At 39.7% G+C, this 142,839-nt stretch overlaps 5 protein-coding genes across 20 annotated transcripts; 3 read left to right on the plus strand and 2 right to left on the minus strand.

The window, feature by feature from the left end:
- Positions 1-5,600: 5,600 nt before the first annotated feature.
- SLC30A6 (solute carrier family 30 member 6) lies at positions 5,601-19,420 on the plus strand. Its single transcript, XM_083856253.1, has 14 exons — positions 5,601-5,684; positions 7,262-7,348; positions 7,966-8,050; positions 9,075-9,117; positions 11,126-11,191; positions 11,593-11,673; positions 12,916-12,951; positions 13,727-13,821; positions 14,540-14,588; positions 16,371-16,490; positions 16,787-16,889; positions 17,202-17,249; positions 17,808-17,876; positions 18,897-19,420. Exons 1-14 carry the CDS (start codon positions 5,682-5,684, stop codon positions 19,392-19,394), a joined length of 1,383 nt encoding a protein of 460 aa, XP_083712379.1. The 5' UTR covers positions 5,601-5,681; the 3' UTR covers positions 19,395-19,420.
- A 4,329-nt stretch (positions 19,421-23,749) lies between these two features.
- Positions 23,750-51,281, minus strand: QPCT (glutaminyl-peptide cyclotransferase). 10 transcript variants are annotated; one of them, XM_083857123.1, is made up of 9 exons: positions 47,482-48,264; positions 44,603-44,725; positions 35,105-35,339; positions 32,610-32,756; positions 29,971-30,252; positions 27,265-27,441; positions 26,332-26,431; positions 25,738-25,854; positions 23,751-24,882 (listed from the first exon to the last, which is right to left on the minus strand). In XM_083857123.1, the coding sequence occupies exons 4-9, from the start codon at positions 32,682-32,684 to the stop codon at positions 24,737-24,739; spliced, it is 897 nt and encodes a 298-aa protein (XP_083713249.1). In that variant the 5' UTR covers positions 32,685-32,756; positions 35,105-35,339; positions 44,603-44,725; positions 47,482-48,264; the 3' UTR covers positions 23,751-24,736. The 10 variants fall into 10 exon arrangements, with proteins under 10 accessions (XP_083713244.1, XP_083713249.1, XP_083713253.1 ...); XM_083857127.1 differs by lacking the exons at positions 44,603-44,725; positions 47,482-48,264 and adding an exon at positions 50,627-51,281; XM_083857125.1 differs by lacking the exon at positions 44,603-44,725 and having other exon boundaries at positions 47,485-48,264.
- On the plus strand, positions 48,394-92,534 carry PRKD3 (protein kinase D3). 7 transcript variants are annotated; one of them, XM_083857112.1, is made up of 19 exons: positions 48,394-48,485; positions 52,039-53,059; positions 62,555-62,693; positions 64,311-64,442; positions 65,125-65,282; positions 67,461-67,650; positions 70,333-70,410; positions 72,383-72,566; positions 74,013-74,136; positions 76,918-76,995; positions 78,647-78,923; positions 82,155-82,207; positions 82,581-82,653; positions 85,579-85,685; positions 86,259-86,420; positions 86,898-86,996; positions 87,751-88,018; positions 88,853-88,938; positions 89,639-92,534. In XM_083857112.1, the coding sequence occupies exons 2-19, from the start codon at positions 52,769-52,771 to the stop codon at positions 89,810-89,812; spliced, it is 2,673 nt and encodes an 890-aa protein (XP_083713238.1). In that variant the 5' UTR covers positions 48,394-48,485; positions 52,039-52,768; the 3' UTR covers positions 89,813-92,534. The 7 variants fall into 7 exon arrangements, with proteins under 7 accessions (XP_083713238.1, XP_083713239.1, XP_083713240.1 ...); XM_083857113.1 differs by lacking the exon at positions 48,394-48,485 and adding an exon at positions 48,907-49,123; XM_083857114.1 differs by lacking the exon at positions 48,394-48,485 and adding an exon at positions 48,907-49,056.
- A 340-nt stretch (positions 92,535-92,874) lies between these two features.
- Positions 92,875-99,266, minus strand: NDUFAF7 (NADH:ubiquinone oxidoreductase complex assembly factor 7). The gene is made up of 9 exons (XM_083857117.1): positions 99,163-99,266; positions 98,999-99,079; positions 97,520-97,630; positions 96,363-96,573; positions 95,826-95,884; positions 94,994-95,107; positions 94,071-94,214; positions 93,587-93,760; positions 92,875-93,211 (listed from the first exon to the last, which is right to left on the minus strand). Exons 1-9 carry the CDS (start codon positions 99,250-99,252, stop codon positions 92,999-93,001), a joined length of 1,197 nt encoding a protein of 398 aa, XP_083713243.1. The 5' UTR covers positions 99,253-99,266; the 3' UTR covers positions 92,875-92,998.
- A 237-nt stretch (positions 99,267-99,503) lies between these two features.
- Positions 99,504-113,942, plus strand: CEBPZ (CCAAT enhancer binding protein zeta). The gene is made up of 16 exons (XM_083857109.1): positions 99,504-99,686; positions 100,006-101,522; positions 102,599-102,830; positions 103,146-103,320; positions 103,771-103,859; positions 104,309-104,362; positions 105,037-105,139; positions 105,586-105,654; positions 107,313-107,379; positions 108,642-108,742; positions 110,088-110,145; positions 111,127-111,332; positions 112,198-112,281; positions 112,735-112,796; positions 112,883-112,964; positions 113,733-113,942. Exons 1-16 carry the CDS (start codon positions 99,519-99,521, stop codon positions 113,870-113,872), a joined length of 3,207 nt encoding a protein of 1,068 aa, XP_083713235.1. The 5' UTR covers positions 99,504-99,518; the 3' UTR covers positions 113,873-113,942.
- Positions 113,943-142,839: the final 28,897 nt, after the last annotated feature.

The raw sequence follows: 142,839 nt of genomic DNA on the forward strand, positions 1-142,839 counted from the left end.
TGACTCAAAGCCAGTCGCTAATACAGTTCTGTTGAATATGGCCCTGCAACTTCATGTAAGTAACAAATAACACTTTAAAATGAGTAAGAATGGGATCTCTAACCTGAGAAGGCATGTTGTCACTGCACTAACTAGAGGCTATTGCTGGTTTTACTGTTCCATTCTCTCAAACGTTTTTAAAATGACAGTTTTTATATATATAACTCAATTAACCTTACCTTCTGGCGTAGAATAAATAGTATTTTTTCTATTCTAAACAAGTGGGGTTTAGCACTGCTTGGCACTGCTGTCAGGTCCCTCTTGTGGAATTTAAGTACTTTGTACTGGGAATACTGAAGTCAGATATGCTGGCAAATAGAACTGAGACATCTGCAACAGGAAAGCAGCATTCTCCTTAGGGTTTCCTTAATCACCTGTGGTGAGACTTTGTGCCCTAGATTTTCTCAGTGCTTTCCTACCCAAGACATGGATGATGCATAGTTGTTCCTAGGATGTGCTTCTCTAGCTTCTCCAGTGCTTCAGTGATGCTTCTGCATGTGGCAGCTTTGGGAGGTGGCCAGTGCTGCTGTACCTGACCAGATTTTCATTCATTTTTCTGTGGTGGCCTCAAGCTTTTGCAATGCTCTAAGTTCTTGGGGTTTCTACCAGATATCAAAAATGGAATGAAGAGTAGCAAGCAGGTAGTGAATGCAACTAGTTATCTCGGTCATTGTGCTAATTAGAGGCAGTTTTATTATTAGTTTCTCTTGAGCTGCTATTTAGTGTTGAAGAATGTTGTTTTACTGACCTATGTGAATTTCTGTGCTTGGGATGAGCTGCAGACATCCTAAGATATGACCAATTGATCAGCTGTTTTCTTTTAGAATTTTTTATTTAATAATAATTTTCAATATATTTTCTTTTAATTACGGTAATTATAATTCCACAGGATGAGGGAGTTAAGCTGTCACTTCCTGCAAATACAAAATCATCTTGTAAAATACGGGGAAATGTGTACTCTGTTTTTCCTGCTTCTTGTGTAAATCATTAACTGTCTTAGAGTGGAAATTCTTACCTTGTCAATAACTACCTCCTGAGTTCAGCAATAATTGGCAAGGTATACACTCCTCTGGTGGATTCAATATACTGGCTCAACACTGCAGATTCTTCAGAGTCTGATGTTCTGATTTGAAAATGTTTGACATTACTTCTGGAAGCTATGGTGATGAACCTGGTTTTGCTGTAAGACTTTCCTTGCCTTCATGAGATACACTTTTTAAAAAATTCTTTCTTCAGAGAAGTGGCTTTGAGGACAAAAGGTCAGCATTCTTTGTAGTTGGTTAATACAGGCATAGTCCTGGGTGTGGCCTCTCAGTTCTGCAGGATTTTCTCCCGTTAGAAGTGGGGAAGAAAGTACTTTGTCTCATAGTCGCACACCTGTCAAAGAGACTGGAAATACAGAAACTGTTTTTGCCACATGATTCTAGTTTTTAGTCATGTGAAGGGCTAGTCAGTATTTTTCAGAAATCTGTATTAAAGTGATGAAAACCAAAGGTGGAGACAAAACACCATACCCCACCCCCATAAAATACGTTAGACAACTCCGGTCTGGGATGGGATTAATTTTTGTATTTTGTTGTTTAGAAGCACTTTTGTTTCATTGTTCTTTTAAGAATGTTTTCTGAAATGTTAAACACCATTTTACTAATAAGCAATGTAAAAAAGCATGACAAGCAGTCACATAGCTTTAGCTCACAATAAAATGTTTTGTTTGTCCTGTTATTACTGTTTTCTTGTCTGTTTATCAGATTAAATGTCCAAAACTAAAAGCCTTTTCATTAAACTTGAAGCCTGTTAAATTGCTGCTGGTTAAAAAAAATAAATTAAAAACATCAGGTGTTGTATACCAGATGATGGAACAATAAATATGTAAATAAATCAGTTTCTAAAGAACATAACTCAAGTTCTTAAAACTAATGTAAACAGAAGTGCTACTTCCTAAATAAATGTGCTTAAACTGAAAGTGTGTGCTTATCCTACTCTTGCTGGACCAGGGTGAAGACCAGGAGGTTTCACATAACTAATTCCAGTGATCATGGTGAAGTCCTGAAAAATTTAGAGTAAATTTGTTTGGCTTCAAAATGGCTTTTGTTTTGCTTTGGGGAGAGTGCTGCTGTTAATTCTGAATTAACAATTAATTTCTTTACTTACCCCTGTTGCCTTACCATTTGTAATTCTTTGTCTTGAGGCTGCATCTGGACTGTTCACAGCAACGGATTTGTTCTGTTACTACAGTCACATCTTGAAGATAAAATTAGTCAAACTTTTTTAAGACTCAATATTATGTATCTGGCAGCATTAGGGGTCTCCCAGCAAACAGCCATGACCATTGCCTTCCATACATCATGATGTCAATCACTGCTAAAACAAACCAACCAAATAATACAGCAAGGAGGAAAAAAACCAGTGTTCTGGACTGAAGCATATGAGCTACTCCTGCTTCTGTCAAGGAATAATCCTTAGGACAGAAAGACACCACTGGTGTCTATCCAAGATATCACTTTTTGGCTGAAATACTACTGCTTGGAGGTAGATCTTGAACCACTAAACTGATTTCTATCGGTAATTTGTGTATTGTTACAGACATTTAAATATTCTTGTAGAGGAGATATTCAGATAAATTAAAAATAGTGAAGAAAGAAGAGCATGAAAAAAATACATCCCACCATTTGCTAATTTGAAATCTACAGAGATTTGTTTTTGATAGCATACATACCCTGGACTGAAGTTTATCTTGGACTCATTAAATTGTTCTCATTCCAGCCAAGGTGGAGACAAGGCTGCATGTGTAGTGTTAGTAATTTAATGTAATTAAATTAATGTAACTTAATGTATTTTAATGTATTTCAATTAAGTTTGCCAGAGAAAAGTGGTAAAAAAGTAAGTTTAAACTTCCCCCCACCACTTGTTTGAGTGCATGGGGTTTGTTTTGTTTTGGGATTTTAGGCTTTTTGGGTTGGTTTGTTTCTGTTTGTGGTTCTTTGTTCGATTATTTCGTTATTGGGGTTTTTTTTTTTGGGGGGGGGGGGCAGAGGAGAGGTTCTTTGTTTTTTCTTTTTTATTTTTTTTCCCAATCATGCCATCTTTCTGTAAATTTCCAAATAGGTCATGAATTTGTGAAATCCAGCCTGTTTCCTACAAGGGTTCATACGGATCTGGAGAAGAGAGTTATGCAGCATTCTCCAAGTTATTTTTTATTCTGTGCATCATGATAAAACAGGAAATACATGTAGTAGTGAAGGCAGAAAAATATAATTTAATTAAAATCCGTCTCTCAACGCTTGTGGGATTACTGCAGGTGCTGTGTTGTAGCTATATTTAAAAAACCCCACATTTTTCAGAATATCAGCCTACAAACAACCTCTTGAGTAAAGTGCAATTTTTTTAACCACATAGTTTTGAAAATTCCACTTTTTTTGCAAGTGTATACTGTAAGAACACTATTTCTTTCTAGGTCTGTAACTTCTGTTATTTTCAAATCTCATTTTAGCAATTCCTAGAAGGCCTCAAACTTGCCTTAGTTGTAAGACATCCTTGAAGACTGTTAGTTTTGTTATATGCAGAATGCTAGTGTCAGCTGTGCTATTGTAGAATTTTTCTTCTGTGAAGACACTTCTGCAAGTGCACTTTCTAATAACTAACTATTGGCCTCTTCTGGGAAGAAATACCCTGTGACATCGAATAAATCAAAAAGGCCCAATACTATGTCAATAATGAAGTAACCAAACAACATGGCAGAGCAAATTATACAGTGGTTCACCTGAGTTCTGATTTCCTCATTAAATGTGAATGGAGGCAGCAGCTGCAGTTTGAATTTCTTGCCTGTCATCCAGATTCTATAAAGCACAAATCTATTTTCTGCAAATATTTTCCAAAACTTCTTCCATACACTGGTAAAAAAGCCTATTGATTGCAGCCAAGAGCTTAAATTAGGTCTGAGACATTAAATATTGAGTACAGTTACCTGGTCAGTCTGATAGTTGTTCTTGATTAATAATACTGTGTCCTTTAAGGACTAGATACACTCAAAATCTGGGAAAAAAAAATTAATTTATTTTTTTAAATCAATAATAAAATCACCTGTTCTGCAAATGCACAGGAACGTGAGAAAATACACGACCTAATTGTGAAGCACACTTAACTGTGAAGCAGGTTAACGACTGGCTTGTTCCTGGTTTAATTTGATGTACAGGCCGACCTCTTCACCCACAGGTATGTATTTTGGTACGTTTTACAGAACATTTTTCACCAGTTTAACTATGGGTACTGGAGAAATAAATAGACTCTTCTAAAGAACAAAGGTTGAGGCAGTGTTACAGAAGGCTGTTTTGAGTTTCTTCCTTGGCACAATAATCTGTCTTAATAAAATACCTCACTTCAATTTTTATTCCTCTCTTTCCCGCTTACTTTGCAAATAATAATAAATAAGCAGTTTAGTTGAGGCATTGATTTAGAAGAATTAAAGACTGTAGTCAAAATAGATAGTGCTGAGATAATGTAGCTAGGACTTCCCTTTTGCTAACAGAAGCCAGACTGAAGGAACTGATAAATCATGGAAGGAACTGATAAATCATGGAAGCTGTCAAACTAGGCTTTTGCATCCTGAATAATCAATAGACCCCATGAATACAATACAATCATAAATTAAACAGTCCTGGAAAACAGGATTCAGCTGTCAAAGGTTAAAAAATCAAGGGAGGAAGACCCATCTTACTTCATCATTTTGGGACCCCACCCTATAAAAAAGACCACCGACCCATTTCAAAGAACAAACTACACATGCTTGATGGCTTTTGGGCTAATTACCATAGGAAGCGAGGAATGGGATGTACCAGAGTTATGAATATGCATTTGTGTTTTGGGTATTCAATACTCCTGTACATAAAAGCCCCTGTGATCATCTGTAAATCGTGGTGTGTATTTGGGAGCGATAAACATACACTTTCTAACTTTAAACTGTTAGAGAGCCTTTGTCCGTCATAGTTGGATATTGGTATTAGATCAATATCCATAGTTTTTTTAATAAATCAGTTTGGAAAGCTGCTGTCCTTGGGGGGTTTTGCTGGGGGAAATAAAAGCCTTTTGCAGGCCGTGTCCCGAGTAGGGCTGGCCTAGGAACGCTCCTACTGGGAATTCCTGTGGGATTGCTATAGCGGAGTGTCCTGACAGACTATCACAGTCTTACACTGTGCCGTGGCAGGTTTAGGTTGAATGCTAGGCAGAATTTCTCCACAGAAAGGGTGGTTAGATACTGGGATGGGGGGATGCCCGGGAAGAGGTGCAGGGGTTTAAAAGGAAGACTAATGTGGCACTATGGTCTAGTTGACACGGTGGGTCTGGCAACAGAGACCAGACTGTGATGGTGACCACCCGTCCGAGCCCTGTCCCTGCACTCCCGCAGGCGGATGAGCGGCTGAGGTGCGGTGAGGCGGCAGATGAGACCTTTATGTCCCAGGGTGAGCCACCTCAGCCCGCGGCGGGCCGGGGAGGGGCGAGGGCGGGCAGGCCGGGCCGCACATCCCGCGGGATCGGGCTGGGGCTTCCGCCACGTGTCCCGGGCCCGCCGGTTGCCGCGGCGACGGGAACCCCTCCCGCCCCTTCCGGCCTCGCATGGCGCCGTCTCTTCCGCTGCGGGGAGTAATATGGTGAGTGGCCCCTGCTGGGGGCGCGGAGGGAAGGGGGAGGAAGGGCGGGCGTGGCATACGGGGTGAGGAGGCCGCTGGAGGTGCCCGCTCCCTGGCCGGGCCGGCGGCGCCGCGGGGCACCCGGGCTGGCGGGGCCCACAGCGGGCCCGGGGCAGGCGGAGCTGCGTTTCCCCGCCGTGTTTCCTCCTCGGCTCTCCGCCCGCCCCTCCAGCCGGGGCCGTGGGGGCTCCTGTGCTGGAGCTGCCTCTGAACGGGATGGCCGGGCTGCGGTCTGAGCTCGGGGCTCTCCCTCAGCGGCACAGCGGGCACGGAGCTGGGACTCGCCCAGGACACACAGGTTACAGTGCCCCTGTTCCCCGGTGTCGGGGCTGTACCCCGTGGCTCGCTTCTCAAAGACAAAACCCCGTTCTTTTGGGAACCACCGCCGCGTGTGCCTGTCCGTCGGGGCGGTGGAATGTTCCCTTTTCACGCTGGGCACCGCTGCAGTGACATCGGTGTCAGTGACAGGCGCTGTCGGAGCAGTCAGTGCCGCCCGCTGCACAAACGCGTCCTCTGGGGCTCCTATAGCGCCTCAGGGGCCGAGGTGTGGGGCAGCCACTGTGGGAAAACAGCGGGTGCAAGGGCTACGAAAATGTGAAAGGTTTGGAGGGGAAGCCCTGTGAGGAGTGTCTGAGGGCACTGGGTCTGCTCAGCCTGGAGGAGACTGAGGGGAAACCTCACTGCTGTTACACCTTCCCTGTGAGGGGGAGAGGAGGGGCAGGCACTGATCTCTGCTCTGTGGTGACAGTGACAGGACCCGAGGAAATGGCCAGAAGTTGTGCCAGGGCAGGTTTAGGGTGGATATTAGAAAAAGTTCTTCACTCAGAGGGTGGTTGGGCACTGAAGAGGCTCCCCAGGGCAGTGCTCACAGCACCAGCCTGACACAGCTCAAGAAGCTCTTGGTCAATGCTCTCAAGCACATGGGGTGACCCTTGTGGTGTCCTGTGCAGGGCCAGGAGTTGGGCTTGATGATCCTTGTGGGTCCCTTCTAACTCAGAATACTCTATGATTCTTTGTGTTTCTGTAACACAGCATTCATAAGCAGGCCATCCACTGCCTGTTAGAAAAGCTTTCCAAGGTGTTCTGGCATCCCGCATGTGTTTATTGAGAATTAAAATAATCATGTAATGATTTGCTAGTAAAAAAAAAAAGAGTAAGTGCCAATGTTTTGTGCCGGATGAGCTAAACTTGCTATCTGTAGTAGTGCTTAAAGTTTAATTCATGGCACACTTGTATTTCTCAGATAATATGAAATGCAGCTGTGTTGACAAAATGTCTGAAAGTTAATTGAATTTATTTTGGTGAAGAGCCCATTAGTATGTCTTTTTGCCTTCTGCTGGCAGCTAAGGTGTGATAGCTTAAAATCAGGCCTTATTTAATTTGGCCCCAAACTGCTGCAGGTGACAGATCATCCACTACAAGTCCACCAATTTCTGTTGCAAATGGTTCATAAATTAAAATTTCCTTTTTGTTAATTTCGATTATGGTTTAACTGAAGTTTTAAATTAAACTATTGTTGGTTTTTTTTTTTTTTTAAGGGGACAATACACTTGTTCCGCAAATCACAGAGATCACTGGTTGGAAAGTTAACACATGAATTTAGGTTGGTTGCAGCAGACAGAAGGGTAAGTATTGCTTTAAAAGAATCATAATTATAATAGAAATACATTAACTGTAGTAAGTTAAAATACACTATTAACTTATGTATATTAAGAGAGTTTTTCTTTGAATTTTTCTAGCTGTGCTTAATATATATATATCTTTGAAGTGGTATTGCTTCTGTACATTGGCCCTGTGAATTAGTGTTCTCCAGAATTATACTTCTGTCTGATGGGTTCAGTAGAACTGTAAATTGAATGTGTTCAGATATTTTTGGGACCAAATATTCCGCACAAAAAAATGAACCCACTAATATAAAGTTGCACAAGTTGGTCTTCAAAAGTCACATGTTGTGTGCTGTAATAAAATGCAAATATTATAGATGGGTGGGGGGTTTATTATACCAGAAAGGTATTTTAAGCATGATGGCATTCATAAATGAGTTTTAAAATAATCTGTAAAGTTTAAAATAGAGTAAGGGCTTGCTGTTCTAAAATGAATGGTGAATTTTTGGGAGGGAGGAGAAGCCAGTTCTGTTTTTGCATGACCAAATACTGCAATATTGTTTTTTAAGACCAGATAGATATATTTCTATCCTGTAAATTTTGGAAGGTGTAAAATACATATTTATTCTCATCAACAGTCCTGGAAGATTTTACTGTTTGGTGCTATAAATTTAATATGTATTGGCCTCCTGCTCATGTGGTGCAGCTCTACAAACAGCATAGGTAGGTGGCTCTCGTGTACTGAAACTACAACAAACTACCTTGTGTTTCTTAGTTGTGAAGGTCCAGCTGAGTGAAAAAGCCAGATCCAGTACTTAATGGACTTAGGGGTTTGCACAGCCAGGTTCAGAAAGTGCTTCCTTTTCATCTGCCACAGTCAGCTTAGAAGCATTTTTCACAGACAGGTTTGGATGGGTGAAAGTCTTTCAAAGTTCGCACAGTTATTTACTCCTGGTGGTCATTTCCTTCATCTTTAAGAGTGAAAAGCAGTAGACTTTTGAGTTACTAGTCCTCAAACCTGTTGCTTGTCTAAGTAGCACCAGTGACTTGCATAAGATCCTCACTTGCAGTTGAATGAGGATGTTTGTAGCATGGAAAAGGCTTAAGACTTCTTTGCTTTCCAAGGAATGCCCAGCAGTAGCCAAAACACTGCAGTGTTTCCAGCACCTGTGTAGCTGCCACTGCAGAGCACAGTTCTGTGAGGACTGCTGTGGGGAAATGAACTCCAGATCAGCCAGACCCAATGCAGTTTTGTGTGCCTTCTGCTTTTGGATAGGGGCTTCAGTGTGCTTCCCATCCCTGTACTGAGTATAGAATGCCTTTTTAGTTTTTAATTTTTGATGCAGGTTTTCTTGCAGTTTCAGGATAGGTTAGAGAGGCAAAACAAGTAAAACATTCAGTTCAACCTACTTTTCACTGCAATAATTCACATAAGAGATCTCTTACTTTGGTAAGTGATGTATTTCTGGAAGATCTCTTGACTTTCCAGTACTTAAATTCCTAGTCACAACTTAGTCACAAATGGGATACCTTTTGTATCTGGGCTTTATTACATGCTTTAGTTGAATTAGGGTTGTATAATCAACCTGCTTATGACATGAAATATATTGGTGTCTTTAGAATAACAGCAGAGGCAGTTTATATAGGTAGAAGATTGAAAAGAGCTGCACAAAAGGGACTTGGAATACAAGTGATTTTTGCATTGAAAAATTAAGTATTAAGTTTTATTATTTGCTTTTCTTTACAGCTTTAACTGCTTACACATATTTGACAATCTTTGACCTTTTCAGGTGAGTTTTTTCCCATTTTGTCTTACTGTTAATTTTGTCTGTGTATTTCTATACATTTAAAATCTACTTACAGGTTCAAAGACATGTAACTTAGTCATTAGTATAGAAACAGTAACTGGCTTAAATATAGTTTAAATTAGTATAAAACTGCACACAATAAACAGATTGTAGAACCCACCATAGCTGTATTGAGAACTACTAGTAACTCATCAGTTCAATGATGGATTTCTCTGTGCAGATGTGTGACAACATGAAACAATATAGCACAAAGCTGTTTCTGGTTGTTTTCTCAGAACATTTTCCTAATGCTATAGCCATTGATTGTAACCCTCAGTTTTAACATCAGGAAACAAGAAGCATGTAATTCTATTTCAAAAATATTTCACAAGCTGGATACCAAGCAGTCTGCACATAAGGTCATTAGATATTTTCACTATTTTTCTTGTTTTCTAACAAAACAACTTTTAGTGTGATAGTTCTGAACAGCTTTGGTAATATTGACAATGCAGACATGAAATATAGTTAGTTCTTATCTAAGATACAGAATGGTAACAGTGATTAGGAAATAAAATGTATATATATTTAAAATATTAGCCAACATTATCTTCCTTGCTATCTCACTGTCTTATAAAAGGTATGGATCAGCTTTGAGAGTTATATGTATGTCCACTACATAATGTAACTTACCTGACTTACAGTAAAACATTCAAAAATAACATCAGCAAACATGCAGAAACAAAAATGACTTGTTGGGATAGGCACAAAAAAAATTGATCTGTGATTGCAGTAGAATTTAGATTTAACTTTAATGAATCTTGTATTTCTCTTAGAATTTTGTATCTAGTGAATTTTTGTCATCTTCATTCAAAATGCCTTTTTCACCTTGGGGAAATTGGGGAAAGTGTTCATGTTGCACTTCCCATTCATTTGGAATTTATTTTTTTCTTTTAGTTTTAGAAAAAGGTAGAACACCCCTGGCGCTCCTGTCTTAGGTTAATTAGAGGTTGGACTAGGAGATAATTCTATCTCACAGCAATTTCTTTCAAGAGTTTTGATTTACTGTAAGGGAGAACAATGCTCAGTAATTCTGCTGCAAAAATCACTTTCTGCTTCTTTTCATTTTGTCATTTTCCTGGTTGCATATATTAGTCTTACTGAGATTATGAATTTATGGCTTTGTAGATGAACAGTATTACTTCCTGTACTTTTACTTTTGTTCTACATAGCTGAGGATCACATTGTGAGGATGTGATTGTTCATCAGTTGTAGGGACAAGTTCTTGATCCAGTCTGATTTAACATTGTTATTAATTACAAAAGGACTGCATGAAAGCACAGATGGCACTGAACCCATGTGGATTCCAATTGAAAAAAAAATGTTCAGTAGAGAAAAAATCGTTCAATAGAGGAAAAATAGGCAAAGGAAACTATACTTTTCCTTGAAACATTCTGACTACTACCATGGAGGTTCCAAAATAATTGGAATTCTAGATGTTCGATATGAGAAAAATTTGGACAGAAGATAGCAAGAGAGACCTGTGGCTGTCAGTGAATGGCCAGTTAGATTAGAGCTTGTGTGGATGAATGCAGCCAAAGAAAGTTAATCTCTTTTGGCCATATACATAGAAAAATTACACTGTGAAAAAGAAAGGCAATACTTGGTGTGGCCTGAGACTTACTCCAGAGTACTAAATCTAATTCATGGTATATCTCTAAAAGAAGACTTTAATGGAGAGATTTCTTTGGTTTTTCTTTCACTCTTCTGTCTTGCTTATCAGCTTCCTTCTCATTTAAACAGCCTTTCTCAGGTTACAGGATTTCTAGGCAAGTTCAGGAAGTACATGAGGAGCATTTACAACATCACTGTGACAGTGATTCAGGTTGAGTTCTGGGCAAGATGTGGCTGTATTCATTTGTTGAGTTCTGGTGGCTCAAGTGTGCATGTGTAGATTATGCAGTTTGTAAAGGCTGCTGTTATTTATCAGTCTACTTCTCCCCCTTTTTTTCAGTTTGGTAACATGTCTAATAAGCTACTGGGTAATGATGAAGAAACCCAGCCCAGTCTATTCATTTGGGTGAGTCCAATAACAAGGTGTAGTGTTTGATGATACAACATTTCATACGTTGTTTGCTGTCATTGCCTGGGTCCCCAAACAGCCATCAGGAATACTCTGTATGTGAAGGAGCCTAAAAATTAGGAGGACCAAGACTTACTATAAAGTAAATTACAGAGTAGGGGGATGGACAGGAAGAAGAATTAAGAAATGCTTAATTTTAAGCTATCTCTGATGAGTGGAGTGTTAAAAAACCCCTGAAAATAATGCCTATTCCATAAAACTTCCAGTTCCTTCCCATCTGTCTGCTACTGAATGAATTGGAAAGAGTAGGTGTATCCTGCTGGTTCTTGCACAGAAAAGATTCTACTGGATGCATTGTTCAATGTTCAGTGTTTCTAAACTTAATTCTCAAATTTCAGGTTTGAAAGGTTTGAAGTTCTAGCTGTATTTGCATCTACAGTTCTGGCACAGCTTGGTGCTCTTTTTATACTGAAAGAAAGGTAGGGTTATGTACTGTTTTCTTTAATTTTTTAACATATGAAGATATAGTCCAGATCAACCAAAAGCACGTACATTCTACGAGTGCTGTATATAGAAAAGCTTTAGAAAAAACTTAAAGATTTTAAAAAATATATTGCTAAACCTTACTGCTTGCTTACATTTTTTGCACTACTTGTAGGCTTTAGATGTAAAGATGGGAATTGATAAATGTGCCTAAAAAACTCTCTAGGGCAATATTTAATGGTTTTAAGAATACTTTTTTTAAAAGGTTGTGTAATTAATTAAATGCATTTCCTCATGTATCTTGACTTTCTTAAGTTCATTAACAAATAAAACTTCTTCATTTTTACTTCTGTTACCTTTTGAAGTCATAGCAGCTTCATAGTATATCAAGGGTTTGAATGTTTACAGCATCAACTTCTTCACTCCCTCAAAGTTCACTCAAGTCTTAATTTGCCATACCATCTTATGCTTGGAAGCATTTGTATTTTGGGAGGTTAGCCTAAAACGTTATTTTAGTTTTTAAAGATGAGGAGGCTTTTGTTAACATCTGGAATTTAAAACTGCAGCAGTGTACCTTCCCTTTTTCTATTCAAGTGCTCTATTTTCTCTGTAAAGGGCTGTATTAACAACTTAGCAACTTTATACTTTAAGGTCAATGTACTGAACTCACAGTCCACTGGAATGAATTGCCCTCTGTCAAAACCGCCAGGTTTTCCAGTATCAATTTTAGGAAATTCCACAAACTTAGCAGGTTTTTCTGTTACAACTGAAGCTCATTTGTTAACTCACTGGTGGGTGAAGAAAGATCTATATCTACACCACAGTATCCAATGGCTGCTTTATTTGACCTTGCTTAGTGTGAGGCTGTAGGTCAGGAATTTCAGGCTTAGTTTGTTGTGGTTGCCAACACTGGTGGTGGTGCCAGTAGCAATATTTTTTTGCATGTTCATTTACCAGCGTATTTTTATCATGTATGCAGCATTCATGGTAGCTAGCACATATGTGGCACAGTTTGGAAGTATTTGGGAAATCTAAATCACATCTGCTTTGATTCAGTGTTAAATGCTTTCATTGCTTATAAAAGTTGCTGTGTTTATTTAAGCAATTTCTTGCAGTACTGTGTCTATCAGTTTTAGTTTATAAATGGCAGCTAATGCTACGGAACTGTAAAAACATGCTTTTCAGGTATCAAGGCTTTACTGTATGAATATAACTCAAATTTTCAATTATTCTTGTAGTGTGGAGCGGTTTCTGGAACAGCCTGAGATACACACGTAAGAAATTATTTTGACATGTAAAATGTGTTATTGTCCTTTTATATTTCTAATTCTTACTTATCATATATTAGTTATGCAAGTACTTTCAGTACCAAATTGCTTTTGGTGCTTTGGTGCATTTGTTTCAAACCATGTGCAAACTATACTGCAAACCATTCTTTTCAAGGTACAATTGAAATTTAATGCTCATGTTCTCTCAAATAGCGACCTAATTATATATTGCTGTTTTTCCTAGTTCAGTTCCTTTTGTTTCTTGTGGCTTCTTGGAAGGCCTGGTATGTGGGGGGAAGGATGCTGTGGTCAACAGGAAACTGAAGGTTTTGCAAAGAGGGTTCAGACTATAAAAAAGACAGGGAGAGGAAAAGGAATGGGACATGGGATCCAAGTTTTAGAAGTAGTTTTAGAAGTCTGGGGGTATATGGCATAATTCCATAGAAAGCTAAGCTTCTGAGCTGTGCTGCTGAGGGGACAATGTGTTTGTATCTTCAAAGGGCAAATATATGTGTGTGTGATGTATGCAATTAGTTAAGAGCTGTTACTCAACATTGTGAGCATTGTATGATAACAATAATGTACAAAGTTCAGTGATCTCGTGTAACCTTTACAACCATAATACACTGTTGGTTATCGAGTATTACACTAGCTTATCCTACTTGTTTTCAGCCTCTGAAGGAAACCAGGCAAAGTATTTTGATGCTATTATTTGTAGTTACAGGTTGATGACATGTTCTGTGATATAGGAAATTAAGGCACCTTTTTTTCCTCTTCCTAGGGGACGACTGCTGGTTGGTACTTTCGTGGCTCTCTTTTTCAACTTATTTACAATGCTTTCCATTAAGAATAAGCCTTTTGCTTATGTCTCTGAAGGTATGTGATAAATTAGACTGTAACAAGAATTGAGAAAAAAAATGTTAATGTTCCTATTTTTCTCAAGGTATAACTTGTCTGGTAACTTTCTTAACTAGTGGGTGTATATTACTATTACATCTGTTAATGTAACTTGGCGCAATAGAATTGCCATTTGATTTTCAACTCAAACTTTCTTAAAAGCTCTGAGTAGTATGAGGTCATTAATATGATAAACCAAGTATTATTTTAATGCTGCAGTATCCTTTATTTTCAATCTTTTGAATTCAACCAGTGAAGGTCATGTGACAGATACCACCAGAATTTTATGGATGTATTAATGGATTAAAAAGAAGTTAATGCAATAGTTCTTTTTAAAAGCTCTTTTACCTTTTTCATTGTGAAGTAGGTTTGCAGTCATTCCTGCAATTGTAAATTGTCCTGTAAATTTTATCTATTATACACTATATTATATAAAAGATAATGGTTATAACATACAATTATATTTGTATCTAATCAGTTCAGATTATTGTGAGAGATGGATGTTGTACTTGCTTCCTGGAAAAGACAGACTTGGGGCTTTTTTCAAGTGCCAGGGTATCTCTTGAGATATATTTACTCATTCACAGTGTATTTATCAGATTTTTCCCTTAAAATAAAACTTATGTGTACTTTAAAATGTAGTCACTTTAAAATGGTACTTAAAATTGTGGTAACTATTACCTTCTTTCTTTTGCAGCTGCCAGCACAAGTTGGCTTCAGGAACATGTTGCAGATCTTAGTAGAAGGTAAAGCTTTATTTTGTTTTTCAGAATCATTAGTTTCTGGGAGGCAGTGTTCGTTTTGTGTGAATAGTAACAATTTGGGGAGGTATTGAGGCATAAACTTGTATTAGAGCTTTTAAAATAGCTTTTCCTACTGTAGACCTCATGTATGAACTCTGGAGCAAACATTGTCTCCCATATTTCCCAGATACATCAGTCTAACACAAATACATATTTCTGGGTATCTTTTCTTTTGAATATATATGTTCAGTACATCATATGTAATTCTCTTTGGATGAGAATAGGAAAGCTAACATTTTCCTGTATATACTTGAACTACATTTCACAACATGCGATACTGAGTGATATATTTTGTAATAATTTATGTTTATTTACTTTGTGGGCTGGACAAATGGTTCAGATGGTTGAGTTTAAATGTGATACATGAAACAGGTTACTCATTGAACCATAGCTATGAAAGCTCTTCACCTGTCCAGCAGGAAACTGGAGACTCTATGTCTTCCAGGGATATAAGCAGTGTTGCTCATTCATCTTGTTAACTGTCTTGCTTGTATTGGATATCTGAATGCAAGATAACATTGTTTGCAAATAGTTTTGTCAGATGTCAGGGAAGTTTATTTTAATCCGTACATGTTCTTCCAACTGTCTGTCAGTATCAAAAGAAAAATGTTAAACCAAGTTGTAAAACATGTTAAGTATGCTTCAAAACCCATCTGTTTCTGCATCTTGTGATCTTTTTTACAGTTAAGGAAAGGAGAGAATCCTGACTTGATAACAGAATAATTGATTTTTTTATGGCTATAAGATGTTACATCATCAGAACCTAAATCTGTGAAATATTTTGGAAGACTAATAATTAGGTTGCCCAAGCTTTATTGCATTAAAAAAAAAGGTGGATACCAATCACAGACAGTAGCACAACTTTCCTCTTACCAGTGTAGAAACACAGTTTTATGGGGAAGGATGCTGATGGATAACTTGAAGGGGTCCCAGATCAAGAGTAATATAATTTCTACTGAGTTTTGAGATAACCCGTATACTGTTAAGCCAGTATGGAAAAAAAATTAATTACTGTGTATACAGCTATTTCAGATGTGTTATGTAAAGCAATGCTGATTAAAAAATATCTGCACTTGTACATAATTATGTTGATTAAAATTCATACAGGAGCAGGTCAGCACATGATGTCTAAACATAAGTTGGCTTTAACCATAGCAACAAAACATTTCATGTTGTCATTGCCTTGAAATTTTCCAGGACATGACATGCGCTTATATTTATTGGGAGGTACAGAAACTTCTTTCTCTCTTCATACTCCCATTGACAGGAAATAGCTATAAAGAAGTTATTTTCCCTGCATTTCCTCATGCGTTTTCTTGGTCTCCTCTTATGCAACTAGCTGGTCTTTTACCTCTTTTCAGACTCTATGAATTAGTTTTGGCTTTAGCACACTTTGGCACACCGTGGTGGCAGATGGAGTGAGGACTGGTGATACAACAATCTGTCACTACATACACCTGTGTAATACCAACACTGAACCCATGCAGTGCTTGTGTTGCAGACAGCTGGTACAGCTATACCACAGAGCTGTGTTCCCAGAAAAAACACTTGGTTAATTTTTGCTGACAGCAGCCTTTGAGCAGAATTAGTGGGACCTTTACAGTACTCATCATATGCTATGACAGCAAGGTGTGTTAGAAGTCAAATGCTAAATAATGAGAGTAATTTTGGAATTTCAGAGTAGTGAAGAGCTGGCTGACAACTGCTTTTTCTGTTTTGTTGCAGTATTTGTGGAATCATCCCAGGATTAAGTAGCATCTTTCTGCCACGGATGAACCCTTTTGTCTTGATTGATATTGCTGGAGCTCTGGCTCTTTGCATTACATATATGCTCATTGAAATCAAGTACGTGTTGTTGTTGTCTTAAAACAGTAGCTCTTTTTGTATCCAGTCTGTGGGGAAAATATCTTTTTCATGAAAGGAATGATTAGATCTAGGGCTGCATTTTGTATGAATGGCACTGCAACTCTGTGAATGCATCTGTCTATTGTCCAAGATGAATGAGAGTTCAAGTGAGATTAGTATGTGTAAAATTCTGTGAGCGTATATAATTTAAAAGAATGAAAAAAAAATCATAAGTTGTTCTGCCTTTCAAAAATGTAAATCACCAGTATTTCTTTAAAATTGCTCTTTCTCCCTAGCAATTATTTTGCTGTGGACACAGCCTCTGCTATAGCAATTGCTTTGATGACATTTGGTACCATGTATCCCATGAGTGTCTACAGTGGGAAAGTACTACTCCAGGTAAGGCAGCCTCACAAAACAACAGATTTTGGGTTTTGATTTTGTTAAATGGCCTCATTAAAAAAAAAAACAAAAACAAAACAAACCCTTGAAGCCTGTTTTAAGCTTGCAAATAGGAAGTGTTCCCATGGGAATTTGTGAAGTGCTACAAGAGTGTTAATGGTTGTGCAGATGTGCATCACGAAGTCATAAGAATTTAACAAAAATGCCATTGGTCTCTTGTGTGGGTAGACCAGACTTAAAGGCTCTCTTATTTGAACAGGGCCAGTTAATCTTTATTATAACTTGTATTTTCTTTTCTTCTTCTTGAAGACAACCCCACCTCATGTGATTGGCCAGTTGGATAAACTTCTTAGAGAGGTAAGTCAGTGTATAATACACAGCACAGTGTGTACAGCTAATAAGCATTCAGGAATGTGAAGAATTTTTCTGACTAGTCCAAGAAGTTTGCTAAAATTATTTTTTAAATTTTTTTTTAGCTGCATGTAGAAAATATGAACCTTGCTTTCCAAGATGAAGAGTGTCATTTAGGTATCTGGAGTAAATCTGTTTAAGTAGTACAGGCTGTTTTTATTTTAATTTGAGCTACTATTGAAGTTGTTTACAAATGTGAGTTGAAGGAGGAGAAGGAGTACAGGCAGCTGTTGAATTACAGCATAGTAAGTTGAGAACATAGTGCAGTTTGGCTGTGAGAGTTACTTGAAATATGTTCCTTAAAACGTTTTTGATGGATTTGGGTAGCAAAAGTGCATTAGATAAACATTAGTGACATTAACAGACATCATCTGTTCTGTGTATGCAGCTTTTATTTCACTACTGAAAATTATTTGTTATTCACTTATGTATGAAAGTATGTTTCTAAGGGGATTTGAAACTTCTAATTTGTTTTCATATTTATGGATGTTTGTATAAAATTAGGTTTCAACTTTGGATGGTGTGTTGGAAGTTCGAAATGAACATTTCTGGACATTAGGTTTTGGCACTTTGGTAAGTTATGTCTGTATTATCTTTCTAGCCTTTGAAAAAAGTTGTCAGATACTACTTTAATTTTTTAATTTACATAAAGTAAGATATTTTTTCTGAAATATTAACTATTAAAAATGTGATGGAGTCAATACTCCACAGTCCTTGTGTTTATTGCAAAACTTCTCTTCCCCCACATTTTTTTAAAACCTTTGTTGTTGGTTAATATTATTAACCAAGCAGTTCTGGCTTAAAGCATGCATTTTTGTAACCATAGAATTTTTTTCGTATTCTGGAGTGAAGAAAATGACAAACAATAGAAAAAACGTTTTTCAAAATGGTGTGTTAGTGTAAATTGTCTGGGAAGAGAGAAATAACTGTAACCCTTCAAGCACCAAAGGTCTACAGTAGACAGTAGAATCATATGTTTTCAGCATTTCTAGGGAAGAAGTTGGACAAAATAACTACAGTTGTGTTCCAATAATTCTGTAAGCTGAAAGAAATGAAGGGGTAATTTCTGTGATGGAGAATAATCACACAGAACTTGGTTATTCCTGAGTTGGTGCAGGTATTTTGTGACAGCTGGAAAATTAAGTCTCTTAAAATATTTCTTCACTGATTTCTTCTAGTATACTACCCTTCTTACAACAACAAAAAAGGCAGCAGTTCACTTTTTCTTATGTAAAAATAGCTTTCAGTTTACTGTTCTGCAGTTATGCCTAAACTTGCACTTTGTTCTTTTGAGCCATTTTTCTCCCCTAGTTTTGCCTTTCCTGCCAACACATGTTGTATTGTATAGTTTGGTTCTAAGACTCACTTTTCCTGAATGCTGATCTTGATATGTCGATAAGACAGCAACATATTAGGAAATATCAGAATGTATCCTGTAATACGGTTCTTAATTTAGTCAGTAGTTTCCACTGCAAAAGGCCTTTGTGGAATTCTGTGCAGGATAATTTACCTCCTCTTGAATGCATGTGGAGAGTCTTTCTAGTCTTTCTTGGAGTAACCATTAACAGCCAACTTGTTTTTATCCCTTTCTAGGCTGGATCCGTCCATGTCCGAATTCGGAGAGATGCGAATGAGCAAATGGTACTTGCCCATGTCACTAACAGATTATACACATTGGTCTCTACTTTGACTGTTCAGATTTTCAAAGATGACTGGATCAGACCTACCTTATCATCTGTGCCTATTGCAAACAATATCCTGAACCTTTCGGATCATCACATTATTCCAATGCCGTCTTTGAAAGCTGCTGACAATTTGAACCCTGTTACCTCCACTCCAGCTAAGCCCAGCAGCCCACCACCAGAATTTGCTTTTAACACACCAGGCAAAAATGTGAGTCCAGTCATCCTTTTAAACACTCAGACAAAGCCCTATGGATTGGGCTTTAATCATGGATCTGCACCCTACAGCAGTGTACTCAGTCAAGGACTTGGAATACCGGGAATGGGAGCAGCTCAAGGATTCAGAACTGGTTTTGCAAATGTCCCAAGCAGATATGGAACAAACGCTCGTGGTCAGCCCCGACCGTAATAAACACCATTATTTATTATACTTAAGGGTATTGACTTAATTATTTTATTACCCAATTTTTATAAACATTTGGAATGTCAAATCATTCTAAATGGCTGGGAACAAGTGCATTGTTCATATTCATGAAGTGGTTAAATAGCAGTTTTTTCCTTCGCATCAGCAGTAGCCTGTGTAATGCCACAGATATTTTGCAGACTTGTAATACTTTACAAATAGTTTTTATAGGGTGTCTATTTCTACTCATCTTTTTTATCCACTTTTCTTTATTTATCCAAGAATGTATTGAGATGCAGCACAACTCCATGAGAGAATAAAATAGTGACCAGGTAGCATTTTTTTCTTCTCTAATGACAATTACTGGATGCTGAATAGCTCAGAGAATAGGAAATGGCAGAAATACAAGTCCCAATTTTCAGATATGTTTGATTGCTGTATTAAGCCATGTTTGGGCCAAATCACAATTAGTTTTTGGTTACAGAAATCCATCCATATTCATGCTATGGCCATTGTGAAGACAATCTGGCATTTCAGATGAGAATTCATTTTCTGAGACGGTGTTTTTACATTTTTATTGATGCTTTTATAGAAATTCACATGGTTCAGCAGTCATTTTCTAGTTGAAAGTATTCCATACTCATCACTGATATTTTTTACTTTTTGATTTAACTGCAGAATTATTTAGCAATATACTGAGAAATAAAATACTTAAAACTTAAGATTTTACAAGCACCTCCTTTTTACAATGAACCCTATTTGGATACAGAACAGATGACTATTGTTTCTGAAGCCAGTATTTCATTTTTGACTACGTATTCTATGATTTGATTGTGACTTTGTATTTACCTCTTTGTATTATTTTTTTTTTTTTTTAGTTTCAGGGGGAAGAGTAATTTATTTATATTCCTGGTTTATATTCAGAGTAAGGTCAGTTATCATTGAGAGTTTGTAGTCACGGCTGGAGTCCTTAACCTTTGGGGCACATGTGGAACCAGACCACTTAACTTGTCTCTGCTTTTGCATTGCTGTCCTACTGTACATTGAGGTGTCTGCTTTTCTCCAGGGCCTTTCTCAGAGAGCTCCTCCCTCTCATTGCTTTCTTCCTTCTCTGCTCTGACAACAGGGAAAGGCCTTTGAGAAATACTTCAATTTTTTGTCTGTTCCCCTGTGCAGTATCCATGTTACAATGGTTCCTCTGCACTTCCTTCTTCATCTCTTGGCCATTTGGGTTGCCCATTGCTGTTGTTCCACTTGCAGCTCAGGGTGCTATCATATATTGGCTTCCACCTTGTTCATCTGTGTGCTAAGTCAGTCTCCACTTCTGTGAGGTGGTTATATGGAGCTGTAGTATCTCAGGGATTCCAAAGATACTATGTTTCCTGAAGATAATGGCTTTGATGAAGAAATCTTTCCCATGTAGATCTAAGTGGAGAAAACAGCCTTCTTTTGAATTTTAAAGACCTGTGGCCTCTTCACTGGCTGAGGATTTGTTTTTCTGCATAAGAACACAGCATTCCTCTTTTTTTCTTCCCCCTACTCCCCCCTTCCCCCATGGCCAGTGTTTCTTGAGCCAGTGCTTGGAGGACGGAGTCATTCTTGCAAAAGCCAAGTGACATTCTGCATGATGGAGATGTGTCTTTTGGGGATGTTTTAGGCTGAGGGTGGTGTCCAGGCTGCCACTGGGACGCTGTCCATGTAAGCTACAAATAGGGAATCTAGTTCTGTACTTCATTTGCAGGGAGAGTGAAAATTTATTTTGCTCTGTTAGAAAATGTAATGACCTGGCAGACTTTGATTTAAAGATTACAATGAAGTTACAACAATTGGCTCTGTTTCTGTGAGGTCAGTATTGACTCAGTAATCACCTCTGGTCCATTATCCTGTCTTTCTGTGAGTCTATTACATGTGCCATTGCTGCATGGAGATCCACTTGGAAGTACAGAACACTTGAACAGATTCTCTGTTACCTCTTGGGTGCTGAACTAGACTGCACTTTCTACAGCATCTGCAACACCTTAGAGTCAGCAGAATGTTTACAATACACTACTCTTGTGTGGCCCGGTTAAGAATTGTTCCTTACTCCAGTTTCATAATCAAACACATGCCCTTTTTCTGATATTTTCAGTACATTGTATTATATTGAATGCATGCTTACTTGTTTTCAGTAGAAAATTAAATCTCCATTTTATTAAAAAATGAAACTGATCTCTGATTTAAAATGAGAAGGGAGGGTGAGAATCCCAGAATTCCGAGTGCAATATAATCACTTAAACAAAAATACTTTTTTGAGTGATTGTTTACAATATATATCATATGTGCAGATGATAAATATTCTTTTAGATATTAGAACAGCTTTTTAGCTGCTTTATTGTTATGAATATATTAAGAATATTTGTTAAATCAGCACAGTAAAATGTCTCCTTTTATATGAGGAAAATAAAATCAGTGTAATTGGTAAATGAGAAGGAAAAAGTGGTAATTTGTGTACAAGATTTTATAGTTTTCGTTCTATATATATTGTTTAAGTGATGCTCTCGGGTGGTACTTTGGTCTCAATGAGCAGGTATGTCAAACTTCAGAACTGTTTTGCTGGGTCTACTACCAGTGTAGATTGGGTCCTTGGAATAATTCTATAGAAAGTGGGGTTTTATACATTTTGCCTTTTCTAACTGTGTTTTGCTGTTATGTGGTCACAATCTAAATGTTTATTTGATCCATAGTGAATAAGAATCCATAATTTATATCGTCTTCATTCCTAATGAAACTAGGAATGCTGTCCCAGCTAGAGAGAGGAGGACTGGTACTTGCTGTCATTGCTGTCTGCCAGAGGATTTGGCATTGCTACTCCCTTAAGTTGTTCCAGCTGTAACCACACAGGATCACATCACTTTTAAGTAAATGCATCCAGCTTTAGAGAGTTTGAGGGGCATGTACCATTATTTGGCTTCAGATTCTTGTGAGAAACTGTCCTGTCCTGATACAGAAGCAGCCAGAGCCTCTATTACAAGACAAATAACTACCATAATATGGGGTTTTTTTCAGCTTTACGTGTTGAATGATGGCTCCCGAGTTCATTCTGTTGTGCATTCCCGTAACCCAGGTGGTAACCACAGACACCTTTGGCACACAAAGCCAGTGACAGCCTTTTGTGGCTGGTAAACTGATTTTTATTCCCTTCCCCTTGGCTGAGATGTGACAAATCCTTTTCAAGGAGAGAACCTGTGCAGTAATTCTGCTGATTAGATTAACTGATGTCCTCTGTTGATTTCTAACTCTTGCTGCCATCATCCAGCAGGGAAGGAGAAACTCTCCGGCCATACATTCTTCAACACAAAGCCTCTCTCTGAAGTCTGAAGTCATTATCTGTCCTGTGCTTGTCCAGACCAAATGGATCTGGATATTTAGTCATATTCAGTGTCAAAACTGAGAGCAGAAGAGATACCAGTCCTGGTCTCTTCACTTGTATTTTTTGTTTTCTGGGCATTTTATGAAATAGCTTTGACTTTGTCCTAGGTGCTTGTTCTCCCCTGCCTTAGTAACAATGAGAACGTATCATGTCTGCCTTACTGGCTACTTTTATAGCCACTTTTTCTCTTGTGCTTTTGTGAGCTTAGATTTTTAGTTTCACATGGGTTGATGTAAGTTTTCCTTCCAGCAGTTATTTTTTAAATGAATGATGGATCATATAAATTGCTAATATGATGACCCTTCCCTCTTTAAGTAAACTTTTCCAGGGCTAGCATCCAGTTAGGAGATGGCCCTTTTTTCCTGTACCAAAAAAAAAAAAACCAAAATCCAAACACAAAACCTGGAGGGGAAGGAAAAAAAAAAGGGCAAAAAAAGCAAAGCTTTTCATGTTTTCTTCACATTTTGAGAAATATTGAATCCTGTTACAGCAACCTGTTTCTCATTTCCTTGGACTGAGTAAGTGTAACTTGAGAGCTGCATGCTCAGGCAGTAAAAATTAAGTGACAAAATTGACATGATTTGGTGTACTACATGGTTAAATTATGGTTTCAACTAAGTCTTAATAGAGATTTTAAAAATCCCAGGCTTTTCCCAATTAAAACAACCCTCTGATCCAACATTTCACAATGAAGTGTGTTTTAAGTTAACTTTCAAATTCTCTAAGAGGCAGAGTAGCAGTCCACACTGCAAATGTGTACATTCTTCACCACTTAGGAGGGTGCAGAAGGTGCCTTACACTGCTCAAAGTACTCAAACTTCAGAAGATTTAATGTAGTTTTTTAGACTATTTTCTCATGGGCTGAAGTAGAGGAGAATTTGGGCTTTCTTTTTGTCAGTGTTACACTAAACCTACTGAATAATTTCAGTCAGGAATGTAAAAGCACAGGTTTGTTAAATTGGTATCTTTCTGATGCCTAAACTGTTGTTTTGCTTTTAATAACATTTTGATAGCACTTTGCCTTTAAAATTGTATTTAGATAAACTATAGTTTCTAAAGTGATCACTTTTCTCATTTGATTGTTTTTGTTGTAGTCTGGATTAAAAACAGCAGGTGGGTGGTGTTTTGGAGGTCTTTTGGGTCAAATTGCAAATGATTCTGACGTGACTGAATGGTGTGTACTGGGTCATTGCTCCCACACACCACCTGATCTTCTGTTTGTATCTCCTGTGTTGCAGTCAGAGCACAGAGAACCCGCACATACCTTCCTGATAGCATCACCCCCCCACCACCCTTCTCCATCAGAAAGTATCCAACAAATCAAAGGGCAAAACTGAATTTGGGTTATTGCTCTGTTTTCTGGTGGTCAGCTGTCTGCAGAGAAAAATCCCTACAGCCACCTTCATAGGTGAAGGAGGAGAGGGAACCAGAGAGGATTAAAAATCACATCTGTGTGTCAGGTGTTCTAGCAGCTCCTATCAGCATGAGGTGGTTTAGTTCAGCCCAAAGTAGAAGTCTGCTATGGTGTGATTTTTGCCTCTTTTGATAAGATGGTGTAAATTTCCAAATCTGAACAGTGCAAAAGTTGGTCACACCTTGTAAAAACTGTATCATACAATTAAGTCGTGAGGCATTCTCTCCTGGGATCATAATACATGACAAAAACCAGTGATAACAATCTGGAAAAATTCTGGAGTTTTTTTATTCAGAGATAAAACATGGAAAGATCAAATTCTTTCCAGGCTGAACTAGATCTTATTTAATGGTATCTTATTTGGCTAATGGACCAATGGGCCAGGAATACCTCAGTCAATAATCAGTCTAGCAAAAACTATCATATTCTTCTTCACCTTGATACTCTCCAATGCAATTAAATAGCAAATGTCAAGGTGGGCAAAGAGTAGTGTGAATGGAGTACAATTTGTTCATGTTTTGTCTGTCACAGGTTGAGATATTCCAGTACAAACACTTGAAGGATTTTGTTGAGATTGTCGATAGTGGCTTTGTCAAGGTTTTCTTCTGTGTCCCTCATGGTATGCCATACTGCAGGAAAAGGGGATGGAATCAAGTGCAAGACTGGAACCCCTGTAAAAAGGAAAGTGAAATTTGGAGAAGAAATATTGGAAAAGTTCTGTTAAGCCAACTGATACTTCACCATTTAGCAACAGTCAGGTAACTACTCAATAAACTTGCTTTATAGGGTGTGCCACTGCAGCTTCCTTTTACCTTCTCTTGATGCTTGTGACTGCATCCCATCATTAAAGAGTGTGTTGTGTAAAGCTGCCACCTTCCTTTCCTTTGAATTTTTTTTTTAAATAATCTGTAGCTCCTTGTTGTTGGCGGTTTTTTGGGGTTTTTTTGAGATTCTTTGCATTCTTTAGGAGCTACAGAAGGACAAAGAAATCACTGCAGCTCGTCAAACTGAAAACTGATTACCATGTTTTGGTGAAAGTGTTAAGGCTGAACATTTTTGAAGCTTTTTCTTTTTTTTAAGTTCTCTACATAAATGGTAAAATAGAGTGTCTTGTTTTTACTCTAAACTAGAGACAGTGTTGCCCTCAGATAAAAGAACTTCCACTTGAAAGGACTGTATCACTGCATATATATGTTTGTGTGTGTGTATATATATACATCAAGCCACCTATATGTACTGCAACTTTTAGGTAAAAGAGGAATTAAATCAGTCTTCTGCTTCCTGACTGCTTTTGGGGAGGAGCATTTTTTTTTTCTCAGCCTCTTTCCTGTTTTACTGTTTTTTCTCTTGAATTTTCAGCTGCATAGCACTAAGGAATCCATTTTTTTCATTAGGTTTTACGTCAAAGCTCTAAAGTTGGATTCAGAAGCCTCAAGTTGGGGCAAATAAGCTTGAAAAGCAGGAGCATATACACTTGGTCATTTTCTTACTGAACATATACTTCAAAATATAAGCATTTCTGGTACCTCTTAATAAAAATGGAACATGATCATCCTCAACCATGCCTCGATGTAAAGTACTCTTGAAATACTGATTTTCAACAGGGTGATTCTTCAGCAGATTCATTTTGTGTAGCTTTTGCTCTGTAATGCACAATGAAAGTGATTATTACAATTTTTGGACAATGAGGCATGTTAGCACATTTAAATTATTTTTCCTCTCACATGGAAGCTTTTTCTATCAGAGAAGAAAAAGGCAGTGGTGACTGTCTTTTGCATTTGTTTAATACTTGGAAGACCTCAGCATTGGTGCTATTACCATCATCTTACAGAAGTGAGAACTAAAACACAGGAGTGAAGCAGTTGCCAAGTGTCACAGAGTGACAATCAGTAACAGAATCTCCTTTGTTGCTTCCAAATGTCTGAGAGTCTTCCTTCAGTTGTTTTATTAACTAAGTATCAAAATCGTCATAAAGGTTTATGATTTCACATTTACATTATCAAAGATTATTACTGTAAACCAGAAAATTAATCTAAAAATCTGATTTACAGGGCTTAATTCATTCAGAAACTACTCACTAGGTTTTGAAATTCATTCAAAGCCCATATCCTTCTGCTTACCAATTGCTTGAAGCCTCTGAAACCATCGAAGAGTGTTTGGAAAATAATTGGGAAAGACTGGGTTTGGTGCACCAATTAAATCCAGCAGTACAAACAGGTCCTAGAGAAGGAAGAATCTTTAGTACAGAATGATTTCCTACAACATCAGCAGCAGCAATGAAACTCTTGGTTTCCTGTATAGGTCATGAGCAGGTCTTTGCTAGCCCTGGCCAAAGATCTGGCTTTTCTACAATGGCGCCTGAGAAGAATTCACTAGCAGAACCTGATTCCAATCTGATACATTTTGCTGTCTTTCCAAGGAGGGAAAATATGGGTTATTCCTCTGTTCCTCAAGCTGAAGCAGTAGCTTAGTGTGCAATTTGTGCGTTATATCCCTTTAAAAGAAAAACGACGGTAGGTGGGGAGAAAGAAGAGGAAATTGCTTCTTCCCCTGAGAACAACAAAGTCTGTCAAGGGAAAGACATTTTATGAGTCACAAGAAGCAGTGACAGAAGAGAAGTGCCTCAGCAGTAAACAGGGAAAGTAGAAGGGAACAGACAACCAGAATGTTAGTAGGAATCAAAGGAAAACAGAGGTTGCTGTAGCTTAGTACTGAGCTAGGGGAGATTTGTTCATAGGCCAATACTGTTTGTGCTCTTTCCTTGTCACTTTGAATTATCTTTTCCTGAAGAAGGTGGGTATCCTAGTTTATATTCTAATAAATTGTATATTTTGATATTTCTAGGGCTCCTCCTCATACTTGCATATAGCAGATCTAATCACCTGAAATGCTCTTGCCAGTTCTCCTATCATATTTCATAATGTTTCCAGAAGCTTCTTCCTTTAACTTTAGGAGGGTCATGGTTTCTTGGGAATTTGGCCAGTTGCCTGCTAATTAAATATTTTTAAAAATGCCATTTACTGTTGTTCATTAAGAAGGTGAAAGCCACTTACTATGCCCTGCAGCTGGTTTGTGGTTGTTGAACCAGGTGGGTGTGGAGTGGATACCATTTTCTGAGCCAAGTGTTGAGATCCATAGAGAGAATCAGAAGGAGACCACCGAACAAAGGCTTCCTCACCATCAAAAAAAATGAGCTGAAGTGAAAGGTCTGGTCTTGATGCTGAGCTCGCCTGTTGGAGGAAGTTAAAAGTCAAATAACTGATTCTGGCCAGAACATTAAATAAAGGGCAAATACTGTAGTCATATAAGTAACACAAATAAGGGTGTATTTTCAAGGTTCTCTATGCAAACCTTCCTTTGGCTGTTATTATGGTGTAATAGTGGTAGTGATCAGTCAAGGTAATTGTTTATCTAATACAGTGACACATTCTCCAGTCTCATATAATTTTGGTTCTGGATAAAAGTTTCATTTCTGACTTTGGAAGACATGAGCTGGGTTTTGAGACCTGCAAAACCAGGTTGCAGCAACAGTATCTCAAAAAATGAAGGAGATGTGTCAGTAACAACACCCGATGGGAGTGCTAATATTATTATTTGATTGCATCACAAGGATTAATATAATTGCTACAGCTGTGCATCAGTGGAGGTGATTTATGTATTTGACAAGGTGATGGTTCTTTGAGCCCCTTCTTTTCATTCAGGGGAATTTGCAATCACTGAGGCAACTTTATGCTAAACCAAAGCAAAGAGAGTGGGTGTGTGTCAGATATGTTTTTCAACAACCAAAAATATAACAGCACTAAAACGTATGAATATATATGATAAATGTATTTAATTTCACAAAAAAGACATTTGTATGATTTTTTTTCCCGTTGTAGAGAGAGTCTACTATCTGAAGCCTTGTTTAAACTGTCAGAATTTCCTAATAATCCCAGTCTGGTTCCACTAAATGAACAGTTTTGGGAACTGTGGTCTTGACAGTCGCTATAAATATTTTAACCCCTGAATGAACTAACACTGCTTCAAGTAAAATTGCATGATGTGGTTAAAAAGGTGGGGCCACTGGCAGCAGTCATGTCCTGTATGGGCTACAACTCCCAAATGGCTGGAGCTGATGCAATATAAACAGTAGTGAAAAGCTTCTCACACAGGCAAGATGGTATTGATTGTACTCACAGTGGGATATTGATTTATCTAATGCCAATGGTCTGCTGCCCTTTGTCCTTTGCACATGACAGAGCTCTGTGGGCAGCAGTCCTTTTTCATTACATTCTGGAGGAAACTGTATCAGTGCTATCTGAGTTTTAGAAAGTAGTACTTGTGTCATAATTACTATTACTGCTTAGCATTTTTAATAATGGAGAGAGATGTATTTGCCTGTTGATTTTAAACTTACTCTATATAAACCAGAGAAACATCAAGATAAAAATCACAGCTTCAAGTCAAAGTATAAATAGATGTGGCTGAAAACATAGCAAAGTCTGTTGTGCTACCACAAGCAGAGCAAAAACATCATAGCTAATGTATTAAGCAGATGGATCCCAAAGTATATTTTGTTAATAGACTGTACAAGTCGTGGCCTGTGCAAAGCAAGTAGTTGCCTTTTTGTCAAATGCTGTCATCTTAAATGATAAAAAACAATTTTCATTGTAAAATAGTGTATTCATAGTGAAAAATGCCAGTCTTTAAAGTCACCGTGCAGCTTGTTTCATAAGTAATCACCAGGCAAATTTATTATAAATGAAGCTTCTGAATGAAAGCCTATGTATTACAGGAGTGTTCTGTTTTGTGATTAAAAATATTGGCATATTCTTAATCTTCTCATTCTTAAATAGTCACATATCAGAAGGCACCAAATCAGCTTCTGGAAACTACTGTCTACAAGTAATCCTAATACCTGAGCTGGGTGTACTCCTGACAGTTTGTAGAGTGTCTCTCACATCGGAGAGACCTTTTCCTGTAAAAGCTCTGTAAACATATGAGAATTCTTTTTCTGTAAATAGTGAACACTGAACCGGTAGATGGCACTCATGAATCCGTAATCCTACAAATTTGTAATCCTACAAGCTTTACGAGTTTGTAGGCAGGCTCAACAGATTTTTGTGCCTAGCAATTGCAGCCCTTTGAAGCAGATTTTTATAGCATAGGTAACACAGACTGATACCATTATACTCCTTTCATAAATGAACTATTCAAATTTGTTAAAAAAAAAAAAAAAAAAAACAAAAAACAAAAAAAAAAACCACAAAAAAAACCCCCTTGAAATCCTTGTGGGATGGAGGAGGACCTGAGTGTGACTCTTCTGCACAACAATTAGTTCATCTGTGTCCCAAAGCAGAATACAACTGAGAGATTTCTGCAAGATTCAGAATGCAACAAAACTTTTCAATAACTCTAGATGCTAATGGACATGATAGGAACTTCTGAGTCAGGTTCTGTGCCTTTTAGATAGAAAGCAGCATTATATCTTTCCAAGCCTATGAAACATCTATTATTCATATATCATTTGTTATTTTTATATAGTATATGTTTATATAGATAAGTTCTAGATATCCGCCCTTTTTATAAGAAATTTTAATGTAATAATGTACTTTAGAGTAGTAGATACTGATCTCTGTTTGCTCTTGGAGTCAATGGGAGATTTATTACAAACATAGCAATCAGAGAACCCAGCATGCAGGCAATGGAAAAGAATGTGGAAATACCCTGAGGCCTGTTGCTGTTGGAAAGGCAAACAAAAATGAAACAAATAAAACTACCTTGATGAACTGAAGTTTGTTATCCAGGGCACGTGCCAGCTCCAACATCATAGCGCAAGGCACAGCTGAATCAGTTGCTCCCACAAACACTCTGTCCTGCCAGTGTTGTCCAAAGAACTTGGAGTCGTAATGGCAAGCGAGTACGAGATGGCGTTTTGCAGAGGGGTCAAGAGTGCCAATGATGTTTGAGAATGTTTTATAGCCATATGGTGTGTAACTCTGAAATGTATCGTCTTCAATTTCCCAACCAGCCTTTAAGACTTGGAGACGGCGCTTGATATGCTGCAATTATAAAAATCAATCAGATTAATATTTCTTGCTTTGGAAAGATGTTGCAGACAAATTGTCATTAGCTAATTAATAGTGGCTCCTAAGCTTAAGTTCAAGGTGTTTTAAACTTTATAGCAAAAAATGTAATACCACTGTGTAACTTTGCTACCTGAGCCTTTCACTGCCTCGTTTGTTTTTATTTCTTCCTCTTGACCCTTCTCTTTAGAGTGTGAAGGTGTTTTGAATTATTGCCAATTATTATGACATGCTAAGATCTTGACGAAGTTTTCAGGCCAGTGTGTTTTTCAGGTGTAACTAGAGCAGATTTAATGTTAACATCTTCAAAGCTTAACTCAGATGTGCCCTTAAATTAAAAGTCAGAATTGGCTGCAGAGACCTTGCTGTGGCTGTTTAGACAATTACCACACAGAGACGCCAAAGCAGTATAAAGAAAAAAAAAAAAAAAAAAAAAAAAAAAAAAAAAAAAAAGAGAAGCTGTTTGGATTGATTGGTTGGTGTGAGGTTGGGCTTTTAAGCTTCTGTGAGAAATCTGCCTTTCAAGTGACATAAATTGTTTACAAGGCTATAAGAGATAAATAGATTCCTTTAAATTCAAGAAATAATGAAACATTTCAGAACAATGTTTTAGTAATGAAATTCTGTAAGTGTAGGTCATGTAAAGATAAGAATTAAGACAATCTATAAGGCAAATCATTAATTTTAGCTATCTTCCTGCCTGAAGACAATACCTCTAACAACCCCAGCTATACTTCAACCAGAGTTCTGGCTAACTCATATTAGAGGGACATCTCTGTTTCTCTGTTGAGCAACTTATTTTTATGGGTCCCTAGAGAGCTTCTTCAAGGCAGATTCCTCTCTCTTTAAGTAAACATTAGGAAAAGCCTCTGAGGGGAAAATAGATTTTGAAGACTTGTTCTGCATTTACGGAAGTCAGTATTCAGTAGGAATACTGCCATAGATTTTAGTGCTAGAACAAACTTCCATTTTGTTTGTGGTCACCCTCTGAAAGCTTTTACAACATTGTGTGGTCTATCAGCTATCAGTAGGCAGAGTAAAGGATGTCTGTTAAGGATCAAGGGGACAATAAGCTTGGATGGAGTTCCCAGTAGCCTTTCCCCTTAAAGGAGTCCAATTCTTTTTGTGTCTCAACAAAGAAGTGTCAACCATTTCAAATTCCATTATTGTGTCTTGACAATAGAGGACTCTTCTTTTTAATACATGCTGTTACCTTGTAACAGGATGATCCTATTTTGAACGTGATCTGTGGTTTTCTAGCTTAGGCTCAGCTGGTTTTTTGTTTTTCTTCCTTTTCCCCCTTTCATTTGGCTGCCTTCCAGAGTATCACTAAAGAAACCACAAAACTAAATCTACAGAGACGTGCACACACACAAAGCATAAAAAGCCTGCATTTTCCCAATCTACCAGTTGCAGAGTGGCAAATAAATTTGTTGTAGTTAGGACTGTCTTAGAGCTGTTGAGCCAGTGCCTGAAGGGTAGCTGAAGGCCAGTGAGATGATGTGAATGTCTTTAGTAAACTCAGCTGTACCATTGTCTGTCTCCTGCTTGGCTAATGTGATCCAGAGCCAGCATGGACACTGTCCTGAAGATGGCCACGCTGTGAGTGCAGAGCAGAGGTGCTGACAGGGCAGCAACCCAGCTCTGTGGTAATTTCTTGTGGCTCAAAGACAATGTGCTGGAGCCTTTCCTGCCTTGGGGCCAGCTGCAGCCTGGCTTTGTTAGTCCAGCACTAGGACAATGCTGTGCTTGGACCAGCAGTGCTGGTGTGGTTCATGGACCAGGGCTGCACTTTGTCATGCTGACCATTTCATCTGCCTGCCCCTCTGGGCCCCTCTGTGATCCCCTTTTGTGTGGATACACCCATCTGAAGCAGCACTGTAACAGCACAGCACAGGGCCTCTCCAGAAAAAGTGGCAGGGGTGTCATTTATTTTATCCCATGCATGGTCTCGGGTTTGAACCAGTGACCAAAAAACTGTTCATGTGAGGGCAAGGACCACCATTATGTTGTACTTTGGATACCAAACATGGAACAAACTTTTTAACTTAAAATACAATTTTTTTTAAAAAAAGGCTTCTTTTTCATCATGCTATGCAGCCCTGGGAAACAGTGTCAGCTAATGTGCAAGCTGTGTCATGTAGGCACTATGTGGTCTAGACTTGAACAATGATAGAGTTCATCCTAGTGAATGAAAGGAATGTGACTGTCACTTTAGTGGGACTGTCTCTTTGGTGGGGATCACCACAGGTGTTACCAGAATATAAATAACAATAATAATTATAATATATAATGAAGATGTTCTCAGAGATTGTCAGGAAGTGTTGTCTTACCTGTCTCACAATGTAACTTCCTTCTGATCCCGGGTACCTTTCTATCAGGATAGGGCGCAAATCATTCTCCCACATTTCAGAAATATCGGTGTTGGCCACAACTTTTTGAATAGCATCAGAACTTAAAATCCTTGGTTGGTGAGAGTACTGTAGAAGGTAGAAAGAAGAAAAACCGCTCTAACTATTACTAGAACTTTTTAACCATAGTTTCCTTCAGAATTACAATAAAAGTGGTATATTTGGCTACTTTGATTTACTCCCAACAAAAAGTAATTAAAAAACAACAATCCTTTTCACTCATTGGCTTTTCTATCTTTCATTTCCATGCAAATATGCTAATATTAAAAGTATGGCAGAAAGTTTTACCTACCAGCTATAAAACCTCAGCCTATGAATGAGTCCTCTGTTTCCTAGTATCTTAATTCTATATGTTGTGTCTGCAACCACGCCACCTTCAACTGGGGTTTCTATTGAGACAAACACCAGAAGCTTTGTTTCTAGTAGCAATAATATTTAGCTTTATGCTAAATGTGTCTATGTTATAAGATACAGTAGTACAAAGAAATGCCTAAGATAACTCACTCCCAGAGGGAGCGAGCTGTGTCATTGTGGCCTCTGGCCACAGTGGCAGAATGAGTGTGACTGCACAGAATGCTGTAGCTCCTTTGGGGCTAGCTGGGACATTCATCAGCTTGGTGACACATGGGTTAACCTCAGAACCGACAGCCCATCTCCTGTGACAGCCTCTAGTATGTGACTTTCCTCCCCAGTGACTTCCTTTCTGTTGCCCAAGCACAGGCCTCTGGGGCTGTATCCAGTGACCCAGAGTGCTCCAGACATCCTTATGTAGCTGGCAAATGCACATCTTTGATGTGCAAGAGCCCCACAGTGCTCTGGAGTGGGAGCTGAATGCTGGATGGTATTCCCAAGGACATCTCAAATGCCTCTTTATACAGCAGGTTTGAACCTATCCAGTCTCTAGCAGTTGTCTCCTCAGAAACTTCCTGTGCCACTGCTGTTTTTATACATTCCTATTTCAGGCACTATCATATCCATTCCTCATTTATATTGCAGGGTCTTCCCCCTACTCCTGTCTTTCTCCTAATGAAAAATATTGCCTTACATGACTGATCAGACTTGCCATCCTTCAGTGTACCTTGTCTATGGCATCCTTTCTGAGATGAGCAAAAGGAGAGAAACTGGAACATGAGCACATCATAATTTATGGTACGGTATGGTATGGTATGGTATGGTATGGTATGACAATGGTATTTTTTATTCTTTTTCTTTCTTCAAACCGTTTAACAGCTGACTTGCTTTTGGGCTGCTCCTGCATCAAACTGACATTTTCATAAATATCTGTAGTCTAACCCTATCATTGTATGTGTTAACAAAAAATAATTCAGTCTCCTTTTCTATTTGTGTGTGTCATTTCACACGTCTGAAATAACATCTAAAACGCATTACCTGGCCAGAATGTGAACTGACCTCAAAACTCAGGTATCTTGTTATCTGTTCTCTTATTAGCCTAGGTGATTAATATTGTTAAAAAATGGGGGTTGCCTCACTATTTGACTGATTTTCTACTTCATTTGTGTTTGTACAAGCAAGTATGAGCATGAGTATTTTCTAGACTTCACTGCAAACATTTACTTCTACCCTTCTTTTGTTTCCTAGCTGTCTATCTCCATGTGAACCTTTCCTCTAATTCTGCTTAGGCTTAACAGTGAAATTAAGTAGAGGGGTGACACAAAGACAATCACATTGTGTCAATTTTAATACAGTGTTTAAAGCTGAATTTTAAGACTGTAAGGACACCAGCATTTAGGATGGGCAGTTAACGTTTTTAATGCTAGCAAATTTAGACATAGATTAAAGAAAAATTGCATTTCATCTGATATAAAGATGAACTTTTGAAAGTCTGGAAATCGTACCACAGAAGTTGTAAAACAGTCTTTTGAAATGCTAGAAGTTTAATATGGTGGAACTTACTAAAAGTGTAGAAGAGGCACTGACGAGAAAATGTCAGGGAGCTGTTTGGTTTAGGAAGAGCAGGCTGTAAGGGGAGAGTGAAAAGCTAAAGCTATGTACTTCAGAAGAGTGTAGGAGGACAATTTAATTAAGGACGTTCAGACAGTCTGTCTGCAGTTGAACAAGTGAAGAGTGTGCCTGGAATTGGGGTCATCTTTGCAAAGAAAAATTAATAAAGTACAAATGCACGAAAATACTTCAGAAGAGAGGAATAAATTTCCACTTCTAATAATGGAGATATTTTCAAATTTGGGAAGTGAGAGGAATTACAAAAGTGGTTATGAAACAAAAGAGAAGCAAAATAAGATTTGTAAGTGACTCATTCTTTACAGTGTTGGTCAATCCCTATTTTGCCACAGCGGAGAGGCAGAAGAATATATTCATGACAGGGTTGTCACTAAGCCTGTTTTACTAACCCGTATAAAACCGCAAAACTTCAAGTTCTACAAGTAGCCCAGGCTTACCTATAGGACTTTGAATTTCTGGCTGACACATCCCTCCAGGGAGAAAGAACAAAAGTTGTTGAAGGACAAGAATTTGATGAGAAAGAGGAAGTTGTTCCTGCTTAGTGTGTGCACAGGCAGAGGAGCTCAGATGTGACGGTTCTGTGGCTGGGTGACACCACTGACAGCACTGGCAAGGAGATGGACTGGTCAGAATGGAACCAACTGAAGAGTGAAGTGCTGGGGCTCAAGGGAGCTGAAAAAAGGAGCACTGGGGCTACATGATTGTTCATTGACCAGTGTGACTAAAGATTTAGCCACACATATTCTTATGTATATACTGTGTATGTACATATACAGGTATTGTGCATAGTTACAGATGTATTATGTTACAGATACACAGTCTATACATGAGCTATATATATTACATAGTGACCTATACACTATATATATAGTGACCTATATATACATATATGTATGTGTTGTAAGGTACAATTAACAGAACAGAACGACACAGTATCTCATTAACAAACAAACAAGCCAACATTTCCTTGAATGGGAGGGTGAATAAAATCAAGGGGAAAGGGAATGACTAAGGGGAACTGAGGTCTAAGATGTGAGGGAAGCTCCATTTAGCAGCTTGTCCTGGACTCTGATCTGTTGGTGAAGAGAATGGTGCACTGGATTAGTGGAATTCAGATGCTTCTTGCTGAACTTTGACTTCAGCTCTTTTACAAACACTTGGGGAAGGGCCCTAGAAGTATATTTTCTGTTTGGAAATTCCTGAAATGTTTAGTCCAATGTGATTTGCAGTTTTATGCTCTCCTATGTTTCATGTGGTTTCATTCTTTATGAAGAAAATTATGTTAATGTTTCATAATGAGACCTGCCTCATTGAGAAATCTGTGGTTTAAAGCTTACCACTGTTTAATTAAACCTTATCTCAAGATTTGTTTTTTCAAATCACACACTTGTTCACACACAACTCTAAATTAGACACAACATAGTCTAATATATAGTATCACAATATGAGTCTACAACATATTAGAGCATTATATCTTTTTAAAACAATTTTGTACCATCTATCAGCACCATGCCTGCTTGTTTTCCCTAGGTACATGTGCATCGCTGCTGAAAGAGCTATTTGTCTTCTCAAACCAAGTCACTGTCCTCTGACTCACCACAATCACAATGAAAGCTGGAGTTCAGTAGAATGTTATAAGGAATATAATTTCCGATTTTGACCCATCTTGTCCTGTTTGGGTCTCCTCTTAAATTCAGTGACTGCCCCTGACAAAGCTGGTGGCTCTTGCTGCCCAGGCGGTCCCAGGCGGTGGGAGATGACAAAGCCAAAGGCGTGAAGAACATTCTCTCCCTGCAGGGGCCAAGCTGGGGCTCAGAGGGGAGCCGGGGCACCCACCTCACCTGCAGACCCCGCCCGGGGTGCCCCAGCCCGAACCCGCGCTGGAGGCCGGGCCGGAGGGGGAGCCTGTCCCCCCCAAACCGGGAAAGGCAAAGAAGCGCCTGGGAAAGGCGAACGCCACCCACCTTCTCCAGGGTCCACTGCGCTCCGGCGTCCCTCCCGAGCGCCGGGCACAGGCAGGCGGCGAGACACAGAGCCCCGAGCAGCCGGGCAGAGACCCCCGCCATCCTCCCTCCCTCCCTCCCTCCGCCGCGCCAGCACCGGGGAGTGAATGAGGAGCCGGGGATGTGCCAGCCCAGGAGGCAGGGATGGGAGGGAGGGATGAGAGGGAGGCACAGAGGGAGGCAGGGATGGGAGGGAGGGATGGGAGGGAGGGATGAGAGGGAGGCAGGGACGGGAGGGAGGCAGGGACGGGAGGGAGGGATGGGAGGGAGGCACAGAGGGAGGCAGGGATGGGAGGGAGGCACAGAGGGAGGCAGGGACGGGAGGGAGGCGCTGGCGGTGGAGCCGCAGCCCTGCCCGTCTCCCCTCCGTGCCCAGCCCGTCCCCGCAGCCCGTCAGCAGTGCCAGGGCTGCCCCCGGCCCCTCCCCGCTCCCTCCCCCCCGGCCCCGGGCCCGAGCACAGGCCGGCACTCGTGATTCCCACGGTGGGAAAGCCGGAGCCTGCGGCTTTTCCCCTGAAAGCCGGTTTTGTATTCCAGGGGCAGCGCTGGGATGGGGGAGCGATGGGATGGGGGAGCGCTCTGCGGCCCGAAGGGGTTTAATTTATTAATATTTTATTTTATTTTATTTTATTCTCTTTTATTATCTTTTATTTTATTTTTATTTTATTTTTTGGCCCAGAAAAACAACAGTACTTGCTAAAATGAAAACTCACTCTTTAGGCGTTTTATTTTCTGTAATTATATGATCAACTAACAATGGAGCAAAATCTGTGGTGAGGCGGTATTTTCTAGCACACCAATTTAAAATATTAAACCAAAGAGACAAGTTTCTGAGCTCATGATCTCTTCTTTAGGTCATTTGGCATCACCATTATTGCTCTAGGGTGTTATAGAAAACATCTGACTATTCTGCATCACAGATACTCCATTTAATGTATCCGATTTTTACATATTTCTTAAAAGTTCAGGCTTAATCTCAAAACAAATAAAATAAAAAAAAGAAGACATGAAGAAGAGAAGCAGCAGGAGTAATAATTTTGCTGCTTTTCAGCCTTGTACTGGAAAGCCACATCCCAGTAACTAGAGCTTTGCAAGTAAGGGTGATGTTGGAGAAATGGGGCAATTTATGATTTGCACATTGTTGACCCAGATTTCCCAGGTTTCCTAGAAAAGCTAGTGGATCTGCCACCAGCATATAGATGACATCTCTGGCGGTGAGAACTTTACGACAGATGCAGCATCCTTCTAGCTGATGCTCAGAATGTGGCTGTGTCCAAGTTTTTTTTTTCATATATGGGAAAACAAAGAGTTAATTTAAATTGGTGCCTTTCTTTTTTCAGTCGTGCAAGTCCACACAGTGCTTTGTTAGGAAATTGTTTCAAATTCACAGCCAAGTCACTGGTTAACAGGAAGAAATGGACAATCTTTTGATTACCAAGAAAAATCAGCATGGTTGACAGATTTTTAGACAAAAGCCCCAGCATGCCTGAGATCAAGTCACGGGAAATTAGTCTAAATCCCACTACCAAGATGATGGTGATCCCAGCAGAACTACACAAGAGAACAAAAATCTGTTGCCCCTCCATGAGATTTCCTGTGGTTGACTATACAATCCAGATGCTGGACAGAATTTCTGGGTGATGTGCCAGCGTTCTCATGCAATTTAGCAGAAAAGAAAATAAATACAATAGCTACAGGAGAAATCTGACAAGAATATGAGTCAGGACTAGCCAACACTGCTTTTCCCTAAGGGATTGTGGTTGCTCTGAGAGTTACAATTTTTTGATAGATTACAAATTTGGCAAGTGTAAAGTCAGATTTAGGCAGTGTTAATATCACCTACATGGGAAACACACATAAAAGTGTAAGTATTGGAACAGATGTGTAGAGAGATTAAACAGGATTTTTTAAGGGCATTACTTTCAAAATTTGGAGTAGAGATGTCCCCTCTCATAACCACCCCATAAAGTTCTATGTCCATAAAGAAGACTGAGGAGGGAAAAAAAAAATAAAACCCATGTAACAGAAATCAGAATGCTGCACAGCTGAAAAGAGAATTACATAACTATTTTAAATATGCAAACTTAAAAACAAAAGTGATGGGCATTTTCTTTTTCTAGGGATTTATAATGGAAAAATGTGTTGTTTAGTCCTGCTCTATACCACCTAACAGAACATGTGTCAACAAATTGCTCAGTGGTCAGCTGTTGTATTATATACATTTAAAATAGTTGGATTATTACTCTGAAAAATCAAATAGATGTAATCAGATGTCATCTAGAGAGGGAAAAGAAAGAGTAGTTTATTTGAAGAAAAGCACAGGCAATCAGTGACAGTATGATCTGTACATCGTCCATTCCTGTGCCCAGGAAGTGACAGTTGGTGTGACAGTGCCATCTACTGAAGTCCCGATGGACAGTCCATGGAGGCTTCTCCCTCCTCCAGAAGGGGAACTCCTGCACCTTCCACTGTCACAAATACAGCTTTAATGCTTGGCTCTTCCCACTGGCAGGTCCCTGGCAGGGAGAGCAGAGAAGTGTGGTTTGCTGTGGTTTGAATCCACAAAATAAAAGGTCATTTCAAAAGGTTGGATGGGGCTTGGAGCAACCCAGCCTAGTGGAAGATGTCCCTGCCCACAGCACTGGGGTTGGAACTAGATGATCTTTAAGGTCCCTTGCAACCCAAGCCACTCTACAATTCTATAATTTTGAGCCAGTAAGGCAGCAGACAGTCTATTTCCAGCCTGAGCTCTCCCAGCCCAGAGGGAAAGGGTGGTGGGGCTGATGGTCACACAGGTGCACAGGAGCCTGGGGCTCATGGGCATCTTGTGGGCTTGAGCTGCTGCTGTTCATCCCCATTAACTCATCCACTGCTCTTCTCTCTGGGGTTTGGAGCAGCCTTTATCAGGCTGTGAGAACACCCGACTTGGTGATTCAGCTTAAAGAGGTGCGTTTCTATTGGCTGATGCTTTCGGTCAAAGCTTTAATAAGTGGAAAGTATGAAATGAAAATGAATGAAATGAAGTATGAAATGAAATTAAATCCTAAACACTTATTTAGGATATAACTATTTTGGAGCCAATACAGCAGAAATATATATATATGATATGAATGAGACTACCCATCTAGCAGATCTGTGAGGTCATTCCTTAAACTAGGCATGGGTGGAAGTGAATTACAAAACTCAATTACCTATAATTTTAAATACAAATATGTATTTTGTTCAATTAAAAATACATCAAAATATATATGTTTATATCAAGGTAACTTTTGATTCTATGTTTTTTAAGTCTATACTAAACTTTTCACTGGTTTGTTGGAGGTAGATTTTGGGACAAAGTTCAGCTAAGGGCTCAAACCAAGATGATGAGGTAATTCAGAGACATACCCACATTTCAGGATTTTATCCAAACCAAACCTGAACTCTAACTTTTTTTTCAGTTCCCTTATGGGAGAGGTTGAATTGACAGAGTGAGAGAGAAGAGAGACAATGAACAGAAAAAAGAACAAAAAAGGAAGAGCATGTCTATATTTTGTCTGTAGAGATATTACTTCCTCTTTTTGCAGACATTTGTTGCAGATCTTGCAAATCCTAAATGAGGGCCTTAGCTATGCTACATCAGTGTCAAAAGGCAGTGAAAAATAATCAGGCAGCATGTTCTTATGGAATTTCTCAGGCAAATGCACCAGTAAACTCTCCCAAGACATTGCCTTGAATATGAAAATATTCAAAATATTAGATTGCTGAAGAGAAATTAATACATTATGTATCCATTTTCAGATATGAAATATCCAAATGCTAGAGGTATTATTTTCAAACTCGAAAAACTTAATGCATTTTTAGAGTTCTAAAATGGTTCCAAATGCAGTTTTTTAATATAGACCTTGTGGTTGTACAGAAAACCATATTTTTGTTTATAAAAGCAAATAAATACAATGGAAGTTACCCATTTTCTGGTATCTTGTAGACAGAGAGTGATTTTTAAAGCACAGCTGGCTTCAGTGGGGAAAGCTGAGCTGTGAAAGCAAGCTTACCATCTGAGGGAATGATGTGGGCTCAGAAAAAAAAAAAATTAAGAACATTGATGAAATCCACAGGAAATCACTAATTATGGTAGTCATAAAAATAACAAACCAGAATGCTTGCCCTGTCAATTACTGTGGCCAGGGCTAATGCTGTCATGATGCTGCAATCACACAGTCAGCTGTGCATGTACACAGATGGATGTGCTGCTCCACACAGAGATACTGAGTGCAGAGCTGCTTTCAGATGTGTTTTACACATCTTTACAGCAGAGATCTTTACAAATAGGACAGGGTTTGGATGCTTCAGTGATATTTATTTAAGAGAAAGTAACACCAAAGAAGTATTTACAGCAGTTTGGTTTATTTTGGCTGATGCCGAGTTCTGTGTTCTGTAATAAATTGATTTTAACTAATCCATCTTCTGATTTATGAAAAAGCAGCTATTACAGCTTAGGACAGTAAATTAAATGGCACCAACCCTATTGGATGGTATAAAGCTGAGCTTCTTTACAAAGAAATATAATCATTGCCCAGTGACTGTGGTAATACCTAATATCCATCTGGTGTTGTCCATAAACAGCTATTTTTAGGGCTGGTAGTCAAAATGTGAGAAGCTTGCTGCACTTTATACACAGTAGAGTGTGACTCCTTGCTGTGCTAAGCATCAGAAATCATGTTTATGGAGGCAAGCTCTGTGTTTACAGTGGTGGCGTGTGGGAGTCCCACTTCAGAGGAAAAAGGAAACGAAGATTGCTCAGCTATCTGGTGCAGAGCTTTGGCAGGAATATCCTCTATTCATGGAACAGCCTTCATTAAAAAGTCCCAGGGTGGTTTTTGGCATTCAAAACCAGTTAAAAGCAGAATCAACCATTAACTGCTACATTTTTAGTTTAAAGTACTTCCAGATTTTGACAATGTGAAAAACGAGGTTCACTTTTTAGTAAATTTTAAGAAATATGTTTAATAAAATAATTAAGACAATTAGGAGATAAGAAAAAACCAAGAACGGCCGGCCGGGTGACTTGGCACTTGGCCAAGTCCACACCTTGCCTTCTCAGGGATACTCGTTAAATACCCTTTTCGTTATATCGATATATGAAATTCCATAAACTAGTTTCCATATTCCAGGAACTGCCCTGCCGGGTCCCTCCTTGGGTCCGCCTTTTTAGAGCATGCGTGTTTCGTGGCTGTGTCCTTGTTATCGCGTCCAGCTTGGGCCTTGGTCTGTGCTTGCTGCGGGTGATAGATGCTGATAGTTGGTGTTATCAGTAGCAGAGTCTTCTTTACATGTTCACTGGATGTTATCCCAACCAAACAGACAGTTTAAGCAGCTGCTACATCAACTACTCCCTTTATATCTAGTCTTACCAATAGCAGAAATAAACTTTATATCTTTATATCCTTACTATGTTATTAATCATATAGCATACATCTTGCGAAAAGCCAATTTTATAATACACACATATAACAAACCCCACCTCTTCTTTTTATAATTCATTTGGCTTTGAGCCATATTTCTTGTTTTCTAGCTTCCATTATTTCCTCTTATAGACACTTACTTTCCAACCAGTCACCACTGGTCCTTAAGTTTTCCACAATTTAATATTTTCCCAATTATGAATACAACTATCTAATTTGGATGGGTTATAACAGTGACTGTCGATACGGGTATGTGTAATAAGAAAGGAACCTCGGTGTCTTTTCATATAGAACTTTCAGTAGTATCTGTAGCATGATTTTGCCAATATCCTATAAGGCAAAAGACAAAGAATGAGTGAAGTGACAGAAAAAGGAATAACAGAGGTCTGGTATGGCTTATACCTCCACCCTCCATGCCTATGGGGTTGCTACCCACAGCAGGAGTATATGATCTTCTTGGTGGCAAGTACAGCGGCCAACCCAGTCTTGCCCTCTATTTCCTTGTTAATTCTTTTTGTTTGTTTGTTAGTTTTCAGACAAATTGCCTTTGACCTTTTTTTTTTTTTTTTTTTTTTTAACCGTAATTCTCTCCACTGTTCCTCAGGTATTTCCCACTCAACAGGCACTGGTAATCCCCATTTACTGGGATATATGTACACATGCATCACTAAAAGGCAGTAAAGTCTTTTAATCCAAAGGCCAGCTGCAAAGCCTTTTTAGAACTGACAATTAATTATGCTGGCCATAGCTGCACTCTGAGTAAAACTGCATCTTTAGTTCAACTATTCCATGTCACTTCTGATACCATTTAATTTTTGAAAGCTTCCACCTTTTTAACTGTAACTAGGATTGAGGGACAGGTTAAAAAGAAATTGAAAGAGAGAAAAAAATTTACTCAACAAAAAAAATAACTTAAACTACAGAGTGAAAAGAAGAGAAAAAAAACAACAAAAAACAACAGAAACTTCTTTTACCCCTTCTGATGTTAGAGTTTTATCATATTGAAGGTTTCTGTTGGGCCAATCCTCTGCTCAGCCTATTCTTAGGGCAGGAAGACAATGAATTCTTGCTATTCTAGAAGATTTTCCTTCACTATTTAGGAGAACTTAGAAAGATACATACACTATAGGATTTATTTCTATCTAAGGCAAACACACTCACTCAATTTGACATGCATTGATTTGAAAGATTAGATACTCCTTAGAAACTTCGATAAGAACCCCCTTTGACAATTAACACCACCAGTTTTGTGAGCTAGGTCTTATCTGCAGCCAGCTGGAAAACTAAGAAAAAAACCTTCCAAAACAGTTTCTGCAAAATTCATAGTAACTTATCAAGCAGGGAAATAAATGAAACTACTAGAAAAATTTTGCATATACCACAATAATATTTCCAAGCAGCAAGTATCTTGTCATTCATACTATCTCTCCTTATATTCCACAAGAAAATCTGACATCTTCTTATATAAAAAAAGAAAACCAAAACACCTTCAAAAGTTTCTTAACAAAGACACACAAAGAACTGCCCATAAAAAAAGGAAAAAACCCTCCAAAAAAACCACTTTTCAACCAATACCTACATCTCAACCTCTGTCTAAGAGGCGAATGACAAAGTTTTTCCACCTTATAAAGTTATATAGTTAGTACCTTAAATTATTTTTGATCCACCCATTTGAAGAACAAATCTTTATATCCCTTCTCATGACTTCTAAATAGTAGAAGAAAAATTTGCTCTTGAGAATAAACTTGACAGAACTAGATTTCTATCAGTAATTATCTGTACCTTTTTGTGGGGACAACGCTGCCAGCGTAACTGAAGAATGTCCTGTATTGGTTACAAATGTTGTGTGTGTACACAAAGGAATCACAGCTCCTGTATTAACTTTGACACAGTACCAGTTTAGTTGAAAACTCTTTCCTTAGTTCCCACTCTGCCGGGTAGTAGTTCACCCTATATTTTGTGAGCACTAACATATCCTCTTGGTATTTCACATAGGCGCTCTTCTCTGCCCTCCTTCTTTAAACAAAACAGATTAATAAGTAATAAAATGTCTTTAAGTTAGTATGAAAGAAGTACCTTAAACACACACAAAAATAAGAAAAATAAAGGAGGCAAAAACATATTGTTTGTTCTGTAAGATATAAAACCTAAAATAAATTAGCCAAAATGTTAGGGATATGGAGCCCGTCTTCTTCTTGAGATTTTCATGTACCTGCAATATTATACAGTGGAGTGACATAAACACTTTCAAAAAAAAAACCAATATTACATATTTCAATTTCAACTCCCCACACTAGAATTACTTGAAAGTCCATTTCCTTTGTAGCTGTGAAGAAACAGAGGTAGCATTTGACAGACCGGACTGATTTTTAGGTGTTATGCAGAGAAGTAAAACAGAGAAAGTCCTTTGTCCATAACTTCCAAATTTACTTGAGTCTTTTCCAGTTCATGACCACTCAGCTCTGTTTAAAATTCAACTTTGTATCACCTGGTTTAGATGCTACAGTTCATTCTTGGGTTCTCACACCGGTCTCTTGATTTTGCTGACGTTGATTTAAAACTTGCAGCTTTAGCTTTTCAGCCATACCGCAGCTTCAGTTGCCTGCAATACCTGAAAAAGCATCTTCCCACTGTGGGGTTAAAGAACTTCCTCTCCCATTTTTGCAACTGTAAAGCTATACCCTCTTAACATTAATTTCTCTTTATTTCATAATTTAAACATTATCTCATAGGGTGTTACTTTCAGGTTCCAATCTGGGTTGCATCTGGACTCCCAACATACATTTTACTCATGGCATTTGAGCATAAATTTTGTTTAAAAAAATTCCCAATAACAAAAGATCTAATTTCATCCATAATTCCTTCTTCTTCTAATTCCTTCTTATCAAACACCAGAACTCTCACAACTCTTTTGACTCCAATCTCCTGTTTCATTAAAACTATTTCTTCCTACTTCTGAGGTCACCCCCCCAGCATTTGATGTCTTATAGCTCTCTTTAGGCAATTTCAATGCACTCCCAAAAAACCAAAAAACCAAACCAAACAAAAACAACTTCTAAGACCTCTAAGAATTTCCAAAATTCTCAAAAAAACCTTTCAAGACCTCTAACATAAGACTCTCCAAGCTTCTGTCCCACCTTCAGGATTCCATCCAGTCACTGCCTGGTCTCCTCTCTGCCATCCAACAGCCCGAACATCACCCCCTCCCTTTTTCCCCCGAGGCACAGAAAAACTCATCAGCTCAGCAGCACAGCACCATGTGCTGCATACTCCATCTTTCAAAACAAAAACTCCTATTTTACTTCAGCAGTCTATATTACACATACATTCACTCAAGAACAACAATAACAACAACAATAAAAACTCTTCAAAATGAATTTCCCCATTAATCTGCAAAACTGCACCAATCCTCTTTTTATACAGCCCTCTTCTTCTCCCAATCTTTCTCAGGTATGCATTATTCCCCAGTCAGTAAACATTTTACACCCTTTTTTTTTTTTTTTTTTTTTTTTTTTTTTTTTTAAAGTCCCATTCTTTTCTTTAAGATTTTCTTACAAACTATCAATACATTTTCTCTCTTTTTCTAAGAGGATTTTTTTTTTTCTTCTTTTGCCAAACTTTCTTTATTCTTCTGCTATAGCCTTCATTCCCAATAATATTCTTAGATCTTTTCCCAACACATTAAGACCCAATTCAGGCATTAATAATATATTTCCCATCCATATGTTGGTATTCCTTTTAATTACTATGTTTTTTATAATGTATGCTTCAAACTTTTTCCCTTCTGCAGTCACCATTTCTGAGATTTCTTTACTTACTTTACATCCTATGGGGCTTTTAATGATACATGTTTTCTCTGTTTTAAGATCCACCAAAAATTGGAATACCTCCTCTTTAGGACCTATTTTTAAAGTCACTAAAGGCTTTATAAAATATTCATCCCTTGAAAACCAAACTTTTTGTTTTTCTTTTAGATGTATCTCTGTCGGAGTTTGGTTTTCTCCCTTCTTTCTGTCTTCAAAACTCAAATCGAGACAATTTTGGATTCTAACTAGGCTTCCTGTCTCAAAGAGAAAGTCATTCATTACAGATGTAAGAACAGAATCTGTTTTATGGATTAATTTTTCTAAGGCAGAGGGGAGAAAAACAGGACTCCACGCCGAGCCTTCCGAGAACGAGGGGGCGTGAACCACCTCTGTTGTAACAGAAGCAGGTGAGGACAGGGCTGCGGGGAAAGTGGACGGCGGTGGAGTGGTTGGAGCAGTGGGACCCCCGGCGTGGCAGGCGGGGGCGGCCGCGGTCAGGGCAGCCAAGGCTGGGTGAGACTGAGCTCCCGGTGGGTTTAGGGCTGGCGCGGGGGCCGAGGGGAACGGGAGCACAGGCGGCGACTTCAGTTGCGGGCAGGGGCAGGGGCAGGGGCAGGCAGCAGCACAGGGACTAACGCTTCAAAGAGACCCCAATCCTTCTCCTCCCCCTCCCATTCCGCTTCCCGCGTTTCTGCCATTGCAAACAACCTTCTTGAACCTGAATTCTTCATTAATTCCCTTGCAGTTCCCCCTGTTTGTGAGCACAACTCCTCAGAATTCCACTCTGGCCTGCAGTTCCCCTCTTTCCATTCAGACATTTTAACCGTTTCAACAATTCACTTCTTTAACACAAATAAACTCCACAACAAGCACACCTCTTCAGCTACACTTACTTCCACTTACACAAAGACAACACAAAAAGATTGGTACCCCTTTTTTTTTTTTTTTTTTTTTTTTTAAAAATTGTTAGTTTTTACTCATAGGTATTTGACTAACCCCCAGATGTTCTTAGATTATCACACTTTTCAAGCCTTTAGTATTCCTCAACCTGGCAGCCTTTTCCAAAGCCCAGGTGTCTTGGACCTTACACCTGCAAGGCTTTTTGTGTTTCTATCCTCAATCTGGCAAAAACCCCAAAATACCTATATTTGGCCAAACCCTAAATGCTCTTGGGTCTTACGTAACCCTTTTTCCTGGGACCCCGTCCCAGACCAGGGGGTTCAAACGTTTCCCCCCCCCAGTGTCCCGTTTTCCCAGTGGGTTGTATAGGAAAACTATCGGCTCCCTTGAGGGGTCCAACCCCTCCCTGGGACCATCCCAGCCACCCGGGGTTTTTTACAACCCCCTTTTTCCTCTGGGATCCCGTCCCAAAGACCCGGGGGTCACTTTCACACTTTTTTCTTTCACTTCGCTTCCTTACTGGCCATTTCTCTCGCGAGATAATGGAAACGCAGCCTCAGAAGCTCCCACTCGCTTCACCAGTCTGGAGTAGCCAGCCAGTGTCTCATTCACACAGCACGCAGACCCCCCCTTTTAACCCGCTCCCCTGAGAAATACTCACAACCATTTTCTTTTCCAGGTTCTTCGTGCACGAGGTTTTTATGGAGCAAAAATACTGCAGTTTTAGGGAGCCTTTTCCCTTTTCCTTACTTGCTTTTTCTTTCTCCTTGCTTGTCTCTTCGGATGTTTACCTGCAATCCCCAATTCTCACCAGGAAAAACAAAGTTTTGGGCCGCCAAAAACCCAGGCGGGGCGCCTCCCTCCCTTCTGGATTTCCTGGGGTTTCAGGGATGAGGTATATCCCGGCAAGAGCCCCCAAATTGTGAAAAACGAGGTTCACTTTTTAGTAAATTTTAAGAAATATGTTTAATAAAATAATTAAGACAATTAGGAGATAAGAAAAAACCAAGAACGGCCGGCCGGGTGACTTGGCACTTGGCCAAGTCCACACCTTGCCTTCTCAGGGATACTCGTTAAATACCCTTTTCGTTATATCGATATATGAAATTCCATAAACTAGTTTCCATATTCCAGGAACTGCCCTGCCGGGTCCCTCCTTGGGTCCGCCTTTTTAGAGCATGCGTGTTTCGTGGCTGTGTCCTTGTTATCGCGTCCAGCTTGGGCCTTGGTCTGTGCTTGCTGCGGGTGATAGATGCTGATAGTTGGTGTTATCAGTAGCAGAGTCTTCTTTACATGTTCACTGGATGTTATCCCAACCAAACAGACAGTTTAAGCAGCTGCTACATCAACTACTCCCTTTATATCTAGTCTTACCAATAGCAGAAATAAACTTTATATCTTTATATCCTTACTATGTTATTAATCATATAGCATACATCTTGCGAAAAGCCAATTTTATAATACACACATATAACAGACAAGAAGGCTAATTATTTATCAAATAAAATGGCGCCAGTCAGCGCAGAGAGCTAGTTGCACACTCTGTCAGCTGCACTGTGTAAAGGCCTGATGCAAAATAGGGTGAAGAAAGCAGAAAAGACTCCCCTCAGCTTCAGTGGGTTTTGGGCCAGGCCTCAGGAGTGCGAGATGAAGGAAATGAGAAACGTACGTTACAAACAGAGCTATAAATGACAAGGCACTAATCTGCCTCTCCATCTGTGTCTCGCTGCTGAGCCGAGGATTGGAAGCCTTTGAATTTTACAGTTTGCCTTTTCAAGGTGTTTTCGGTCTGGTGTATAACTTCAGCAACTTCCTAGAGTTGTCTCTCAACAGGGAGCTCCAGGGCTGGAGGGAGTTACAGAGACAGTTTTGCCTCGCACCAGTTTTATTTGGTACCTCAGCTCCCTGCTTCTGCTAAGTGACTTGTGCAGAAATTTGCTGCTGATGCCAAGAGGGGCATCATTAACGAGGGGCAGAAAACGAGCTTGTGTGAATTAGAATATTAGAAGGAGTGGGGGGGGGGGCTGAAACGCAGCAGGAGATGGGCAGTGAAAAGGGCCTGGAGAATTTCGGATTTGTTGCACGTCCGTAGGGGATAGCGGGACACGCCGAAAGCGCCCAGGTCAGCGTGGCCACGGGACAGACCAGCGCGATGCTGTGACACACTCGGTCAAGTATTTCCTGTGCAGCCACGGAGGGCCTGCCCGGCCCAGTGGACATCCCCCGGCCCGGTGAGGTGAGCCGGGGGCGGGCGGGCGGAGACACGGGCTGTGGCGGCCCCGGCCCGGCGGCGGTCCTGCGAGGTACGGTGGGCAGGGCGGGGCGGGGGGGGCTGCCCAAACCCGCGGGCTTTGGCAAGGCTGGAGAGGCGAGGCCGGAGCCCGGAGCGCGGTGCCCGCAGCCGGGGCCGCTGTAGCGGCTCGGGGCAGCGCCCGCCCGCCACGGCCGAGGAAAACTAACGGAAACTCTCTCAGGGAGCCCTGCGCCTGCGCCGCCGCGCGCGCTGAGCCCCCCCGCCCGCGCGGGGCACGTCGGGGCTCGTGGTTCGCGCGGGCGGGGCGGCCCGCGGCAGAAGGCGGCGGCGGGACTACAGCTCCCGGCAGGCTCTGCGGCGCAGCAGCCCCGTCCCGTCCCGGGCGACTGTGGTGTGTGTGCGGAGAGCGGCGGGGCTGGAGATGCGCGAGCGGCCGCTCCGGCCCGGGGCAGCGGGGCCGCAGGTGAGGACAGCGGGACCGAGGGCGCCGCCGCCGCCGTGGGCGGGACCCGCCGCGGGGTGCGGGTGCGTGCACGGGGGTCGGGGCCGCCGCCGCGCCGGCGAAGGGCGGGGGCGGGTTCCAAAAGTTGCTGCGGCGGGAGCGGGCGGCGAGCCCGGCACGGGCCGTGCCCCGGGGAGCGCCCCCGGCCCGGCGGGGGGAGAGCCCGCGGCGGCAGCTCCGCCCTGGGTGCCCCGGCGTGGGGGTGACGGGCCCAGGCCACATCATCTCCGGAGACCGTGCCGGCGGGGGCGGGTCGCGCAGCGGGGATTTAAACCCGGCCGGGGCTGCGTGACCCGCGGCAGGCAGGACGCGGCCCGCCCGGAGCCCGTGAGGAGCGCTGTGGAACGGCCCTGCGGGGTGAGAACTGCCAGCGGAGCCGCCCGGAGCGGGCTCGGTGTCCGCCTCTGGGCTCCCAGCGGGACCCAAGGGCGGGTTGAGGGCCAGGAGCTGCCCAAGGGACGCTCGGTTTGGGGACAGCAGGATGGGCGAGCGCAGGCTGCCAGCTGGGCACCCGGGGAAGGATTCCTTCGTAGCCCCTGTTCCTCTCTGCTTTTTGACGTGTAGGGTTTTCTCTGCTTAAACAACAATGCATAACTGTAGACTGCATGTCAATGTCAGCATACGCTTATTTGATTTGATGTTCGGAAGAACTCTATCCTCAATACAAAGGGAATAGTTTTTATGGCTTTCCTTTCTTAGACAGATCCATTCTTTCCTACCGAGTAACAAAAATAAACTTCTTCAAAGGCTTGTATGGTATCCAAAGGCTTCGTCAATGCAAATGCATCGTGCTTTTGATAAATATAATTAACCTTCTAATTAGGCGGTTGTAGGTGAGCTTTCACAGCGTCTTTTCACTGTCTAAATTAAACTTGCCTAGCAGACTCGTTAATTCTTTCACATCATAAGGCTTTACTGTTCTCTATTATGTTGGTTAGACATTGTTCTTTGTAATTCAAATCCACCCCTAAGGCTTCGTATTTGCTGCCTCTGGTATCTGTGGGAGGTGCGGGAGAGGAAAGCAGCATGTAGAGAACAAGAACAAGTTACCTTTCAAGCAAACTTGAAGGCACTCTGAAGCTGCTTTCTTGAGAAGGGTCCTTAAATGTTACTGTTGCTGTCCTTACTCTTCGTTTTTATTGCTTTCATCTGCGTGGTGTTTAGCTGTTCTTTAAGGCAGAAGTTTCTTTTCAGCTGTCCTTGGAAAATGTCCAACAAGTCCTCTGTATTTGAAGGCAAGAGTTTCTAGACACCTGTGCTGAAAATCCAGAAGTATCAATTTGTTCTCTCTTCCAGAGCCCCTGTTAGGAATTTTTATCACAGCACCAGGAGCTTATTTTCCTTCCAGTACTGCAAATTATGTATCTCTCTTTCCTTATCTACATTTCAGAATGCAATGACAGTGGGGTTTTGAGCTGTTACACTGGTAAATACCAGGAGTGCATCGTGTATTAAATGGACTGTTTTAGCACTTCTGAGCCTTATTTCTGGGAAGGACAGTTTCTACTGTGTGCAATAAAATCCGGCATTTCTCTTCTGGAATTTCATTGCAAGAGTAATACACTTTCTGAGTTGTTTTTTTTTTTTTTTTTACATAAGGGAAGGAAAAAATGTGTGATTTTACTGATTTTGGTATCCTGTATGGACCAATTCTCCTTAAAAACTGTTAACAATATATAGTATCTATGTATTTGGACCACTTTTGCATCCATCGAAAACTTTTCCTGTGGAAGAAGTTGCATGGGGAATCTTTTCAAACATTTCAGCTGCTCATGAAATGCTTGCAATATTGAATCAGGTAGCACAGCATCACGTAACAAGTGTCTCAAGCCCGTGCTCATGAAATTATTTACTTTCAAAGGTTGTAGCAGACTTGCTTTTTTAATCAGATGTGTGAATATTATGAAATGATTTAATTATTTTTCCAAAGGAACCAACCGATGCTCAGTTGTGTGCTGTGCATATCTTCCTATAATTAGAGTTTGTGCAAGTCATTCTTCAGCTTTCTAGAATAGCAGTATTAAAATGATACCCTGAGTACTGCTGCTGTAGAGTTTGAGTTTTTATCTTGTATTTTTTTTGATATTTCTGTGCATTTAATGAATTTCCTTCCCTACCCACCAGCTTTTCAATAAGATGTACAGAGCAGAGCTGTGTTCTACTGCTCCCTTCCCCTGCCTTTTTTGTTGTTTTCCTCTTAAGTGATAAGTGCTTTGCTCTGCTAAACTGTCGTTAATTAGAAGTTGTGGTGGCATATTGGTCAGTGCTAGATCTGGTTTTTCTTGTGTGTCATACAGTGGGAGATCAGTTAAGTTTAACTTACAGGTTCAAAATGCTTCTGATGTAACACATTTGAGTGAAAGGAGCTGGTGTCCTGCTGCCTGAAAGTGGAGTGGTTATGACATGGGTGTGCAACTTTATGTATTTCATGTGAAATAAGAGCTTTATCTTTTCCCTTGCAGGCAGAGCACAACGTTTCAAAATGCTGGAGATTATCTGGGTGATGCTAGAGATTACATTTAATGTGATTGTGTCTTCAGACATTCTGCTCCTCCATTTCATGAGCTAAAATATTTTATAAAAATGAAATCGGATATCTTCATTGATCTTCAAGTTCGCCGTGTCCTGTGAATTCAGAGAAGACTTTCTGAAGGAGGAATAGATTCATCCCATACGTGGACTTCTCTTGTTGCTCAAGGATACACTTTTTTTTTTGTTTGTTTTAAAAAGCTGTCTGCATGAAGATGAGTCTTCATTTAAGATATGGTCTGTGTAATTAGGTGAACAAGGATACTTTTAATGAATTATCAACATCTATTTCCATCTGTTTCTCCAGCTTTTATTTTTCAATAAAAATGAAGGACGAGTCTAAAACAGCAGAGCTGATGTGTTTCTGTGAGGCTTTTATGTAAGCCTCTATATCTGGATGTGGTGCTAAAGGACAGGCAATCTGCTCTTGATCAGCTGATTGTATCTGCAGAAAGATAACCTTTAATTTAAAGTAACTTGCAGCTATAATTATTTTACTCTTTGGCTCGCACCAAATGAAAGGGAAATTTAAGTTTTACTGGTCAGGAGCATTTTACTGAACTAAGAAAGGGAAACTTACATTATCCTTGTTTCCATTTCAAACCAAGAACTGATCTCAGAGTTTGACTACTAGGGAGATCTCGGCAGAGTAAAGCAAGTCAGATGTCAGCAAACGACTCTTCTCCCCCACCCTTACAGAAGTTTTCCCCACCATCGTGTCATGCTGCTGCACCACAGACCCCAACTTTGTCCTCCAGCCCGCAGTCGGGGCTCTCCAGCCGGCTCTCCAATGGCAGTTTCAGTACCCAGAGCCTCACCAACTCCCGGGGCTCCATGCATGGCATCTCCTTCCTGCTGCAGATTGGGCTCACTCGAGAGACTGTCACCATTGAAGCTCAGGACCTGTCCCTCTCTGCTGTTAAAGACCTCGTGTGCTCAATAGTTTACCAGAAGGTATGGTATAGTGCTAACCATGTTCTGCTGATGGCAACAGTTGTTTGCTAACAGGCTGTTTAGTAATAGCGACTGAGATATGCCAAGAGTTTGGTGTGGTGACAAAGATCTATGTCAGGTATTTGCAATTGCACAGAAATAAGTTTGGGTGAGTCTCAAGGGAGAAGCTTTTAATTCAAAAGGAGCAAACCCTCCTCTCACTTGTGAACCTTGTAAAAACCTTTCACTCTCTCACTTGTGAAATCTTGTAAAAGAAGGTGTAGTTCTAAATTTCCTGCAAGAATGGCTTTTCACAATATGGACAGCTTTTTCCTTTCAGCAATTGTCATTGATACCTTTGGTTTTTGCTAGCCTGTGCTTACTACTGTTGAGGAATATTCTGGGATCTGTATAGCCAGCCACAGTGACAGTACCAGTTGTGGCTACAGACATGCATTGCAGGGCCACAGACCTGATACTAGCTGTTCTTTTTGTTTCTACTTAATAATTAAAGATCCCAGCAAACAGCTAATAATGTCCTAGAATTGTTTTTCTATATAATGAATATATGTGATACTCTTATATATCAATATAATTTCTGTTAGGAGAGGGTTGACCAAGAAATAAAAGAACCTTAGCACACTTTTCCATTGCGTCTTGGCTACCCTGTTGCAAACTGTGTCTCTCTAGGAAGGAGGTAACACTGATCATGCTGGCTTTCCATCCAAATTTTATCTTTAGGTTAGGAAAGTTAGATCCCAGGAAGCAGCCTGAAAAGAATTTAACAGTATTTCATAAAATAAGAAATATTTGCTATTTTCTCTCAAGGTCGAGGAATTATCTCCATGTCTTTCATTGTTGTGATAATTGTGGTATTTATCATTGATTAGTTTTCTCATATAATTCCTTTTCACCTAATAGCCTGAAAACACATAAGCACATTATATGTTATTTGCATATGCTTGTGTATCTTTTTTCCCATCTCATAACTTATTGCATCTTTCATATTTTTACAAACTAGCTGTCAAACAAGCCATTTTCATAGTAACTTCCAGAATATAATTCAGCATGTTAGTGCTTTTCTGAAGAGATGAGTTATTTGAGTCAATTTTTTTTTTGTGTACCATGCGTGTTAAGTGTACCTTTACGCAGCCATTTTAGGGGCTGCTTTTTCTTTCTATATCAGCTCCTTCTCTTTACATCTGCATATTTCCTGTCTTCTGTCTTAAAGAAAGATGAAAACAAATACATTCACACTTATTTTTCTTTTTTCCTTTCTGTTTTTTGGCAGGCTCAGCTAAAAGTTTAACTTGAGGTCTTGTTATAGTTCAAACTTCTTACAAGCTAAGCCTAGTCTACTGCAAAACTGATGAGGATTTCATGATCAGTTTTCCTTTTTGTCTGGCTCTGCTGCAGTTTCTGCTCTCTTACAGCTGACAGTGACTGCTCAGTGAAAACATGTTGCAGGCAGCAAACTGATCAGGAAACAACCTCATGTGTGTTGGATTCATCTTTCATAAGTAGTTTTGCAGCTAGTGCATGAGTGGCAATATTCCTCTGTACTCTTTGTTTGACAGCTGTATGTCCTGCCTTGATTTTTTTTTTTTTCTCTTAGATCTGTTAGATCTCTTAGACTGTTGCAAGACTGTTAAATGTTCTAGGATTAATATATACCTAATGAGAAGACTGTGAACTGTGTTCTTGCCGGTAGTCATGCAAATGGTTGCTGTTTCTTTCCAGTTAAAAACTTTGTAGCTGCTGTGTGTGCTGTTGAGATTTAACAGTGTTAAAGCTTCCCTTTCCTCTGGTATTCCACAGCCTGCTTAAACTGTCTTGTCTTGACTGCAGGGTACTGTGTGGTTTGTTGTTGTGGTGAGTTCTGTACTTAACAGTGTCTTCTTACTGTTGCATTTCTTTAATGGATAAGGAGAAATACCTTTTCTTTTTTTTACTTAGAATAATGATAGCTTTTCTTCTTATTTCAGTGTTATCTTTACTAGGGTTAAATGGACATTTCCTTACTTCACAGTCACATTTCAGGCTTGTATTCCTCTACATAATCTGGAACAAAATAAAACTCTGAAGAGTCCTCCTTCACTTACTTGGGAGCTTGAACCACCTGCCTTAAGTGTATTGGAGGCTACAATTACAGTATCAAAAATGTTGGTTAGGACTCTGTTTTTCTGTGTTTCCTGCTTCAGACACTGGTGTTCACTGTAGCTTGTTCAGGTTTTGCAGAAGGGTAATTAGAAGCAGCATCAGCAGAACTGAAACTAAAGAGCCATGTGTCTGCAAGGAGAGCGAGATGAGTAATACAAATATTTGGTGTGTCTCTTAGCTCTATTACAGATGTTCTAAACATCAGATGTTTTTTCTTTTTAAGCATTTTTCTTCAATTTTTTTCAAGTTTAAAGTTTAGGAGACATTGTGTTAGAGATGTTGTATACTAGAATGGTTAATGGAAGTCCTCAGAAAGTCCAAACTTTAGACTTTCTAGGGATGCTTCAAAAAAAAATCATGCTTATGGTCTCTAGTACGTTCATGGTCTTCTCTGTTCATTCCTTATCTAGATTGCTGTGTAATAAAGTATCAGACATACAGTTCTCAGGGGCAATCTGCAGAGGAGCCTAAGGTGGACACACGTGGCTGCTGGAACAGAGAGACAGTGTTTAGAAGCAGAAAAACTTGTAGCAGGTAGACATTGTGTGTCCTTGCACAATGATCAGATATTAGAGACGCAAGTTCTTAATCCTGTTCTGTGTTGGAATACTGTTTCTCCGTTCCTCACATGAAGTAGAACAAAGGGATTACTGACTTTAAACTAGAAACTCGCATGTGGTGATGGTCTACTGCCTGCCAGCTGAGAATTATGTTGGACAGCATGCTCTAAACGCTGTATTCTAGCTTACCCAATTTTATTCTGGATAGAGCTATAAACGAAAAACATTTGATTCCTTGTACTATTACTTTTGTAGTATGAGTACCTGCAAGATTTGTTGTAACTTTTTCAGTAAACTTATGAATACTTACCTCCATGTTTCTACAAGTTCTCTATCTTTTTTGGTCCACAGACCTGTCCTTCATCATTTTCACTTTCAGTCATATTCAGCATTCTCCTTCTCTGTATATATTTCCACTGATGGCTTCTTTATGTTTTGCTCTGAAACAGACCAGTTGCTCCCCTATCTTAGATTGTCTCCCTGAAATTCTCATGATCCTTTAATCGTTGCATTCTTTTTGATTGAGTGCTGATACTTTACCTGTGCAATCTGTTTTGTCCTCTTCCTGCCTAGTTGTTCTTTTTTTTTTTTTTGACTGAACCCACCCAAAGGCACCATTTAGTAAAATCAAAGGGGTATTTCTTATGTCTTGCTGATTAGATTTGGCTTCTATATTTTCATTGCATTACAGGGATCATATTGCAATCCATTCATATTACAAATGGATCTCTGTAACACCTTGAGTAATAAATAAGTAACAGTACTGCAACCAGTGTTCTGGGTTTTTCTCCAGGTTAAGCTTGTAATAGTTCATGCTGTTTGTTTTTGAAAGGCTCTAAAATGAATGCAAATCATCTCTTCTGTTCAGATATGCTTGAACCTATTTTCCTCCTACTGCTCTGCCTTCTTGACTTGTCAACTCTTTTCTCCATGTGAGCTGAGTAATGCAGAGACTTAGCAAGAGTTGAGGCATGAGAAGCAAATGTGCTTGTGAGAAGGTGGGAGCTGGGGAGTTACTGGGGGCACAGAGTTGTTACATGGGGGGCAGATTAGCCTTTCCAGCATGGTAATAGGTTTGTGTGCTGGAAAACTTAGCCAAGCAGTAGTGCAAGTATGTCTGTACTGAGGCATCTGGTGAGAGAAAGATCTCCTGCAATATGTTTGAAGCTAATTGTCTGTGTGATAATGTGATTTGGCACATGATTCTAAAGAGTGGGAGTGAATAGCTGGGTAAGGATGCAGGATAATAGAATGGATGACTTCAGTGAAGGAAGAGACTTTCCAATGATATTTTGGACCATTAGACTTTGGAATTAACTTTCAGTGGTTTGAAGCATTTGTTTTGAGTTATGACGGGTCATGAGATATTGGACCTTGAAACAATATCCGCCTACACTTTTCCCTAGTGTGAGTTTCTGGCGACTAGTCCAGAATTTTGTAAAGTAACTCCTGGAACTTGAAGTAAAGGGATTTTTCAGTTACTGCCAAGATAGAAAGAAGCCTCAGTTGTTTCACTCAGCAATACTGACTGCTGTATGTTGGTTGAGTTCTTTTGGATGAAAAAAGACAATGCAATGCACTCTCAATTAAAGCTAGATATGCTGTAATATTTACAGTATGAGCATGCTAGATAGCACCCATCATTTTTCCTCAGTGTAACTGCAATAATGCACTAGTTGTGTTATTTGTGCAAGTACCACCCAAGTATTAAGAATTACATATATTCTTGATCTAGGTTGATGGTATGGTGTACCAGAGATTAATTTTGGCACAGTCTAGTGCGTACATAGACTTCCCACAAGTGATTTCCTGTCACTAGATGCTCTTTTGGAACTGTTAAGACTGGAAACAGTCATGTTTTTGCTTTTAGGAAACTTAGTAATACTGGGATTAGCAGTTTATATGTTCTGAGTAACTGTGCAGATACATTAGGCTTTTATGCAGGAAGGTAATAGCTGTATAATCCCATAAGATAAAACAGGCTTTAAAAAATTCTGCTTTGAGTTTTGTTTTCAAGTTTACATTATGAGCTCTTAACACTTCAAAGGAACTGGATAATGTTCTTCCTTAGCAGCTTCATGTAACTGAGCATAAGGAAAGCTGTAAAAGCTTGTACTTCGCTGCAGTACAAGAGAGAATTTGGTAGTGTACAACTTGAACATGGTTCAACTATCGAACATAGTTTAAGCTTTGCGTAAAAATTCTGTTAAAAGATACCAGTTGAAATGAAACCCCTGTTAATCGATGAGGTTATGCTTGGCCAGCAGTGTGCACACAGCCTTCTGGCCGAGGTGCTAGCGAGGAATGCTGTATTCCCGAATGGACTGGGGAGCGGAAGAGCGAGCAGGGCGCTGCACGCCTGCGAGGAGCCAAGCTGCTCCCTGCCTGGAGGCCCGGCCAAGTGCCTTAGACGGGGCTGTGCTGGGCCACCTGCAGATCATCAGAGCCAGCCCTGAGGAGGGCAGCCAGCCAGCACTTCCATGGCTTGGGTGCACAGGGCTGGAGTGGGGGCAGAGGAGAGGAATCTGAGCCAGAGTGTGTGGAAAGGAGTTGGGAGGCAGGCATCTTCCCAGTAGGGTCTGTTCTTTTGTAACTGGGAAATTTTTTTTTTTATGGTGAGGGGCGAAGTGTGCAAGGAAGGATGAGGATTAGTTCATCTAACTTGAAAAATTTCATTAGGTAAGATGGAATTTGGAGGCTGCTGCAGCTGTGTCTCTGTGTGCAGCCATGGACAGCAAGACTGACCACATATACCTATTAGGCACTGGCATTTGGGTACAGATGGGCAGCACATACATGTGTACACACAGAGATCCAAACAGATCAACTGTGTATCTGTCTGTGAGCACTCACATGAACACAAATAGCACCAGTGGCCCTGTGCTGTATCTCTGGTGGTTCAGGATGGAGGTCTGGTAGTGGAGGAAAAATCATAGAGACACGTACCCACTCACCCACCAGTAAAAAAACAGCAACAAAAAAAGGGTGTGTCTCCAGCAGCTGGCTTCAAGCACTCTCTGCCCGGTAGTGGCTGCTGGATCTTGGTCTTTCCAGTTGCTGACACCTGGATATTCAGACTCTTGATTTCACTTACTCTGACCTCTCCAGTCACAGACATTACAGAATCCTCTTGCTCTGATTGCTGGCAGTCAGACCCCCCCCCATACACACACATGCGTTCAGAATGAGAGAAAATCATTCAGGAAGATAGCTAGAAATTGAATTTAGCGAGAATGGAGGATGGGTGATGCTGATGATGCACAGGGCATGATCAGACAATTGTTCTGACCAATCCCTGTTTGATCTTCTTATCCCTTAATTTTTTCCCACGTTTATTCCTCCCTGAATCACCTCTTTCCTTGCCTTTGTTTCCTTCTGTAAACATTCCATAGGTATTGTATAATCCTAATTTCCCAGCATTTTATAATCTCTACCATACCATTGGACCACAACTCCTCTCAAGTCAAAAGGTGTTCTAGTGTTGACTTACCTGATCAGTGCATGTTGGGTCTGAGGATGTCCTGTGAAGGCCAGGGTATCTTTTCCCTGGAGTTCTTAATTTGGGTTCCTACCTGCTCTTCTTTCTCTGTGCTCCCCTGGCTTGTGGAGATGGGCCTTTGGTGGCCTGATGGCTCCTGTGAAGGGCCTGTGAGGTCCTGGCAGGGTGCTGGGGGACTGCCCCACCTGCATTTTTTCTGTTCTGCTTTGTGGACATGCAGGCAAGCACCTCACAGGCAGGACAGGTAAAGGAGCTACTGTGAGGTTCCTCAGCTACTGCCTGTCCCTCTTATGGATTCAGGAAAACCTCCTAGCAACTGAAGCTCTCCATACTGATGAACAGACTATCTCTTTTCTCATCCATTTAGCTTTTGGAATTACTATTTCAGAAATAGAGATCAGGCATGCACAATGCCTGGAAAAATGTGTTCTGGTGCAGTCTTGTCACATACTATAGAAACTGTATGGAGAGTCTGTGTTCAGTGAGAGAACTCTTGTGCTCCATACTTACACAATCTATACCAGTATAGTTTATTCCCTTGTTAGTCATGAGCTTGTGATTCTGCATCTTAGTCTAGAAGTCACTGAGAAAGCTCAAGTTTGTAAATAGAAGAAATACCTTTTAAGGAGGCTAAATGTTAGAGTTACAGAACCAGACAGTCTTTCACAGTCACCTCTTTTATGTGTATGTATATTTGTTTTGGAAGAACAGGGCAGTAAATCATATCATGACCATATGAAATGCGTTAATGATACACAGCTTAAATGGTCAATATAATTAATGGAGAACCAAATGAAGGTGTTGATATCAATAGTTTTAACAATCTGTAATAGATTATTTTGCTTTTTTTCAAAATATTTCTACTCCATAGAAATGAATTTTGCCTTTGTCTGGAATTTATTTGAAAACAAAAATCTTAATTATAGATATTATAAAGTTATTTACGAACTTTGGGTTAATATTGCTGCTGCTTTCTAAGGGATGTAATACCTCATTTTTAATGATTACACTTGCTGTCAAGAAGAGGACTTGAATGTTCATCTATAACTTTGTTTTGTCAGCTAATGCTTTTTAGTAATGAAAATTAATGTGATATGTTTAAAACATTTTAATAAATCTAAGATTTGTAGATGAGAATGGGTAAATTGTGCATAGGCAGAATATATTTTGTCACATCAATTAAGATAAGTGCTGCTTGGCAGGTGATGATGTGACCTCTGGTTACTGAGGTTGGGGATTATGTGTAGGGGTGTTCTGGCAGCTGCATGACAGGGTTATGGTCTTAAAGAGTGAAAAAAAAAATAGAAGAGAAAGGCATATCTTTATCAAAAGATGAAGACTCAGACCTGTGAAATATCTTGGAGACTTCCTTAAAATTTGTAGTTCTTAGGTGGTTCTGTGAACTTCATATGAAGAGACAATAGTTCATGTGATTTCCTGAGTCATGAGTTGTCCCTCCTGGCAGCTGAAATTAATATTGGTGTTATTTAAAAGTGTCATGTGTATCTGCAGGCAGATATATACTGTTGTAATGTTGATTTTATATCTCTTTTATTAGAATTAAGTTCTTAAGCAGTACCATGCAATTAACAGAAGTTGACAGTGTATCAAGGAATAAAAGTCACAGCACTTACTTTAATAATGTAAATATGTCTTGTTTTCTTGTCCATCAAGGCACAGTGGGATTTTGGGTAAGAGCTTAAAGTAGGTTTATGACATGGTTTCAGGTATGAAGAAATGTCGGTTCCCTTGGAAGAATTACTGGTTGCTGTATCTTTGTGTGTTCTGAATATAAAGTCAAGTCCTGTGCATACTTGCAAGAGATACTGAGACACATATGTGGACAGCACAGCTAATTCTGCAGCTTTATATTTTCTTTCCTATTACAAATGATCTTTGGGCAATTGGAAAAATGCGTTTTTCAGAATATTTTTGTATATTTGCTAGTTTATGTAGGAAACCCAAGAGTGAGTTGAGAGACAGAGGAAGCAGCCAGCTGCTTTGGTGTAGGCCCAGTAAATCAGTTTCTTTAAATACCTATGTGTCAGTATGAATTTGTCAGCTCTGTCTTTTGCCTTCACAAGCGTTAAATTATACAAATTCTGCCTCTCTTAGTGACTGTCCAAGGCAGGTAGCATGTTTTCTGGAGCATGCACACAGTATTATGTGTCATGTAATTATGTAGTGTGTACACACCAAAACAGAGAAGACCAACTCGATGTTTCAGATAAAATTGCTGCTGTAAAGGGGACATTATTTTTTTCTCTGAGTGGGAAGAAAGTGTGAAAATAATAGGCATGATGAATATGATACCTTCATTATGATTTTGATTTGGTAGAACAAATCTTTGATTTTAGTTAAGAACAGTTAATATACCACAAGCTTCATGCAGTTTAGATTCTTACTGACTGTGTAACATATAAATTATTAACTTGTTACCTCATTAATTAAAAGTTTCTTCTGAGCTTTTCCATATTTTTTCCCACATTTTTCCTGTTTTGTTCTGCGTGCATGTTCCCACCTCAAGTTTGAATTCTGGTTTTAACCAAAAGGTCAAAGGAGCTGCTTGAGTGCTGCTCATTCCTCTCCAGGGTCTGTTCCTGCTCTTTTTCCCCATAAACTGTTACTTTTAAGCTTTTCATTTTAAGAAGTTTTACTCATACTTGACAGTATTTTGAAGAGTAGGGAAAATGCAGAATGAGAAAGCTTTTTTCAGTGACATGTCATGGAAAAGTGGCATGTTATTTAGTGTATCTGTTTCCTGTATGGATTTTTTTTTCCTGTCCTTGTGGGGATTTGAGTTTTTCCTTTCACACAATCACAGAAAATGGATAAAATTGGAAGGGCAGTCATAGAGTCCAACTTTCTGGCTGAAGCAGCGTCCTCTGTAGCATTTACTCAGGATTTCTCATATCTGTAGATCTAAACTGTTGTAGAGCAATGGCATGGAGCCTTGCTTCTCAAGAAAAGTGTGGCAGCTCCTGCTGGTGTGTCTGCCTGACCAGAATATCTGTGAAATAAAGGTTATAGGTGGTGGTATCCAAGTTAAAGGCCTGTGTTGGCTTTTACTTGCCAGACTGATCATGCAGGTCTGAGAGAATAAAAACCCAAAGAAACAAAAACCTTAACAATTCTTTTGTTTCAGGTAAAAAAAAATTATTTTCAGAAAATGCTTTGTTTCCTCAAAAATAAACAGATTCATTTACAGCTCTTGAGTTCTGTAGCTGTTATTGAAAACATTGATGTATAGGATTATCAAAGAGCATGTATTCATTTAGAATTTGATTTCTCTTGCAGTTCCCAGAGTGTGGTTTCTTTGGCATGTATGACAAAATTCTCCTGTTCCGCCATGATCTGAACTCAGATAATATTTTGCAACGAATTACATCAGCAGAAGAGATACATGAGGGAGATCTTGTGGAGGTTGTACTCTCTGGTAGGTATTATTGTAACAGTGGAACTACTCTTTATTCAGTAGATTAAATGAAAATAAGACTTCATGGAGCATTATTTTCACGCCTGCCTTGAGCTTTTTCATTTAAGTCTCATATACTTTGGAGTAGAGCTTTCCAAGAAAGTCCAGGTGTCACTGATGCTTCAGTACTTAGTTTTGTTATTTTTTTATTGTTCTGTTTTAATCTTCTTCAGGTTTATTATTATAAATAAATCTGAATTATATGAATGGGAATTTATAAGTATAATAATATCAGTTTTTAATTTTTACAGTTGTTTAAGGTAAAATGCAGATAGGGTTCAGAATTTGTTCTTCCAACTATTGTGGGTTTTCTTTTGCTCATATCTGTCTTTTTTGTTCTGTAGCTTTTGTTATTGATGGCTTATGCTGCCATAAGACTTCATATAAATGTTGTTGCTGAATCCTACCTATAAAAGCAGACTCTTACGGGTTATTGTAGTTTTTAAAAACAATTTCCTTAAACAATGGGATCCTTAGAGTGGTGGTTATTAACCAATAACGAGGACAAAATAACCCCAGCCCAGATTGTCATTGTATGTGTTTAATCAATACTTTGTCAAATTCAATCAAAAATCAGCTGTAGTTAAACTACAAATAAAAGCTGAATTAGTATTGAGCAGTTTTTGAAATCTTTGAGGATAAAATGACAAATGGAGGTTGCGCATTAGGAAGGGAGACCTCTTGACTGTCATCAGCTTAGATTTGTGAACTCAGTCAATAAAATGTGAATTTGATAGCTGTAAGGCTGAGTCCTTGGCCACATTTCAGGGCGTGCATAAGATCTTCAGTAATTGATCATCTTATTTTGAGCTTTTCATTGCTTCTGGTGAATAGCATATTTGGAAAATTTGTTGTGTGTCTCTTGGCAATCTCTGACAGTTTCCTTACAGACAGACCACCCGAAACTGAGGCATTTTGAAGACATCTCTTTCAGTAGGATTTTTAAAATAAAAATCTGTATAAGAAGTGTTAGTATGTATCTGATAAAAAAAGAGTAGCCATCAGGGCAAAGTAATGTTTAAGACCTTTTTTCTTTTCCTCAAAGGAATGGGACAAAAATAATTTAAATATATCTTTGCTTGTTTAAGGAAAAGAATATTTCAGTGTTATGTGGAAACTTTATCCACAATTCTGATTTGATACACCAAATTTAATCTTTTACTGCAAAAGTCCTTTAGAAGATAGATTTTTATCTTGTAGAACTGTCTTTTAAAAAACATTTAGGAGGTTACAAAACAGCTTGAAAATTAAATTGTTCTTTCAAACGTTTACTGTTGCTTTTAGCAAAGCTTGTTGTACCTGCCTTCAACTTAGTGAGGTTTTCAACAGGGTGATTTGTACTGTTAATTTGTTGGGGCCATTTGCCTACGGAGTTCAATGGATATTTTCCCTCAATAAAAATGTTTACTGAAAACTATGTTGTCTCCTAAATACATATTTAAATGGCATACAGTAAAATGCTGATTTCTAAATAGCTTGTTAGCATTCTTTAAATTAGCCATTTTTAAGACATGTTCTTTCCATAAATCCTTGTTGATCCTGTTGCAAGAGCCATAACTTACTGCATTTTTTCAAAAGCTTTGGCTACAGTTGAAGATTTCCAGATCCGTCCTCATGCACTTTATGTGCATTCCTACAAGGCTCCTACTTTTTGTGACTACTGCGGAGAGATGCTTTGGGGTTTGGTACGACAAGGATTAAAATGTGAAGGTAAACCTATGATATTTAGTGTATTTGTGTGTGTGTATATCTATATAAGATGAGGAAGAAGAAATTATATCGTGTTTGGTATGTTAGCAAGTGATAAATATAGTATTTCATAGCTGGAAGGGTTTGTGCATTGGAAAAACCAAGTTCTGATCTTGGCATTAATGCAAACTGTGTGTGACCTTGGGCTAATGACTTAAGAAGTGTTGTTGTTTACCACTTTGAAAAAAACAGCTAGCTTGCAACCTTGTGTTCTTTGCACAAGGAACACATAGTTTGGAGAGATTCCCAAAGGGGAATCCCTTTCCTTATGGCTTTCATCCAGCTGGCTGTGGAGCACTCTGCAGCCTGCTGTCAGGTACTGACGTTGCCTTCTCACTGAATTCTTCTTGGTTTTTGTGCTCTAAAGTGAGGGAGTGATGAAAGCCTCCTGGTGGTGGGAGATCAGCTGCTTCCAAGTCTTAAGCCTTGTTAGTAGAACTGGGCTTGCTGGAGAAAAAGCTGTTTCTGTCTGTGGATTGCATCAAGAACACTAAAACAAGAGAATTTGACACAACAGTCTGTTCTTGCCTTTACCATTTTTTCCTGGGTCATCTTTTTTAAAACTACTTTATCAAAACATTAGTACTGTTTTTGTAACTTTGAATATTGGGAGGTTTATTGAACAACCAAACTCCTCTTCCAGGTTGTGGGTTAAACTACCATAAGCGATGTGCCTTCAAGATTCCCAACAACTGCAGTGGAGTGAGAAAGAGGCGCCTGTCTAACGTGTCTCTACCAGGAGCAGGACTTTCAGTTCCGAGACCAGCACAAGCTGAGCACACATCCTCTGCCTCTGAAGAAGTATGTAATGTGGAAGGAGAAACAATTTCTGTTTTAAATTCTTTAACCTGTGGAGAACTAGATAGTGTTTTAAGTGGCTCATGATGAGTATGTGGGAATCAAGCTTAACCGTTATGATTTGTTTTAGTGAATTTTAAAATATGGTGATCTTTAGACTGTGACACTTACTGATTATTATTACTGTGAGAGATGAAACAGGAAATAAATTATATTAATTTTCTTATTAGCCTTTCACTTGTGCATATATGAAATCTTGAGAACTTTGGCTTCAGAATTATAAAACATCTTGACTTTTTAATAATACAGATTCATTCTATAATTCTTGTATCAGCATAGATTAGTTACTTGGCCAAAGCAGTACAAATTGTAAGCTTTAATACTGTATAAGAGTGTTCCTGATCTGCTGTTAAGCTTTTCACAGAGTTAATCCAAAAAACCCCAAATAAATCCATCACTCCAGGAGAATATAAGGGATGAAAGGCTTACAGTAAAAACAGACATCCATAGTAGTTCCTTGTTATGATGATTGCTGAGAGGCTATCAATAACATAACAAATTTCAATAATCAAGTATATCTCAACTATATTGGGATCATAAGATGGGACAGGCAGTGATTAGATCCATTTGTTTGTGCCTTAGTCTTTTCTAATCATCTGTTACCTTACAGTATAACTATTCTTGCCACAGTTTAAAATACAAATCATATAGTCTAGTTCAAGAACATAATTTGTTTAGCTAGAAGCTATAAAAAGCCTAGTCTTGAGTAATGAAAAATATTTATTTTGATGTTTATGACTGCTGGTAAGATTTATTCAGTGAACATAGAATTGTAACCACTTATCACAAAATTTAACTTTATGATTTCTTATGTGCATGTTTAGTATCTTTTTGATACCTTTTAGTTTTACTCAATGCCTTTTCTTGTTTATTTTTTTTCTTTTAACTTAATTTCAAAGAATTTCTTTTTCTTTGAAATTAATTTTATTTTCGAAAATATTTTTTGAATTTTCTAAATATTTTTGCCTAATTTAGCAAGCTAATCCAACATGCTATACCTTGCTTTTAAGAACTGATAGTTTGAGGTGGTGGTTAGAATTTGGTTTACCTGCCTCCAGTGTTTTCCGTTTTACCCTGTATATGGAGGTTTGGATGTGCTGCCTGAACCACGTCAAGTTGCTTAAAAAATAAATGTCATGAGTGAATTTCTAGCATTTAACTTCTGTTGAAATAGAAGTTCATACATAATTTCCTGCTTTCTGTAAGGCTTTTCCATCTGGAGTTTTCATGGTTTTGTTTTACAATACCAGAATGTCCTCTTAAAGCTTCTTGGCCAGGTTGCTTTCTTGTCTGGTCACTTTCGGAGCCAACACTTCCCTTACAGCCTCACTGACATTTTTTTTTCATCCACCAGGAGCCCCAAGTCGTTCCCAGCAGGGCTGACACCCATCCCCAGGCTGTGTTCATACAGGGAGGTGTCCCAAGCTAGTGCAGTGCCAGCACTTGGCCTTGTTGAGCTGCATAAGTTTCACATGGACCCACTTCTCAAGCTTATCCAGGTCCTGCTGTATGGCCTCGTGTCCCTCCAGTGTCCCAGCTGCAGCACTCAGCTGGGTGACATCCACAAACATGCCAAGGGTGCTCCCCTTGTCTGTCATTGGTAAAGGCATTTGATAGCCCTGGTCCCAGTATCTGCCCTGAGAGACACCACTTGTCACTGGTGTCTGTCAGGACACTGAGCCATTGACCACTACCCTCTGGATGTGACCATCCAGCCAACTCCTTATTCTCCTAAGTCTGCCCATTGAATCCATCTCTCCACTTTAGAGTGAAGGTTGTTGTGGTGACCATGTCAAAGGCTTTACAGAATTCCAGATAAATAACATCTGTAGCCCTTTTCCACTGGTGGAGTCACTCCATCATGGAAGGGCACTGGCTGTCCCGAATCACCTCTCTGTCCTTCATGTGCTTTAGCACAGCTTCTAGCAGATCTCTGTGATCTTCCCAGGCACAGAGGGGAGGCTGAAAGCTCAGTGGTTCCCAGAGTTGTCCGTTCTGTCCTTTTTAAAAATGGGTGCAGCTTTTGCCTTTTTCCAGTTCACCTGAATGCTGTGACTTTTCAAAGCAGTCATGGCAGTAGAACTGTCCTGGTACAAATTATGTATTCCTTCTTTATTCCAGCGTTGCTGCCCAGAACCTAGTAAGAGGATTCCCTCTTGGAGTGGCCGCCCCATCTGGATGGATAAGATGGTGCTTTGCAGAGTGAAGGTCCCACACACATTTGCTGTTCACTCTTACACCCGTCCCACCATCTGCCAGTACTGCAAACGGCTGCTGAAGGGCCTTTTTCGCCAAGGAATGCAGTGTAAAGGTACATGTCTCATTTTCTGCCATAGCAGTAAATTGCAGTAAAGGTCTTGTATTTAAAACTGATTGCAGCTTAGGTGGCTGTTTAGTGCAAAACAGGGAAGTGTCATTTTTAAAAACTTAGTGATTTTCAGAAGATCACAGCAGCTGTCACTTTCATTGTAGTAAAGCTATGCATTGTATGTTTTTCTGAAAAACAAGATTTAATTGTGTAGGTTGAAAACACTCTAATTATAGAAGGATAATTATGAATTAATAAAAATGGGAAGTGCTTCCTTTAGTTCAATATCTGTATTATACACTGACCACTAAAGAACCTGTGAATTTTCATTGTATCATTCCAGTACAGGATACTGATTATTACCTTTTAGAGGTAGGGACCTGTGCTGAACTTGGATGGTTTTTATGTAGCATACGTAAACATACATGGCTTCAGTTCTCAGGCTCTTCCGTGTGGTTCCTGGGGCATAACTAGTGTGATTTCCTTCTGGCTTTTTATCACTAGTTAGTGCAGATCTGTCAGCTTTGTTGCAGGAAACAAAAGTGAGTTTGTCAAATGGGAGTATCAAAAGTCAGCTTTTTGAGAGGTCATTTAATAAATTTTCAGTTTCCTTTATTAGAGGAGAGAAAAAATTGTAAGCTTACAGCTGTGTTAACTTTTTTTTTTACTAGTTATACTGCTGTCTCATGTAAGTAAAGCAGTAGTTTCATCTTTCATTTCTGTTGTTATTTGCAGTCTTTGTTGTCTGTTTGAAATCTGCATCCTGTACTGGTTTTGATATTTTTTCCAGTCAGTGTGTCTCTTGGATTCACTTGATACAAACATAATGAAGCCTGAAAAAGATGTCTTGTGGTTTTAACATATAGATGCTGCTGGCCATATGCAATTGCTATGACTGTATCCAGCTGAACAAATGGGGCTACCACATCAGTTTCAGGGAATTGAATGACACTGATAAAAATATTATTTGTATGCATGTTGTAAGCATTTATGCATGGAAAACAAGCCTAGAGAAATGCTATGTAAATGTACAGGACAGAAATAAGTGTCTGTTAGGCCCCTATTCATGCAGTAAGATCATTTACTTATTTTTAATATATCAGGAATTGATATCAAGCAGTTAAAATATTTTCATACAGCCTTCTCCTACAGATTCTTAAGGTTTCCCACCAGCTTCCTTGTGCACTTTCACAAAGCTTGGGGTCTTTTAGTAGTTTTCTGTTTCTGATTACCCATAAGAGCCCTGGATTTCTTGATTTAATAGGTTGCTATTTGGGCTCTGAGGATGATGTTTGAGATGCTAAGGCTGTATTTGTGGTAATAAATTAAATATGCCCAGAAACATTCCTGGACACTGACGTCAGCTGGGACAGAGTGACCCATGTTCATGAACAAGTTTTCTTAGCATCCCAGCCTGGGTGGCTCTGTGCAGACTGCCTGTTTGGAGCAATTTCATAGGATGCTCTGGTTTATAAGCTAGACCTTGGAACTGTTTGGGGTTATGCTAATGCTGTGGGCCAAAGGCCTGCTAGAGGATGTTTGTAGCTGTTTACTAGACTGGAGAATTGCATTGCAGTATCCAGGAATGTTTCTGAACGTAGTTTAATTTATTAGGATAGACTCTGTCTTCTAGTTTCCTGACAGGATATGAAATGTCTCTGTTCCTTCCAGCCTCCTTTAAAGTAGTGAAGTAATTGTATTCCTTAATATGGACTGAAGCCATGGCTGTAAAAAAGACTGTTCATGGGTCTCCTAGGATGCATCCTTTTAGGCACTCAGAAGCTGAGCAGTATTGTATTCTGCTCCAGAATTTGGCTCCTCTGCTACTAAAAATGGAGAGCTAATGGTTTTTCTCTTCTCTGGGCTTAAAAGAACAACACATTGAACTTGCTTTGGATAGCAGAAAGAGGCTAAATTATCAATACGAAAACAGTTGTGGGGGCAGTAGGGAGTTTTGAAATTCGTGGTATTGATGGAGTTGAAAATCACAGGGATGCTCTTAATAAAGGAAAATCCTGTTAATACCAGTAATGTTGCATGCTGGACTTCGTTCAGTAGCTGTGTGTGATACCTCTGGTGCAGAAATGGCAGACATCCAGGTGAGATTCCATCTCCACATCAGGCTAAATCTGGACATAACATTGTTCTGTCTGCCCTGTGTCAGCAAGAAATGGAGCTTGAGTAGTCAGGCAAGTCTGTAACCTGAATGAGAGGGGAACTGGACTTGGGGATTTACTGCGGAACATATTTGCTCTGATGTAGTTGTGTGATCGTAGAGGCCTCTGAGGTCTGCAAGTTGTAGTTGGCAGGTAGGGAAAAATATTAGAGATGAGACAGTTAAATCATATAGCAATGGAAAAAAGGATGTGGAACAAATGAAAGAATGGGAGAAATTACATCATGAGGGAAAAAATATCTGCAGAAAAAGCTACAGAAGTAGCAAACCATTCTGTACTGGAAGGGGAAGTACTGACATAATAAATAGTGGTGGGACAAATCAACATGTGACATAAGGACAGGATCATTAATTTCCTCCTGGACAGGACTTCATCAGTGATGTCTTCAGTTACATGCAGATGTATGAGTCTGAATTGAAGTTTGTGTTGGAAGAAGTGAATGATAAATGTTAGTGTCTGGGTGAGAGTGAGGTTCTGGTATCATGGACTTATTTATCTGCTATTTTAGATTGCAGATTCAACTGCCACAAACGCTGTGCACCTAAAGTACCTCGAGACTGTCTTGGAGAGGTTGTTTTCAATGGAGGTAAGATGAGAAACATGCTTTTAAATAGTGAGACATCTTTTGAGGCTGAATAAGATGCACTAGTATTTAGTTCCCTCATCTTGGAATATTTGACATCTTTTTATTTATCTTGCCACTTTTTTCATGGAGGTCAGTAAAAAGGAAAAAGATACGCTGTAAGACTTGTACTCTGATGACTTAAATTTCTCTTAATCGGTCTTGACAAGTTCTCTATGCTTTGCTTGGGATTGCTCAATGGAAATGAAAAATCTCAAAGCCACCCCACAGTACAAAATTTGAAGATCTGTTGTGATCAGTCTGCTCATTGTTCACCATGAATTATATACTTTAAAACATTAATATCTGAAGACATGTACCATTTTTTATGACTTTCTCACATCTGTGATTTTTACTGGCCAGAGTTAGTTGAGGTGTTTGAGATAAAAGAGAAAGGAGAAAAAGCCCAAGCCAAATCAAACGAAAGAACTCCACTCTAATTTCTGGAAACCTCAATGAAGTAAAACTGCTTTCTGAATAGACCTTGCAGAATTGAAAGAGGAGTGTGTGGAACACTTTTTGGAAGAATCTTTAGATTATTTTTACAAGTTTTAGACCAGTGTTAAGTTGATGAAATATGGGATAGATGAGCAGATAGGCATTAAAAACTGATTGAATGGATGGGCCTAGAAAGTGGTTATCAATGGCAAGTAACTCGTGGTGTACCTCAGGGGCCAACAAAGGGTCCAATCCTGTTCAACATCTTTATTAATGATCTTGATGAGGCAGGATGTACCCTCAGCAGGTTTGCAGGTGACTGGGAGGACTGGCTGATATGACAGAGTTTGTGCTGTTGTCCAGAGGGACTTCAACAGACTGGAGAAATGAACTTGGAGGGTTGTTGGACCAGATGATGTTTAAAAATCTCCTCCAACTTCAGCCATTCTGTGGTTGTGTTGCCTTGTCACGATTGGTGACATGGAGCAGATCACATCAAACTGTACAACTTGATTCAGAGGCTTGGGCAGCAGCTGTGTTAGCTAAGTGGGTCTGTTGCCATTGCACAATATGTCCCATCCATTCATGCCAACTTTCTCCAGCTCCCAGGCTCTTTCCTGGACCTTGAGGTTGGTGGCTGTGAACAGCAGTGTGCAACATGGTGTTGCTGCAGCCTGGTTTTACTGCCCTTGTGATGCTAAGGTGCTAAAGGTCTCATAATTTGGGAACTACGTTTTCATGTAATTCTTCTGAACACATAAGGAGCAATTTATTTTTTTCTTATTTCTCCCACTCTTAATTGAACTCACCTCAGGTAAAAAACAAACACATAAAAAACCCCCCACAAACCAGCAAACAAAAAAACAACCATAAAAAGGCTACAAATCAAGATATTTTTATGTCTTGGTTCTTAGTTTTTCACAGTACCAGTTGTATAGCTTTTGTAAACACTAAATTTCTGCCTGCAGAAAATCAGAGGTAAATAAGATCTGTTCTGCTTTTCTCTTTTCCTGCAATTCCACAGCCCCGTGTTTCTTTCTTACTTTTCTTATTATGGACTACAAGAGCAGGGAGAGCAGAGTTGGCTTTCTGTTAATGGAGAATTTCATTTGCACAGGAATAATTCTCTGGGTCATTTCTAGCCATCGAAAGGTTGCTTTGTTCTGATTACTTGTGGAATAGAATTACTTAATGAGATTTAGTTTTGGACTTTAAGCTTTTTACTCTGTTACTTTCAGTATGGTTTGTATTTTTAGTTGAGTCTCTCTTGCCTTGGCATTTAGCAAGATGAAATTGGTAATGTTCATTAGCATACTCTGCATCTTATAGCAAAAATGTGTAGATTTTGTATATCGTGGTTGTAATTTTATTTTTATTCCATAAGCATGAACTGCAAAAAAAAAAAAAAAAAAAAAGAAAAAGGGTAGGTTTTGGAGGATTTTAGGATTTTTTTTTTAATTGTATGTTTGAAATAATGTTTGACTTGTGTTGTTTCCAGAACCTGCTAGCCCAGGCCAGGACTTGGATATGCCAATGGAAGTTGATAGCAGTGAAATGAACAGTGATGGTAGTCGAGTTCTAGATGATGCTGAAGAGCCCTCTCCTCCAGAGGACAAAATCTTTTTTATGGATCCGTCTGACCTCGATGCAGACAAAGATGAGGAAGCTGTCAAAACAATCAGGTAAGTTATAGGATGGATTTCTTTGCTTAAGATACACATTGCTCAATATTGTGAGCAAAACATTTCCAATTAGCCTAGTTTTATTGCTGAAAGTGTATTTTCCCTTTGCCTGGGATTTCTTTTTTTTTTTTTTTTTTTTAGCTTCTGTCTCAAGAAAGTCTGAAACATAAATAGACTAAAAGAATATAGTCTTTTCTAATAGGAAAAAATGTTATGACAGTTATTGAAGAAATACAACAAGATTATCATGGCTTAAGGCTGAGGCATGCTTAAGGTCTCTGTGACTTGAGCCTAATTTAGTTACTGTTATATATATGTGGATTGAAAAGGCATTAGTTGGGATATGTTAATATTGGCATCATAGTCTATGCATGTTCTGCAATAGTTTGCTTTATTTATCTTGAAAGTGAATTTTTTCTGAAGTCTTTTATCCAATAACTGTTAGCATGATTCCTTAAATCAAATTTGATCTTTTTATTTCTCTATTATTCTGAGTAGTGTCATCCTGATTTTCTTAGTCATTCTTAATAAGATAAGCACAGTTGTATTCAGTCAAACTAAACATCACTGTAGCTCAGGGCTTAATAGCAAATTTGTGAGGGAGAGCATATAATGATACCTCCCAACCTTCAGTGATTTATAGCTCAAGGATCTCCTTGAGTGGGAAGCAAAGTTTGCCTCTAAGTAGGATTTTTCCATTTATTTCTAATCAGATTAGATGCAATTCAGGCTTTTGGCATGATAGCATCCTGTAGTCAGTTCTGTAGTTTAACAGCATGCCATGTTAAAGCATCCTTACATTTTTTGTTTTAAAACTACCTCAGGATGCGTGTTTGCAGATCTGTCAGTGCCGTATGTAGAGCTCTGGTGTTAGGCAGGCACCTCAGTGCTTGGCTTCATTTTCAATGCTCTTAAAAACTGTATGTTTAATTAATGGCTCTCTCAGAGTGTTAGAGATTATCAAACCCTTGTCTGCAGGACAGTTAATGTACCTTAGCATTGACAGAATCTTCTAGTGCAATTGTGATTTGAGTTAACACACCCCAGGTTATGTTTTCGTAATTGAAAGTTTGCTTTGGCAGGGACCTTCATTAACAACAGTATTATGAAGCAGCATAATCAACTTACATAGACAAGAAGAAATAATAGTTATACTGATGTTAGTTATATTTCTGTGGTGTAAAATAGCATAACAGACCAGCAATCTCAGCAGATTGTTTTGAGAGAGGATGATTTCTGTAGGTGTCCTCACTCCAATGTGTTTATTCTCTGTTCCTTAAGTACTGTAGTATTTGCCCTAGTAGACCTAGTAGGAGCTCAGATACCTTATCATATTCATCCATCAACTAAATCTGTATGGGAAGAAAAGGTGTCTGTTCCTAAAACAAGTTGCAGTACTGTTGTATTTTAACTTTTATATATTAAACTGTTGTATCTTCTTTTTAGTCCTTCAACAAGCAATAATATTCCTCTCATGCGAGTTGTACAGTCAATCAAACACACAAAGAGGAAGAGCAGTACAATGGTGAAAGAAGGATGGATGGTCCACTATACTAGTAGAGACAACCTGGTCAGTTACTTCAGTTTCTTAAACTAAATTAAGTTATTTCTCTAAACTAGTGTATTTTATTTCTGATTTAGAGTATCATTTGAAAGAACTTAGCTGTGATGTTGATTGTAAAGAAATCTGGTTCAGGGGAGAAACTGTAATTTATTCAAAATTCTTCATATGGTGTTTGAACTGTACTTTTCCTTCCGCCAATTAAGAAGGAAAAGCATCTCTACATTGTCTCAAATGAAATGCATATGTAGTATTTTTCAGCTTTCCTGAGAAGGTAACATGGAATAATTTATTTGTGTCTTCTTTCTCTTTAGTAGTTGAACTAAATACTTGTGTCTCTTTCTATTCTACTACATGAAAAGGTGGAAATCATAAAGATACTATGTGTACTGAAATGGTTGAGAGTATTATTCTAATGATCTAGGTGCTTGTAAATAGTTATGTGTGGATGTGGGAGCCCTTAATTCCTCTAGCAATTCACTTTAAGAGTTGTGCCTTGACTGTATGTCCTTAGGTGTGCAAGCATCCTCTAAAAAGACTATTGGTTGTTGCCAGTGCTACCAGTAATGAGCTCTTCACTGAGTAGGCAAGCTACTTGGTTTTGTGTATTGAGGAGGAAGACAAGGCAGAATAACGAAGGGTTCCTTAGTATTGTCTGATGGCAGGAAATGAGTCCTCTTTTTTTTTGGTAGATGGATGCAAAGGATGAATTTAAGAAGTTCCCAGATCTCATAGAGAACATTATGGCACATTGAGACTGTCCATGGAAGGCGGTAGAAATACTTTTGAATTCTTTATCTCTGTGGCATCGGATTGAAGGAGACTTAGAGAAGCAAAGTTATTTAAGTTCTTATGAAATCAAGTCAAGGAATGATAGGCAGCTCAGATTACTGTAATGTTCTCACTTTTTGTGATTGTCAGCTAACTGACTGCTGTAAGTGGTCTTTGTGAAACTACCTTAAAAGCTTTTCTTTAAGGCACACTTTTCTAATACCTAGATGTATTTATTGCAATCCAGAATAAGTATCTAGGATATTTTAGATGAGGCTACAGCCAAGACTACACAAAAGTCACTATTATCATCAGCTGCCTCTGGAAAAACTAAGACCAAGTAGCAGACAAAGGTGAGTAGTTACAGCAGAAGTGTTCAGGGCAGACCTGGTATTCAGCTCCAATTTAAACTTTCAGTACAACCAGTATGTTTTTCCATGGACTTTTCTTTTTTTTTTTTAACCTCCCCTTAGAACAGTGATCTGATGAAACACCTTAGCTTAGTTTGATTTTCTTCATCCGTCAGTCTGGCTGCTGCCTCAATGACATCAACTGCAAAAGGCCAGTCACATGGAGTATCCTGACTCAGAGTAAGGTACCTCCAGCCAAACCATCTCACAGAGCTTCCTAATGGGAGGAGACTTCCGTATTGGGTGTTACAACATCGGCTATTTCCCTTGACGGTTCCATTCTCAGCAATGTCAGTCAGACTGTTTCCTATTCCTGAAACAACTGGGCTTCCTATCAGTTCCAGACAGGTTCATTTTAACAGCAGGATCTCTGTGCTTCTTGTGTTCCCTGGATTTTAAAATGAGAAGTTTCTATATCATTCTTTCCTCTTTCTGACCCTGGTCCCATCCTTTCTCAGAGTAGGTTATGGGCCAGATTTTGAATCCCTGAGTAAGTTACCAGCCTTTTTCTTATTTCCTTTTGTTGTGGTTTGAAAGGACACCTTTCCTCCAAAGTCTTTCCTGATTCATGGTTTAATAAAGAGCATATATGTCACAAGGAGGGGTTTACCCTTTTGGTTTCAGCCACTGTCCCAGTGCTGTCTGGGACTTCCTTTTAGTTAAATCCATTTCCGATCTACTTTTCTTTGTCTAACTCCTATAGGTAGATTTGGCTTCTCCTTGACTGAAGTATTTAAGCTCTGCTTAAATATGGCAAAAAACCCCAAAAACCTTTGCTTTTTAAGTTTATAAAATATAAATATAATAGAATAATATTTCAAACATTGTCATCCTAAGTTAGAGGTAAAGGCCTTGGATTTTTGTCTCAGAAAAATGGAAGTGGTTTTCTAACTATGTGAGGGTGGTGTAAGCAAAGTATCTTAAATTCATACAGCCATATTAGCTTTCTAAAAGCTTCTTTGTTTTGAGGAATATTCTTCTGCTTAAATTACAAGAGAGTTAGATACAATAGTTAAACCATGTTACTTTTTGATGGGGGAGATTATTTCTTATTGGTGGATACTTCCACCAAATGGCTATTTAGTTGGTATTATTGGTATCTTTGCCCACAAAGTATTTTTTTCATTTGAATCTCATAATGTGTCTGTTTTGCCACTGTACTGACAGAAGAATTAAGGACTTAACAAGGCTTACTCAGTGCTTGAACCCTTGCAATGTTGATATGAGGGCATAGAGAAAGAAAGCATGACTCCCACACTTGTCACTAAAGTTAAGTGATAGAGATTTTGTGAGGATATGCACCTGGAGTAAAACCTGTATAGTAACTGTTTTTTCCTATGTGAGGTAACTCCGGTTACCACTGCTTTTGCTGTAAGGTAAGTGATATTTATGCTAGTTTGTGGAAATAATTCTTGAGCTTCTTCTTCAATTAAAACAAAGTCTTTGTTCCCAAAGTTTATTTTTTCATTTCTGTAGTCTAAGATTAAACTGTAGATTAGTTTTGAATGATTATCACCATAATGTAAAACGTTTTTTTATTTAAATAATGAGATAGCAAAAGCCATGTGAGAGTTTTATTTCTTACGTAATTGTACTGTGAATTTTGTAGAGAAAAAGACATTACTGGAGACTGGACAGCAAATGCCTCACACTATTTCAAAATGAATCTGGAACAAAATATTACAAGGTAACTAATGATGAGTAATAATTATGTTTCAGTTGATTTATTCAGTGCTTTATAGATATGAAATCTACTTGTGAGCAGTTTACGTATTATCTGCATTTTCCCATCTCTTTTTGAATCAAAACTGTGACCAGGTTAATTGTTGCCCAAAGCCTGTAAGTGAGAAGGACCAAGACTAACTCTGAGAAGTTGCTTGCAGCTCCTGCTCTAATTCCCTTGAGTATGTCTCTCCTTACATTTTTGCATGTACTGTTCTCCTGAATTACCTGGCATATTAAGCTTTCCTCACAATTACCAGAGAATTCCTTTGGCCACCAGTCGAATGAAGGCTTGGATTTTTGTGTTCTCTGAGTAGTGACTGAAAGTTTGCATGCTTATGTGTTTTATTTCAATGTTTCTCAAATTAAATTGCTCCCTACTGTACAACTGAAAGTTTCAAGCAAGATTTAGAGGGAAATTTACCGTATAGCCTTATGTCTGTATAAATGAAGCTTAGTGTATTGTCAATGTAAGATTGTGTTTGGTGGTGGAATATTCAGAAAATGCATTTGAATGTGTAAACAGGACTTTTCCCTTTCTTGTTTTATACCTTTAGGTGGGGGTCCAAATCTTGCAGCTTCTTCCTTTATAACATCTCTAAGATCAAGCCTTTTCTCTGTGCACCCAGCTAAACTTGCCCAGATCCTTTTCATCCCCATCTTGACCAATGCAGTCTCTTCTCAGACCTCTCTGATACTTGTATTGCCCTGTGCATTCAAAACACAGCTGGGTAAAATATGTTCCTTGCTTGTTGTTCCATTATGTCAGTGCTTTTAGTCCTTTCACTTGCCCCTTTGCATCCCTTGTTTTAGCTGCTTAGATCTGATTGTTTGTCTTTGCTGTTAGAGTAATTCACAGTTTTTGCCTTTACATTTATTTGCTCTTCATCTCAATCAGCTGCTGTCTCTTATCCTCCTAATGCCTGCCTGGTGTTCACCTCCTTGTTCACTACTCTTGCAAGTGATGTGCACCTGCACCTTCCCATGGATGTGGAATGTCCTCCTCCAACTAGTGTGAACTTGAAACCATATCTTCCTTCAGATCTCTTCTGTAATACTCTTGTACCATGGTCTTAAACTGACCAGGTGAAGGATAATATGTGTCTACAGATAATATCTGCTAATGTCTGTATGAAAGAGAATCTTCACCCAAAACGATTCCTATGCAGAAAGCAGTGCTTACTGATTAGCCTGTATAACTGCATCCTCTCCTTAATGTTACTGTTCCACTTTTTCCCCCTCATGCTCTTCTCTGCCTAAGCTGTATAAACTGCAAGGGGAAAATGGTCATTCTCTAGTTGTGCATCACTTACCCGTGCAGTGGGGGTGTGTCTCATGATGAATATAAATGTGGCTTGAGTAGAAAACAGTAGTTGTACATAGAGAAAGAACTCTGGTGGGCCTGAATGTCGGTCTAGGCTTGTATATAGGAATTCAGAGAACTTGGGTGGGCAATGGTCATGTGCAGTTTGAATTTATTTATGAAGCTTGGTGTTCCCCTTTTGTTTTTTTGATATATTTAATTTGGTTTCTTTGCAACGCTTGAAGTTACGAGTGTTAGTATATTAAAATATTATGTGTGTTTTCATTTTTTAATTTTTAATATCTTTCTTCAGGAGATTCCACTTTCAGAAATTCTCCAGGTGACTCAGCCTCGAGATTTTTCACACGTGGTGCAGGGCAGCAACCCCTACTGTTTTGAGATCATCACTGACACGATGGTGTACTTTGTTGGCGAGAACAATGGCAGCACTCATCACAGCCCAGTTCTTGCTGCCTCTGGAGTTGGACTTGACGTAGCTCAGGGCTGGGAGAAAGCCATTCGCCAGGCCTTGATGCCAGTCACTCCTCAACCTAGTGTTTGCACTGCTGCAGGACAAGGAAAAGATCACAGTAAGCAGGCAGACAAGGCTTACTTACATCATATGCTGAAGCTGCTGATGGTAGTGATTCCTTTGGGAAAAGTGCTTATTTAGACTGAAGTATATTGTCTGTTAATTATCTGCTGAATCAGGTGCATCATTTTCTATGAGTCTCTAAAAAGTCGCCCTCAGTTTTGTGGAGAGTGGGCAAATCCTTTAATCTGTTGTAGCAGAAAGTACTAAAGAATCAGATTTACAATATGAATGCAGAGTTTTATTGTGGGACCACTAAGAACACACACAGATGTAAAAAGGGAGCACAGATTAGATATTTCTAATACACATAACTCATGTAAATAAATACATTCAGATTATATGCATACACTTTGAAAGAACTAAATTTAGATTTTTTTAGATGTTACATATATATATTATACATATATATAAGTATGTTTTTTAAATTCTGTGAGATGTCAGTAGCAAAGGAGAATAAAAGAAGTTAGTGTTGCAATGTAAATACCATCAGTGATGTAAAAAACTTTTTCTGAGCTGTGGGTAGTTATAAAAAGTACCCTGTTCTTCCTTCTATGCACCTTCCCTCCCTTTTTCCCTCTGGCATAGGATTATATTAATTATCAAGGCTTCACTAAACTTCTGTATTGTTTTCTTTCTTTTAAGACATCTCCTTATTCCTTGAAACAACATTCATTCTCATTCTGTAGTGAGATTTATGCTTTCACATTTTAGTTTCCTTTTGAATTCCAGCTACTCTTTAATCTCCTTGCAGTAAAATTTTCTTTTGCAGAAGATTTGAGATCAGTTTCTCTGTCTCTGATATCTGTCTACTCTGCATCAGCAACAGTTAATAACATGTAAAAGGTAGTCTGAGGTAAAGGCACTTTCTGCAAATGCAGTAATGGTCTAAAATAGTAAACTATGAAATGCCAGAACTAGAATTGGTATTTAATTACAGTAAAGAAACATACCTGTGAGATGGTACCTCATACCTGGCTTTATACATACATAAAATGCCACTTTTGTTATGGAATTTTTAGTTTCCTGTATATATATATATGTGTGTGTGTGTGTGTGTGTGTGTATACACACACACACCAAAACTCTCTTTGTTTTCTAGCACCTAAGGCTTACTGTTGCTGACAGACTTGGACACTTGATTTTTCCAAAACAAATAGTTAAATAATAACATTTCATTGATATTGGTAGGGAATAGGACTGCAGTGGTAGATGCTGAGGGAAAGCATTTTAGTATGTTTCGGATTGTAGGAGTATAAGAAACTACTGTAAGTCAGAGAGTGGCATTTACATATTTTTAGATAACTCAGGTTGGTTTTTAACCTCTCAGAAAGCCACAAAAATCTGTTCTTCCCTCTTCTTCCTACAACTTCTGAATCATGAAATGTATCTCAAGAGTCTTTAAGATAATTATATTTTAGTTAAAAAATGTCTTAAATACATGCTTTAAATGGAAAGACCAAAAGAAGGAGGGAGACATTTCTAGTGCTTGAAATACTTGCAGCAGCAGGGAATTTGTAGTGTCAAAGTGTCCACAAGGCACTATCTTGTTATTATATACCACCTTGTGGCCAGAGAGTTAAAAATGAGGATGTTCTTCCAGTCTGACCCATGGCTAAGAATCCTCTGTAACCATGTGCCTGATGTTTTGAGTGGAGTATTTCTTTGTGGAGTGATTCTGAGCTCAAATGAGAGAGAAAGTAAGCTGTTTACCTGCTGTAGATTACATATTGAATGGTGGCATTACTAATTTCTTTACAAGTGACTACTTCTTAGCCCTTACTCTTGCACGTCTCTGACACTAGAAAAAAGGATTTATTTGGAAGGAATAACTCACTTTTTACCTCTGAGTTATTTTGTATTCTGTAGTCATCTCTGGACAAGGGTTCAGTGTGTTCTGTTAAGCACTTTGAAAAACTGTGTTTATTTTCCATGTACCTTGCAGCAGTTTTTGTTGACCTTAGGGATTTTTTGGTCTGACTTCTTTATTGTTTTCCCTTGAGTTCTGCATAGTTACTTCAGTACTGACTTGGTTATAGTTAATAATCACTAGGCATATGCAAGACTCAGAGTTAATATTTCAGATGTGGAACTCAGGGTGTCTTTGAGAATTAGTATTTGTTCCTGTCTTCTCTCTATAAATTTCTTCTTTGAGATAAAGCACAGGTGGCAAAAATCAGAAATCTCTTTTCTCAAAATTCTCTTTAGGATGATAAAGGCTCTTTTCAAAGTGCTAGTAAGTCTATAGTGTGTTTTCTATCTATCTTGTAGATTAGTTAATTTTTTTTTCTTTAAGTTAACATAACGTCACAGAATTGTTAGGGTTGGAAGGGACCTCTGGAGATCATCCAGTTCAGCCCCAGTGACAAGTCAGGGTCCAGGTTACACACAAACACTTCCAGTTGGGTCTGGAATGGCTTCAGAGAGAGAGAGACTCCAAGTGGTAGATGTCTGTTAGTCTGAGATGCTTTACTTTGGCCTCAGAAATCAGAAGAGAGGGTATTTCTTGCCTTCCTTGGTGTATCTCTTCTTGCCTGTGCATCAGTGTTATTCCTGTAATGAAAAATTCATGTCAATGTCTGCTGCAGACTGAAGAATTCCTGATCTGATACTTCTACTTGGAAATAACACTCCCTGGATGTGAACATGCCCTTATATTCCAAGGATTGATATGCTTCTGTAGCTTATCAATGAAACAAAGATTTTTTTTTCTATCTTGTGGGCTTTATTGCTTTTTGAATTATCAGTTATTCTGTTACTTGGTTCCCTTGATTTTTTTTTTCCTTTTCTTATGCATTAATTCTGTATATCTTGGTTCTGCAGAAGATAAGAAGCCACATTCATATGACTATGAGGGACCTACCTGCTCCTCTTGCATGCATTTTTCTTTATTGCTACCAGAAATCATTATTCAGTTAATGAACTGTGATACAATTGCTATTGCTTTTGGTTCTCCAGCTGTCTATTGTGTACAGACTTGTATTGTTCTACTACTTTTGTAACCAAGAATAGGACAAAAAAAGATAACTATTCCCAGAAAAACTTCCAGGGTTATTTATTTAATGAATTCCAGAGAATGAAGTTTCTGGAAAATAACGCTAAAAATCACTTCACCAATACTGGATTAGAAGTCAGTAGAGGGTGTTTGTTGATTTTTGTTTTTCCACTCTTTCTAAAAAAAGTCTGCCCTTTTTATTTACTTACTTGGCTTTATCTTCTTTTTTTGCAGAAGAATTGTCTCTAAGCATCTCTGTTTCAAATTGCCAGGTCCAGGAGAATGTGGTGAGTCATGTGCATTGTATTACAGTGATATTTGTTTATCTGAGTATTACACAGTAATTGTTAGTAGCAGGATGAGAAAGCAACACCAGAGCACTGTAGGTTAAAAAGTCCATGTTATATGCAGGAGATAACCTACTTACCTGCCATGGCTGGTAGTTTTTATGAATGCATGTCTCTGCTTTTGGTGCAGCTCAGTGGATTCTCCTCAGAAAAAGTTTGTTGTGTTTTCCCATTCTATTCACTGTAATGATGGTGCCTTTTAAAGAGTTTGGTTAATGTCAAATATAATTACAGCCTAGCCAGTAATACCTAATGCAGTCCTGAACATTTTAATGACTCCTGATATTTGTGATTTCTTTTTTTCATGCATTAGGATATCAGCTCTGTGTACCAAATATTTGCTGATGAAGTGCTGGGTTCTGGTCAGTTCGGTATAGTATATGGAGGTAAATTGCTTTATGTTCCATTATGCATTTATTAAGGTAAAATGTCTGCTTGATAAATTTATCCTTTTCATACTTACTTAGCTGTAACTAAAACATCTAGGTGAACCTAATCCTTGTTAAAAGTTTTGTTTGGATTACTTGTGTGTGTCTGCGGTTTTATGTAAATATTTCTTACAATTAAAGTCTTGCATTTACAGTTTTGCATTGGCATCCTAATCAGTTTAGAATGTGCATTGAATTTTGACCGCAGTTAAATACAAAGCAATCCAATTTGGATTTTTTTAAAATTGCAAATTCTAACACTGTTGATTTTGTTTACAGTAGTGGAAGTCATATATTTGCTGTCAGTTATACCTGTTTTAAATGACAGCTGAGAGATGTGGCCAAAAGCAATTAGAAAAACACATAGTTTATGGTTTGACAGTATGGATACAAACATACTGACATATTTGATGCAAACAAATTTCTGTCAGCAGGGTAAAGTAGGTAAAGTAGAAAGACGTGTTCTTTACCAAGGGTGTTTGTCCTAGGTTTCAAGTCTAGTATTATCACCTAGTTTTTAAAACCTCCTGTTGCATCATTTAACTTGTTTTTAGTATGTAATCACAAAAAAAAAAAAAAAAAAAAAAAAAAAAGAAATACTAGAAATGCATATGAACTCTGTTTCTATCTCTCTCTCTCTCTTTTTTTTTTTAATCTTGTGTTATATCTCAAGTGTTGAGAAAACCACAGACCATAAATCTGGAAAGAAAGAAAAAATCATAAGTAATGATTTACAAGTGGTAATCTTTCTGCTTCTGTCACGTTTTCTTTCTAATCAGGAAGTAGTGTGGCTATGATTTTTCTGTGTGCCAATTGTGTAGTTAGATACTTATTACTTCTAAACTGCTTGGTGGAAATAGAGTTTGGTCTGGTTTTACATCACTCTTGAAAGAGGTCAGGGTTTTTTGCCCCCTCTATATTTCTTAAAGCGTTGTGTGAATCAAAATGTCCTCCCTCTCTTATGAATAGAAATTAACAAATGCAGACACTTATTTTAATGATTGGATTTTTTTCCCAAAATTGTCTTGTAGATAAATCTCAGCTTGGTATTTTGCATGATTCAATGCTTACAAGGGCTTGTCAGTGTAATAAACACTTCTAAAAAGTTTTCATTAATTTTTTTTTTTTATCTGATGAGGACTTAAAATATATAGGATATGCTTACTTCTTAATATAAAATCACAATCTGAAAGATTATGAAAAGACAGTATAAAAGATTATGATTTTGCTGGCTCTACACACTTGCTTAATTGTTGCTGGTATTTGGGGAGACTAGATCTAATAACTTCTTGTATTGGCTTATCTGCCCCTGTGTAGTCATACTGAAATAATGATAACAATTAATGGAAAAATTAAGTTGCTTTCGTTGTTATGGGATTTGGATTGGGTTTATCTTTTTGTTGTGTTTTTTGTGTCCTCTTTTTTTTACAAACATTTCCAAAACTGCAAATCAAAACTTAGAGGATATAGTTACTTAACTCCTGCATCAGTGAGAAGAGTTTCCCTCTGCTTTTCCTATTTTGATTAGTTTGAAAGATCTGAAAAAGGGAGACAGAAAAAACTACTCTTGACATTTTCTTACTGATGTAAAACTTGCACTGAAAACTGGCTGGTTGTGTTTTGTTTAACAAAAGGAATTTTCCAGCTGCTTTTCTGTTACTCTTCATGGGCAGTTTTTAGCTGTAGTCTAGCTTGTGTAGTTAGGTGTTTTTTTAGATGGATTGGTTTGCTTTACATTCTTTAGCAATCTAGCATTTTCCTTCTGTGTTTTGCATCTAGTTTGTAATTGATTGTATTTGTGCTACATTTCAGTGTAATTTCCTTCATCTGGTGAAGATAAGCCCTTAATTCATGATGATGTTAAAGGCAGGTGCAATGGTTGCTTGGTGGAGCAGTTCCTGTGCCCTGCCTAAGCCCTGGCACCAGTGCAGACCAGGGAGCAGCAGGGAAGGCTGGCTGCTGACCTGTAGCTGGGCTCCCCACAGCAGTGCTGATAGAACCTTCTGTGCCACTTGCACTGTAGCCGTGTGTGTCATCCCTTCTCCTAAAATGGCTTCAAACCCTTCACCGTGTGCATAATGACACTTTGGTGAAGACTTACTGTTCTGTCGTAGTGTATGTTAAATGTCTCCGATTTCCAGGGTCTTGCAGTGTGTGATCCCATTAACCTCTCTGATGTGACTGAAAGAGACCAGTTCAGCAGCTGTGGAGAAGCTGGGGAAGCATTAACAGCTCCTCACTTAGCCCTGGACACAGCCTCCCTGTGGGTTGCAGAATGCTTCTCATGTAGCTGAGGCAGGTTGCAGTGAGGGATATGTGCTGCTGTCAGCATGGTGCTTTTCTCACCACCTTTTCTTACCACAACCTTTTAGAGCTTTTTGATCACAGCAGACTGCCCTGGGTGTTCATTGTATTGCTGTTCTTTGGGGCACTCTCGTGTTCCCATAGAGTATTAGGTGTGTAATTTCCTGTGCACGTGCAGCCCAGGAACTCATGAAACCACTGGAGTGGGTTTGTAGGTCTGTCTTCATTTTGGCCTTGAATTGTTGTTGTTTTTACTGGAAGGACAGTGTTTTGTGGAGTAGTTACTTGCTCATGTGCAGGTCCCTTGCACAAGCGAAAACTTCACCCAATACATCTAATGTCAGTGTGTGTGTACCTGACAGCAGAGTGGTAACTGGTTTAAGTTTAAAACTACGGAATTCCTGTGGAGGCTGATCACTTCTTTTACTCATACACCATTTGCAGTTCTAAATATAAATATGGTAATGTTGTACACTTGACAGAATATACTGGTTTCCCCAAAAAGGAATTTCTGCTGTAATGTTTTACAGCTATGAATTGCTTCTACCTCTTGATGGCTGACACTGACTTTTTGTTTAGGAAAACATAGGAAGACTGGAAGAGATGTGGCTATCAAAGTCATTGACAAGATGAGGTTTCCAACTAAACAGGAAAGTCAGCTTCGTAATGAAGTAGCCATTCTCCAGGTATAAAAGTGTTTTGGGATCATGTTGGAGTTTTGTCTTAAATAGATTATTATGAGATTTTGTATTGAAGTGTAAGTGTTCTGAATTGATTTTTAAATTTACATCTGTGATTTCTGAGTACTTTTGGAAGAGGTAATCTTATAAAAGCAGGAACTCCTGAGTTCTTGGTAGAGTAGATAACTTGGGGGTGGTATCTACCCTGCTGCAGGGGATCCCACTGAAGCCATGTACTTTGGCTCCATGTTGCCTCCCTCAGTATTATTTTCTGCTGTTTTTCACTGCTGGCTCCTCAATCTTTGAGTATTATTCTTATGCTCAGTTACTTGAGTACAGAACATCATGCATCAACTGTAAAATTAGTCATTACAACTAATTTGTATTAAACAAGTTATCCTTAGTAGTTGGCATGTTTCATGGATTGACATTTGTTTTGAGCTAGTTTCTTTCCTCAGATACATTTTTTTCACCTGTACCTATTTAACTTCTTTTGATTTGTGGTCGGCATTTCTGTGTAATTCAGGATATTTCATACTGTTTTATTTTAATTGATGTACCTATGCTACTTTGTTTTAGAATTTGCACCACCCTGGGATTGTGAACCTGGAATGTATGTTTGAAACCCCAGAACGGGTCTTTGTTGTGATGGAAAAGCTGCATGGGGATATGCTAGAGATGATTCTTTCCAGTGAGAAAAGTCGACTTCCAGAACGAATAACAAAGTTCATGGTCACTCAGGTGAGCAGTCAGTTCCTCTACTTTGAGAGGAAAAGCTTGATTTGGGTTCCATGTTTATAAGATGAGAATTTGGAGAAGGGGTTTTCTGTATTGTTAATTAAAAGAGACATTAAAAGAGAGCATAGAGAACGACACATCTAATGAAAGTTGAATAAACAAGAAAAGAGCTTTGAATGTTAATTATGTTAATTTTTTTGGCCCTTCTTTCCCAAAACATAACATTATGGACATCTAAAGATGAATATCAAAACAGTAAGCATTCAAAAAGACAGAGGAGGGTGGGGGGGAAAAAGGTTGGGGAAAGTAAATCCGCTTGTTTTCAAGTCTTGGTAGCCTGGAAAAAAAGTACTTGCACAGTATGTATGGGTTAGTTCTTGAGGACTGTGTTGATAAAATTGCTGTATTGGTTAGTGTCTGTGTCTTTTGACACTTGTGATCTGCTTGAATATGTTCTGAAAGTGTTCTTTTCTTTTGTAGATACTTGTTGCTTTGAGGAATTTACACTTCAAGAATATTGTGCACTGTGATTTAAAACCAGAAAATGTACTACTAGCATCAGCAGAACCATTCCCTCAAGTGAGTGAAGATTAAGCAATACTTTTCATTACTATTCATTGAGGGTTTTTTAAAGCAATATTGACATTACTGCTTGAAAAGCGACTTCTTGTTGGATTTTCAACTGACTTCTAGAATTACTTGAACTGCATATATTGTAGTTATTGTTTCTTTTTCCCTTGTCTCATTAAGTGCCTTTAGTGTGTTGCTCTTTCTTACACTCTGAGGAGGGCTTATTGAGTTGTGGTTATATGTTGGACTTAATCTGGATCCTTTTATCTCCACAAGTGCCTGCTGTGTTCAAGTTAAGGAACTGTTGCAGGATCATAAAGATTTGAGGATTGTTGCATGTGCCAGCTGTTAATGCTTTTTACTGGGATGTTCTGTCTAGAGCTGGCTGGGTCTGAGTTCAAGCTAAAACTCATTGTTTGATTTCCGTGTAGCCGAAGCCTCCAGCTTCTGGAATGTGATTTGGCTGGGATTCATGTGCATTTTTAACTTTGATTCTGTACATTTCAAGAGTGAGGATATGACTCTGAAAATGAGCTGGGTTTGGAATCAAGCTATTTTTTCCTTGTTTGTGCACTTGTGGCCACACAATACACAAACTGCCCCAGACCTGAGTGCGCAGGACCAGTTCAGCAATCTAAAACCTTAGTGGACTCATTTCCATGGGGTTTTGTGTCTGTTTGCATACATACAATGTTTAAGTGATGTCAGAAAGGCTGTGAAGTCAGGCAGAGATTTCTCAGTTTAAAATGTGCTGCTTTTGCAGGTGAAGCTGTGTGACTTTGGCTTTGCCCGCATCATTGGTGAGAAGTCGTTCCGGCGCTCCGTGGTGGGCACTCCTGCCTACCTGGCCCCCGAAGTGCTCAGGAGCAAAGGCTACAACCGCTCCCTGGACATGTGGTCAGTGGGAGTTATTGTCTACGTGAGCCTCAGTGGTACATTCCCATTTAATGAAGATGAGGATATCAATGATCAGATTCAAAACGCAGCGTTTATGTACCCACCAAATCCTTGGAAGGAAATTTCTAGTGAAGGTAAAGAAATTAATTTTATCTATTAGAATGTTTTTGTGTGTGGGTAACGCATTCAAAAGGTACATTTAGGAAGGAGTGTGAAAATTATTGATAGTTTGAGTTTAGTAGACTATGCTGAAGAGGATAAATATGAGGTGAATGTATTTGTGAAAGACAAATTGTGAAATATAATGCTTTAGATTATATTCAGGGCAGGGGGGTCAGGAGATTTAGCAAGAAACATGAATTTCATGCACGATGAGTGAGATGAGTGATCTGACACTTCCCAAGAGTCCCAAAGGAAAGTTAATTTATGTGTGGGTATTTGCTGAGTGCTGGCATATTTTATCTGAACTATAATCACAGAAACGGTTCAAAGTTGAATCTAGAATTTTAGTTTGTGCATTGGGAAGTACGGATTTAAGTGTAAGGTCTGAGCACCCTAAAGATTTACAAAGCTGTTCTCTAGAGCTCTCCAGTGCCAGCTTTGGTTATATGTTGTTACCATGTTACCTTGTTTGGTTAATGCTTGATTAATACACAGGTAGATGTGGAAGGGCACACACGATAGTGTATCTGAAAATCACTAAAATTAGTAGCGGAAAAAGATTAACCAATAGCATAGTAAAGCTTTTAGTATTTCCATCAAAAGTAGGGGGAACGTACCCCATCCCTATTTCGTAGCCTCATTTAACATAAGCAAAGCTAAATATAAAATTCAAGAGCTTGGTTAAATTTAAAGGAGTTCATTGGAGGATACACTCACACATAAAAAATTAATTTCTACTGCAGCATGTGAATAATGAGAGAGGTGATTAATATTTAAATGGTATAATTTTTGTTCTTCTTTGCCAGCCATTGATTTGATAAACAATTTGCTTCAAGTGAAGATGAGAAAACGTTTCAGTGTTGACAAATCCCTTAGTCACCCATGGTTACAGGTAAAACCATTTGCCTTTTTCACTATGTTTAAAATGAGTGAACAATTTTTTTGGCTGAAATCCTTCAGAGGCTTATGAAAACTGCAAGTGTCACATTCTGTTAACAGGCATTCACAAAGGCTTGAGTATTTCTGGTTTTAGCTTTGCATTTGGTGTGCTCCAGGGTTCTGACCGTTTGTGAATAGCTCCTTTCCTCAAGGGAAATTTGTCTTACTGTCTTTCCCACCTTTTCCTTTCTGTCTGACAACCGCATGGGTTTACTCTTCTGGCTTTCCCCCTGACTTTGGGCAGTGGTAAATGCATGGAGCCCTGTGAAATCAGCATGGATACAAACATTGTTTGTTCAGTGCAGAAGTGGACACACAGCCTGGTGTGTGCCGTAACTTGTAGTTGGTTTAGAACAGATTTGTTTGGAACTGAGTTTATCTGCTGCTGTGACAGCCTTAGATACTAGCTCATTTAATTTTGAAGTATTCTTTGTGGACAGTGTTGGGGCATCTTGTGAGAGGATGTTTGGTTTTGGGGCTTTTTTTGGTTTTGTGGCGTTTTTTTTGTGGTGTTCTGTTTTTTCATCAGATCTTGTTGGTTCTATCTTGTGGCTGTTTACACTAAAAATGGACACAAACTGCAGAATTTATCTGTAGGAATGTAATGTTGCTGTTTCTTTAAACTGTGTCCTTAAATCTCTTTTACTCCTTAGGATTATCAAACTTGGCTTGACCTCAGAGAATTTGAAACCCGCATTGGAGAGCGTTACATTACCCACGAGAGCGACGATGCACGCTGGAAAGAACACGCTTATGAGCACAACCTCGAGTACCCCCAGCACTTCATTATGGCTCCTAATCCAGATGACATGGAGGAAGACCCTTGATTTGTTCATCATGCTAAATTGCAGCAAAGAAGGATACTCCAGGCAGGAACTGAAGATAAGTTTTGGAACAGCTATTGCTCTTTCCAAATGCTGTACACATAGAAGCCCCAGAGGATCCTGCATTGCCATGGGAATAGACTGTCGTCTGGCAAGCTTTTCTCCATCCCTGACTTAAACTCTGAGTAGTTTCTGCACAATGGGATACAAAGCCCTGTTGGGGAACATTTCACTGAGCTGGGTGGCTACAAAGCCATGACTGAGGTGTAGTGTGTACAGACTGAACGGTTTGTGTTTTTCAAGGGTTTTTGTTTTTTTTTCATAGCCTACGCAGTAAGAGTTTTGTAATAGTTTTCTAATCCCTATTTACTAGGCCATAGAGGACTGTTTTCTGTTACTTAGATACATCTCCCATTTCTCAAACTGTGGATGGTGAAAAGACTCTATGAAGGAATCAGTACAGAATAACCTTGGCTAAAGCAAAACATGGTGGTTTAGCTGAATACAGTTTCAGAGATGAAGGAATAATTTGCTGCTTTTTAGACAGTTAAATACGTGTGTCTTGGCCCTAATTGAACTTTTTACACATAGCAACAAAGAAAAAAAAAAGAAAACCCCATAACTTCTTACATTCCTCTTGAAATGCTGGCTGACAGTCTAAAGAGATGACAATCAAAGCTGTGCTAGGCTTTTATTTTTTCTGTTAAAAAAAGCAATAAGCCACAACAGTGTGCTGCTGTGCAAGGCTGGCACGTTGTTGATACACACCAAAGGCATTTTGCCTTAAAACTCCACAAGTAATGCACAGAGAGCACACAGGACTTGATGTAGCATGTCCTTTCACTCTGGAAGACCAGAAGGATGTGGAAAAATAGGGAAAAATACATGCAGCTTTCTTCTGTTGTTTTGAGTAATAAGATTTTTAAATTTTTCTAATATTTTTCTAATTTTTTAAGGTTCCCTGGACTTACATCAGGAGTAGTTTGTAGCCTGTTAGCTTGTTATGTTAACTCTGCTCAAAACCTAGAAGTAACAGTGGATACCACATCACCTGTTGCTTCTGCCAGGGCAGCTGGATTGTAGGAGAAAGGACTTTGCCTTCCCACCTTAACCTGCAGCCCCTCCCATCCTCTTTACTGTGCTCAGAACTGTTTGAGCTGAATGAAGAGTCCAAAAGCAACTCCTAACTCAGTTTCTTCTGTGTGTGTGTCAGTTGAAGGATTCTAACTAATTGGACTTGTGGCACAATAGAGAGGAAACAACAGTGTTCTTTGGAAATGATTCTCTTGGACAGTTCAAGTTAATGGTATTTCAAAATGCAAATGGAAGAGGGCTTTTCGGTCTTATTCTAAAAAACAAAAAGAGTGAAATCTTTTTTTTTTTGTGGGATAAGTGTTGTGCTGCTGGAGGGTGCTGGATGGCTGTATGCATTCCTGATGTGCCAAGCTGCTTAACTGAAGCTTAGTTGGAAATATTTCTAAAATACTGACTGATACATGCTTGAACTGCAAAGGCAGTGAGAGGCTTTGGGGTATCTCCTCTCTCCTACAAAGACCTTTCTTTTTTTGTTTGTGTGTAGATAAATATTTTTTTTCTACTGTTGTTATTCAGGTAAGGAAACAGGTGAGCAGATTAAGTTGTTAGATATACTTGTTACATGGTTAGTTCAGAGCTGGCAGCTGCTTGCAGTAGCAGTGACCTGGCAGTGGTCAGTGGCAGCTGCAGAAGGATGTGGCCACAGGTAGGTTTGGGTCTTTAACTCACTTTTTTTTATTTTATTTTTTTTTTTTTCCCCACTGCTCTTTATCTATCTGCCCCTGCACTTTATAGGTGTCTGTGTTGGCAGAGGCTGAGCTCTGGATTCTTAACCCTGTTTAGGGAGGGTTTCAGGACTGATTGTTCAGAGGCACTGCTTTTCATCTCTGGAAGCAGAGCAATCACCTCTGACATTGGTAGTTTGGTATTTGCCTGCTCTTGGCAAGGAAAGCAGTGCTGTTTTTCAACTTCCAAGTGCTCAAGTGACCAAATTTTAGTGAAGCCATTGCTATATTCCATCCTAACTGTAGTAATGTAGATGCAGTTTGGTTTTAAACTTCAGATTTTTTACCTGAGCTGTCACTTTAGGTTTACCTGTGGGTTTGTTGTTTGCGTTGTTTTAAGGGAGGAAATAAAGCAGCTCAGTCACTTGAAAAAGCACAACAGGAATAGAGGAAGGAGGGGACAATAATGAAGTGGAAGGCTGGCTTTTGTCTCTCCCCATGAAGTCTGCTCTGCTTCAAAATATTGTATGACCTATTTATTCCTCAAGTTGTATTAAAATAAAAATAATGCTGTTGGCCTTTGGAGGAGATTGCCTGATCATATGCAGACTTATGGGGCCAGACAACAGAAGCCACAAGCAGCAAGTAGTCAAGAAACCAAAAAAATCAGACTTACATTATGAGTAAAATTCCTAGAGTAGTAAAAATAGCTGAGTTTTTTATTCCCTTTTTTCTACCTTTACTGCAGACTTTGGCAGCAGTAGGTTACAGTGTTTAATACCCTTATCCCTAGATGAATTAAGTTGCATTCATTCAAGCAATAGTGCTATGGTGATGCTAGAAAAAAGCTCATGTAAAATTTATAGCCTCAAAATGACACTGTCAAGTACTTTTATATTTTTATACACCCCATTGTTTGTAAATATCCTCTGGTAAGCTTGAAAATAAAATTTATTTCCCTATCAGACTTGTTCTTTTTATTTACGTGAATTCTCTCTCCTATCAGCTGTTCTTAGGAGTAAATGGTTCTATACTTCCTTGTTTGTGGATTTGTAATTAGGTATGTCCTGGTGTGGAAATTCTGCCAGCAGGAACTCCTTTTATGTGCCTCCAGGCTCTATTCTCGTTATAAAAATATCCTCAAAAATGTCAAGGCATCTTGATTTTATTCACATACCAAAGTCTGAATACTCCTCAGTGCATCTGTTTGTTACTGACAAGTTTTGATTCCACTTGTAAATATTTCACTCATTTCTACCATAAGACCCCCAAACCACTGTTCATTCTCTGCTCTGTGTGTGCTGGTTTCTGTATGTGCAGTGTTTTATTTCCACTTATACTGCTTTGAGTAGGTCAGTCAAGAGGTTTGGTGTGCTGCACCACACTTATTCTGAAACAGCCATCACACATTTTGTGATAGTATTTGAAATTACTTTAGTGACAGTTCATTAAATCCAGCAACAGGTGGTAGGGGGGACTTTGATTCTGGCTTATCTTTCTTGTCAGGATGTACAAGTCTGTGGTGAGGCAGCAGGGCAAAAAAATTAAAACAGTCCCCCATCTTCTCAGGATTCATCAGCATGTCATAGCTGTGAAGTAACTGCTCACGCGTTGCTGTGTCACCTGAATTCTGCAAGAGCACCTGGAACAGAAAAAAAAAGCAGGTTAGAGCCCTTCCTGTGTTCCTATAAATCCCTACATACATACACAATCCCTTCTTGCATCCTTTTAATTTAATAGTGCTGTGATGGTTGGTAGAACTGGTGAGATCACTGGTGGTGGTCCACAGCCCATACATTAATGGAAGTTTTGCATTACATGCTCCTAAATATAATAGGATCAGTTTACTTTCACAGATCGGAAGTAACTTACATCTAGCAGAAGCAACTTTCTGATCTCATACCTACATGTAATTTTGAACAACTTCATTTTAAAAGCAGATGTTTTTACTAAAGCTCCTTAAGAGGAGTATTGCCTGTGGACTGAGAGAGTTCTGTAGCTGTGAGCACTCTGGTACCTGCAGTCGGAGGTCAATGCCCATGTTCTTTAAAAACTCCCTCTGTTTTATGGGGCCTAACGTAGCTGTTTTTCCCTGTGCCATCTTTCGAAGGTAGCTGAAATCAACATCTGCTGTCAGGTCTGCTGTGCCTGGAGCACTCAGCACATCGTGAAGTTTGTGATTCCGGAAACCCTGAAAATGAAATTGGAAGATTACACTCAGCTGTTGTCCAACCATCATAGCCGGGGCCAGCAAAAATTAGGCTGTGCCTTTGAGGGGTGACAATAGCAAATGATACATGGAAAATTGGAGATGAACGTAGCAAGAGCTCAGATCACCCTTTCCATCTGAGAGAAATCCTTCTGGGTACTGATTAAATAGAAATTACTCAGTTTTATGCAGTTTTTGCTATTAAGCCCACCTATGAACTTTATCTTACAAGAACCTAATGATCAAAGGTAACAGAATGCTTTGGCTCATTGCTACAGGGCCAATGCCTTACCCGGAAAGTGTCAGTTTTGGTTCCATTGTGGCCGTAATCCGCAACCAGAGCAGCCCCACCATCCTTCTCTATCCGAGAGGCGAGTCTCTGCACAATGACACCAGCCTCAGGACACACTTCCACGTGGTCTCTGGTTTCTTCTGGCTAGTGCAGAGTTCAAAGACCAGAACACCTGTATTAGCAGACAAGCACAAGGCAGGTATCCCTCACACTTGGTGTCTTGGGGCTGTTGCTTTGCTGGGACACAGTTGCATTCTAGGCTACCTTGCTAGTTTTTGCTATCACTCATTCTCAATTAGTATTTTCTGAGTGCTGGATTTCAGTCATCTCTTCAATAACCTGCAGTCAAATGGAAATTTTTCTACCAGGAGTGTCTGTATCAGGTGAAACTTCCTTACTGTGGTACTTAAGGTAAATAGGTCTTCAGCTGTGCACACCTTTCCTGTGTGAGACTTTGTAGCTCTGTTTAATCTCCAATACTTAATTTTGTAGCTTTGAGTATCCAGTGTACTTCGGGAAGAAACCACAGCCACTTCCCATTAAAGGTCAGCCTGGCACAGAACAAGCAGCTGCCCTGAGTACCCTGCAGCAGGCTCAGAGCCTGGCTGGGGCAGGGCCACTCTCGAGATGGTAATAATGCTGCACACACAGTGCAGAACTCTGCCTGCCACTTGCTCCCTCAGGTTGCTCTCTGAGACATTTTGTGTGTTCAGGCTCCTATTTTGCAAAGTTTTGATACATGTGGTAATTTCTGTGCTGTAGTTTCACAGCATACAAAGCTAAATGCTTGTGGAAATTTTAAAGCTCTATTCATGTATAGACTGAGAGCCCTCCTCTTGCTGTCAGAGTAACTGAGAAGCACTAAATGTACTTGAAAGAGTCAATAAAGGTGTAAGGATGAGCTCTGGTAAGCATAACCTCACCTGAATGAAGTTTTGTGTGGCAGGGGTCCTGGATGGTGACAGGACAAAGCGCAGCTGGTCGGGAACTTCTGGATCAATGTCAACCAAGACCTCACGCCAGCCCTTCTCCGTTCGCTGTCCAACGAGCCCAAAGCACTCACATTACACTCCAACAGGGACCACACTGTCTTGGGCGTTTGACTGAACTAATATGTCACACTTTTTCACAATGGTTTTAAGAACAATACATTATTAACAACTATTACTCATTCCTATTTAATTCCATTAACTGCCTTAGGAAAAGCTTGTGGTGCAGTCTCATCTGCAGAGCCAAAAAATACAGGTTTAATTATACTTAACAGGAATGAATGATGCTCTGAAGAAAGATGCTGCCTCTTCTATTGACAGTGCAACATTTAACTTATCAAAAGATTTCATTCTACTGATGGTTTTCAAAAATTAGCTACTTCTGAATCATAACTAGCCTCTATCTTGCTGTCATTACTTATCAAATGAAAGCCCTTCAGTCCTTTTTAGTAGTATTACAGAAAACCATGTTTTAAAACATTAAAAGCTGCATTAATGTAGCATAAGAAATAAAAAAACCTGAAAACCTTGAGACTTATCTCAACAGAAAGAAATCCTTAGCTTTCTTCAAGTTTCTCCATTCAAGAATAATTATTAATTTTACAATTATCACCTGAATTAAGCCTTATTTGTCCAAATTCAGTTAGAATTATTTCATCACCAGAGACAGGGCATGTGTCTAGTTTGGTGCCTTATTTCTGTTCTTCCTCAAAGAGAAAAGTTATTTAAGCAGATGGTCACAATTACAATAATCATCTTGCTATACCTGAAACTTATGTATTGGCAGGGCATCAAAGAACTCATGTGCTAGGTAAAAGCTGTAACCTGTGGGAAGGTAAAAAAAAGATGCATTAAATTATTACTGCTTCCAGTTTAAAATATTTTAATGATTTTTAATGAATTAAGCACTTTAATGTGGTTGTGAAAAAATTATAATTACTTCCAGCTTGTACACATTAAAGATACTATTTCTAGCTCTAGCTTCCAGTACATGAATTTTAGATCCCTATCTTGTGAAAGGAGATTTAGGCAAAGCCAGTAAAGGTTTGGCGTTTTTTTCCCATGAAAAGAAAAAGTCAGAATATAGGAATTTAGGTAGGAACCCCCAAATGAAGGTAGACAGAATAGGTAGCAGTGATGAAAATGAACCAAGATCCTGCCTCAGACTCATACAAGTAAGAACAAATATGTATATAACTACTTTTCTGTCCCGTGTGAAGGCCAGCAGAGATTTGCTCTGCTATCAAAAGCTGTCAGTGAAGGAAGGGCACCATCCCTTTAACAAGGCATTCAAGCTCCTTACCTGCTGGCACATCTTGAATGTCTCTGTACCAAGAAATGGGAATTCCAGTCTTGCTGATGCCTTTCATGTAAGCCAACTCCTCCTCAGGGTTTGGCTGCACTTTCCCTCCTGTCAGCACCTCTGCTTGGATCTCGCTGAGTTTGGGGCTCACTTCTACCAGGTGAACAGAGACATCACAGTTACTAAGAACAGAGGCGAGCTGCTTGAAGACCTATAAAGGCAGATGAATTCTATTAGGTGCAGTCTTCTGCTGTGTACATTAAAGGTTTAACTTCTCACTATTTACTATTCACTATTAATTATTCAAGATAAAAGACTTTGGTTGGCTTTCACTAACAAAACAATCTCAGTGAGAGAGACTGCATTTTCCTCCTTCAGTAGGAAGTGTTTTCTTAATAAATCTTAATAAAAGCTGCTACACTTAAAAAAAAGTTGGCTACACATTACAGGGCTGTAAGGACAACAACATGAAATGCTAATTTGGAAGAGTAGTAGCAGCTCCTCCAAGACCTGTAGAAGGTCTTAGACATGTAGCATTAGGAGAGAAATGTTTCAGTTTTCCCTGCCACCTTAAACAAGTGTTTGATATCCCACTTTTCACTATTTTTATTAACATATGGAAATAAAATAAAAGTTCTTATGTGGTGCTAAATCTCATTAGCAATCTGTTTATGCATCAGCAGTATTTTAATTAAGACAGCCATGCAGGTGTGGCTGAACACAAAGAGATTAAGCCCTAAAATGCCCAAAGGAATTAACACAATTTTATTCTGTGTTACTGCACTCTCCTGTTCTGTTCCTTGCACTAAGGTCTCCATCCCAGTTATACATAGCAACACCTTCCTAGATGGTTTTCAGTTTGGATAATGTTTCCCTACACAGAAATACCATGGAATATTCCTGCCCTCCCCTTCTATCCAGTGGTTTTTGGAAGGTCACAGGTGTGTCCATACAGTGTGCACACGCTGGGCCCGTTCTGCTTCTCCCCTGCTCCCAGAAACTCATCTGTTCTAATGGGAGTCTGAGCTGCCAACCTGACTGAAGTGACCTGGCTGCTAGGGAAGGGTAAACCCTGACAGCAAAACAGCTTCCCTTCAGATTTCCCTGTAGCTATGGAATACAGCCAGACACAAAGAACAGGAATAGTTTTCACCTACCCGCAGTATATCCTCCGTGAGGGTGCCCCTCCCTGGGCCCAGCTCCACCAGCTGGAAGGTGTTTGGTTTGCCCATGGCCATCCATTCACTAATGTACCAGATTCCTATTAACTGGCACAAGAAACAACACACAGGGTTAACAGTAATGACTTCAGCACCTATGGAACATCATACCTGCCTTTTGTCTGATGATAACTAAGATAACATGGCAACATTCTGTCTCAGTATTTTAAAGCCAAGAAGAATTATGATACATAACTTTGTATTCTTGTCTTTAAGTATTAAAACTGCTCATTGATTGCTGATTGCTGATTGCTTCAGCCCAGCAAAAGCAACTCTCCATCAGTAAATGTGGGGAGTCTGTTCTGGCTGGAACAAGAACTTTCACTTAAGGCTCAAATGCAGGTCACTGCCCAGGTGCCTTTGGACAACTGTTCTTCCTGACAATGCATTTACCAAAGTGCCACTGAGAACAGGATTTAGCCACTCTTCACTTCTGGAAATGATACACAAACCAGAGTGAGCCCGACCAGACTCTGGAGATTATTTGTGAGGGGAGTTTTCACACTGGAAAATTGCCATAACTCTTTTTATTTATAAGCAAGTTCTGTATAAAAGGAAAGTGTTACTAAGCACAGATGGTGTTTCAGACAAAGGACTTTCAGAAAAACAAAACCCCCTTCCTCCATCAGAACCAATTTTTCTTTTGGGAAATAACCTGAACCTTATCATTGCTACTCCAGTATTTTGACACTGAAAAGGTATCTGAACACTGGTGTGGAAATCAGTTGGGATGGAAATTGGAAAGGACCACACTGGGCCATGTGGAGTATGGCCTGTGCTCAAGCAGGATCATCCCAGAGCACGCAGCACAGGATTGTGTCCAGATGGTTCCTGAATGTCTCCAGTGAGAGAAACTCCACAACCTCTCTGGTCAATCCGAGTGCCAGTGCTCAGTCAAGTTCTTCCTCATGTTCAGGTGGAACTTGCTGTGCATCAGTTTCTGCCCGTTGCCTCCTGTCCCATTGCTCAGCACCACTGAGCAGAGCCTGGCTCCATCCCCTTGGCACCTCCCTGCAGACACTCACAGACATGGATGGGGTCCCCTCTCAGTGCCTCTTCTTGAGGCTGAACAGGCCCAGCTCCCTCAGCCTTTCCTCAGCAGAGAGATGCTCCAGTGCCTCAATCATCCTTGTTCCCCTCCACTGGAGCCACTGCAGGAGCTCCATGTCTCTTGTCCTGAGGAGCCCAGAACTGGACACAGCACTGCAGATGTGCCTCAGCAGGGCTGGGCAGAGGGGCAGGATCACCTCCCTTGACCCGCTGGCAATGCCCCTCCTAATGCACCCCAGGATTCCATTGGCCTTCTTGGCCACAAGGACACAATGCTGGCTTATGGGTGGTTTGTTGTCTACCAGGATTCCAGGCAGGCCCGCGTGGTTAAGGTAAAATAACTTAAGAGGGGAGGAACTGCGTTACCTCTCCGAAGACCTGGCTGATTTCAGGCGAGGTGATGAAGTCCCCGCTCTCTCCGACGCCGCCGCGGCGCGTGTAGTAGCCCTGGGGGGGGGAGCGGCACAGGGCCGGGGTGAGCGGCGAGCGGGGCCCGAGGCACAGCCCCGCCCGGCCCGGGCCCGCCGCACCTGCCCGGGGTTGGTGAGCGCCTCCCGCATGTACTCGGCCACCGTCACCGGCCCGCTGGCCCGCAGCTTCCGCGCCAGGTGCCGCAGCATCGCCCCGGGCCCGTTCCCGCCCGAGCAGGGCCGCGCCGCCGGAGCTGTGGGGAGAGGCGGGGAGAGGCGGCGGTCACCGTGCGGAGCGGCGGCGGGACGGGGGAGCCCCCGGCGGCCCGCCAGGAACCCGCGGCGCGCCAGCGGCAGCACCATGGCCACGGCTCCCGCTTCTCTCCCTCCTCCTCCTCCTCCTCCTCCTCCTGCCCCCTGCGGGGCGGCGGCCCGGGCCGGACGTGCGTCACTCGTGCGCGGGGGCGCTTCCGGCCATGGCGGCGATGGCGGCGGCGCTCTGGGACTGCGGCCTGCGGGGCCGGGGGAGGGCGGGCGGCGACAGCGCCGAGGAGGACGACGACGACGGTGATGAAGAAGAAGCAGAAGGCGGAGATGAGGGAGAGTTCACGCTGGAGGAGGTGCTGCGCCTCGGCGGCACCAAGGTACGGGAGCGGGGGCAGCACGTGGCGCCGGGATGGGCCCTGGCGGGGCGAGGTGTGCGGGGACCCACAGAGATGTTGGGAACAAGTTCCTGGCTCGGGGGGTGGGGAGGCACCGGGACAGGTTGCCCAGAGAACTTTGGGATGCCCCAAGGCCAGGCTGGATGGGACTCTGAGCAACCTGGTCTGGGGGAGTCAGAACTCGATGGTCTTTAAGGTCTTTCCCAGCCCAAACCATTCAGGGATTCTGTGCAGAACCCTTGGGAGTCTTGGCAAGGCTTGCACCAGATCTATCTGTGACAGCCGTGCCCTGTCTCTGCAGCAAGATTACCTGATGCTGTGTGCCGTGGACGAGGAGGGCGAGATGGTGGACGGCGGCAAGAAGGACACGATCGATGACCTGAAGGAAGGGGAGCTGGAGGCCTTCGTCAGCTCCCTGGGGCTCAACAAGTATGCCAAGAGTTGCCTGGTGGTGGAGGGGGATGAGGATGATGGTGACGGCAAGGAGAAAGAGAAGCCTCCAAAGAAAGAGAAGAGCAAGAAGGAAACAAGTCACCCTTCACTAGAGGGAAAAAAAGAGAAAAAAGGGAAGGAAAAGGCAAGCAGTGTGAAAGATAGCAAAAAGAAGCAGGCTGGTGGTGATCAGGGCCAACAGCCTTCAGCAAAGAAAGAAAAGCTGGAAGAAGATTTTGAATTCCATGCTAGGCAAGCAATCCTGATCAAACCAGGGGGCAAGTGGTATGATCTAGAATACACCAATGAATTCTCTTCAGAGCCACAGAATCAGACACTTTTGTCCAAGTATAAGGCCCTGGCCCAGAAGCTGTATGAACATGAGACAGACCTGTTTAAGAATAAGACAGACTATCAGAAGGGGGCCTCTTCAGCCTGGATTAAAACTGTGGTGTCCTCGGGGACCTTGGCTGACAGGATGGCAGCCATGACGCTTCTCATCCAGGACAGTGCTGTCCACAGTCTCCAGTTTGTTGAGAACTTGATAAACCTCATAAAGAAAAAGGGCAGCAGGCAGCAGAGCCTTATGGCTTTAGATACTTTCAAGGAGCTTCTCATCACAGATATCCTACCGGACAATCGGAAATTGCGATCCTTCTCGCAGCGACCGCTTAACAACATAGTGCAGATGTCGAGTGGCAACAAGGATTCAAGAGACAGGAGGTTGATACTTTGGTACTTTGAGCATCACCTGAAGCTGCAGATAGCAGAGTTTGTGCAGGCCTTGGAAACACTGAGCCATGATTGTCTGACAGCCACCAAATCCCGAGCGCTGGCAGTTTCCCACGAGCTGCTCTGTAACAAGCCCGAGCAGGAGAAAGCCCTGCTGGTTCTGCTGGTGAACAAACTGGGTGACCCTCAGAACAAAATCGCCACCAAAGCCTCTTATCTTTTAGAGACGTTGCTTCACAAGCATCCCAACATGAAGGGAGTGGTGTGCAGTGAGGTGGAGAGGCTTTTGTACCGCTCAAACATCAATGTGAAGACTCAATATTATGCTATCTGCTTTCTAAACCAGATAGTCCTCAGTCACGAAGAAAGTGCACTGGCCAACAAGCTGATAACTTTGTACTTCTGCTTTTTCCGGAACTGTATTAAGAAAAAAGATGTTGAATCCAAAATGCTCAGTGCTCTTCTTTGTGGGGTAAACAGAGCTTACCCTTATGCTGAGACTGGTGATGAGAAAGTGAAAGAGCAAATGAACACCTTGTTCAAAGTTCTGCATCTTGTGAACTTCAGTACCAGTGTCCAGGCCCTGATGTTGCTGTTTCAAGTGATGGACTCTCAGCAGACTGTATCAGACAGGTACTATGCAGCGCTCTACAAGTAAGTGGCAGCTTTGCATTTTTATATAAATTGCATTTTAAGAGGTAGTCACCATTAATTTAAAATTGTAGAAACACTTACTTTGCTTTTAAGATCTTGCTAGTTTCGTGTTTCATTGGCTAAAATGTCTGATATTTTGTAGGAGCTGGAAGAAAATGCATGTGATTCCTTTGGTTTAACATGAGGATAAAAACAAAAGATAGTGATAGGAGTAACACATCCTTTGCCACTCTTCTGGTGGCTTGCTTTACTACCAGATGTTATTTGAAACTAATTGATAACTATTTCTTCTGAAATCACTTTTACAGGTACTAGCCTGTAAAGTAATAAGGCCTGTAAATAACCTAAAATCTTGTTTCCTTTTTTTTTCCCTTATTTTGAGCAGGAGGAATATTATCTTGAATTTTTTACATTATTTAATTTGTGTAGCTGGAAAGCCTTATGTTATAAAAATACTGGTTTTTTTTCTTGTCCCAGCTGATTGTTACACTCTTTATAAGAGCCTTACAGATTTCTGTTTAGATGACCAAGGGGAAGTTACTGATTTTTTTTAAAAAAGGGAATTCATGTTCCCTGTGAATATGCAATGTGTATAAGGGCCTTACTGTGCCTGGCAGCCTGGAAAAAAATTGGAGTAGAAAACAAACTTTCCAGTACAAATGTCTGATCTGATTGTGAAGTGTGCTGATTTTTAACCATTAGCATTCTATTTTTTTAAACATATGAACAGATCAAATTAGTTTCTTAACACTGACTATCTCAAATTTTAAAACTGTTTCCAGTTGAACTCAGTTTCTTTTTGTTTTCTTGCAATATTTTGTTTACTGAGGCAGGTGATTTTTTTGTTTTTTTAGTTTTCAGTGTCTCTTTTATATCCAGAAATACTACTCAGCTCTTGACAGTTTAAGATTGATATTAATGTTTTTGAGTACTGAGGAGCAAACTGTTGCTAATTTTTTAGATGGCACACTTTGAAAAATGTAGGTAATTGTTGTTAAATAGCAGTTTAATAAAATGTTGTTGTTCTCCTGTGTGCATTGTGACAATCAGCAAAATTTCTCCCGTGTGTCCTACAGGAAGCTTCTAGATCCTGCTTTAGCAACGTGCTCAAAGCCCTCCATGTTTCTGAATCTTGTCTATAAGTCCCTGAAGGCAGATGTTGTGTTGCGGCGTGTGAAGGCCTTTGTGAAGAGGCTGCTTCAGGTCACCTGTGGGCAAATGCCACCCTTCATCTGTGGAACCCTGTACCTCCTGTCTGAGCTCCTGAAAGTAAAACCAGAGTTAAGGGTCCAGTTACAGGATCATGTGGTATAAGATTATTTCTTTGTCTTGTTGCTTTTTCAGTAAGAGCTGTTTTCATAAGCACCTTTTCTTAATCTGTTTGTTAGTAACCATTTGCTAAGATGTTTCTTGAGATGGGAAGGGACCATTATAGTTGTGTGTTCTAAGCAGTAAAGTTCAATTTTAAGTGCTATATCAAGGACAAAAATCTGTATTTCTTAAACATCAACCATCATTTGTTTAGATTTTTATAAGTAGTTCAAGAACTTTATGTGCATTTTTTAAAAAAATCAGAGTAAATCTGGAAAGGAAAAGCTTTTGCTAATGTGTTTTGTTCTTTAGGAGTCAGATGATGAAGAGTGCTTTAAGGATCAAGAAGAGGCTGAAGAGGATGAGGAAAAATTTGTGGATGCTGACAAAGAAGTAGAAGATGAAAAGAGAAGTACAGCGGAAAGTTCTGCTAAAACAAAGAATTCAAATTCATCAGCCTCATGGGTGCATCACCTGAATATGGGAGGTAAATCAGCAAGAAAATATATAATTTAGCAGCTAAGAGTGAGTCCATAACAGTGATGTGTTGATCAAGAGTTGTTGTAAGATTAAGTAATTTAAACATGATTTTAGTTTTTAAATTGAAGTTTGGTTAAAAGCAACCAGTCAGAGCAATTCATTTGTTACCTCAGCAGTGATGAAAAGACTCTATGACTAGTGTATTTATTTTACTTGATGCAATTTTAAGAAACACATTGTTTGTGCCTTAGCTGTTAACAGGCTTGGAATTTTTAGCTTCCATGTTCAAACACCTTCTGAGCAGTGTAGCCAAGGTTAGGATGTGAAGCTGCTCTCTGGCTTGTGAAGCCTGCTGGAGCAGTTTGTCCAGCTTTAGACTTTGGACATTTGGGGAAATGAGAATAATACTCTTGTAAAGTTGTCTGACAAAATTTGTTCTGCTCCCCATCACCCTCAGGCAGGAAGAGTGGAGTTTCCTATGATCCTATGCACCGAAGTCCTTTGTACTGTGGTGCTGAAAGTACAAGCCTTTGGGAACTGAAGAAGGTAGGACTTCCTTTTATTGCTGTTGCTGTTTATAAGTGTGGCCCTTGTATGAAGAGAGGAAAAGGAACTTGGTTATTCTTGAAGTAGCTACTTGAGTAACAAGAGAAAGGTTAAGGCTAAGACGTTAATCAGCTTTAAGCTTGTATATTGTAACATAACAATACTGATATTCTTGAGATATTTTTAAGTGGAGATTTGGGCAATAATAATATTTTTTGACTATTTGGATATTAGCTTTGATCATTAAAGCTTTTTAGTGTTGACTTAAATAAAATTGTTGATGAAAACGTATTTAATGCAAATAAAAGATTAGAACTTGAAGTTCTTCAGTTGTTGAAGTGCTTCATCAGCCTTGCACTACTGTGTGTTTGTCTGTTACTTGGTAAGTCACAGAGTGGTCTTACAACAATTTTAAAATTAGAAATAAATGAATGACTCATGTTTTTCAGCTTTCTGAACATTTTCATCCGTCTGTTGCCCTGTTTGCAAAAACAATTCTAGAAGTAAGTGCTTTTGCTAACTTGTTGCTTTGAAGTTGGACATTTTATATTAGGTGTCTTGCTATTTGGAAGAATACATTAGAAAGTCTCCTTGCTCTTTGTGGGTAACTAGCAGCTCTGCAGAACTCTATCATACTCTCAAATGCCAAGCTTTTCATGGAATTACAATGTTCTAAGTAAAGGAAACTGCTCACAAAAGTTTTAATTTTGTAGAAATGTAGGTATTATATGATTCTTAAAACTTTCTCAGAGTTTCTTTGTATCTTTATATTTATTATTTTTTAAATATGGGGAACCCTACTATGGGAACAAATTCTTTTTAAAATATTGTTTTGGTACCAAAACCACTCAAACCTTCACAAATATGTATTTAAAATGTTTATTTTTCATTTGAATATATGGTATTGAAATGATGTTGAGTATTAACTGCTGTTAGCAGTAAGTACACTGCAAGGCAGTTTATCAGTGAAACAAAGCAGAGGAGGTGTGGTTTAGTTAGGAAAATACTGAAATTGCGAAAAGAGCCCAGTCAGGGTTATGTGGTATAGTATTCCCAAGTCTTTATCTTTTTAAAGTATGTTTTAATCTTGTTCTTGAACTGATTGAGTCCTCGCTGTTTAGATGGTGTCTTTCTAAAATGAAGACCTTAATGATTTTTGGCTTTTTCCTTCTTTCAGGGAAATCACATTCAGTACTCTGGCGACCCTTTGCAGGATTTCACGTTAATGAGATTCCTGGATCGCTTTGTGTACAGAAATCCCAAACTCAGCAAAGGCAAAGGTAGGCATTTCTCTGTACCATGGGTTCTTGGTTATAGGTGCTGTCCAAATTCTCACTTTCTCATATTGGCCTTGTCAAATATTTGGGGTGCATGTGGTGGAACAGAGGAGTGAGATCAGTCTTCAGGGCTGTGAGAGAGGTGTCTGCAACCCCGAGCCAGCTGACAGTCACAACCTGCTGCCCCTCACACCAGCAGTGCAGACCTGCTCACTTTGCAGAAATAAGGAAGGCAGTGTATGCTGTAACCTGGGGTTGTTCCTCCTTCAGTGCAGGCCTTTCCCTTCCCCTTGTTAAATAAACTGCAGGAGGTTTCTGTCAGCCCATTTCTCCAGCTTTCTGAAGTCATGGATAGCAGCACAATCTACTGGTCTATGAGCTGCTCCTAACAGTTCTGTATCAATAGTCATAAAATGAAAATTCCTCTCTTGATTTATATTCTGATACAGAAAACACCAGCAGTGTGGTAATGCAGCCGAAGAAGAAGCAGTTTATGAAGGATATGCAGAATCTTGCAGGTAAGTCAGCCCCTTAAGTCAGTTAAGATTATGATGACTAAAAAATCCTTGGTTGGTTGATGTAGCTGTGTCATCTGTATCGTCTATGCTGTTTGTCTTAGCAGTAAAAGAAAGTGCCATCCATCAGGAGTGCAGTAGTCATGCCTGATGTTCAGGATCAGGTCTTATCTTCTTGTAAGGGTGTATGGAATCTTCAGAGATGGAACTTCGGATCTGTTGAATCATTTGAAGAAAAAATGATGTGGAGAAAGTCAGTTATTCTAGAGCCATTTTTATTTTGTTTATTATGTTTGAAAAATGGCTTAAAATACCAGAAAAATGGGTCTATATAACTATTTAAATCACACTAAGTTGTTTAACTAAATGATACGGATTACTCCATATAATGCCACAGCTGCAGCTGTTGTTAGGATGAGTGTAAGGTATCTTTGGCACTGTTATTTTGCTAAGAGTCTTCCTGCCTCCAGAAATAAGCTGCCTTTTGTTCAGTCTCACTGTTTCTAACAATCAAGAGGAGGATTTGGTGTAAGAACCAGCAGTTAAAAAAACAGAGCAAACTATGAGTAAAACATGCAGCTTGAGGCCAGAAGAGGTACCATCCTCTGTGTCAGAGTCTCTGTAGCATTCCCAGAGATGTGCTTTTCCACCAGCTTTGGATCTGTTGTGTTGCAAAGAGGTTTTAGTTATGCAGACTAGTATGTACTGATGTACTTTTATGGCTGGTAAGGCTTAAAATAGAAATTCTGGCATATACACTTTGTCACATTCTTTAGTTTATTCTGAGACGAAGGAGCAGACTGAGGATTTGGGACAGAATTTGGGGAATTTAAGTGTTTTACAAATGAAATATGGTACAAAAATATGGATATATTAATATGATTACAAAAGTCTGCAGTTGTTGCATGTAGCTGATCTCTGCTGAGGCACAGGGAACTGAGATTGCAAATCCTCTGGTACCTTCTACTATTCATTGTAAGAGTCCTTTTGTCAGTTGTGTTGATCTGGTTTCAGAAACTTGGACAGTCTGTGCCCACTGAGATAATCTGTAGCCTTTCTTCTTTTGATATACTTCTGAGGTGGAAGGAAGGGGAATGTGAGAGGGTAAAAAAGCTCCTCCACAGGGAACCTGGTCATACCCTAGTTGATCTGCTGTTGCAGTGTCATATTTTGCCTCAGTTTCTCAGAAATGGAGGGAGCTTGAGGCTTGATCCCTTCCCCAATGTGCTCAGCTGGTGAATGGTCCTGTTCTGCAGCTCCTGACAAGCATTTCTACTACCAGGGAATGCTGGGTGGAAGTAATTACAGTGTTTTAGTGCATGGCAGCAAGTTCATCTTACTCCCTACTTACTTTCCCATTATTGTTTTAAATATATTCCTGCTGTAGGTAAGTGCATCCCCCTGCCTTGCTGATACATAACTGAGAAGTTGGTTAGGGCTGTGCCACTTGAGTTTTTCCATAGGGTCTTTTCCATGCTTCACACTGGAGTACAGAATATGCACTGTGTTAGTTTGAAGAGGTTTTCAGATAAGCTCCTCATTACTGAATGGATGACACTGTGTGTCTGCTTCTGTCCGTCTGTGCTGCTTAACCTCTGGAAAGAATAACCAGCATTTCAACTTGGGATAAAAGCAGTTCTTTTTTTTGTTTGTTTTTGCAGTCAACAGTAAGGAATTCCGGGCCAAAGATGAAAGCAAAATCCCAGTGGATGAAGTGTTCTTTCACAGGTAATGGAATACTTGTTCATGTTCATTTTAAGTGTTGTTTTTTTAATGCAGTGCCATTAAAACCCACTGCATTTTGTAAGTATTCTCTGGTATTTCAAGTATTGGCAAATTTTGATTAATTTGAGTGACTTAAGATGATAGTGCTTTTCTTGGACATTTGTCAAAAGTGCTTAGGAAAGAATATCACCTATGAACAAAGGCAATTGGGGCTAGTAGTTTAAGTAAAATAAATAAGCTGACATAATAGAGAAGCCTTAAGTAATGGGTAATGTTGAATATCTTGTGGGTTGTAATTCTTATGCATTAGAGCTCTATATAATGAAGGCTGGAATATAGCTTATGTTATTAGCATCAAAGCTTACTGGAATGGAACAAAGCAAAAGAAAGTCAGAGGAGCTACTTTTCAGAATATCTAATTTTTTATTACTTACAGTTCTTTCTCTTTCTTTGAATTTCCTTTGAGATTATGATATAAAAATGCAGTTGTACTAAAATTGAAGTGATAATGCATTTGGCAAAAATTTGTTTTTATTAGCTCAAAATATTGATTACCTGTGTCTTCTTGGGAAATTATTATTTGAATTAACTTGATTTGTGATAAATTAATTGATACTATAATATTGAGGAATATACTACTAAGAAATAAATAAAATAGTGCTGTTAGTTTCGAGATTAAAGAAAAAGCATGCCTTGTCTGAAAAATTAACAGTATTGTTACACTGAAGATGGCTGAAACTCAGATTACACATTTAAAGTCTTCTGTACAAAATACTCTTTTGTATATGGTCAAAATTGCCTTTGGTGGTTCTTTAACATGAAATGAAGGTGAAAATGGTTGATAGAAGATAAAACTAAGACCCAAAAGAAGAGCGCTATATGAGAAAATTTAATAAAACTTGATGGGTGAATGTCTTCTTTATTTTTTCCCAATTATATTCAAGTTGAATTTGATCCCTTCTTCCTTCTCAGTCTAAGGCAGATTTTTACATCTTTGTTGTGCTCTTTTATAAATGTATTATGTTAAAAATAACTTCTGTCATCTTTAGCCAGTGAAATTTTATTGTTTTAAATATTACAGTAGTGACTGATTTTTTGAAAAACAGAGGAAGTGTGAATCTCTTGATTTTAGATGTGTTTGAAACCATCACTTAAGAGTTTTCCACTGGCAACATACAGGAGAAACAATTTCCAGGTTTTTTATTTAAAAAGTCATAAAGATCATCCTCTGTAATTTAGTGTCTGAGAGCAATATATTATTTCAGATTTTATTCAAAGTTTGATAAGAAGAGAGAGAAACAAAGGCGTCTGGATGATGAAGAAAGTGTGGAAGATGTGGATGATGATGAATTTGAAAGAGCACTGGGTAAGGCTGTGTTCTTCCTTGCAGTAACTATTCCAGTATTCCCAGATTTTTCAAAGTACAAATTTATCCTTTTTATAGTTCATATTGTGTGAAAGAACCAGGTAGAGGTATATAGGAGTTAGAGAAAACTGGCTTTCCAGTAGCTCTTTGTGCTACTGCAGACAGCAGTTCTGGCTGGCTGCTGTGTGAGCCAGCTGGGTGGCTCTTTGTAAAAGAGGCCTTGCTCCCACCACTGCAGTAGTCAGCTTGTTTGAGTGCCTGGAACTTGTCTGATTTTGAACTTACACTTATGAGTGGCAGTTCATGTCCTTTTGTTCTTTACCTAATGTAGTCTGAGTAACTTTCCTAACAGCATGTAAAATTTGCCTCTATTTTTTTCTTTACTGCTTGGCTTTTTTCAGCCTTGCTTACAGTTTCTCTTGTTGTTTCTATGTCTTTCATGAGGTTATGAGTTCAGTAAGGTCATTGGCAAACTTCTGCAGTAGCCTTAGCTCTTCCTGTAGCACGTACTTTGCTTTGGAATTAGTGCACGATTTGTTCCAGAATTTAAATTTGTTAGTGTACCAGAAAATGTCCATTATTTTATTATTTCAAATTTTACTTATATGTATTTAAAAAAAACCCAGTAAACTCTCTGTAACTGTTTTGTACAGTATTTTGAGAGAATTCTACATTATTTTATCAGGTTTCTTAGTGACTCAGTGTGGTCTTAGATATCACAAGATTCTGTTACTAATTACTTTTGTCTTTTATTGTTAGTTTCTCTAATGAGAGTTTGCCTCATAAATTCAGAAGCTTAAAATAATGACCCTATATCTGAAAATCAGATATTTTGTAATGCTAGAATCATAGAATTGCTTGGGTTAGAAGGGACCTTAAAGACCTTCTCATTCCATCCCTCCTGCCATGGGTAGGGCCACCTTCCACAAGACCAGGCTGCTCAGAGTTCCATCCAACCTGATCTTGAACACTTTCAGGGACGGGGCATCCACAGCTTCTCTAGGCAACCTGTTCTAGTGCCTTACTACCCTCAAAATAATTTTTTTTCACTGATACCTTATCTAAACTCTCTTTCAGTTTGATGCCATTCCCCCTTGTCCTGTCACTAGGCCTTGGAAAAAGTCCCTATCCAACTCTTGTAGCATCCTTTAGGTACTGGAAGGCTGCAGTGAGGTCACCCTGAAGCCTCCTCTTCTCCAGGCTGAACAACTTCCATGCTAGGAGAGGTGCTCCAGCTCTCTGGTAGTCTTTGTGGCCCTCCTCTGAGCTTGCTCCAACAGGTCTATTGCTGCATGCAATGACTTGCATATTTCTTCGTAGTAATAACATTTTTCTTTCTCCTTAGATGCTTTTGAAGCTGCTGATAATGCTGTTATTGACCAGGATGACCTTGATTTTGCTGGGTAAGACTTCAGATTAGCTATCACTCCTCTTGTCTTAATATCTGCTTAGAGTTTTACTCTTGAAACTAGATAGACCTTTTTTAGAACGACACAGAATATAACCTTACAAAAAAGGCAATATCAGATTTACACTGAGTGAAGCAGGTTTTCTGCATGTCCCATAATAGTTCATGATGACTTTGAATGAGACCTGTAGTATTGGATTGTCTTAATTAATTAATTAATAATTTATACAATGGAGTGACCCAGTAAGCAATGTAAAGCCTTGGTTTTCATTGTCTCAGGTTTCTATTTGAGAATTACCAAGTACAAAAGGAAGGAGAATGGGGTATAATGGCACTGCTGCTGTAAGGACTGGTTGTAACTGGACCCCACAGAGTTAATAAGCTTAGTGAGATCCAGAGTCACAGAGCTCAGTTCTGAAGTCAGCACTTCCATTAATTATAGCATCATTTAGGTGGGAAAGGACCTTTAGGTTCATAGAGTCCAATCATAAATGATTAAGCAGCTTCTATTTTCCTCAGAGTATCTATAATGCAGCATTTGAATCTGCAGAGAGACCTTTTCCCTTGAGGCAACAGCAGAATTAAAGTCTAAACTCCTGGTAAAACCTGAGACATTTTTGTGATCTCGACTAGTGTTTAATAGAGCACTTTGTGTGTTTTACAGAAAAGACTTTCTGACAAGGAGCAGACACACAGAGGAGATAAAATACTGAAGCTGTCATTTCTGCTAATTTCAGAATAGGATTCTCTCCAGAACTTCCTAAAATGGCTGACTTTTATAATACAACTGCCTATACTAATGTTGAAAACATACTTGAATGTATAATAGGATATTTTAGGTTGCAGCCTACAATTTGCAGTAGTTTGCAGTGATGTTGAACTTTCCTAACACAGTGTTTGCCAGTAGACAGGTGTCATCTAGATGCAAAGAGCATTTTTCCAGATGAAGTGCTAAGCTTGTTACATCCTCTTTTAGTAATATAAAGAAAAATCCCAAAGGCGGCAAGAAAGGCCAAGGTGGTGGGGGATCTGGTGCTGACTGGGAGGATTCTGATGATGAAGATGGCTTCAGTGATCTGGATGATGAGGAAGTCTCCTTAGGAAGTATGGAGGAAGACTTTGAAGATGATATGGATGAAGAGGGAGGTGTATTTATGGATGCGTCTGAAGATGATGACCTAGGTAAAGTGCCATTTGTTACCAAAAAAACAAGAAGACAAAGCTCTAATAACAGGTTATCTAATATGTAACTACAAAAGCAAATTCCAGTTTAGTTATCTAGCTGGGAAGTTTGGCTTTTAAGCAAAGAAATGACAAGTCCTTCTCTGTACAGTGAAGTCTTAAGAGAAGCATTTCCTGGTGCAAAGACGAGAGTGGTAATTAGGCATCTGGGTATAAAACCTTCCAAATGAGACATGTTTCTTTCATTCTGAAAGTAACAACAGTAGCCTTGTACATAACTAATTGGCTTCAGTAGGCAGAAATATTAAAAGAGCTCTAGGAGAAAAATAAAAAAACTCTGGTAATTGGTAATTTCTGTACGTCTCTAGACATAGTTAATGGTGTTTTTTTTTTAGATGAAGTAACTTTTATTGAAATGGCTGTCTCACAAGTAGCACCTTACTCTTGTAATACAGCTCATGCACTCAAGTTTTTATTACCACTGTAGTAGTAACGGATTCTTGAACCTGCATGATTTTATTTTTTCACCTGAAAAGCGCAGTTTACATGGAATACAGTATACGTGGCTGGAAAAACAGAGATTAATGGAGCATTTCAATGAGTAACTGAAGGTCACAGGAAGATGACTGAGGGTAGAGGAAGTAAACTGTTCATACAGTTGTTAACACAACCTTTCATGAGAGTATTATTTCACCAAACTTACCACGCAGACATTCAGGGTTTACCTAACACCTGCTTTTAGCTTTTGTATATTTTTTTATGACCAATGTGCCTAAAAAAGAATTTTAGTCTCTGCTGCACTTTGTATTACATGTACACAGTGTGAAAGTTGCAGACTGATGTATTTGAGTTTTTTTCCTATCAGACTCAAATGACGACAAGCAACTGAAATCCATCAGTAAAAAGGGCAAGAAAAAGAAAGATATGAATTTTGCGGGATCACTGGAAGGTAAAAAAACAGACATGAAAGCTTCATACAAATAAAATAGTCCAAAACCCTTTGGAATAGAGGGATTTACTGGAGTAGATTATCCCATTTTGGATTTAGGTTGAGATTTGAATGAACTATAAATGAAAAGGAAGTTGTCCCTCAACTAGCATAATTCAGAGTAACAATCTGCTGTTGAAGAAATGATAGTTGAAGGAGGAATTCTGAAGAAAGATGGAGTTTTACTGGTGGTTTGTGCATCTGTTACACCTGATGCACAGATTTGTGCTATTTAATTCTTGGTTGGAAACTCTTTTTTTCCTTTTAGGGGAGGTGGGGAACAAAGATTTTCAACATAGCTAACTCAGATGATCTCATTAAAAAAAGTTCTAAAAAATTAAAACATGCTAAAACTTTGAGTGTCTTTGGGAACTTGAAGTTGTATCTCACAAGAATAATACTCTTTCTTTGAAGGATCCAGCCGAGGAAAGAAGAGAAAACTCCAAGATGCTGGTATACTGGCATCTGCAGAAGAGGTGAGTTTGGTCCGTGCTTATCAAAAAGTGATCAAGGATTTTACCTGTTGCTTTGTAACAGAATACTGACATTTCTCTCTTTATAGTTTGGCTACCTGCTGGATGAAAACGCTGGGTCCAAGTTTGACAATATCGGCATGAACGCCATGGCCAACAGAGACAATGCCAGTAAGTACATGCTGCAAAAAAGCAGCAGTTGTAATGCTGAAATGCACTTCTTTCCCTTCAGCTTCTGTACATGAAAAGATGAACCACCTTTAACTGGAATACAGGGTCAGAAACCACATAGCAGGGACAGTAGCTCAGCAACATGTGATTGTTTCCTCCAGTGACAAGAGATACCCAGCGCTAAATATTTACTGGGAGTAGTGGAGTGAAAAAGGCTTCCAAAAAGAGGGAGAGGCTGTCCTTGGCCCTTTCACACTGTAAATAGGGACAGGCAGCATGCTGTGTCAAGCATTTTGTGTGAATTCTGCTCAGGTAAAGTGCCCTTGGTGCCTTGGGAAGGCATAAGGTATTGCTGTCTTTACCTACCTACTGGAGTGTCTCCTTGCAGTATCAGTCAGGTAGAAAGTGATTTTCCCAAAATAATTCTAATGAATTCCATGTGCATATGATGGTTGAATAAAGCTTTGTAAAGCTTTTACAAGACTTGCTGGTGTCACTTGAGAAACGTTAGGAGTGCTCAAACACTACTCCTAATGCAGATGTGTCTAGCATTAGTAAAATACAAAGCAATGTCTGAAACTCTGAGACTGTAGGGCTTGTTTTGTGAAATGAAAAACTCACAGCTTTCTCAACAAAAAAAAAGGCAGTTTGCACTTTATTAACTTTTATAAATACAGTACTCAAGTTTTAACTTTTACATGATTCATCTGTATGCCACATCATGGTCAGAGGTATCCATTGCTCCTTATTTTTCACCTTTCCTCCTAGATGTCAAACAGATCCAGTGGGAAATAGAGCGCGACAAGTGGCTTCACAACAGGGATGTGAAAAGCATCATCAAAAGGAAGAAACAGTTCAGGCACAGAGGGCTGAAAAACAAGTACAAAGGCAAGAAATCAAGACGATGAACTGGACATCTTGAGTGGACGTTTCAAAAATAATTATTTTTAAATATTTTTTTATTTAATCACGTGTCTTTCTTACTTCAGTTCTTGCTGCTTAACCATGTCATCTGGTCATTCTCCCTTATGCCATGAATTCCAGACCACTCATTGGATTTGTAATAAACTGAAAAATAGGAAAATCCACATCAGCTCTAAGTTAGGCATATCTGATGAGCAGCCCCTTTGTGGCTGGTTTTATTCAGTGTATAACCCTCCTGCTCTGAGGTCTCTATCCAACAGTCTGACACTCCAGCTGTGGCCTTAGCAATAAACACTTCTCCAGTGTCTCCTGAGGAAAGTTTTAAGCCATCCTAAGATCTGTTTTATATATTAAGATACAACAGAAGCTTCAGTCATCCTTCTGAAACCGACTACAAACTCACCTTCCAGAATTGATGGAAACCTCTTCTGCATTGTGTATCTGAAATCTGACAAGAAAGATAAATCAGTTACTTTCCCAGCATATATTAAGATGACTAATTAAATGCACTATTTTTCTAACTAGATTTGTTTTATCAAAATTTGTTGGAGCTCTTTAGTTACAGCCACCATTAAATAACATGATAGGAATTTCTTTTTTAAAAATAATTTCAGAGACTGTATTCAGGTTTCTCATAGGTACAGCCCCATTACCACAGTGTTTTCTGAGTTTCCTCACAATGGTGATAACCAGGCCAGGCTACAGATGCACAGGAAGCTGCATGCCTCTCAGGGACTGACATGCAGATAAAACCAGGGAAAACTGCTTTGTTTCCTTGTGCAGATTTACATGTTCACTGAATCGTTCTGTGGGCCACTCTGACAACCCAGTAGAAAATCACAACAGGTTTATGCTATTTTAATTATTTACAGCAGCTCATAAAAGGATGTCACCCATTCTAGTACTAACAGAAAGAAAGCAATAAAAGCCTCACTCTGAGTTCACTGAGCTGTTAGATTAGCTCACTGCACCTTGCAGAACTGCAGCTGAAGAAAATATGCAAATACATTTAAGAACTAGGAACTAAAACTGAAAAAGAGAAAAAAACCAAAGATGAACGCCCAGCACCAAGTTACAACAGGCTGAAAACATCTGTTCTCCATGTTTTTGTTACATATATTTTCTAACAAAAATGCAAAGATGGCTGAAATTTAACAGCCCAACATCATCTGGATCCTGAAAAACAAATGTAAACTGATGTGTAGGTGAAGCTCAGCTTGTACTTGGCACGAAAACCACATCACTGCTGAAATGGGTGGATTCTTGCCCTCGCACCAAAGCAGCAGCTGCCTTTTGGCTGGCCCTGACCCTGCAGGCAGCAGGACAGGCTTGTTTCCTGCAGGGACACACATCTGAGCCCTGTACGCAAAGTAAGGCCGCTGCTCTGCAGAGCAAACCTCCCTCTAGTAACCAAACTGGTGCTTTGCCTATTCTTTGTGTTACCTGGGCACGGAGTCTCTAAGTCTAAGGGACATGAAGAGAAATAATCCGGGAGACGAGGCTGGCTGTCCTCAGCCTAGGAAATGTCAAACCGCAGGGGCTGCGAGACCCAGACTGCCGGGGCATCCCTTCAAGGGCTCAACACCAGCTGCCTGAAACAGGACTGATCAACTCCTGCCTCCTTTACGGACAGCCTTTAAACCTTTTAAATCCTTATCTAGCCCCGTGCTGTTACCATAAAGCCGCGCAGGATTCCTCTTTGTTCCTGGTGCTGTGGCGTGCTGCCTCCCGGGCTTGGGTTTGTAAAACTACAACAGCAGCTCGTTTTCAGACATAAATCCTAGGGAATCTGCCCAAAAGGCCATCCCTGTTGTGCCTGCACTCACCCAAGCCGCACTCCTGACCCCCCACGGCAGGATTTCCTTACAAAACCCGGGCGGTGCCGGTGCGGAGGAGCCTCCCCGTGCCGCCCCCCGTCCCCGCCGGCCCCGGCGCACCTTGGCTGCGGTCCATGGCGCGGTAGAGCAGGAGGGCTCCGAGCAGCCCCGCCGCCTCCAGCAGCAGCAGCGCCCGCAGGCCGCGCCGCGCCATGGCCGGGCCCGCGCCTCCCCGCCCGCAGCGCCGCGCAGGCGCCCTGCGGCACCGCCGCCCCTCATGGCCCAGGGGTGTAAACTACGGGCCGTGTAAAAATCTCCTCAGGAAAGGGGGGCTAATCAACGAGAAAAGTGGTTAATCCGTGGGGCAGATAGCGGGTAACAGGCCAGGTGTTGGAAATACAATTCACTCGTCGGTAGAATTGCTGTGTTGAGGTTTTAGGCCCGGTATGCTCAGTAATCTCAGACCCAGGATAATAATGCCGGGCCAGAAGGATGGACAGCACAAAGTGGGCACAAAGAATGCAGCGTTTATTATTATTATTTATTATTTATTTAATTTGTTTAATAATTATTTATTATTATTATGTGCTGGGCCGCAGAGGCATCCAGCAGAACCCCCTAGATAAGGAAGAAACTGATAAAGCAAACTCAGCTCTGGCTGGGTGAAAGGTGATCCATGGCAGGGCCAGATTGTGGCCACCGACTCAAGGCCACAAACCAAGAAAACCACCCAAAAGAAGAGAAACACTGAGCGTGTTGACTGATTAGCATGAGGAGCAAGGCAATCATCAACTAATTCAGACTGATTAATAAGGGAACTATGTCCCTTGCAGCCAATGAACACTAATCCCTTAGTTTGCTAAATTGTGTAAATAGTAAAAAGTTTGGATAGTTGGGGTGCTTGATTTGTGGAATACATTGGAGCACTCAGGTTTGTGCAACTCTGAAATAAATAATCTGTGTCTCCCAAGTGTCAGGAAAATTAGTCCACCATGCCAGAGGTTTATGTCCAAAGAGGAGACAGAAGAGTCCTGTAACTTTATTCGAATAAAGGCCATGGGCATTTTCCATGGAGTCTCTCAAATTGTTGGAGGATGCAGCTCCCTTTTTCTCCTAAGTTTCTGACCACATCTCCCTCTTCCTTTTCCCCACTGGCTGAGGTACTTGAAAGGTACAGACTTCCCAAATCGCCTGCTTGATGTTCCACTCTAATATGCACTCCCCTTTTGTTATAGAAAATAAATTTAAAAAAACCCCTGTTCATAATTCTATTAAGTCTTTGTTCCTTTTTCTCTAGAATCAGAAATTTAACGTGGCCTTGGCTGAGCAACAGCCTGTGTTGATAGTAACATGCTCTAGAATTAAGAGTTTATTCTGTTAGTTTATTATCTGTAAGTTCCTAGCCCTATCTACAAGCAGATTTACAGGTCTGTTTGTAAAGATGCATTAATCTTATTCCTTTCATTTTCATTGTCTTCTATTATTCATATTGCTCTTAACTCATATTATAGAACTGACTTTATTGCCAAAATAAAAACCCTTCAGATTTTCCTAAATAGGGTCTTTATTTTCTTTGTAAGATGCTTTCCCCCCCCTCTGCTAGTGTTTTGTAAGATTAGATTTAATATTTTAGCTGCTCATTCTTACAGGGTGATTAATGTTCCAATTCTCTTTTCCCTGGTGGCTGAGTTTGCAAGTATTGCTTGTACTCAGCGGGATTTCTTAGTAAAGTAATTCCTGCTCTGAGGATTTTAAGTGAACAGGATTAACCCAAGCAGCAGAAGCTTGGAGTTGTTAGAGAAAACATGGATCCAGGAAAGGAATTCATTGCATTATCATTGTAGCAGGTGTGGCTCTGACCAGAGAGGGTCCTAGGTCCAGGTCTCATTTAGCATATAGAATTTGAATGGGAGACATGATATGGGTTATCTCTGAGGTTTAGTAACTCAATAAACCTCTCCTGCTCAGAGTAAAGGATGAGTAGATTAAAAAAAAAAAAAAAAAAAAAAAAAAAAGAGCGAGATCTCACACTCTTAAGGTCAGACAGTTTGTTGGTAGCTCAGCAGGGGAATATTTTACTAAAGACCACTGCCAGTTGTTCACTAGGAAAGGAGGTACACAGCTCCTCATGGTTTGCTGAGGAATGCAGCACCTTGTTTCCTGGTAGGCACTCTGGTGGAAAAGCCTGTATGAAAGGTTTCACAGAAGAAATGGGAAAGCAAAAGGGAGAGAAAATGATGCATTTGTGCAGTGCAGCATGGTTTCAGTCTGCAGGTAAATATTTTGGAGTTTTTTCCCGTTTGGATATTTACTTCTACAAAACTGTGCTAAATAGATTTCTTGCCCTAATTTCCTGTGGCTTGCAAATTGTGGTGAAAAAAGGCAAGACTAAAGGAAACGGAATGAAAAGGAAAGATTACCTGCCCCAGTCTGAAACTAGAAAATTGCTGGGTTCCCTCTTGCCCCTTGATGTGATGCTTGGACCCACCAAGCCATAGTGTGACCAGGCAGAAATAAAAATTTCTCTGCAGATCTCTTTCCCTCTTGAGCCAAGGGGCCCTGATGTCTGGCTTCCTCCTCCAGCTTCTTGGGTGTTTTCCATGCTGGGCTCAAACTCTTAGGCATTTACCTTGCTTAGATGGTCATGGATATTGTAATGAAGGAGCTTGCATTGAGGCCATTCAAAAGCTTTGTTTCTTAAAGCTGTAATATGATACCCATTCCTTTTACTTGTTAAATATTATGAAGGTTCAATTACAGCGGTCTCACTATACTAAAGGTTTTGCCCAACTCAGGTGTGTGTAGGAGAGAGAGGAATTGATGCAAAGGACTATTGATGAAGTGGGGATTAAAGACAGTGGATCTTCAGGAATCAGTAGTTTCCAGGGATGGCTCATATGGTTGAGAAGCCAGTAGAGAATTTAGAGATTGGGAATTTTAGGTTTACCAATTGTAGCTTTTTGTTAAAATGAATTTTGCTTTTGTGCCTGTCTTGGCAGATGTGAGCGTGGATTGGTATGTAAATGGGAGAGCAATAAAAATGATATCCATCATACAAAGTCTTATATAAAAGCATATAAATATATATATATATAAGTAATATATATTTACATATTTTATATATATATATATAAATGATAAATGTATTATAAGACATTGTATAATGTGTACATGTTATATATACGTTACTGTATAAATGACATATATCAGCTGCTTCCACCCAAGCATCAGAGGCCCTTTATGTAAGACAGGGTGGAATTTATTCCTTTCTGGGAATAACTTTCCACAGAAAGCATGAGCTGTTTGCACTGTGTTTTCCATGTTAGTGCAACTGGCAGCTGGATTCACCTGGGAGGCAGTGGCACCTCCACAGCTCCATCGCGGGGGGGCCCGTGGGAAGCCTTTCCAAGCACTTGCCTACAGGGACACGGGAAGGGTGCTGTGTGTCAAGGTGAACACATTGTTCCCTTGCTCTGTCCTGCCAGCAGTCGGCAGAGCAGCAGTGGGGCAAATAGGAGTCATGGAAGCCTTGGGAAAGCTGGCTCTGCGGTGCAGCTCCAGGAATGGGCTGCAGGCTCATGCTGGAATGGGATGCAGCATGGGGGAGGGTTTACTGCAAGATGCCTTCCAAAGAGTAAGGCATGGGGTGGGATGCAGGTGTCAGGGTGTCCTGGGTTGTAGTGTAGGATGTACACAAAGTATTTATTCTATCACCATCTTCATGAACTGTTGAAACCAAGTGGGGCAGTGCTCTAGTGTTGGGCTGTCTTCTGCCAATGGCCCATCAATGCCTTGCCCATGACTCACAGGTAACTCCCTCCAGGAGTTATCTCTGTTTAATGGGCCATCAAGGACCCACTTCACAACTCATCATCCCATTGGGAGATGCTCCACCCAGGGGGAGGAGCCAAGCATTCTCACCTGGATATAATCTGGGATTTGGAGCAGCACAAGCAGCCCTGACCCACTGGATTCCCAGAGGAGCAGAGTTACCAGACCTTTCTACAGGATCACTGCTTCAGGAAGAGCAGCTCACCTGGACTGCTTCCACCATCCTGCTCAGGTTGTATTCTGACTCTGTCAGTGGTCCTTTGTGTTACTGCTTTTATTTTATTTTATTTTTGCCTTTTTACCTTTCTTCTTATTAAATTGTATCTCTGACTTGGAACCTCTCACTCGTTTTGCTTTCAAACCACAACACGGGGAGAGCAGCTCTTCTAGCACTTGCTCCTACTTTAGAGACAAAGGTACAGGCACAGTTGAGGATGTGCATTGGCAGTGACATTGAATAAGTGACTCCTCTTCGCCCCCGACCCAAGGCAGCAGAGAGAGGCAGACACTTCCCTCAGCAGAATGAGTAGAGTTTCCTTCTAATTTCTTCTTTCTTCTACCCGGAATCTTCCAGTGTGTCTCTCTGTAAAAGACAGGAAAGCACCTGTCAATTTTTATTACTATGTTATGAACGTATTAAAAAAAATATTAAGTGCACTGTTGAGTCACTTCTGCCTGCAGTTATTAGTGAGTCAGGAAGGTCACAGTTACAATGCTGTTGAGGATCTCATTAATGGAAAACATTACTTTGTTAATAATCATTTGAGTGCTTTGGTGTTGTCATTTGATGACTATTATGCTAAACTGAGCTTTGTAATGAGAAGGCTCTGACATCTTATTTAAACTTCTGACGTGTTTTATTTTGTTCTCTGGGTTTCTTAGTGCAGGTATGAAATGCCTTATCTAGATTTTAAAAGATTTGATATTTACAACTGTCTAGGGTATATATGTAAGCACAGAACTAATTTTATTAAATGTGGAGATCCAGGTAAATATCAGGTTAGTGAAAAGATGTTGTCAAGCTATTTAAACTTGTTTTTTTCTCACTCCTGCACAAAATTTATTAAAATGAACTCATGCAGCAAGGAAGGCTATTTCTCCTGAGATGGGATAAAAGATAATTCTAGATGACTAATGCCTTTTGATTAGGGGCTCTTTCACACAGGCAACTCTCACACATCATTGCTGCATCTGTGTAAAAAAACATGTTCTTTCTTCTGGTTCTGTTTAATTCTGAAGAGGATAAATTATATTCCATTTCTAAGGATTTTGATAACACATCTTAAGTATAATTGCCTCCCCAAGTCTGTTTTCAAGGAAAGAGTTACGGTGGATGTTTTATTTTTCCAAGAACAAGCCTCATCTCTCTGACAGTATCGGTGTGCAAGACTAATTCTGGGGCCATATCCTTTTATTGCACCCAAGCAGGTGGCACTGAGGGAAAACAACTTGGAGACAGTGGGATTCTCATGATACTTGGGCTCTCTTAGCACTCCCCCCTACAATTTACAGTAGCCTCAGGGGTGTTGGAGTTGACATAAGCAAGGACATATGTAGAGCTGTTGCAGTGCTCTGAAATTGCTGGAGTGTCACCATTTCCTTTTTTATACAGCTTTTTTCTATGCACAGTCATGATGGGAATGAATGTGGCAGCAGTGTCCTTGCAAAGAGTCATGAGGTTAAAACTTCAGTGTTTCTGGTACTTGGTCACTGAGCAGTGGCAGATACTTAGCACTTCCAAGATGCACCACTGAGGAAATGAATAATGAATAATTGGGATAAGGGATAGAAATTTTTTCCATGTATTATTGTTCATTCTCCCTGCATGAGGCAGGAAAAAAATGAAATGTATCTGGCAAAAATATTTAATAATAATAATCAAAATACAATTAATATTTAAAGTGTAGAATGTGTTTTCAGAAGTGGTTATGCTTCTCTGAGGATTACAGTCTCTTAAGGACTTAAAGAAAATTATTGAAAAATGGGAGATGAGTTCTTTTTGGAATTCATTACCGATCTACATTTTTACAGATACTGATTGTAGCTGAAAAAGCAACAACAACAAAAAAAAATTTACTGAGTGGGGCCAGTGGGAAAACAGCTGTGCCATAATTGATGGTTTTACGTCACGATAAAGGAGGCAGCTGAATGCCAGAAGGGGAGAATGTCCTCAAGATGTTCCTAAAGATTCTTCTGGGTATTTGCTCTTCCAGCAAAGGGCAAGGAAATTGCATGGCAGCTGGACAACAGCATTGGGTCAACATTCTGCCACTTAGTGTTGGTGGGAATGCTGCAGGTTCAACATGTTAATGAAATGGCAGTTTGTTTCTTTACTGTTTCTCCACATTAAGCCAAATACCTCATTACCAACCCGTATTTTAGATTTAGGCTGATGTCAGGCTTTGTCTCTTAAAAGATGTTTACATGACAGTATAGTCACAGAAAGGAAGCACACAGTGAGAGTCATGTTTATGTGCAGAAAGTGTTTACCTACAAAAGTTCAGAGGAAGCCTCTGTCATTCTCTTGTACAGACTGTACCATGGAAAGGATAGGCTGTTCTTTTTGTCTGCATTGATGTAACCAACAGGCAACAGAAGGCACTTCTTCAGTTGTACAGAAAAAACGTACCCCGTTGGAAAGAAAGGTCACACCAATGTTTTTTTTCTCTTCTTTACAGCAGCTGGGGATCCTGTTTTGATCCTGCAGTAACCTGGAACAAACACACTGAAGATAAGAATACTGTGATCATAATATATGAGGACCTGAAAGGGGTAAAGCAGATGCTGTTTACTGACAGCCAAAACACATCTGAGCCCATTCCTTGAAATCTGCTGAAATTAAGAGGAAATGACACAGCTTTATGAAAGAGCAGAATCAAGTTGATTTTAGTGACAAGTTGAGTCTGGCTATACAGAAGCAGAGCTCCAGAAAACAGAAATGCAACACAGAAAACAGTGAATGAGATCAGTAGATGATGGTGATGCACATCCCAAGTGGGTAACTCCCTTTTTTAGAGGAAGCATATTGCACGTCTTGCTGTCACTGTACTGCTTTCAGAACCTGGCTGCCAGTGTAAAGCAGATAGCTGCATTCTCTGGGTTTTCACCAACAGCTGAGCAGATCCAGGCCATTGCAGGAAGGCACACTTTCCAGCCAGTGAGTGTTAAAGCTCAGGAGACTCATAGTGCTGTTGGCTTGATTCTTTTCCATGAAGGTAAATTTGTGTTTTGCCAGAGCAGTAGCTCTTTGTCTTGGGAAACAGAAATTTGGATCAATAAATGGTTAATAATTATGTATAATTTTCAAGGCTGTGCGTTGTTTAAGAAACACCAATTGTCCTTCAGGAATCTCAGTTGATTTCTCCCCAAGAGCCAGTATCATTCAGTAAAGCCCTGTATAATATGATCAGAAGTCCCCTACAAGTAGCGCACCCTCTGTTGTGGATTGCACTAAGCATCAACTAAAACAAAGAAGAGTTTTATCTTGGCTTCTTCTACTGGGGATAGCCACTAGAATGAGTGCCTGTTTTCTTTGGTTTTCTAAATAACCCTCAGGATTGCCTGTTGACCACAGTCATCTCACAGAATCCAGGTGCTCCACAGATTGATCTGTGTTTTTTAGCCATGGATCAGGCTAGAACCTTGGACAGTCCCCAAGTGTGGACTCCAAAATCTAGACTAAAGGTAGACTGCAGCTTAGAGCAGTGTCTGGTTGCAACAAAGAAAGCTCTTGCAGTTAAAAGCCACTTTTGAACTTTCTGGATTGGTGTCACAGTTGCTGGTCACCTTTTCTAGTCTTCTGCACCTGTACAAGGTATATGCCAGAGCTATGAAGGCAGACCAGTGGTTGCTTTATGTTCACGTTCTATTGAAGACACCAAACATAATGCAAATTTTTGTATTCTTCTGTCAGAGATTTTTTCTAACAGGAAAAAAAAAATTCTGAAATATGATAAGAGAGAAAAGTTAGTCTTTTGTTTTAAATTATACTCTTTGGCGGATAGAATCAAGGGTAATAATTTCCTCTTCTTTATATTCAGGGTGTTTTTGGAGACGGTAAGAATGTTTTCACTGAAGCTCAGAACCAGAAATCGGCTACCAAATTCATGGTGTGCTCAGAAGTAGCTTAGCTGGGAGTGAAGTTTAAATATGATATGTATTGCAAGGCCTGAACATCCTTTGCAGAAAAAACACAGTAATGTTCAGGCTATTTTTCATTAACTTCTATGAAATAAAACAGAAACCAGGACAACATCCAGTTTAAAATTTTTAAATATCCACGCAATTTGCAAATGTGTTTCTGCTGGCTTAATTTACACAGGCAGTCCTTGCTTGTGCAGTTAGTATCACTGAAGGCCACTGAACTCTCTTGAACAACCAGTAGAGCTTATGTGTTTTTAACACTGATTTCTAGCTTTGATTTCTTTTTTCTGGTAGAATCCCGTGTGGAATATATATGCAGTAATTAAACCTGCTGAAATCATTGGAAATATATTCAGTAGATTGGAAGTGATTTTCTAAGAGGTGTTTTAAAGCAATCATGAAGTGTCATTTTGGTTCTTAATTTCTAAGTTCATAGGATTCATATATAATTTTAATTTCTAGGTTCATAGTGTAAAAAGAAGTTTCAGAAAGTCTTGTTGTTGTATTTTGCTCCTTTCTGTGTGCTGATCAATGTAAGAAAAAAATAAGGGACCTCAGTGGTGAAAATTTTCTCTCCCTTTCAGCAATATTGTTTTTCTTTCTTTTCAAAGTTTGAGATCACTGGAAATGGAGCCTTTGCCTGGGTTATCTATGTTTACTTGGTTTTGCTTGAGTTACTTCATGAAGTATGTAGTACATATGGTACATATCAGAGCCAGGATGTGGACTTTTCCTAGATGTCTGTCTGAGAGCTTTGAGCTGTAGCTGTCCAGAGCAGAATGACTGTGCTTTGGTGGAACCAGAAGACCAATGTGCACAAGATGGTATAACAGTGAATGGCCTCATAAAAGGCTGTCTTTTTAGGCTGCAGTTTTCCCTTGAGAGGCTGGTTAAGCAGCAGTCTTTGGCAGCTGGTTGTTTTTCTCACCAGAGATATTTTTTTATCTCTGAAGAAAAGGAATCCAAGGGAAAAAGAGCTCGGAGAAAGAATGTGGATAATAGGCACACAGTTGCTAATTTAGCCAGTAGAGAAGGTTACAGTCTTCTTCCTCATAGTTTTTCAGCTTCTGTCTGGTAAATAATTGCTTGTGGTAGATGTGCCTTGGCCAGAGTGAAAACTCAAGTGTTGGATACTTGAGGTGTTCACACAAATGAACTCTATGAGAGCATCTGCTGCACACTTTGTTAGCTGACTGTAAATACATCAAACTCCCAGACATTCAATGCTAGTGAGAAAAGTCTTCTAAAAGTCTGCCAGTGACAGCGGAATGATTAAGACAGCTTAACTTCAGTGCATAGTTAGAAACATCTTGTCATTTTGCATTCAGGTCTCCACAAAATCTTGTTTTTCTGTGTTTCCGAACATATTACCCTTTACTTTTCTTCTCCTGTTCTAGCCATGTTTATTGCAGCAATGACACCTGTGCACAGCTCACTGATGGTGCAAAGCCCTGCAGCTGTTGGTCCTTTAGGCTGAGTAGCTAAGATCCCAGTGTCCTGAAGACTGGTATTCACGTAGTGGGAAGAGAGGATCAATACAGCTGTGAATTTTCTTTCAAAATTAAAAGCTGCAATAATGGTCATTAAAAAAAAATAAACCAAAAGTCAGGTACCAGTGAGGATGGAAGATCTAAATAGAAACCACAAGATCAAGCTGAATCAGAATGAAGTGGGTTAATACTAAATAAATGAAAATTTCTGGTCACTAAAGCTATCTTAAATAAATCTGAGGTTCCCTATAACCTTCATGTAGGCGTTGGAAAAACCAGCAGCATTCCATGGCTGTTTGCCTCAGCTGTACTTGCTGCAGCAGTAGGTCAAAATCATTGCTAAGCAGTTGCTAAAAGTAAGTTCAAAAGGCTTTGGTCAAGATGATGTTGAAGCAGGAGCACTGCTTCCTGTTACAACAGGTTGTCTGAATTACTGATAGATCAGTAATAGCTAGCCTGTGCTCTTAAAGTTCAGTGAAGTATTCCAAAACAGTTCAAGAGGAAATCCTGTCTCAAGAGGCTAAATAGGCTGCTCTTAAACATATTAAAAATAGACCTTTTGACCAGCAATTTTATTTAAAATGAGGCTGTTTGGCTATCTGAGGGAATGTTTTATAGGTGACATTCTAAAATTCCTTATGTCTGATCTGCACGTTTTTCCCAGCACATATTCACATACTCAGTAATTGCCAGCTAGTGATGGGCATTAAAGAATGAATATAAGATTTGTGAGTGTGAGGGTCAAATGATTTTTTTTTTGCAGCTTTCTGTATGTTACAGGTTTGGTTCTGTTAAAAATGACATGGTAGGGTAACAAGGAAGAAAGCTAGACCTAATGTCACTGGAGAAAGGGAGAATTTGTACCTTCCTCAAGCCCTTTGGCACATTCAGGATGAGAAAGAACTGTGAGGTGCTTTGAGATGGTGGCATTATCAAATCCAGTAGCTCACAAGGATTGCAGCTATTGACAGCAGCTAAACCAACCAAACAGTAAAATTAAGTTCCTTATTGTGGAAACTCACCATATATACTTTCTATCATAAATGAGGGATGCAGTTTTGTATATATATTTTCAATTTCTGTATGTTATACTCTCTACATATTTTAGCTTTTATGGTTTTTATTATGGTACTCAGCAGTAAAACTTTGAATGTAATTTTTGACACACAACATTTGAGGAATATATTGGATCATTTAGCTTCTAAAGAAGAGGGTGTTTTCTATTCTTTGACCAATGTTTTGATATCACCTTTTTTCTGTATTTGTAATCTGCTTCACACTTACCATTTTCCAGCAGTTGTAGGTATTTATGATGTCTACATTTCTGGTAAGTGGTAAATGCTGTTCTATTAGTACTTCTGTTGCCTCCATTTTCCTTATGAGCTATTCAGTAATGATCCTAAAGCAGGAAAGTATATCTAAATGGTATTGAAAAAGAAATTGGAGGTCTACTCTTGGAAAAGAATAAATGTATCTTTTCTATGCAGAAGATAGTTCCCTTGTGTGTGTTCAGGGTGTCAGTAACCCAGCCAAGAAGGAGAAGAAGTCTGGTATTGAATTATAATAAAAGTAAAATGGGATTAAAGCAGATGAAACTGAGCTCAATTTTCTCATTTGCAAAATGTGAGCATTTCATATTGCAGCAATATGCAGTACATTAATTAGAAAGATAATTAATGTTGAATTACAATAGGAGTGCTATAAAAGCACAGGGCACATATGACATCTACAGGAACATCAAATAAACTTTTCTGAGGCTAGGCAGTTATAAAGGGTGCCAAATGGATTTATAATGAATAGGGACATGAAATACATCAATCACAATGCTTTTATGACAACAGATGCCTGGACTTTATTCTAATGTGTTGGGGTTTTTTTATTAAAGTCCAAACATTGGTCTGAATTTTGGCTGAGGGACTTTTGGTGGGGATTAGCACCTTCTGTTTCACTTGTAACACCCTGCAGAGCTTGGCAGTGTACACTGGAAGTGTCAAAATGAGAGTGGTTAGTGATTATTACAAATGCTAATATTGTCAGGATTGATGTAGAGTAGTGAAACAAAGAACAGCAACATTCTGAATGAAAGCACACTGTATCAGTGCTGTGTCTGAGTGCATTGCTAGAGCACTCTGGTGAAATGTCATTTATGTTCAGATGTTTATGGTCTTAGATACAATTGTCCTGTATTGCTATTGCACTTTGCAATGCATGTCAATTGGAAATATGAAGTATTAGCCAATAAAATATTCAGTTTGTATCTGAACTAAATGCTTTTCATATGATTATTTGGCATCTGCAAAATCTTTGTGGGCTTGAGGAAGACAGAAAATTAGTCTTTGACTTTGCTCAAAATGTGAGGCAGTCAGGAACAGTCAGGAAATGAAAGGAGGCTGGGAAGCTGGTATCTTGGGAGGCTTGTGTTCTTGTGAATAATTTAGGTTTATTGACATATGCTTGTGGGGTCTCCAGTGAGTTCCCTGCTGTTTTATATTTTACAAGCCAGCGAAGCCATTTTCATTGCTAGAATACTCATTAGCATTGCCCCAGCAGGAAAATAACTCACAGTTTCATTATTGGGTATTTCTGATATGTCCACAGGCAATGTATTTATATTCAGAGGAAAAAATGAAATACTAATCTTAGGCATTAGACATACATCCCAATAAATGTTAAAAAAACCAAACACCCAACAAACAACCAAAAACAGAACACTTATAATCTTCTGTCTTTCTCATTTATTTCTCACAGACAGCCATTGGAACAAGATGTGGTGAGACCTCATGGAGGCTGGGCTTCCATGCAACTCCATCCCTGCAAAAACATGGTGTGTGGGGGCATGTGGGGGAACAGGACCACATGAAAAACAAGAGGGTACAGAGGGACATCAGCTCTGAAGGCTGTATGTGTTTAATGAATATGTTCCCCATATGGCTGGGGATCATAATTTGGAGCAGAAAGCCTCAGGAAAGCCACCTGCACAATGGTGCCAGTGGGAAGTGTCTGTGCCCTCCGGAGTCTCAGCAGAGCAACAAATGTGTCGGAGCGCTGGGTTTGCTCAGGTCCTTGTTGGACACAAAGCACAGTATTCATGGTCAGGAGTAAACAGGGCTGTAAACAATCTTCTGTTCTTATCAAGTCCAAATGTCTCTATGGCACTTAAATGCTTTTGCAGGCCATTTTATGCCTCTCCAGTCCCCATGCTCTGTCTGTTGCCATTTTAACTCAGCAATCTGGAGCACAAGAGACAGACAGTGTATTTTATACATGGGTGATTTCACAGTTTCTGGACAGTTTCTAGTCAGGCCCTCCAGGTCTCTCTTGTGTTGCCTTTTGGACTGTCCATGTTTTGAATGGTTTATAATTTGAGGGCTATACAAGTGCTTTGTCTACAAATTAATTGTTTGCTGGAAGCGGAAGGGCACCGAAAGAGAAGAAAAATGCATGAATATAGAAAGATGACTATATAATGAGTAGAATAAGTATCATTATTAAATGCTGTAAATATAAAGCTGTTTGCTGGCATGGCAGATCCTCCAGAATAATGATAACACAAGTAGCCTGAGTTTGCTTCAGAATGAAAACTGTTCAAAGCCCAGCATTAAATCACTGAGGATCAGAGGAAAAGACAATCCATAGCTCAGGTACGGCTATGTTGCAGTCTTTCAGAAGTTGTGGAGGCTTCCAGGACTGAATCCTGCTTGCTGCCTCTATAACCCACTTGTGGCAGCATATCACTCCCCTGGCAGGTCCCACTGCACCCCACAGCTGCCCTGCTGTCCCCTGAGGCAGTGCCAGGCACTGTGTCTTGGGCACAGGAGCTACGGAGATGCTACTACAGCAGTTTTATGGTGAGCTTAAAGAGACAAAAGGAGCTTGAAAAGAAACAAATTCAATGTTTGCTGTGTGCTTTGCACATAGACATGAACAAACAAGCCAGGCAGGAGTCAGCTCCATTCTGGGAGTCATGATTACTGCAGGTCTGAGGACCCACATCAGCAAGGGCCAGCCCTTCTGAGCAATGCTGATGCTCAGCAGTGGAACCCAGAGGAAAGCAGAGTACCACAGCATGGATGCAGTAGGTGTGAGCAATGCAATTGCCAACTCTAAGCCAACTTGTGAAACGCCAGTGTCACCTGAGGTGAACAGAGTGAGTAAATGCATGGCATCATGGAGCTGCTCATGGCTGTACATGGGAGAGTGGCTGCAATGTTGGTGCACTGGAGGAGTGAAGCAGAGAATGAATTTGTTTGGGGGTGGTCTGGAAAATGGCACTTGTTACTTGCACATTAAATATTGATACCTACACTCACTAATCTTTTTAATGCCAAACTGAGTGCAATTTTATTGAGTTCTGGGGTGATTATGTGTAAATCACCTTCTTTTAGAAATAGTTGTTTAGAATTAGATGCAGTGTTATATTGCTGGGGTTCACAGACTTTTGCTAACTTATATGAACACAACAGTTAATTGGCATTTAATTACATGTGTAGCTAATCCAAAGCAATGCAACATTTTATAAGGATAATTGGTAAGTTGTCATGTAGGTGGCTTCTCTAAATGGGTCCATACCATTTAGAAGGACAAAAGAAATTGCACATAAATAATAGGTTTTTAGAAATAAATGGATATGCAATTATTCATAGAATCAGAAGTGGACAATTCAGCTTACAATGGAATTCTCAGAATGCTACAGCTACAGTATTTGCATAAAATAACCTCTGAAATGTGTAGTTGGCTTTGTTTCCCATTTATAATGCCTTGTGTAATTATTATACTAGTTCCCTTTTGAAGAAATCCATTACAATGTTAATTATGTTAATTCTGATGCTGTGAATAATTGGCCATGTATTCAGTAAAATTGGTTTGTGGTTTTGGCCCCTTAAATATGAGTGAACCATCTTATGGGGATATGTGCTTGATGTCTTTGGGGCCACCTTTTTCTAATTCTTGCATAAGAGTGTCATACAATTAATGCTCTATTTAGGAGGTAATTTGAAGTTGGGGAGGAACTTTGGACCTATATTTATCTTTGGAGAGCATTGCTGGATGCTGGGGATTGTTGCAGCAAAAAAAACTCTTATTTTTTTTCCTTCTGTATATGATGAATGTTACCTGAAATTGAATAGAAGAAGAGAGCAGTGCCACGTTCTGTTTTCAGTTAAATACTCTCCTTAGAATCAGCTGCTGCTGTGGCACTGGCATCAGTCTGTTGGGGATGAGTTTGACCTCTTAAGTGCTCTCCCCTGTATATTGGATAATGCTCCAAGTCTCTTTCTATTGAGGGGAACAGGAGGGAATTAACGTTGTGCTGGTTTTTTGTGCCATGTGAACACAGTTGGGTTGCTGAGGGGCTGGCACTGCTTTAGTCAGTAAGTGCTCATTTTGTTCCATCTGTTTGATTGCCAGGTTTGGTCAGGAGTAGTACATGAAAAAACCTATCAAAATGCCCTTCAGCAAAACATGGCATGATCCTGCTCTGCACATGTCAGATTACTGTTTGTATTGTGACACCCCATTTCTCTGTGCAGATGAAAAAGCCCATTATATTTTTGCAGCATTACAGGAGAGAAATGTTGAATTATGGAGAAGATCCTGAGGGACAGCAAAATCTCTCTAGTTGTATGTAATTTCATCATCTCTACTCTCAAGGCAATAGTCCTGAGAATAAAGCCACCAACATCTAGGTACTGGCAGTGGTTATAGGAAATGAGGATCATACTGGACCTTCCATTTTGTTCTTTTCACTGCTTTCCTTAAAATAAAATCTCAGGTTCCTTCTGGTAGATCGTGGAGGATTTCAGTGTCTCAATGCCCTGAAGTCAGACATCAATGCATCCCCTTTATTTGCTCTTCCCCACCCCACAAAACAAAAAAGCAGCAGAGTCTGGTCCTCTCTCTTTGTTTAACCAAAGTGATGATGCCAGTGTCCCCTTCTTGTGTTTATGCAATGACCTTATAGTGAGATCCTACTCTTAGCTTTAACTCCTGCAGATGGAGGCTCAAACCTCTGTCTCCCAAGAGAGAACAAAAGCACCAAGTTGTGGACTCCTGTGATATAAAGAGGCTGCTCTCCTTTTGAAACTAATCCACAATCAAAATTATTTGGGCAAGACAGAACGACTGTGACTGACTGGGCCAACATACATGCTTCCTGGGAGATGGGAGCTCAGGGACTACACTGGAGGAGGGAAGGAACTTACTGATTGATCCTTTGCACTCTGCAGCAGTACATTCATTAGTCACTGAACTCTGCATTGTGCTGTATTTCTCCAGTGGGAATGGCTGCTGCAGCTGTGCCTGGTGTGGACAGCAATCCTATGGGTGCATGTCAGGCAGGCATGTGAGGCAAGAGGTCCTCAGGGAGGCTGAGAAATGTCCATCTGCTGATTCTGGCATAGAAGAATGAAAATATATGGACATATAGGCATGAAAACAATATGATTATCAGATCAAGTGGAAATTTCTGCTCACAGAGTAACATTTATCTGGGCAGACTCCTTTGCCTTTCTGTCTTACATTTGCTAGATATGAGCATTGCCCCATCTCCATCATTTCCATGTATCTCAGTATAAGGAACAGGACTGCTGGGAGATAAATATAAAGAAAGGCTGGAGAAACTTGGAAAAAAGCAATTTCTGACAGATGAATGGTGGTAAAAGGTTTCTGAGGATTGCTAAAAAAATCTGTACAACCCAGTTTTGGTAGGCCATCTTTGTCCAGCTGGTCTGTAGCTTTTAACCTCTGTAGTACCCTAATCCAGGTGTGATGATATCCATTCTGGTGTGTGCGAGAAAGCACAGCATGGCTTTTATGACTGCCTTGTGCCACTTGCTCTGTGCCACACCTAAAGCAGCACAAAAAATATAGAAAAATCATAGAACCATAGAATTGTAGAATGTTTGAGTTAGAAAGGACCTTGAAGATTATCTAGTTCCAAACCCCCTGCCACAGGCAGGGGACACTTCCATCTTGACCAGATTCTTCATAGCCCCATCCAGTCTGACCTGGAATGGTGCCATGGATGGGGCATCCACCTCTTCACTGGGCAACCTGTTCCAGTGCCTCACCACCCCCACAGTAAATAACTTTTTCCCTAATATCTAATCTAAACCTACTCTCTTTCAATGTGAACCCGTTCCCCTTGTCATGTTAGTTGATGCTCTTGCAAACAGTTGTGCTCCATCTTTCTTGTAAGTTCCCTTCAGGGACTGGAGAGCTGCAATTAGGTTACTCTGAAGCCTTCTATGCTCCAGGCTGAACAATCCCAATTCTCTCAGCCTTTCCTCACTGGAAGAGTGCTCTATGCTCTGGTCTGAACTTGGTGACTCTCCTCTGGACTCATCTAACAGGTCAATGTCCTTCCTGTGTTGTGGACAAGAAGTTGTTTGCTTTTGATGGCACTTTGCCATTGGTGCCCAGATGGAGAATGGTTGCGTTAGTCTCTGGTTTGCAGTGTCATTTCTAGCCTGTGCTGTCTCTGCAAAACTCTTGTGGACAGAAGAGATAAAAGGACTCCAATATTTGCCAGCATTACATAGAAATCTGGGAGCATCTGTCATTTCTCAGCTTCTGAAGTGTTATTTTTTCCCCACTGTTTTTTTTTCCAGGGAATCTATTCAACAGCACAAACCCTGCTCACCTGTGACCTTCTAGGGAAGGCCTGCAGAAAAGGTGCGCCCAGTGCTACAACCTGCAGGTGTTGAAGATTTGTAATTACCTCAGGCCAATTACTTCAGGAGGGATAACTGAAGGGAGTAGCAAGATGGAGATAGGAAAAGGAGACAGCAGAGAAGATTTTAAAAAAGAGAGGTATTAGTGTTAAAAATGTAGTAAAAAAAGTTGGAGTTGTCAGCATTTTTTCACCAGTTTGTTCACACTACAGAAGCCTTCCTCTATCTGTAAGTTGCCTGTTGTTCTAAGGCTGTATGTGTATTCAAGGCTTATGTATGTACTCATGTAGTTACTATTATTTTTACACAAACATATGTTAAAAAACCCCATTTTTGCAATCTTGTAAACGTCTTGTTATCAGTTGTATTAATTCCCAAACAAAGCTGAAACTGCTGTAGTTACTGTTTATTGCCCAGCTAAATAACAGGTATCTCCAGTATGGTTTACTGATTTTTTTTTTTTTTTTTTTTTTTTTTTTTTTTTTTTTTTTTTTTTTTTTGGTGTATAACTGCTAATAAAATTTGATAACGTTTTACTTGTAGGGAGGTTTTAGGTTGATGTTCAAAGACGTGCTAAGAGTTAGCCAATTATATTACACAACTTTCCATTACAAATTCTAATTCTGCTTGAACGGAGGGATACGCTCTGAACCTGATTTTCCCCATGGCGTTAATTTTGAATCAAAAGTAACTGTTTTTTGGTCTTTTCCTGATAAATGCTTCTATTGATTTTTCTACTGCTTAAGCTCCTGCTTTAAGGAAAACACTTGTTTAAATCAATCCCTATTCTGAAAAACATGTGAGAACAGGCTTAGTTGCAGGCACTCTATAGGCCTGATGGGCGTTCCCTCTGCACCGTGTTTCTATTATGAGGCTGTTTGGGTTTTAGTGGTCCATTAGTGGTGATCCCTCTCATCCTTCATCCACCAACCTCCTTGATCTCAAATGATGGTAAAATACTCCCTCCAGACAAATGACTGTTCTAAGGTGGGTGAGCCTCAAAATCCCTCAGGAGATTGTTGCACAGATTGCCCCTTGAACACTTGAGACTGCCTTTTCTCCTTGTCACCTTTGCTCTGGGCTCCTTTGTCCTTGTGGGCTGCAGCTGTTCTGACAGGTTCAGGATGGAAGTGATCACTGCATGTTACCTGAAAGATAATCCCCCAGATCCCTAATTAGGAAGAGTCCAAATGCTCAGTGCCTTAAAACATGGGTGTATACCCTTATATCTGGGATTGGTCTGTCCTATTGTCAATAATGTGACCAGCTGAGAAATGCAGATGCAGAGTTTTAACCATGCTCACTTTAAGAAAGTGTGTTTGTAGTTAGGATACAGATTTGGGCACCAGAGATTGAGAACCGCTCTGCCAGTGCTGAGAACTTCTCTTACCTGGTAAACACAGAGGCATTTAATAAAATAACATACATTGTAGTGCAAGCATCTTTCACAGGAAGCATTGCAGAATGTTGAAGAGGGTGAATGGCCAGTAAAAAAACCCAGTTTCACAGGCTGAGGCACATCCATAACATCAGAGTGCTTGGCACAGCAGCTATGGGCTTCTTGGACCTTTAGGTGAAACTAAAATGTTACTAAAAAGAAGGAAAGAGTTCATTCTCTCCTCCTTCCTCAAATGGATTATTCTAAAACAATTTCCTCCAGTCTGCTGTACAAAATGCCTCGCCTCCCATGAGGTTTTTCATACTTAACATGCATAACCACAGTAGAAAGCAGAAATGTATGTCTTGCATTCAGTCATCTCTGTATTAGCTACTTATCAAATAAGTTTGACTTATACTGATCTTTTTACTGAAGACCTTGCATACCTTTTAAAAAGTACTTTAATTTTTTTTTTCTTCCTTGTAATCTAATAATGTTTGAGACTTAACGTTTATGGTGACAGAAACTTCTATTTCCATGATTTATCTTCAGAAGATATTTTTTGCTGTCTTTCAAAAGTATGGGAATTGGCCCTACATGGTCACACCTGGCATCAGGTTACTCTAGGTTTTGGGGAATTTACAAAACTCATGGGAGAGCATTCATCCTGATAAAAGTTTCAGTCTTATCCCTAACAGTTTATTGAGCTAAAGATCAGTTGTATGGTACTGAAAATTTCTGATATAGTTATATTTCTTGGTATAGTTGATGTAATTTTAATTATTCTTCCTTGAGTCAAGTATGGATGGTTCTGTCCTTCAGATTGCTTCTACAATTGCTTTGTAAGTTTGTAAAATTATTTGCTGTTCCTGTGGCTTAAAGGGTCAGCTGTTTTTTGGGGTTCAAATGTACTTTTGATGCAGCTTTCATGTGTACTGCCAAATGTCAAAGATTTCTAAAACCTTGTTTTGTCACAGGCATGGAGTGAAGTACCTTTTTTTTGAACAAGATAAAGATCCTAAGAACAGTTGATTTTCTGAAAAAATGTAAAAGGCTTGCTGACCTTTTGAAATTAAGTGTAACTGAACTCCAGTGTTTATTGATCTGCACAAACAGACCTCCAAAATGCCACAAATTGCTTTGTGAAATACTCCTGCCTTCTGGCATGAGGTGAAGTATTGAGCACTAGAAAGTGTTTTGATTATGCATTTAAAAATGGGAAATGCGTGAATATACATTTATATGTATTCTGTGGGTTATGATGAACTCTCAGAGTGCTAATGCCAGGCTGCAAACTTCATTTTGATTGCAGGGTCAGTCCTTATCCTTCTTCCTCTCTGTTTATCTCTAGTGTGGACTGTGATTTGGAGACACTGAAGGGCTGCCAGAAGAAGGCTGCTAAATTTAGAATTGTTTCCCTGTGTGTACAATGCTGAAGAAGATGAAGTAGGTGGTGTATCTTCTGTATCAGTGCACTATATGGCTGAGCTCTCAGACATATCTGACTCAACGAAAATGAGTAGTACCTCCATTTATGGTACTGTGAAAAGGTGTAGGAGGTTGAATTATTTTTCTTCTTAAATGATAGTCAAGTGTAGTGGTGCATTTTGGGTTTTGCCAGTTCTCTGCATGCATCTGTTCTTTGTTTTACACTGTTTTGATACAAGTTACAATGGTTCGTCCCATGTGCTCCATGTTAAACCCTTCTTGGTTTCCCCCAAGTGATTGTCAGGTGTCAATCACAATTATGGGTCCTGTCCATCACTTTACAGCCTCGCCCTGAAGTCTGGAAAATTCTAGTGAGGATATTGAGTGATTGGCAGGGTCCCAGTTCTCCCTTCCCCTGGATTTACTGATTTGTTCTATTGACTGTCATTTATGTTCTGAGCCACTCCCCTCACCCATTGGATTGGTTCCAAGCTGTCCCCTTCCCCTTTCCCCACCTCGATACTTAAGGTGCTGTACAAGAGAGAAAACTCACTTTTTTGTGGGCTCTCCCTGGGTGTGTACAGGTCTCTCAGGGGCTTAATAAACCCCAGTTGAATTTCTCATGAGAGTCTTCCCTTATTCTTTGCCACTGTTCACGTTCTGCCAAAGGCAAGAACTCACAGGATCAGGGACATATCTCAGCACACAGAACCAAACCTTTCACTGCCCCTCTGGTGCCAGGGCTGGCCAGGCAACATGGACAAGGGTCCTGAGACACACTGGACCACCTCAGTCAAGGTTTAGGGATTTGTATTAAAGTCCAATATTTCTAGGCAGTTTACAATGACCTATAAAAGGAGTTTTTTTAGGTTCTTTTAAAGTTACCCTGAGATGAAGAGCCACAGAACCCATAGTGGGCCCTTGTAAAGTTGTTGGCCTTGTGACTTTGTTAAGCTATGTTCCTGATCCAGGTGGTTGGCAGCACTTTTTCCTCTATGTTTTATTGAACACGTCTTGAGGGTGTATTTACTTTCTGGTATCCTTCTGTGGACAAGCCACCTTGCTGGTTGCTGCCAGAGGTCATAAAACCAGTGACTGCCCTTCTCAGTTGTGCTTACATCTGTGTGACTTCTCCAAACGGGAGTGGATCACATCTTATGGGTCCACAGCAGAGGAAGCAGGCAGCATATTTCATGCTAACATAAAATATTCTTGGCCAGCACTGAAGAGTTGCACGCCCAGGCAGCCTCTCGGCATTTCTCTGCATGGAGTCTTTCCCTGCTGTGCTGCTCAAAGGCTTTGTGTGGTGTACAAGAACAGCACACGTGCTGCACAGGTAGCTGTAACTTATGCCCAGTCAGTTCTTGAAGGAGTTTTCTTTGTGTCAGCACAGTTTTGTTGTGACTTTGAAGTTGCCCGTTATGGAACGTGATCACTATCTTAAGTGTTTATGGAAACCTTCAAATGGGTCTGAGCTTCAATAATAACATTGTAAGATGTTTTCAACAGAAAAAAACAGTACAGATCTTCTCTCATTTTCCCTTATCTATCTCTTTTTATAGCTACATGATTTTGTTTAGAAACCTTTAGTAACACTTATATTGTAAACACTTTCAGTTGAGATCACACCAGGTTTTTGGTGATAATTTCCAGCACTGGAACTTCAAGAAGCTGCTGGGATGCAGCTCAGCAGATAGAGGGCCAGTTCCATAGCCCTGCACCACATAACCTCAGACAACATCAGGCTTGCACAGAAATCCTAATCAACATATATTGTACATAAAAATCATATACCTGCATTGCAGCCATCTTCAAATAGACTATTTCAGCTGCAATGTAACTACAACAATCATCTAGTCCATCTCAGGGGGCCAGGCAGCCCAAGGCTTATCTCCAAATGTGTGTATCTGTAATTGCAGTGGAATATTCTAACCATATTCTTGCTAGAAAGCAAAATCTTCATACATACATGCATATATCCATATCAGGTTTTTTTAAATGTCTTGAGAACTGTGAAGATTCCCTCTGTGTGGAATCTTTTACACATGAAAATCAGGATCGTACAGACTTGTGCGGTGTTACAGAATAGTCCCCCACCATCTGCTTGATGGAATTGAATTGCAGGATCTTATCTTGTAATTTGGAGAGTGAAAAATCATTAGACACAACTAAACCAGTCTCCTACTCTTATCTTATGAAAAGTTTAAAAATCCATTATTTTCAGATAAATAGGATCACTCCTGTGAGTAATAAGCTGGAAAGGTGAGCTAGAGGCTATACTTCATCTGCACTAATCTCAGTGACTAATGCAGAGGATGATGGATAGTAATGAAAATATCTGCTTTGAGTTGTTTTTAAAATTGAACCGGATAAACAACCCTTCATCTATTTCCAGTCATTACTCTTTTCTAAGAAAGAAATTTTAGAATTGCGTCATGGCTACAGCCTTGAACTCTGTGCTGAGCATCATTTAATAAAAACGGTAAATTGAGCAAATGTGGTATCATTAGCTAAAGTTACTGCAAGCAGAAGAGCTAAGGGATGCTGCAGACTTGAAATGTGGAATCTTTCTTCAATGAGATTTGTCTTACTGTTTGTTTGAATTAATAGTAAAATATGGACTGAAAACTGTTTTTTAAACAGTATTTTCTTTCTTGTACATGTCAAAGGCTGTCCAAAATACTAGGATCCAAGTCTTATTTTAATCAACTGTATTTCCTTGGTTGTTGTAAGTCATAATTGTTTTGTCCTTAGCTATCATATGATTCTTGAAGTCACCTTTTAGAAGTGTATTTTTTGTTGTTGTTGCTTTGGTATTTTGCAATGCCTGGTAGCCTAATTTTCCATGAGGAAGATTTATGAGTAAGTTGAGGAGGGGGAGATCCTAGGGAAAACAGTATATGCTCAGAACCAATGTTAGAAAAGTTTGTTTCCTTTTGGAAATGAAATTTAGGAGAATTTTTTTTTTTTTTTTTTTTTTTTTTAAATTACTGATGTGCCAGCACTTATTCCATGGTTAAGAAAATCAGTGGATGCTTAACTGACCAATGTGAGTAGACTTCATCCTTTTAGATTAGCAGGGATGAACCATGAATGCCATTTATTTGATTTCCACATGTTTTTTCTTGGACAGTCAAACAATCCAATAAATAGCAAAGAAATGCCTGTTGAGATATGAGTGGCCCTGCCCTTTGAGCACTTTTTGATACACGTGTGGGTAACCTTTCTCCCCAGATCCATTTGATCAGAAGAGCTATCAGGATAACCTTTTCTTCCACAGATCTGTCTGCTCAGAACTATCAGCATAACCTTTTCTTCCTTGCAGAGAGTGAGTTTGATGTCTGTTTAACTCAGGAAGACCTGCTTTTCCCAGCACCAATAGTGTTATCCAGGAAGGCTTTTAAAAGTGCATCCTTCCAATGCAGCAGGCAGAGCTCAGAGTGAGGGGATGAGCTGCAAGAGTGGGATTTGAGATGATGTGAATCATCTGAAAACAAAATTCTGATTCTCCTATGTGACCTGAAGCAAATTGTTTCTTCTTCTATGCTTTAATTTTCTCTGAGCCACAGGCAGATTATTTCTTGTTCAGAGGCACTTAGCACCACAGGTCCAGCTTTACTTGTGCTTTCATCCTTTATGCAAAGCCTCTACATGGCCTTGGGAAGCTCAAATAGCACATTGGGTGAGCTGTTTCTGCCAAGCCAGGGCAGCTCTATCTGGTTAAACACTGTATGCCTGCAGAGTTCGGGTTTGATCCAAACCCCTATGGGTCTCTTTTCACTAATTCCAGTGAGCTTTGGAGCAGGAATTTAATGCTTCATGGGATGTTTTCAGCGTGGGAAGCATACACTCATTCCTGGTGTTGCAGTACAGTTTTAAGCTCCTGACTAATTCCTATTTACAGGTTTTGCATTCTAATGATTTATAAATTTGTAAAATTAAAGTAGAATTATTTAGGTTTCATGGGGAATGCAGTTCTAGGCACACCTGGTCTAATTAGAGGTTTAATTTCTCTCCTGAGTGGAAGTCTAAATCCTTTTAACTCTCCAGAGAGACAGAGAATAAAAATGATTGTGAAGTATTGAGCAGAGCCAATTACAGAAAGAAAAGGCTATTGTTGGATGGCCATAAAATCTGGAAAGCACAACAACAGATACAGAATAAGATGGCTCACAAGTTTTTTGTCAATCTGTCTCCATAGCAGGCTTGTTAGTGGAAGAGAAGCAATTTTGAGGCATGCATCTTTGCAGATGTGTGAGTGGTTTTCTTTTCTGATTGCTGCAGGGTTGTCCTACTTTCATCTCTCTCTCTCTGCTTTCTCTGCTCCTTCTTAAACTTCTGACTATGGTTGCTGTATTAGTGGTCTCACAGAGTTTAGGAACCTCCCTTGCAGCTCAAGGCTCATTGCATGGAAGGATGGTAGGAACAAGACTAAATTCATGTTGGATTTTATATGCTTGATTTAGGATAAATTCAGGTCCTTGATTCTTAAATTATGACCCAAAGAGTTTTGTTTAGATAATGTTTAGACCCTAGAGGTTTCTAATTTATGCAGGGGCATGTTCACTTGACTGAAGTTCCCCAAATGTCTTCACTCTGCACATGTTAGGGATTATCATTTTCTTGGCAAGTGAAGCACCTTGGGGATTAATGCTGTCTGAACTCTGCAGGCCAGGAATACATACAGGAATATAATCTACAGGAATGAAAGTCCTCTTCTGCCTTTGGCTTGTGAGCTGCTTGATTCTGCAAGTGCTCATGGAGTTGGTCTACTGTAGGAGACACCCTACAAAATAGAGTTTAGTGTGACTGATTTCTTTTTAATTACATTTAGACAAGGGATAATTTTGCTGCTTAGTGTGGTATGTAAGCTTTAAAGCTCTGTCTGGAGTGTCTGTGTTTGTGGTTTACTGGTTAAGATATGTAGCTGGATGGAGGCAGGCTTCAGTTCTGATCTTTATTTTCTGTTTGCATTTTAGCGCATGTCCAAAATATGGACATGGTTTGTCTGAAAAATCAGCTTGAAAGAAAGAGCCCACCCAACTGTAAGAATAAATATGGGAGTAAATAATGATTAAAATGCAGTTGAAAAACAGTTCTACTAAGTTCTATGCTCAGGAGCAGGAAGCTGTAAGAAACATTGTAGTGAGTATTTGTTGAATATTTGAATTAGGCCCTCAGGCAATAGCACTTGCTAGTTTTCTGAATCTTTTTCTTACAACATCAAAGTTGAACTAAAAATGCTGTCAATAGAACAGTTTTCAAACAGAGAAGCATAAAAATGTGTGATGGGAGAATAATTCATTAAGTTTGTTCTAAATAAGCATCTTCCCCCAGCTCAAGAAAGTGGACAATCATCAGCTCATGATCCATCTTTGGATAAAATTTTTAATTGCAAATATATACTTAAAATGAAGAGAAAAACTGATAAATATCTGCAGCTGTCTTCTTCAGAGTACACGGCTTTTTGGGCAATATACATTTTCTCAGGTGATAATTACAGATCTCTTTAGTACATCTTTGCTAAAAAGGCTGATAGATAATGGTATATTTTTGGCACAGGTTATTTTGCTCTTGATTTGTATGGATTTATTTCTTAAGAATACTTGTGCTCTCACTGTAAGTGCTCAAATTATGAGAGGGGAGGATGGTGAATTAGGAGCCTCATAGAAGGACCTGTATGTGCACACAACTGGCCCTGTAAATGGATTTTCTGCTGAGTGTTTACAAAAAGCTCACTAGTTACTCATGACATTTTGGTTGAGGCTTCCTCAAAAGGATGAAAAATTAGACCTTGTCTCCTGAAATACACAGGAAAATGCTAAATGTGACAGTAATTGCCTTGTCAAATACTCAAGAAGAATGAGACACCAGTTGAACAGCTTTTCATTGTTTTATCTGTATGACTGTACTATTGTGAACTTAATGACTTTGTGTCTTGAATAATTTTATTTTGATGGTTTGGACTTGCAACTCATTTGTTTCTTTTCAGAATCTGACCTTTCTAATTCTGACTCCTTCCAACATATTTTGAACCATGTCTTAAGAATGGAAATAAAATTTTGCTGCTTTATTTCACTTCAGTTTTTGAATTACTTTCATTATTTTTTTGCCTGATTATTATTATTGACAGAAACTGCAATGGTGCAAGCAGCCCAGGGTTTGGAATTGGGAGCAGTAAGTTGGTGATTCTTTTTGTTTTCTCCCTTTGAAGCTATAGTTTTAGATTAACAGTATATTTTTTTGAGTGGTCTGTCTTGAGTCTCTTAAACTGCATTGATCTTTCCCATTGACCACCACCTGAGCCAGACATAGGAAGACCTGAGGGTAAAAATCATTGTGAGAATCTACCTTTTAAAATATCCTATGCTGCTGGTACACAGCCAGTACACACAAATATTGCCTCTCAGACTGCCTGCTGCTGATGCTGCCACATATTTCAAAGCTCTCCATGTTGAATGGATTTGGGTGTGCTTTCATCCTTAAAAGTTTTTATTGAGTTGCATTTCTTCACTTGGTGTTTGTTTTTGTTGTTGCCCACTGCTCTCCTCTATCCTCCTTTTTGGGGTATCTTGGGTATCTGTATTATTCCTGTTGTGGGAAAAGTGTTCCCTACCCAAGGTTAATCATAGTGAATGATTATCTGCTGAGTTTTCAAATCTGAATATGGAATAAGCATTGGTGCAGGTTTTCACTTTTCCAGTAGCTATCCTCACTGTTGACTTCTGGGCAATTTATTCTATTATCCCTCTCTTTATAGATCACCATTAACTTAGAGCCTTAATTAGAACAAAATCTGCTTTGGTCAATGGATTAGGAGGCAACATTTAGTTTGTATCTATTTACCCTGAAGATAGATATACGTATATATATACACACACACACACACACATGAGTATGTATGCAGTGAATATATATGGGGACAAAGTTTTTGCAGGGTCTGTTGCAATAGGAGAAGGGGTAATGGTTTTTAACTAAAAGAAGGTAGATTTAGATTAAAGGGACTTTTCATGATGAGTAGGGTGGTGAAACACTTGAATAGGTTTCCCAGAGGGGTGGAAAATGCCTCATCCATGCCTGGAAACATTCAAAGTCAAGTTACATGGGGTTCTGAGCATCTGATCTAGTTGAAGATACTCTTGATCATTGCAGGAGCATTGGACCTAATGGCCTTTAATTGGCTTTCCAACCCAA

The sequence above is a fragment of the Zosterops lateralis genome, assembly GCF_965231275.1.
Source record: "Zosterops lateralis genome assembly, chromosome: 3".
NCBI lineage: Eukaryota > Metazoa > Chordata > Aves > Passeriformes > Zosteropidae > Zosterops > Zosterops lateralis.

Excerpts from the sequence above, each read along its gene's own strand:
- CEBPZ (XM_083857109.1), top strand. The coding sequence starts at position 99,519 with ATGGCGGCGATGGCGGCGGCGCTCTGGGACTGCGGCCTGCGGGGCCGG. Across the intron at positions 105,655-107,312 it reads GGATATGCAGAATCTTGCAG|TCAACAGTAAGGAATTCCGG; the intron begins GTAAGTCAGCCC and ends TTGTTTTTGCAG. Across the intron at positions 111,333-112,197 it reads GTCTGAAGATGATGACCTAG|ACTCAAATGACGACAAGCAA; the intron begins GTAAAGTGCCAT and ends TTTTCCTATCAG.
- PRKD3 (XM_083857112.1), top strand. The coding sequence starts at position 52,769 with ATGTCAGCAAACGACTCTTCTCCCCCACCCTTACAGAAGTTTTCCCCA. Across the intron at positions 72,567-74,012 it reads GAAGCTGTCAAAACAATCAG|TCCTTCAACAAGCAATAATA; the intron begins GTAAGTTATAGG and ends TCTTCTTTTTAG. Across the intron at positions 88,019-88,852 it reads GAAGGAAATTTCTAGTGAAG|CCATTGATTTGATAAACAAT; the intron begins GTAAAGAAATTA and ends CTTCTTTGCCAG.
- NDUFAF7 (XM_083857117.1), bottom strand. The coding sequence starts at position 99,252 with ATGCTGCGGCACCTGGCGCGGAAGCTGCGGGCCAGCGGGCCGGTGACG. Across the intron at positions 99,080-99,162 it reads CGCTCACCAACCCCGGGCAG|GGCTACTACACGCGCCGCGG; the intron begins GTGCGGCGGGCC and ends TCCCCCCCCCAG. Across the intron at positions 93,212-93,586 it reads GCATTGACCTCCGACTGCAG|GTGCTCTTGCAGAATTCAGG; the intron begins GTACCAGAGTGC and ends TTTCTGTTCCAG.
- QPCT (XM_083857118.1), bottom strand. The coding sequence starts at position 36,733 with ATGGCGGGGGTCTCTGCCCGGCTGCTCGGGGCTCTGTGTCTCGCCGCC. Across the intron at positions 32,757-36,631 it reads CGCAGTGGACCCTGGAGAAG|TACTCTCACCAACCAAGGAT; the intron begins GTGGGTGGCGTT and ends TACCTTCTACAG. Across the intron at positions 30,253-32,609 it reads GAAGTTACATTGTGAGACAG|CATATCAAGCGCCGTCTCCA; the intron begins GTAAGACAACAC and ends TTATAATTGCAG.
- SLC30A6 (XM_083856253.1), top strand. Across the intron at positions 9,118-11,125 it reads ACAATCTTTGACCTTTTCAG|TTTGGTAACATGTCTAATAA; the intron begins GTGAGTTTTTTC and ends CCTTTTTTTCAG. Across the intron at positions 11,674-12,915 it reads CTTTTTATACTGAAAGAAAG|TGTGGAGCGGTTTCTGGAAC; the intron begins GTAGGGTTATGT and ends TTATTCTTGTAG.